Source organism: Oncorhynchus nerka, linkage group LG11 (genome assembly GCF_034236695.1).
Source record: "Oncorhynchus nerka isolate Pitt River linkage group LG11, Oner_Uvic_2.0, whole genome shotgun sequence".
In the NCBI taxonomy this organism is placed as follows: Eukaryota; Metazoa; Chordata; class Actinopteri; order Salmoniformes; family Salmonidae; genus Oncorhynchus; species Oncorhynchus nerka.
The window spans coordinates 47,296,010-47,439,492 of NC_088406.1; the positions used below are offsets into that span (position 1 = coordinate 47,296,010).

Consider the following 143,483-nt stretch of genomic DNA (forward strand, 5'->3'; position numbering starts at 1 on the left):
CACCACCACCACTCTGCGATGCCACCTCTGAAATCGCCTCACAAGGTTACAAATGAAAGAAACATATCTGTATGATCTACTGACAGGATGTTTACATACTATCTAATAATGTTGACGTAGTACCTTAACATTTAGACTTATGTACCTCGCAATTTCAACTTTGTATCTGAAAATGTTGACTTGTGTATCTCAACAATTTGAGATAATATCACAAAATTCTGACTTACATAAATGTCTCTCCATTTTTTTTGCGCCTGAGTATTTTTCTCCATTCATACAGGAGTAATAAAGCCCTAGTGCACTAATTTTCAATATATATATTTTTATATTAATTATTTGTGTATTGTGATGTATCAGGGCCCTTAATTACCGCGGCTATTCACACAGGCCTACTGTTAGACACTATAATACTAATAGTGTATGTGTAATGTAGTACTGGTAATTAGAGACGTTCGCGACGCCTTTTCGAGGAGGAAAGAAAAGGAAAACCATATACGTGCATGAGTTTTCAGAGGCGGTGGGAAATCGGTCTTTTCCTCGGACTCTGGGGGCACTTTTATCAAGTGCTGGGTGATATACGTTGGGGAGATCTAGAGCTGCATTGATGTGTCACATTTTCCCAGGATTGTCATTCAATTGCGAACGCTCGCATGATGTGAAACCGTTACTTTGTGACGATGATCGATCAGGTGAAATAGTGATTCAAGCCAAAGGGGATGGTTCCTGGCGTCAAGCAACAAGCGAGGCTTGTGCCAAGAAGGGGGAAGATCAAGAATTGAAAGCGGGGTTTAATTTCTCGTTTTTGGGGGGTCTTGTGTGCCGAAGACACCGAAATCAAACTGTTTTCCTGTGAGAGAAAGGCGTTATCCACCCCAAAGCGTCCGGACTGTGTGATAAATCAACAACATAGTAGAGTGACAAGGCACAGGTTGAGTCAAAGGAGTTTATCGGAGTGCGGTTGGAAGAGGAACACTGATCAAGACAACAGCACAGCAGCATATGTTTTCATGTCTCCTCTCAACACACCTGTAAAGGTAAGTTTATGCTCTCTATAATAATGTATTATTAGATGATAATGCCAAGTGATTTATTTCGTTTCACCTCACTGAATGACAACGTCGCATGATTAACACCCCTGGACAAACCTATGATAAAAACATGTTTATGTTTTTTGTTTCTCTGTTTTATATGAATGTTATTAATAGCTATGTGCATACTCTATCCTCTCAATCTACATACTTTAAGCTATGTAGGCGTATTGTTTCATATTGATAATGGCACGTGTTTGTCTGCCACAAAGTGAATGGGGATAGCCTTTGTATAGTAGATAAGACACAGATAATGCCGTATATGTATTACTGATCATATAAACGATTTACTGGTGTAATAATAACAAACTTTCTGAGCCTGTCAAACAAAACGAATGAATGTGACTGATCATTTTGCGGCCGCGTTGAGTCATTGATAGCATATTCTAATGAGTACGCAGAGACGTGATCAAAAACCCACAGTTGAATCAAAAATGATTTATTTGGCCACAGTAACATTTCTGTAGTTATTCACCATAATCTTCACCACAATTTAAAGTGTTTAATAGAATATTTATTTGCCGGTTTTGAAAGCCTGTCCCCGGCGCTCTTGCCAAAACCGCACTGTAGCCTACAGTACTGCATGCAAGGGAATGTCCAAGATCTCATTCAGAGATGCTGAAGCAATGTTTTCATTTCAGACTTTTTGGTCTGGTTTCCTGGACTATAGATTAAGCCTATAGTCCTGGACTGAAAAGCATGTTCCTTAAAGTAGCTCAGGAGGGCCCTTCTTGCTCAAACAACATGAAGTTCTCCAGCAAATCAGCTGGAAAGTAATCTATCCAGAGTGGACAAATAAAACATCTTAGTATCCCTTATGATCTTAATTAAAGCCATAAAGATTCTCTTAAATTACTAGAGGGGCTGTGTCATAATATAACGGGGCAAAAATGTCAGCCATCTTGTTCAGGGAGAAATCCAAAACCAGTCTCATTGCAAATGAATGGCAGTAGAGGCTTTTGTGATGCATTTCCTGCTTTTATTTATGCAGGAAAATAAAAGTAAGGCATGTGATGTATCAGAAATTGTGTGATAGAACTATAGCCAACCTAAAATATTGTCATATAATTATGAATACAGTTTATACACTTTTTATACCAATTTTCTGTATAAATAGCCTCTAAAATATATAGCATAGCATTGCTGGATGCTTGTTTCTGCTTGTCTCGAAGGGCATTCTAAAGCGGCCGTTATTTCCCTATAACAGATGGTATATTAGCACGGTATAATTCAATGGCTGTAGTTCATTCATACTGTACGTGTTCTATGTTAGAGCTGCTTTTGAAAGCAAAAGTCAAATTTAAAACGTTATTGGCATTGTTGAATTCGATTTTCATAATAGTGAGCTAGGACTGAGGATTTGGTTAGCTAAACAATCAAGTCTATTTGTTTGGTTACCAAGCCAACTACTGTAGCTATCTAGTAAACTTGCCTCCTACTTCAGTGGGTGTTGGACACATTTCTACCTGTCCTCCCCTTGTTCGGGCTTCGTTCGGTGGTCACCGGCTTTCTAGCCATCGCCGCTCCATTTTTCATGTATCCATTTGTTTTGTCTTGTTCCCTGCACACCTGGTTTTCATTCCCCAATCAATCTACATGTATGTATTCCTCTGTTCCGCATCATGTCTTTGTGTAAGATTGTATGTGTTACGTGTATTTTGTCTATTGGTGTTTTTGTTACGCCCCAGACATCTGTCTATGTTCCGTGTTTTTGGGCACGTTGTTTGTGCTTTTGATATTTTACCGGAATAAAGTGTGCGCCTGTTCACTTCACTCTGCTCTCCTGCACCTGTCTTCGCCTCCAGTACACATCAAGTGACACTACCGGCAAGTGAACAAATGTCTAGCTGCAAATGTGTTAAATTATAGCCATGGTATAAAAGGGATAATCAGTTTAGCGCTCTATGTGTTCTCTGGAAAATAATGCAACTCTTTGGAAGGTTAGTTCCACTCCGCTAGCATGTCGTTGAACACACCTTCCACGTCGTTCATTCTTTTCCATAGAGCGCATAGCCCCTCGTTGATTATCCCTTACGTAAACAGACCACAGATGTCTCAAATGTTGTTTTATTGGAAAGCTGTGAGTCCTATTATATGATACAATATCATTGCTTGTTACATTTGTGACTTGTCTAAGTCCTCAACTGAATTGAGCCAGAGTATGGCTGTGGAGATTGACTGCATTGTTTAAATAGAATGTAGGCATATTGGCAGTTGATTTGAAAAATGTATCATTCCTCTAAAACTGTCAGTCTAGCTAACACACATACAGTGCAGAAATTGTATTCATATTCATTGTTTTACACAATATCTTATAGCAGCACTGGAAAACCATGGTTGACCAACTCCCTGACCAACATGGCTGACCTTGGGACCATCATGAGAAGGTTCATGGCCATTCTAGTATTCTAATTCCTAATTGGGCACCCCTCCCCATTCCCTCTCTTGGCCCTTGACAGCATATTAGTCATGGGAGAGATCATGGCAGAAAAAGAGAGTGACGATTGTATTTGTGTAGTAATAGTTTAATCTGAAACAATCACAGTCATCCCTGGGTATATTTTCAGTTGAAGCCGGAAGTTTACATACACCTTAGCCAAATATATTTAAACTTTTCACAATTCCTGACATTTAATCCTAGATAAAATTCCCTGTTTTAGGTCAGTTAGGATCACCACTTTATTTTAAGCATGTGAAATGTCAGAATAATAGTAGAGAGAATGATTTATTTCAGCTTTTATTTCTTTCATCACATTACCAGTGGGTCAGGAGTTTACATAGACTCAATTAGTATTTGGTAGCATTGCCTTTAAATTGTTTAACTTGGGTCAGCTGTTTCGGGTAGCCTTCCACAACTCTCCCACAATAAATTGGATGAATGTTGGCCCATTCCTCCTGACAGAGCTGGTGTAACTGAGTCAGGTTTGTCGGCTTTTTCAGTTCTGACCACAAATTTTCTATAGGATTGAGGTCAGGGCTTTGTTGTAAAGTGGCTGTTCCACTGGATGTCTTAAGGTGAACGCACCAATTTGTAAGTCGCTCTGGATAAGAGCGTCTGCTAAATGACTTAAATGTAAATGTAAAATGTTATGGTCACTCCAATACCTTGACAGTTGTCCTTATGCCATTTGCCACAACTTTGGGGGTATGCTTGGGGTCATTGTCAATTTGGAAGAACCATTTTCAACCCAGCTTTAACTTCCTGACTGATGTCTTGAGATGATGCATCACTATATCCACATAATTTTCCTACCTCATGATGCCATCTATTTTGTGAAGTGCACCAGTCCCTCCTGCAGCAAAGCACCCCCACAACGTGATGCTGCCACCCCCGTGCTTCACGGTTGGGATGGTGTTCTTCGGCTTGCAAGCCTCCCCCTTTTTCCTCCAAACATAATGATGGTCATTATGGCCAAACAGTTCTATTTTTGTTTCATCAGACCAGAGGATATTTCTCCAAAATGTATTATCTTTGTCCCCATATGCAATTGAAAACCGTAGTCTGGCTTTTGTTATGGCGGTTTTGGAGCAGTGGCTTCTTCCTTGTTGAGCGGCCTTTCAGGTTATGTCGATATAGGACTTGTTTTACTGTTGATATAGATACTTTTGTACCTGTTTTCTACAGCATCTTCACAAGGTCCTTTGCTGTTGTTCTGGGATTGCTTTGCCCTTTTTGCACCAAAGTACGTTCATCTCTAGGAGATAGAACGTGTTTCCTTCCTGAGCGGTCCTGCGTGGTCCTACGGTGTTTATATACTTGCGTACTATTGTTTGTACAGATGAACGTGGTACCTTCAGCCATTTGGAAATTGCTCCCAAGGATGAACCAGACTTGTGGATGTCACGCCCTGACCATAGAGAGCCCTTGGTTCTCTATGGTGTAGTAGGTCAAGGCATGACTATGGGGTGTTCTAGGTTATATATTTCTATGTTGGTGCTCTTGGTATGGTTCCCAATTCGAGGCAGCTGACTTTTTGTTGTCTCTAATTGGAGATCATACTTAAGGGTTCTCTGTTCCCACCTGCTTTGTGGGATATTGTTTTTTGAGAGAGTGCATGTTGCACCTCAGTACTGCACGGTCATTGTTTGTTTTAAGTTTCACTTAACCTGTTGCGACGAGCAATCCCGTATCCGGGAGCGTAATTATAGCCTCAAGCTCATTACCATAACGCAACGTTAACTATTCAATTAAATGAAATAAATATATTGGCTCACAAGCTTAGCCTTTTGTTAACAACACTGTCATCTCATATTTAAAAAAAATGCTTTTCAACCATAGCTACACAAGCATTTGTGTAAGAGTATTGATAGCTAGCATAGCATTAAGCCTAGCATTCAGCAGGCAATATTTTCACAAAAACAAGAAAAGCATTCAAATAAAATAATTTACCTTTGAAGAACTTCGGATGTTTTCAATGAGGACACTCTCAGTTAGATAGCAAATGTTCAGTTTTTCCAAAAATATTATTTGTGTAGGAGAAATCGCTCCGTTTTGTTCATCACGTTTGGCTAAGAAAAAAAAACGTATCCGAGAGTGTAATTATAGCCTCAAGCTCATTACCATAACGCAACGTTAACTATTCATGAAAATCGCAAATGAAATTAAATAAATATATTGGCTCACAAGCTTAGCCTTTTGTTAACAACACTGTCATCTCAGATTTTCAAAAAATGCTTTTCAACCATAGCTACACAAGCATTTGTGTAAGAGTATTGATAGCTATAGCATAGCATTAAGCCTAGCATTCAGCAGGCAACATTTTCACAAAAACAAGAAAAGCATTCAAATAAAATAATTTACCTTTGAAGAACTTTGGATGTTTTCAATGAGGAGACTCTCAGTTAGATAGCAAATGTTCAGTTTTTCCCAAAATATTATTTGTGTAGGAGAAATCGCTCCGTTTTGTTCATCACGTTTGGCTAAGAAAAAAACCTCAAAATTCAGTCATTACAACGCAAATTTTTTTCCAAATTAACTCCATAATATCAACAGAAACATGGCAAACGTTGTTTAGAATCAATCCTCAAGGTGTTTTTCACATATCTATTCGATGATAAATCACTCGTTGCAGTTTGGTTTCTCCTCTGTTCAAAATGGAAAAATGCACGCACCTGGAGATTACGCAATAGTTTCGACGGAGGACACCGAGCGGACACCTGGTAAATGTAGTCTCTTATGGTCAATTTTCCAATGATATGCCTACAAATACGTCACAATCCTGCAAACACGTTGGGGAAACGATAGAAAGTGTAGGCTCATTCCTTGCTCATTCACAGCCATATAAGGAGACATTGGAACACAGCGCCTCCAAAATCTGGCTCACTTCTTGTATGAAATTTCATCTTGGTTTCGCCTGTAGCATTAGTTCTGTGGCACTCACAGACAATATCTTTGCAGTTTTGGAAACGTCAGAGTGTTTTCTTTCCAAAGCTGTCAATTATATGCATAGTCGAGCATATTTTCGTGACAAAATATCTTGTTTAAAACGGGAACGTTTTTCATCCAAAAATGAAATACTGCCCCCAGAGGTTCAAGAGGTTAATAAAGATGTGGAACTCCAATCATGCTGCGCCTTGGTGCGTCTCTCCACACGATCGTGACAGAATATCCCACCAAACAAGGACCAAGCAGCGTGCAACGATGGGGAAAGTAAGTTGGACCTGGGAGGAGATCATGGGAGGACACGAGACCCTTCCTTGGCAGGAGTCGCTGAGGTCGCAGGAAGGACAGCGACGACGCCGGGGACCACGGCCACAAAACCCCCAAGATTGTCTGGGCAGTGGAGAGTAACAGAGCCTGTTTGTGAGTCGGAGGAGGAATTTGATGAAAAATTCCAGAGAGAGGTGGTAGCGATGAGAATGCTGCAGCACAGGTGTGCTGAAGAGCGTGACACCAGTCTGGTGCCATCTGCACTGGTTTCACGCATCTGGCCTCCAGTGTGCCTCCCCAGTCCAGTGCGTCCTGTGCCTGCTCCCCGCACTCGCTCTGATGTGCGTGTCACCAGTCCGGTGCCACCTGTACCGGCTCCACGCATTAGGCCTCCAGTGCGCATTCACAGTCCAGAGCTGCCGGCGACGGTTCACAGTCCAGAGCTGCCGGCGACAGTTCCCAGTCCAGAGCTTCCGGAGACGGTTCCCAGTCCAGAGCTTCCGGCGACAGTTCCCAGTCCAGAGCTTCCGGCGACGGTCCCCAGTCCGGAATCTCCAGCAATGGTCCACAGTCCGGAACGTCCAGGCACGGCGTCCAGTCCCGCTCCAGGGCAGGAGCCTTCCTTTGCGACGGTGCCCAGTCCAGTCACGGCGTCCAGTCCTGCTTCATGGCGGGAGCCTTCTTCTGCGCCAGTGCCCAGTCCAGGCACAACGTCCAGTCCAGCTCCAGTCCTGCTCCATGGCCGGAGTCTTCTTCTGCGCCGGTGGCCAGTCCAGGCACGGCGTCCAGTCCAGCTCCAGGGCGGGAGCCTTCCTATGCGCCGGTGGCCAGTCCAGGCACGGCGTCCAGTCCAGCTCCATGGCAGGAGTCTTCCTCTGCGCCGGTGGCCAGTCCAGGCACAGTGTCCAGTCCTGCTCCATGGCCGGAGCCCTCCTTTGCGTCGGTGCCCAGTCCAGGCACGGTGTCCAGTCCCGCTCCAAGGCCGGAGCCTTTCTCTGCGCCGGTGCCCAGTCCAGGCACGGCGTCCAACCCAGCTCCATGGCCGGAGCCCTCCTTTGCACCGGTGTCCAGTCCAGGCCCGGCGTCCAGTCCCGCTCCAGGGCAGGAGCCTTCCTCTGTGCCGGTGGCCAGTCCAGGCCCGGTTTCTAGTCCTGCTCCATGGCGGGTTCCTTCCTATGCACCGGTGGCCAGTCCAGGCACGGTGTCCAGTCCTGCTCCATGGCCGGAGCCCTCCTTTGCGCCGGTGCCCAGTCCAGGCACGGCGTCCAGTCCCGCTCCAAGTCCGGAGCCTTACTCTGCGCCGGTGCACAGTCCAGGCACGGCGTCCAACCCAGCTCCATGGCCGGAGCCCTCCTTTGCGCCGATGCCCAGTCCAGGCACGGAGTTCAGCCCGCGTCATGGCCGGATCCAGGATCTGAACGGGGGCTACGACCGACCTGCACCGGAGCCGCCACCGACACTAATCACCCTCCTCAGGTTTTGCCGCACCTTTGGTGGGGGGGTACTGTCACAACCTGACCATAGAGAGCCCCTGGTTCTCTATGGTGTAATAGGTCAGGGCGTGACTACGGGGTGTTCTAGGTTATATATTTCTATGTTGGTGCTCTTGGTATAGTTCCCAATTAGAGGCAGCTGACTTTCGTTGTCTCTAATTGGAGATCATACTTAAGGGTTCTCTGTTCCCACCTGCTTTGTGGGATATTGTTTTTTGAGAGAGTGCATGTTGCACCTCAGTACTGCACGGTCATTGTTTGTTTCTAGGTTTGTTTTAAGTTTCACTTAATAAAGATGTGGAACTCCAATCACACTGCGCCTTGGTCCGTCTCTCCACACGATCGTGACAGTGGAGGTCAACAATTTTTGTTCTGAGGTCTTGGCTGATTTCTTTTGATTTTCCCATGATGTCAAGCAAAGAGGCACTGAGTTTGAAGGTAGGCCTTGAAATACATCCACAGGTACACCTCCAATTGACTCAAATGATGTCAATTAGCCCATCAGAAGCTTCTAAAGCCATGAATTAATTTTCTGGAATTTTCCAAGCTGTTTAAAGGCACAGTCAATTTAGTGTATGTAAACTTCTGACCCACTGGAATTGTGATTACAGTGAATTATAAGTGAAATAATCTGTCTGTAAACAATTGTTGGAAAAATGACTTGTGTCATGCACAAAGTAGATGTCCTTAACCGACTTGCCAAAACTATAGCTTGTTAACAAGAAACTTGTGGAGTGGTTGAAAAACAAGTTTTAATGACTCCAACCTAAGTGTATGTAAACTTCTGACTTCAACTGTATAGTCAAAAGGTGGATAAATTCATATCAGCCAGGTCTTCAGCAGGGATCAACTGGTTGGAGCTATTTTCAAAGAACATCCCTCCTTCAATGTCACTCACTGCCAATATAAACGGACAAGTCATCCCCTGCAAACATGTTGTGTGCATATGCACCTATTCAATAGCAAACACAGATTATTCACTGGCACTGAACTGAACTGGAATAGAGTTACTTGTCTTCTTTGACAAGCCTTCTGAAGATCTTCGTTGGACGCTTTCCAAACGCGTAATTCGTCATTATTCTCTCGTCCAACACAGTCCGGACGAGACGAGCATTCGAGTCAAGTGGCAAACACTTGACAGGCAAGGCCTTTGGTGTGGCAATCTTAATCATTCCTCTCTCACAGCAAAACATCTATGAAAACACGCAGTGAACTGTGTTTTTCCTGTCTCTTCCTTATTTTGAACATGGCCATGTAGCGCGATCGTACACATCATCTTGGGAGCTGGGCTGAAGCCGGAGTCTTAGGGGAGAAAGGGTATTGTTTGGCTATTTGGACCATATCAAAGGGAAGAATGGGAATAGGAGTTGGTCATGGAATTTGAACGGAGCAACAGGAAGCGTCCCAAACCCTCCCTCTCTGCCCTGAGTTTTTAGGCCCCTGCAGTCTGGAGCTTACATGCAGATAAGTCCTGTTTGCTTTGAAAGCTGGCATTCCGTTCCTTCCTCAGCCCAGTTCCAGCCCTTTTGAAATAGAAAACAGCCCCCTCTCTTTCAGCAACTTGTCCTGTCTTCGTTCCCCCTGACTCCCTAACTTCAGGAGTGTGAGCCCCTTCCCCCAAATGCTCAGAGGGAATAGGCGTAATCCCCGTATCCTCCTGGAGCACAGGTCTCCAGCTCCAGGAATTTGGAGGAGTTTGGACTGATGAGCTTCCCAGCTCTGTGCAACTGGGTCCCCCAGCAGAAGCAAAGAGACAGCCAGCAAACACCAGCCATGCACATCTGATTATACAGCACAGTCAGAAACCTGCACACAACAATGTACTCTTGGTTTGGCCTCTAGATATGTATAAATTCAGTGATGTATGGAAACAAAAGTATGCATATGTTTTATTGGTCTATGTGGGTTTGCCTGCATATGATGAAAGTATATGTCTTTGAATGGCAAGATATGGTGATCTGTATTTTGGTCTTATGTCCTTTGAAGCAGACACACACGGCTCTGATTTGACGGTCACTTTTTAGGACTCTCTACATCCTAAATTAACAATAATTGTAGAGCATTTGGCTGGGGCAGAGAAAGAGCTACCATATTCCTCTGAGAAGAGCAGCCTCTACGCTGCTCAGAATTTAGCGGTGACAGTGAGAGAACGGGATACCACAATATTACGGACCTCACAGCTCACTTAGTGGCCTGTGGAGGAACAAGACCCTGGAAGCGTTTCAAAAGGCAAGAGAGGGAAAGAGAGGGAAAGAGACAACAGAGGGAAAGAGAGAGGGTGGAGAGACATTTTTCTCCTCTCCTCTTTGTCCTCTAGTCTTTCTCCCCTCCTCTCCTTTTTCTCCTCTTTCTCCCCTCAGCTCCTTTTCATCTTCTCCTCTCTTCTTTCTCCTCTATCTCCCGTCCTCCGCCCTTTCTCCTCTTTCTCTTTCTCCTCTCCTCTCCTTTTTCTCCTCTCCTTTTTCTCCTCTCCTTTTTCTCCTCTCCTTTTTCTCCTTCTTTCTCCTCTCTTCTTTCTCAACTTCTCCTCTTTCTCCTTTCGTCTTTCCCCTCCTCTTTCTCCTTTCGTCTTTCCCCTCTCCTCTTTCTCCTCTCTTCTTTCTCCTCTCTTCTTTCTCCTTCTTTCTCCTCTCTTCTTACTCCTCTCTTCTTACTCCTCTCCTGTTTCTCCTCTTTCTCCTCCTCTCTTCTTTCTCCTCTTTCTCAACTTCTCCTCTCCTCTTTCGTCTTTCCCCTCTCCTCTTTCTCCTTTCGTCTTTTCCCTCTCCTCTTCTCCTCTCTTTTTCCTCTCTTCTTTCTCCTTTCGTCTTTCCCCTCTCCTCTTTCCCCTCTCGTCTTTCCCCTCTCCTCTTTCTCCTTTCCTCTTTCTCCTCTCTTCTTTCTCCTTTCCTCTTTCTCCTTTCCTCTTTCTCCTTTCCTCTTTCTCATTTCCTCTTTCTCATTTCCTCTTTCCCCTCTCGTCTTTCCCCTCTCGTCTTTCCCCTCTCGTCTTTCCCCTCTCGTCTTTTCCCTCTCCTCTTCTCCTCTCTTCTTTCTCCTCTTTTTCCTCTCTTCTTTCTCCTTTTGTCTTTCCCCTCTCCTCTTTCCCCTCTCCTCTTTCCCCTCTCGTCTTTCCCCTCTCGTCTTTTCCCTTTCCTCTTTCTCCTTTCCTCTTTCTCCTTTCCTCTTTCTCCTTTCCTCTTTCTCCTTTCCCCTCTCCTCTTTCTCCTTTCCTCTTTCTCCTCTCTTCTTTCTCCTCTCTTCTTTCTCCTCTCTTCTTTCTCTTCTATCTCCCTCCTCTCCTCTTTCTCCTCTCCTGTTTCTCCTTTCTTCTCCTCTTTCTACTCCTCTCTTCTTTCTCCTCTCCTCTTTCTCCTCTCTTCTTTCTCCTCTCTTCTTTCTCCTCTCTTCTTTCTCCTCTCTTCTTTCTCCTCTCTTCTTTCTCCTCTCCTCTTTCTCCTGTCCTCTCCTTTTTCATCTCTCTTCTCCTCTCCTCTTTCTCTTCTCATCTCCTTTTTCTCCTCTCCTCTCCTCTCCTCTTTCTCTTCTCATCTCCTTTTCTCCTCTCCTCTACTCTTTCTCCTCTACTCTTTCTCCTCTCCGTTTTCTCCTCTTCTTTCTCCTCTCTTCTTTCTCCTCTCTTCTTTCTCCTCTTTCTCAACTTCTCCTCTCCTCTTTCTCCTTTCGTCTTTCCCCTCTCCTCTTTCTCCTTTCGTCTTTCCCCTCTCCTCTTTCTCCTCTCTTCTTTCTCCTCTCCTCTTTCTCCTCTCTTCTTTCTCCTTTCCTCTTTCTCATCTCTTCTTTCTCCTTTCCTCTTTCTCCTCTCTTCTTTCTCCTGTTTCTCCTCCTCTCTTCTTTATCCTCTCTCAACTTCTCCTCTCCTCTTTCCCCTCTCCTCTTTCTCCTTTCTCCTTTCCTCTTTCTCCTCTCTTCTTTCTCCTTTCCTCTTTCTCCTCTCCTCTTTCTCCTCTCCTCTTTCCCCTCTCCTCTTTCTCCTCTCCTGTTTCTCCTTTCTACTCCTCTCTTCTTTCTCCTCTCTTCTTTCTCCTCTCTTTCTCCTCTCTTCTCCTCTCTTCTTTCTCCTTTCCTCTTTCTTCTCTTCTTTCTCCTCTCTTCTTTCTCCTTTCCTCTTTCTCCTTTCGTATTTCCCCTCTCCTCTTTCTCCTCTCCTGTTTCTCTTCTTTCTCCTCTTCTTTCTCCTCTCCTGTTTCTCCTCTTCTTTCTCCTCTCTCTCCTGTTTCTCCTTTCTTCTCCTCTTTCTACTCTTCTTTCTCCTCTCTTCTTTCTCCTTTCCTCTTTCTTCTCTTCTTTCTCCTCTCTTCTTTCTCCTTTCCTCTTTCTCCTTTTGTCTTTCCCCTCTCCTCTTTCCCCTCTCCTCTTTCCCCTCTCCTCTTTCTCCTCTCCTCTTTCTCCTTTCGTATTTCCCCTCTCCTCTTTCTCCTCTCCTGTTTCTCTTCTTTCTCCTCTCTTCTTTCTTCTCTCTCTCCTGTTTCTCCTTTCTTCTCTTTCTTCTCCTCTTTCTACTCCTCTCTTCTTTCTCCTCTCTTCTTTCTCCTCTCTTCTTTCTCCTCTCTTCTTTCTCTTTTCTCTCCTTTCTCCTCTCTTCTTTCTCCTCTCTTCTTTCTCCTCTCTTCTTTCTCTTTTCTCTCCCCGCCTCTCCTCTTATATTGGGGAGCCTTTTGGTTTTCCTTGAGGCAGCTGGGATTTTATCCCCATGTGCAGGTATGTATATTGTGTGATTGTATTTCCGTGTGCCAGTGTGTATATTGTGGTTGTGTGTGGCTGTGAATGTGTTCATTTGTGTGTTAGGTGACTCAGGACCACACTGTCTCTTGGGAAGGTTTTCCATGTGTCATCAATCCCACCTCTCCCTCTCATGGCACACAAACATAAATGTGTCTCCTCCCCCAGGTCCATGGCCCCCACTATTTCCTTGCGACCCCTTCATTGTAAATACCCCGTCTCCCCATCCTCACTCCTCCAACTTACATCCCCATCTCTTTCCCAATACCTCTTCAGCTCTTTCTCTTCCAACGTCTCTGCCTCCCTGTCTCCATGCACTGTGTATGACACCTTTCTGCCTTTCCTGGCACCTCTGCACCCATTAACCCCCCCCTACAATACAGTACAAAGACAGCAGACTGTGTTGTCACCCCCTACAGTACAGTACAACACCACACAGACAGACACTTAATTCTCTTCTATAGTACGTCTCAGCATCTATAATTGGTCCCGTGCATGCACAAAGAGAAATGGAATTTCCCTCCTGGCACGTGGAGCCTTTTGGATCCCAGTGCCTCCCCCATTGCCTTTCCTTATGGCCCCATTCTTGACTACAGCCGATGACACTTTTATAGAGCTCCAGGAAGTTTGGATGTTACAGCTTTACCAGGCCAATTTGATGGATTTCCCCCCATCCCCTTATGGAAGTTCTCCAGGGGATTGATGGCCAGAAAGGAGCAGAACACAGGATCATTCTAGTCTCTTGTCTCTGATTGCTGACATCACAAGGTCGATGTCAACTGCCCCATGCCATGCCGGTTAGTGTCCCTGTTACACCAACCTTTCCCTGGTGGCGTCTCCACATTGTTTCTCCGGTAGTTGCTCACGTGTAGCACGTTACTGAACAACACAGCTGTTATTTTGATGGAGCGGCTGCTTGACGTAGTTAACCAGAATTGCAACTTCTGCATAAACAGCATCCTTTCATAAAACGGGCCTACATAGGCCAACAGATGTTGACCCTAAGTCAACCCGGCTCAGAAAACTGTCCATCCCACCCAATTGGAAATCTTCTAAAATCATATTTTGTGTTCGTCGTTGGCCACAGCACCACGACTGTGTCCGTCTGCTTCAAATAACTTCCGACGACAAGTCCAGATCATAAATAAAGTGTCTGCTATGAAATGACACATATTACATCTGTATATTTAGATTAACATTTAAATCAATGAGTTTTTAACCTTTGCTCCTCTGAACCTACTGAGTCTACTGTAATTCACCATGACTCAACAAAATGCTATGTATTATCTGCCCCTGGTCAGCTGACTCGACAGAAGAATATTGTCTCTGACTAGACTTCTGAGGGTCCTACTAATTTAGTGCTTGGAACGACTGAGTGTTCAGCTCATTAATTGAGCGCCAAGATAACAAAAGAACAACTGTTGCGCGGCAGGACCATGAGCGAACGGAGACAACATACCGGGTGCCCTACTTACAGTACAGCAGCTTATACTCCACCTCTGGACCGGATCTCTTTAGACTAACACCCTTACCTCTCTTGACCAAACACAGTTTATTCTATGTGCCTGTGTGTATGTTTCTGGGCGACTGTAGGAGTTTGTCTATGTGTGTTAGTGTGTGCTCCACATGCGCGTGCCGTCCCCCTACCCAGCGTTTTCCATTAGGATCATGGGCTTGTCCAGCCCTCCCTCCCCACTCCCTCCCTGACACAAAAGAAGCCCTTTGTTGTCTGAGAGAATAAGGAGGTGGCAGGAGAGAAGAGTCTGGGCTGTGGCCCACTATGGGCTGCTGGGCCTCTCTGATCCAGGGGGAACGTGGAGTCAGCTGGTCCTCTGACAATGGCCGCTGCCCGCTCTGCCTCTGGATGGACAATGGAATGGCCTCTGTCGCTGACGCACGTCCCCATTGTTGTGGTCCCCAGCGGTCATCGTCCCTCTCGTTTTTGTAGCCCCCCCCATCCCCCTTGCCTCCAAAACGGACCCCATCTGTGACCCTGTCAACTGTTGAACATCCCAAGGTTGCCTCCCCTCTCCCTCCCCACACGCATACTGTGTGTTCAAGAGTACATTGTGTGCGTGTGTGTGTTCAGTAGGTTGACCGTTTCCCTCATCACATCCTTGACACAGATTCCAGGGAAGTTTGAGGTCATAAACACTGCGCTGTGAATTGCGCTGTGAATTTGGTTATCTGTCAAACCCTGACCTTAGAGATCCTTTTAATTCTCTAATTGGTTAGGTCAGGGTGTGACTAGGGTGGGCAATCTATGTTTTATATTTCTTTGTTGGCCGGGTATGGTTCCCAATCAGAGGCAGCTGTCTATCGTTGTCTCTGATTGGGGATCATATTTAAGCAGCCTTTTCCCACCTGTTGTTTGTGGGATCTTGTTTTTGTGTAGCTGGCCAGAACGTCACGTTTGCATATTTATTAAACATGTGGAACTCTAAGTACGCGGCGCCTTGGCCCATTCATTCAGACGAGCGTGACATTATCTAAAACCACAATCTCACAAGTTGTAACGGCTTTCTTTAGGTGAAGTAGAGGCGGACCAAAATGCAGCGTGGTGGTTATTCATGTTTTTTAATTTATAAAGACACTACACATGAGATAACTAACAAAAACAACAAACGTGAGAAAACCTAAAACAGTCCCATCTGGTGCAAACACAAAGACAGGAACAATCACCCACAAACACACAGTGAAACCCAGGCTACCTAAATATGGTTCCCAATCAGAGACAATGACTAACACCTGCCTCTGATTGAGAACCATATCAGGCCAGACATAGAAATAGACAAACAAGACATCCAACATAGAATGCCCACTCAGATCACACCCTGACCAACCAAAACACGGCGACCCTACTTAATGACCCCACTGGACAGAGGGGCAGCTGCTCGGGACAGAGGGGCAGCTGCTCGGGGCTGAGGGGCTCCGGCGCCTCTGGGCAGAGGGGCTCCGGCGCCTCTGGGCAGAGGGCCTCCGGCAGCTCTGGGCAGAGGGGCTCCGGCAGCTCTGGGCAGAGGGGCTCCGGCAGCTCTGGGCAGAGGGGCTCCGGCAGCTCTGGGCAGAGGGGCTCCGGCAGCTCTGGGCAGAGGGGCTCCGGCAGCTCTGGGCAGAGGGGCTCCGGCAGCTCTGGAGAGGAGGAAGGCTCTGGCAGCGCTGGACAGGCGGGAGCACCTGTAAGGATGAGCCGGAGAGACAGCCTGCGGGGGGCTGCCACCGGAGGGCTGGTGCGTGGAGGTGGTGACGGATAGACCGGACCGTGCAGGCGCACTGGAGCTCTTGAGCACCGAGCCTGCCCAACCTTACCCGGTTGAATGGTCCCGGTCGCCCTGCAAGTGCGGCGAGGTGGAATAGCCCGCACTGGGCTATGCAGGCGAACCGGGGACACCGTGTGCAAGGCTGGTGCCATGTAAGCCGGCCCAAGGAGACGCACTGGAGACCAGATGCGTAGAGCCGGCTTCATGGCACTTGGCTCGATGCCCACTCTAGCCCGGCCGATACGCGGAGCTGGAATGTACCGCACCGGGCTATGCACCCACACTGGGGACACCGTGCGCTTCACAGCATAACACGGTGCCTGCCCGGTCTCTCCAGCCCCCCGGTAAGCACAGGAAGTTGGCGCAGGTCTCCTTGCTGGCTTCGCCACACTTCCTGTGTGCCTCCCCCCAATACATTTTTGGGGCTGACTCTCGGGCTTCCATCCACGCCGCCATGCTGCCTCCTCATACGAGCGCCTCTCCGCCTTCGCCGCCTCCAGCTCTTCTTTGGGGCGGCGATATTCTCCAGGCTGTGCCCAGGGTCCTTTTCCTTCCAATTCCTCCTCCCATGTCCAGAAATCTCTCTCGCGCTGCTCCTGATGCTGCCTGTTACCACGCCGCTTGGTCCTGTTGTGGTGGGTGATTCTGTAACGGCTTTCTTTAGGTGAAGTAGAGGCGGACCAAAATGCAGCGTGGTGGTTATTCATGTTCTTTAATTTATAAAGACACTACACATGAGATAACTAACTGTTACGAATCCCTTTTGGCCCGACAGTCTAGGGGGGATGGTAATGAGACCCGTAACATAACTCATGCAAATTATAATTGTGACAAAGTAAAAGTGAGAACGAAATAACCACGACAACTGAAATCTACCGTCAAACTCAAGGTTTATTTGTACACACACGGTAATGGGGGAGCAGGAAAAGGGGCTGAGCTGGACCCAAGGAAAGAAACAGTAGTATTCAAAAACACCCCTAAGCTAGACTAGCCTACTTTAACAATAGCTAACTAACTAACCAAAAATACAGTGGGTGGTCTAACAGTTCTAACTAGTGTATTTAACAAAGTCTACCTACGGGTAGTGTATGCCCATGGGAGACTTGTCTTGGTTTCCCCTTTTCCCACCAGCAAACAAACAAACACCATAACCAAAACAATACTCACAGGTGATGAAAAAGTACTATGGAGGTGCTCAAACAAAAGAGAGGTTAATACACAAAGAGAGTGACACAGAGAGACCTACAGACATGGCATTTACAGAGAGATTGAGCTCTAGAGCAAACAACTGATGGGGTTTTTAAACCAAGGGAAAGGAACTGTGATTGGGTAGGAAACAGGAGGAGGTGTGTCTTCTGATTGATGATTGATTGTTGACTGATTGGGGAGTGATGATTTTCACCTGTGAGGGGAGAAGTAGAGAAAAGAAACACACACACAGGATACACACACAGGATACTTGTATCCGTAACACTAACAAAAACAACAAACGTGAGAAAACCTAAAACAGTCCCATCTGGTGCAAACACAAAGACAGGAACAATCACCCACAAACACACAGTGAAACCCAGGCTACCTAAATATGGTTCCCAATCAGAGACAATTACTAACACCTGCCTCTGATTGAGAACCATATCAGGCCAGACATAGAAATAGACAAACAAGACATCCAACATAGAATGCCCACTCAGATCACACCCTGACCACCCAAAACATAGAAACATACAAAGCAAACTATGGTCAGGGTGTGACACAAGTCCAATGTTACCTAGTTATTTCCCCCAGGATCACTTTGTGTGTTTTTGGGATTGTGACATCAGTTATCTCAAGTTATTCGAGCTATAAGCTGTCAGCTCAGATGGTAGAGGAACCTATGGCAGTGGGAAGAGATTTACAACAGATCAATTGTTCTATTATTGGTTCTAGTAAATTTAGCTAGCTAGCTTTCTGGATAACCAATAATAGTTTGGAATCCTATCTTGCGTCATGCCTATAATTTTGAGATGGGACATAACGACCAGCCAGATGGGACCAGTCGGCTGGAATTGTTAATAGGAATTATGCAATTGTTAATAGGAATCAACTATAACGGCTCGGCTGACATCTGCATGGTTCTGTGGATTGGATCTATGTGTCAGGTTTCAGGTGAGACCCAAGTGCGGACTGTGTTGAAGTAACAATGTTTATTGTAACGACAGGGGCAGGCAAACGACAGGTCAAAGCAGGCAGGGGTCGATAATGCAGAGAAGTGGCAAAGGTACAGGACGGCAGGCAGTCTCAGGGGCCGGCAGAGTAGTCAGGCAGGCGGGCTCAGAGTCAGGACAGGCAAGGGTCAAAACCAGGAGGATGAGAAAAAGAGAGACTGGGGGAAAAACAGGAGCTGAGAAAACGCTGGTTGACTTGAGCAAACAAGATGAACTGGCACAGACAGACAGAAAACACAGGTATAAATACCCAGGGGATAAGTGGGGAAGATGGGTGACACATGGAGGGGGGTGGGGATAAGAACAAGGACAGGTAAAACAGATCAGGGCATGACACTATGAGTTCAACAGCGTAACAGACACTTGATCAATCAATCAATCAAATGTATTTATAAAGCCCTTCTTACATCAGCTGATGTCACAAAGTGCTGTACAGAAACCAGCCTAAAACCCCAAACCGCAAGCAATGCAGGTGTAGCTGCACGGTGGCTAGGAAAAACTCCCTAAAAACACCTAGGAAGAAACCTAGAGAGGAACCAGGCTATGATGGGTGGCCAGTCCTCTTCTGGCTGTGCCGGGTGGAGATTATAACAGAACATGGCCAAGTTGTTCAAATGTTCATAGATGACCAGCAGGGTCAAATAATAATAATCACAGTGGTTGTGGAGGGGGCAACAGGTCAGCACCTCAGGAGTAAATGTCAGTTGGCTTTTCATAGCCAATCAGTAAGTTCAACAGCATAACAGACACTTGATCAATGTGTTCAACAGCGTAACAGACACTTGATCAATGTGTTCAACAGCATAACAGACACTTGATCAATGTGTTCAACAGCGTAACAGACACTTGATCAATGTGTTCAACAGCGTAACAGACACTTGATCAATGTGTTCAACAGCGTAACAGACACTTGATCAATGTGTTCAACAGCATAACAGACACTTGATCAATGTGTTCAACAGCATAACAGACACTTGATCAATGTGTTCAACAGCGTAACAGACACTTGATCAATGTGTTCAACAGCATAACAGACACTTGATCAATGTGTTCAACAGCATAACAGACACTTGATCAATGTGTTCAACAGCGTAACAGACACTTGATCAATGTGTTCAACAGCGTAACAGACACTTGATCAATGTGTTCAACAGCGTAACAGACACTTGATCAATGTGTTCAACAGCGTAACAGACACTTGATCAATGTGTTCAACAGCATAACAGACACTTGATCAATGTGTTCAACAGCATAACAGACACTTGATCAATGTGTTCAACAGCATAACAGACACTTGATCAATGTGTTCAACAGCGTAACAGACACTTGATCAATGTGTTCAACAGCGTAACAGACACTTGATCAATGTGTTCAACAGCGTAACAGACACTTGATCAATGTGTTCAACAGCGTAACAGACACTTGATCAATGTGTTCAACAGCGTAACAGACACTTGATCAATGTGTTCAACAGCGTAACAGACACTTGATCAATGTGTTCAACAGCATAACAGACACTTGATCAATGTGTTCAACAGCATAACAGACACTTGATCAATGTGTTCAACAGCATAACAGACACTTGATCAATGTGTTCAACAGCATAACAGACACTTGATCAATGTGTTCAACAGCATAACAGACACTTGATCAATGTGTTCAACAGCATAACAGACACTTGATCAATGTGTTCAACAGCATAACAGACACTTGATCAATGTGTTCAACAGCATAACAGACACTTGATCAATGTGTTCAACAGCATAACAGACACTTGCATTAGAATAACAATGTTCAGAGCATGATAGTTAAGCTGACTGCAGAAAATAAACTTTGGAGTGGATGACTGGAATTGGAACACAGTCATTTTTACTGGATTTTACGTGTATGATTAGACTCGTGGTGGTTTTGATTAGAGTCATATAAACCTTTTGTTTAACTAGGAATAGAGCTTCATCTACTATGGCCACATTATGGTTTTGTTTTTTAGTAACTGTTTTATGGAAGAGGAACACATCAGTTGATAAAACTGTACATCGCTATAGAAAAGTACAGGCTGAGCCTGAACTAAGTTAAAAATATACAACTCAAGGCTATGGTCAGTGAAAAATGCACATCTAGTGCAATTTTATTTCGCTCACACAAACAGGCATACACTGACACAATCACACACAGACACACAGAACAGGCACACAAAGTACACACAGATGCATGCCCATGCGCACATACACACACACACTCTGAAGCAGCTGTTCTCTCCCGTAGTTGTGTTCTGTCAGCGAGAAGGTTGGTTTCTATCCGTCGGCCGTGTCAGATAGCAGAGCTGAGCTGAAAGAGCTCTCGGATGCGACCGAAATGTGCCAAATTACAGGGTCATAATGATGTACCAGGAACATTGTAGAGTGCTCAGAGAACACTACAGTACACACTGTTGTACAAGGGGGCTTGGGGGTGGCTGCTACACTTCACGCTTCAGCAAAGTCCCTCTAACCTCACTGTAACCTCAGTTAACCAGATGTTGCCCCCCCCCACACACACACACAGACAAACACTATTAGAAACAACACTTAGAAGGTTTTGTGGGGGAAGCAAAGTTAAGTCTTACCACAATTCAGGAATTTCCCAGCAAACAAGCGGTGGAGCCAAGAAGATATATATGGGGTAGACCCACAGGGCCGAGTGGTGTTGTGAAGAATTCTGAAGGATTCATCGTAGCGCTTACAGGAAGAGACGTGGCTTTTAATTAGGTAATACAGCACTGGAAACAGGCCCTGGAAATGAAATGGGGGAGTTGGGGTGAGATAATTTTTTGAGGACATGGCTTGGAATAGCTCCAGGACAATTTCTTCATTTCTCATGGCTGCAAAAAGTCCAGAACAGATCATTGAACTTGGCTAATGAAGTAACGTTGGATTTCCATCGCAGACTTGAACCATTATGATAGATGGAGAGAGGCCTCTGTGGCCTGCGTCATGCCAGCACAAACACAAAGACACGGTTCTTTGTTCCCAATATTGAGGCTTTCGATTTGAACTCCTACACAACCCACAGAAAGGTCTTCAGTTGGAGGACAATGACAGATTAGAGGGATTGCTTCATTCCCAGTAGATGAAGCCCTTTCCTTGCTCTGTCATGCTGTGGAATTCTTGGCAAAACAAGCAAGTTAGAAGAGTTCAAACAGAAATGTCAAATTTCGGTGTCAAGAACATTTCCCTCCGATACTGGACTTGGACTACCCTAATCTCTGCCACTCGCCGTACTTCCTCAATGATGTTTTGGCGGTGGAGAAAGTGACGGCCGGGGCAGGTGCCGAGGAAGCGAGGGCCCTGTCTCCCGGACATAAACAAACACCTCACATCGACTGTAACACGAAGCTCTGAACCTTCCATTGTCCCAGTCTGTAATCCCCAGATATTTTAGGATGACTTCCATCATTCCTGTTCCCAACAACTCTAAAGCATCAAGCCACAGTGACTAATGCCCTGTGCTCACATCTGCAATCATGAAGTGCTTTGAAAGGCTGTTTATGGCCCACATCAACTCTAGCTCAGCGTTTAACACCATTGTTCCCTCCAAGCTCGTCACCAAGCTTAGGACCCTGAGAGTGAACACCTCTCTCCGCAACTGGATCCTGGACTTCCTGACGGGGTGACCCCAGGTAGTGAGGGTAGGCAACATCACCTCCGCGACGCTGAGCCTCTGCATGGGGGCCCCACAGGGATGTATGCTTCAGTGGTGGTCAGTGCCCTTTAAGATGAGGGAGGACAATTTATTTTTCATTGGATGACTCTCATCCAAAATGCAGGTATGTTTACCCCCTGATCACGTGTAAACACAGTTCACCCTCATAACAGCCACGTTGTGTTCCTTCTCTTCCCTTCGCTTGTGGTCTTCAATGCACAACACATCAGCTGTATGTGACCAGGCGAAAAAAACTTTCCAAGCCAAACCATATCATAACCGCTACACACAGCCTACATCGTTGTCACCATATTAGCTAAAGTAACATCATAGTCAGCACAGCTAATAGAACTAAAGCATTAGTAAACCTACTACAATCATGCAGTAACGTTAGTATACAGTCAGTAAGCAGTTACACCGGCAGGCCACGGTGGCAATAAATGAGTAATACCAAAAGCTCCAATGTTGTGTGTTGTGTTGGAAAGTCATAGCCAGCTAGCTAGCATAGCATCCCTCTGTTTGAGCAGGGTGTTTCATTAGGCTAAACTAGCTAGCTGCATTTGCTAGCTAAGTAAGTGAAACTGAAAGTGAAAAAACATCTCTCAACAACAATCTCTCTCTCTCTCTATTTCTCTCTTACTTCTCCTTTATTTTGGAATAAATACATTTCTTCAAAACTGGTCAGCTATTGTCTTTCTCTCTATTTGAGTGAACTACTCACCACATTTTATACAATGCAGTGCTAGCTAGCTGTAGGTTATGCTTTCAGTACTAGATTCGTTCTCTGATCCTTTAATTGGGTGGACAACATGTCAGTTCAGGCTGCAAGAGCTCTGATATGTTGAAGGACGTCCTCCGGAAGTTATCATAATTATTGTGTAAACCTACGGAAGGGGCTGAGAACCATGAACCTCCTAGGCTTTGCACTGAAGTCAATTTACCCAGAGAAGGACGGAAGCTAGCTGTCCTCCGGATCCTCACTACTCTGGACGGTTCTGACTTAGAATATGTGGACAACTACAAATACCTAGGTGTCTGGTTAGACTGTAAACTCTCTTTCCAGACTCACATTAAGCATCTCCAATCCAAAATTAAATCTAGAATCGGCTTCCTATTTCGCAACAAAGCATCCTTCACTCATGCTGCCAAACATTGCAGTCTATCACAGTGCCATCCATTTTGTCACCAAAGCCCCATATACTACCCACCACTGCAACCTGTACACTCTTGTTGGCTGGCCTTCGCTTCGCACTTGTCGCCAAACCCACTGGCTCCAGGTCATCTACAAGTCTTTGCTAGGTAAAGCCCCGCCTTAACTCAGCTCACTGGTCACCATAGCAGCTCCCACCCCATAGCACATACTCCAGCAGGTATATCTCTCTGGTCACCCCAAAAGCCAATTCCTCCTTTGGTCACCTTTCCTTCCAGTTCTCTGCTGCCAATGACTGGAACAAACTGCAAAAATCACTGAAGCTGGAGACTCATATCTCCCTCACTAGCATTAAGCACCAGCTGTCAGAGCAGCTCACAGATCACTGCACCTGTACATAGCCCATCTGTAAATAGCCCATCCAACTACCTCATCCCCTTACTGTATTTATTTATTTATCTCGCTCCTTTGCACCCCAGTATCGCTACTTGCACATTCATCTTCTGCACATCAATCACTCCAGTTTAATTGGTATATTGTAATTACTTCGCCACCATGGCCTATTTATTGCCTTGCCTTATCTTACCTCATTTGCACACACTGTGTATGGACCTTTTCTACTGTATTATTGATTGTATGTTTGTTTATTCCATGTGTAACTCTGTGTTGTTGTATGTGTCGAACTGCTTTGCTTTATCTTGGCATGGTCGCAGTTGTAAATGAGAACTTGTTCTCAACTAGCCTACCTGGTTAAATAAAGGTGAAATAAATCCAAAATAAATCAAAATAAAACACCAAAATAGTGTGTTTAAATCAGTTATTTGGTGACGTGGTTATATTTAGTATAGTTGTATCTACAATTATAACTTTTTAAATGTTATACAATTGACATTTTTATGAAATTCACTGAGGAGGATGGTCCTCCCCTTCCTCTTCTGAGGAGTCTCTACTAGTGTGCTTAGTCCCCTCCTGTACTCTATGTTCAAGTTTTCTGACAACATGACGGTGGTAGGTCTGATCACCAGTGATGATGAGACAGCCTACATGGAGGAGGTCAGTGACCTGGCAGTGTGGTGCCAGGACAACAAACTCTCCCTCAATGTCAGTAAGACCAAGGAGCTGATCGTGGACTACAGGAAAACGCGGGGGCGAGCATGCCCCCATCCACATTGACAGGGCTGTAGGGGAGCGGGTTGAGAGCTTCAAGTTCCTCAGGGTCTAAATCACAAAGGACTTAAAATGGTCCACACACACGTGCACAGCCCTAAGGAGGTTGAAAAAGTTTGGCATGGACGCTCAAATCCTCAAAAAGTTCTACAGCTGTACCATTGAGAGCATCTTGACTAGCTGCATCGCCTCTTGGTATGGCAACAGCACTGCCCTCGATTGCATGGCGCTACAGAAGATGGTGCGGACAGCCCAGCACAACACTGAGGACGGGCTCCCTACCATCCAGTACCTCTATATCAGGCGGTGTAAAAGGAAGGCCCGGAAAAATCGTCAAAGACTCCACCCACCCACCCAAGCCGTAGTCTGTTCTCTCTGCTTCCGCACAGAATTCATTACCGGTGCATCAAGTCTGACACTGAACAGCTTCTATCCCTAAGCCAATATACTGCTAAATAGAGAACAAAATGTTTACACAGACTATCTGAGTTGACCCTTGCATTTATTTATTTTTTTGCACTGTCTCTATGCACTCACGCACACTGACACTCCAACACACACATAACATGCACACGCATTTATATGGACTCTACACACACACACACACACACACTTCGAATACTCTACTCAGCAAACTGGATGCAGTCTATCACAGTGCCATCCGTTTTGTTACCAAAGCCCATTATACCACCCACCACTGCGACCTGTATGCTCTAGTCGGCTGGCCCTCGCTACATATTCGTCGCCAGACCCACTGGCTCCAAGTCATCTATAAGTCTATGCTAGGTAAAGCTCCCCCTTATCTCAGCTCACTGGTCACGATAACAACACCCACCCGTAGCACGCGCTCCGGCAGGTATATCTCACCGCCCATCCCCAAAGCCAACACCCCCTTTGGCCGCCTTTCCTTCCAGTTCTCTGCTGCCAGTGCCTGGAACGAAAAGCAAAAATCGCTGAAGCTGGAGACTTATATTTCCCTCATTAACTTTAAACATCAGCTATCTGAGCAGCTAATCGATCGCTGCAGCTGTACATAGTCCATCTGTAAATAGCCCACCCAATACCTACCTCATCCCCATATTGTTTTTATTTACTTTTCTGCTATTTTGCACACCAGTATCACTACTTGCACCTCATCATCTGCTCATCTATTACTCCAGTGTTAATCTGCTAAATTGTAATTACTTTGCTACTATGGCCTATTTATTGCCTTACCTCCTCACGCCATTTGCACACACTGTATATAGACTTTCTTTTTTTTCTATTGTGTTATTGACTGTACGCTTGTTTATTCCATGTGTACCTCTGTGTTGTTGTTTGTGTCGCACTGCTTTGCTTTATCTTGGCCAGTTCGCAGTTGTAAATGAGAACTTATTCTCAACCAGCTTACCTGGTTAAATAAAGGTGAAATAAAATAAAAAATAAAACACACACGCACACTCACACACACTCGCCACATACAATCTTAATTTATGCTGCTGCTACTGTTTATCATACATCCTGATGCCTAGTCACCTTACCCCTATACATATCTACCTCCATCACTCCAGTATCCCTGTCACTTTGTAAATATGGTATTGGAACTGACCCTGTATCATAGCTTCTTACTTTCTTGTGTTCTTCTTATTTCAAATGTTCATTTCTTGTGTGTTTTTGTTCAACCTCATGTGCTAATTTGATATTGACCACTGCATTGTTGAGTTTAGAGCTTCTAAGAAAGGCATTTCGCCGTACTTGTTGTACACGTGACATTAAAAGGTGAAACTTGAACGCCGCTCCTAAAGACTTCCTGTCTGCCAGCGCCACAGCCCTGGTCCCCTTCCTCCAAAGCGCATGCTCAACACACTGCTATAGAACCAGAGAAGAGCACATTCTTGTTTCACAGCCAAACATTACATATGTTCTGTTTCCTCCGGCTTTTTTTGTTGTGTGTGTGTGTGTGTGTGTGTGTGTGTGTGTGTGTGTGTGTGTGTGTGGAGAAAGAAAATAATTCTTCCATGCGGCTGTGTGTGCCCTCCTCCCCTCTTATTTCCCAAACAGCATCTCTCATGTTTCAGCCATTTAATTGCTTTGGCTCCAAGTCCCCCCTCCCTTTCTATGCTTTCGTCTCCGAGTGAAAGGAGCGGAAGGCACTTCAGTGCTGATTAAAGTCTGCTTTTGGCTTCACTCTGTCTAAACCGAAGGGAGTGGGCTTCACTGGACTGGAATCATAGCCTGAGAAAAGGCCCTTTTGAATTAGAAGCTCCTGCAACTCTGGTACTTTCTCAGGTATTTGTTCTGTGTCTTTGTTTAAGAGGCCTCAGAAGTGACACCCAACCAGTAGAGAGAATGTATCGCCGTAGAACATCCACTGTGTGTCGTGTAAAAGTGGTTTAAAACAGCCACCTGAAAGTGGTGAACGGTGAAAGAATACATTCCTACAGTCTGTTAAAAGATAGAACCCGAGTGAAGTCATGTCCTAATTCTCTGCTAGTGCACATTGCAGAGGCCTTTGTTGTATTCCCATCAAAGGGACTGTGTAATTTGGGTCCAATTCAGATTTCCACTGTAAATGGGGGTCCAGTTCAGATTGACTTAGGTACACACTCTCTTGTGGGCAATAGATGGAAAATAAGTTTCTTTGCAGAAATAACCATACTTTCATCGCAGTTCTGTCTGCCATACAGTATGCCCTACAGTATGCCCTACCGTATGTCCTATGTTGCACAATGACAACTGTATTTTGCAAATTTCTTTCATTGTTGTGATGTTTTGGTTGATTGTCCTTTACAGGTTTCCACTTCCTGTGACACCATCACACCATGCCTGAGGGGGCGGGCCGAGGCAGCCAGAGAAAGCCCAGCAACCAAGGTCAGAGGTCAACACGGACACTGTCACACCTGTGACGTTATTGTTGTGTGACGTCAGTATTCTATTCAATGTATGCAAAAAATGAATGTACCTACTGTAAATTCATATTTACAATGTCTTTATCTTGTTTGGTTATTGTTACCTCAGCAGTTTCACACTGTAGCTACAATATAGTTAAAGATGCACCCCGGGATCTTAAGCACAATATATTTGTAACGAGTTGCACAAATTGGATTCGTAAAACATGTCACACAAAATGGATGACGTCGTACACAATTGGATGACGTCGTACACAATTGGATGACGTCGTACACAATTGGATGACGTCGTACACAATTGGATGACGTCGTGCACTAAAAAACGGGGACCCGGTTTGGCTCTTGAGCACCCCTTTCAAAACTACTGTCTGAAACTATACAAACGTTTGAGAGTGCATCTTTAATGATAAAGGAAGAGCTCAGTAATGAGCTAGCATTATGAAGAGCCACTAAGGTGCATTTCTGGTGTAACATTGGAGTTCTTGTTAACGGGATAGAATTAGAGTGCATGTTCTGTTTCCTGTATGTTTCGTGGCCGCCTGCAAAGTATAATGTTGAACAATGTTTAGCGGTAAAAAGAGAAGAAATCTCTCTTATTCAGATTATACAGAAGAAAATAGGCTACAGAGCACGCCCAAGATAAGGGTGTCCAGTTAGCATAGGAATGACAACATGTCCAAATGGTCAAATTGACAAGAGGGAAGTGGTGAGACTATGGGAGGGCACTGCACGTGACTATATTTAGGCCTTAGTCTGCCCCTCTCCCACACCCCAAGTTTTCCCAACAAAGAGAGTGCTTATATTAACGGAGTCGATCGTGACTGAAAATGTTGTGCAAATGCACATACAATGTGAATTGTTTAAGGGTGTTCACTTCTCATTGGAAAGTCCTCTGTAAACATAGGGAAGTTGGAAGGCCTTAGAGTGGCCTAGCTTTGGCTCAGCGTTGTGAAGGTTCACAAGATCAGATTTATGAGATTTATTGTACTGCATTGCAGGGTCATTTATTCCAACATAGAAAATACTGTTTCACATTATGAAAAGTATGTTGCACTGCATTTATCGGTATTTTAATGGATTTGTTTTTTCACCCTTTATTTAACCAGGAAAGCCCTTTAGTCGTTCCGGGGTCTGCTATAGTTTCACTCACTTCACGGGGTCTCCTTATATTATGTATTCTTTCAGGTTACTAGTACAGTCTCCTAACTCATTTGTACCGTCTAAGGCATTATCTTTCACTGACTGCCTGTCCCTCAGGTGTATTTAGCTCAAGTGAGAATGTTTGTTTTGCAGAATGCCCAGTGAGTTTCATCTAGATTAACACCCAGAAACACAGCGTGCTTGTTCGTCGTACTCACGGAGCCCAGTGGAGGCCCACCAGGCAGCTCACTGTACTTTATGTCAAACACATCTCACAGAGACTCAGCCAGAGGAAAAGAGAGCTACTTTGTTGCCCTTTGAGCACTAGGTCAGTGTGACTTTGCCAGTTTGTGGTTAGTCGGACTCCCTACTAGTTTGTTGTTGCTGATGTTTTGGAATCTGCAAATGACCCTTCAAAGTCCAGTTAACGCGTCTCTCATTGAGCTCATTTGCACTTTCCCCCTGTCGCCCCTAGCAACAGCACCGATGTCAAGCGTGTTCTCAGCTAAAAACAGTGTGTTGTTGGTCCCGACCACATCCTCTGGTGGGTTGTCAGGTGCAGGCCTTGTTCTACACACAACAGTCGGTACTGTTTTTGTCAGTTAGCAGAAGATCATCTTCCCCCAAAACTGTGTCATCTGTTTACTTTCTCTTTCCCAATATCAGACCTCAGGATAAGACCCAGATGCTGACAGTTCGAAGTAACAAATGTTTATTGCAAAAACAGGGGGCAGGCAAACGACAGGTCAAGGGCAGGCAGAGGTCGGTAATCCAGAGCGGAGTCCGAAAGGTACAGAACGGCAGACAGGCTCAGGGTCAGGGCAGGCAAAAAACTAGAAAACAGGGACTTGAGAGAAAACAGGAGGACGGGAAAAACGCTGGTAGACTTGATGAGGCAAGACGAACTGGCAACAGACAAACAGAGAACACATGTATAAATACACAGGGGATAATGGGGCTGATGGGCTACATCTAAAGGGGGGTGGAGACAAGCACAAGTATAGGTGAAACAGATCAGGGTGTGACACTCAAAGCCCGTATTTGACACACACACACACATCTGACTTGAAACTCCCCCAAATAACCAGTATTCTAAAACACCAAATAAGGCGAATGCAACATGAAAGGCCAGCATGTCCTTGTGGTTTTCTCTGCATGGTTCAGAGCTTTTTTTCAGTTTCAGAAAGACCAGAAAATAGCAGCTGTGCCAAGCTCTCACCTCCTGTCTGCCCTTGCTTCATAAGTGGCTTGCACCCTGACGTGTACTAAAACAGGAAATCTAGAAAATACTCTCTCTCTCTCTCTCTCTCTCTCTGCATGTCTCTCGCTACATGTCTCTCGCTAACACTGACAGTTTCTGTCTCTGTAGTCTGTACAGTCAGACTCACAAAGTGCTCTAGACAGGCCATTGCCAGATGAACGAGGTGAGATGGTGGTGTGCTGTCGGGGGAAAAAAACAATCTATTGTAGTAACTGATAGTTGAGTTGGAGTGTGGTTGACGTAACTGAGTTTGGTTCAACACCGGGGCGGGCGGTGGATCCAGGCCAGAGGGTTCAGCGTGGGGTGTGGAGCTGGCTGGTCAGTGGTCTGAGAACTCTGCCTGAGTGGGACTGTCTGGGAGCCGAGCCCAAGTGTGTCAGTAGCAGCAGCAGTGTGGTGAATCAGTCGTTGGTTTGGATCCGGTAGATTAAACAGGCTGACCTCATGCGTTCTGGAGGGCAGGGGAGAGGCTGAGCTCACTGTTTAGCAGGTAGGTGAGTGTTGCTGTTTGCTGGAGTAGGTCTCTAATGGGTTATAACCATCAGTAGATGAAGGCATGCCCCTTTTGGCACTGCAGGAGACTGTTAGTACTGGTGATTGAGTTAGTGGGGCTGTCCTCAGCCCTCATTGGAGCATTACTGGATAAATGGAAATAGTAGGCCCTGCACTGACCAGTGTGGTTGTGCTTTATTTTACAGTAATATTTACCTGATTTGACTTTCTGGTTACACGGTCAATTGTTATTACACAATTCTGACCTAATAACTCATTCTTGTTTTTATGACATTAATGGTACTGTTCACCATTTTGTAGCAGGCAATACTGTGTTTAACTATTATATACTGTGCCAGAAAGTACCCATTGCTGCCACGTAATGTCTTAGCAAATACTAGGGAAATGGCAGCTGCAACAAATAAACCGCCGTTTATAAACTGTGTGGTTCCAGCACTGAACGCTGATTGGCTGACAGCCATGGTATATCAGACCGTATACCACGGGCATGACAAAACATGTATTTTTACTGCTCTAATTACATTGGTAAACAGTTTATAATAGCAATAAGGCACCTTGGGGGTTTGTGGTATATGGCCAATATACTGCAATTGTATATGCCTACCATGGCGCAGCTTTGGTGACACGTCAAGTGTTCCACTTGAGCCCACATGGGTCTCTTGAGTTGATTTCATTATACTCGTACGACTCAATTGCCAGTTTCCCCCCCCCCCAAAATATGTGATTACGGTGACATTACTGTATAAAAAATGATTAGTTGAATCAACAAAATCCTACTCATGCTAGTAGCCCAGATTGGCTACACTCTTAGAGAAAAGGGTTCTACCTGGAACCAACAAGGGTTATTCAAAGGGTTCTCCTATAGGGATAGCCACATAACTTTTTTAGGTTGTAAATAGCACCTTTTTTTCTAAAAGTGTTAGTTTTCCGAATGGGAGTGTTGGAAACCAACAGCTACCGCCCGGCTTCAGGGTGTGGATAAAGACAATGGGCCAGGTATCATCTTTGACTAAAGCAATAAATATAGCAATGCGTATGCCCATGGAAACTCTATCCATATACACATACTGCAAGGTTATAGTCTGTGTTAGCCTCGAATAAGGTCATTCCCAATTGGGCAGCCACTCAAATGGAAAACCCCTCAGATTGGTTGTGAAAAATGTCTGCAATTAGAAAGTATAATATGAGTTTGGAGCAATTATACTGATTAATCCATTTTTCAAAATATAATTATTGGTTAACGATGCATCTGCCCTTTTGCACTAAGTGTCTTAACATAAATATCCAATGTGTTTATGGGATAAGGGCTATTTGACCTCATTTTAACCCATTGTAAAAACAAAACAATTTTTAAAAAAGTAATTGAATCCTTGTTTATAATACAATTAATTTTAATAGGATAGCTTATCATAATTTACCTTTCTGTTTCCCAAAGTGCAAAGATTTTTTTATGCACAATGAGTCTCACCCGGCATCTTACTAAATAGATCACCACCAGTCAAGCATTCACATCTATGTTTAGCTGGAGGGTATATTCTGCTGTCTTTCTCTTTTTCTCTACTGAAGCCGTCCATATTTTCCATCCATATAAGACTGGAGTCATTCTACTGCTTTTCTTGGAACCAGGCCAACGTAGATAAACACTGCCCTTCAAGCAGCTCATGAGTTGGCTTAAATCAAATTCGGGACAATTCATTCGGCCAAAATGCTTTAGAATCTTGTGTGAATGCCCTCGAGCAAGGAAATCATAGTGAATGTCTACAACAGCTAGCTAATGGTTAAGTGAAGCGTTTGATAGATGGGGGTGCACACCACGGTCACAGACGCACAATCATGGTTCATTGCAATTCATAGAGATTCATGATTACTTGGTGGAATATGGGTAACATTTGAACAAGAGAGGAACAATCCATAGAGGTTCTAATGAAGATTACGTAGCTAAATAAGGAGTTGTTGTTGTCGTCGTTTAAGGGTTAGTGAGCTAGCGATGCAAGTACCAGTCGTCTGAATTGAACAATTATGCCACAGGCAGTTATGGATTGTCCCTCTCCGTTGGCCCGAGTGGGCAGCCATTGTAGCACCACCACTTCTACATTTTACTCTCAACACAGTGAAAGTCTTTTTTTTTGTAGCCCGGGCTTATCTCATGCTCATTTACCGTGACAACCAGTCTATTTTCTCTCCAATTGTTTGCTTTCAGACAGAACTGTTCTCTGTCTAGTGTTCTGTTCCCTGTGTTTAATTGGCCTTGCCTGACAATGCTGAGATGGTCCCAGTAAAGGGAGTCACTGGGACCTCAGTGAATCTACTCCACCGACCGGCGGATAAAGCTGGGGGGGGAAATTGGTCTCTCTGTTTCCTGTCTGCCCTGATTTGGCTTTGTGTGTTTTTGCATAAAAGTGCAGGAGGTTGCCAGAACAAGAAGATTGATGGCGCGATTGTAGCAACCAAACTGTGAAAAAAAAAAGAGTTGTTCTCGTAGTTACACCTTTTTTTGACACCCCTTGGTTCCTGCATGGCAGCTTTGTGGTCATGTTCAGAGGAACACAAAGGAAGCTGTTCAGTCAGCCTGTTCTGAAGTTCATGGCAGAAATCAACCTGCACATTAGTCTTGTAGTACTGTAAGTCTTTTGTCTTATTGTTCCCCAAGAGAAGAAGTGTTCTGGCACCTCTTTCTGCTGATGGTTGGTTGGAATAGTTTGTGTTGATTTATGTTGACATGACATTGACTGTCTCATCCTTTTCTCTCCTCCTTTTCCCCATCTTCTCCCTTCTTCCCTCACCCAGCTGCCAAGCGCCCCTCCTCCGTGTCCTCCTTGAGCAGCATTGTGGGTAGGATGGCTTCGTCGGAGAGCGCCTGCCGTGGGAGCTGCACCTCGGTCAACACGGTGTGCTCGGACAGCGACCGCACGGCCAGCCTCAGCTCCTCTGCCTCCTCTGCCTCCCTACAGGACGTACACTCTTCCTCCTCCTCCTCGCTGCCCTACGGGGCCGTGCCTGCCTACCCCTCCTCGCCGCAGCGCAATGGCTCCGACATCAGCCTGGACCTAACCCCTCTCTCCCTGCTCCCAGCGGGGGTAAGCCCTGCCACTGCCGCGTCCCCGCCCAAGCTGTCTCGCTTGGAGAGGGTGGCGCTGGAGATAGTGGAGACGGAGCAGGCGTATGTGAGAGACCTGAAGAGCATTGTAGAGGTAAGAAAGAAGTCTTCCTCTCCCCTTTCCTCCCCTCCTCTCATTTCCTCTCCTCCTGTCCTCAGTACTGTCTGTGTGTCTCCTCTCTGAGATCTGGCCTACTGCTGGTACTGGGCTGAGGGCAGCTACACCTGGCCAGTAAATCTAGCTACGGGAATTACTACCACCATTCCTGGTACTTGGCACCATATTGACATGGAAAGAATAGGGTTTAACATGATCATGATATGGTTTACATATTGGCATGTATACAGTTTACAGTATACATATTGAGTTGATTATTTCTGAATTGGAAATAGCACAATGCCTAATGACTATAATGAAACTGGAACTCATGGATACTGTAGTTGTGTCAGCAGTTTTTCAACTCTTTTCTACGGAAGAACTCCTCGACTCTCCCACCAGCTTCCTATTAGTAAAATGTGAACAATGCTTTCATCCCCTCCTCGTTCAGTGGCCATCTTAGAGCCCTGTCTGGCCTCCCCGTGTGTCTCTGTGGCTACATCAATCAGTGGCCCAGGTGGAACGCGAGGCAGGCAAGAGGAGGGCATGGCACAGGATGAAAGCAGCAGTAAATCCAAGTCATTTCTTCAAAAGGATGTTTCATACTCCTATCCGACAGGGTCAGCTGACTTGTGACAATGAGGAGTCTGTGACTGATCACTCACACACGCTAACGTATGCTCGCATACGCACACACATACTCACACTCACACACACTGATACCACACTCGTGCACGCACATTTACATGCACGCACACACACAGATGGATGATTCGTTTGATAAGGAACAGAGTGTGGTTGTTGAGTCAGGGGCCCTTTGGGTGGACGACAGTCAACACATTTATCATATTGCCATTGGAGGCTGGGGCAGTATTGAGTAGCTTGGATGAATAAGGTGCCCAGAGGTGCCCAGAGTAAACTGCCTGCTACTCAGTCCCAGTTGCTAATATATGCATCTTATTAGTGTATTTGGATAGAAAACACTCTGAAGTTTCTAAAACTGTTTGAATGATGTCTGTGAGTATAACAGAACTCATATGGCAGGCAAAATCCTGAGAAAAAATCCAACCAGGAAGTGGGAAATCTGAGGTTGGTCGTTTTTCAACTCATTCCCTATTGAAGATACAGTGGGATATTGGTGTTGCACATGTTGCACTTCCTAAGCCTTCCACTAGATGTCAACAGTCTTTAGAACCTTGTCTGATGGTTCTACTGTGAGGTGGGGCCGAATGAGAGGGGAATGAGTCAGAGGTCTGGCAGAATGCCTTGAGCTCGTGACGCTCATTCACGTGAGAGCGAGCTCTGTTCCATTGCTTTTCTACAGACAAAGGAATTCTCCCATTGGAACATTATTGAAGAGTTATGTTAAAAACAGCCTAAAGATTGATTCTATACCTCGTTTGACATGTTTCTACGGACTGTAACGGAACTTTTTGACATTTCGTCTGCTCCTAGTGAACACGCTTCGTGAGTTTGGATATGTTTACCAAACGCGCTAACAAAAGGAGCTATTTGGACATAAATGATGAACATTATCGAACAAAACAAACATTTATTGTGGAACTGGGATTCCTGGGAGTGCATTCTGATAAAGATCATCAAAGGTAAGTGAATATTTATAATGTTATTTCTGACTTCGGTTGACTGCACAATATGGCGGATATCTTTTTGGCTTGTTTGGGCTCTGAGCGCCGTACTCAGATTATTGCATGGTTTGCTTTTTCCGTAAAGCTTTTTTGAAATCTGACACAGTGGTTGCATTAAGGAGAAGTGTATCTAAAGTTCCATGTATAACACTTGTATTTTCATCAACATTTATAATGAGTATTTCTGTAAATTGATGTTACTTTCTGCAAAAAGACCAGATGTTTTTGGAACTACTGAACATAACGCGCCAATGTATACCGAGATTTTTGATATAAATATGAACTTTAACAGACAAAACATACATGTATTGTGGAACATGAAGTCCTATGAGTGTCATCTGATGAAGATCATCAAAGGTTAGTGATTCATTCTATCTCTATTTTTGATTTTTGTGACTCCTCTCTTTGGCTGGGATAATGGCTGTGCTTTTCTGTGACTTGGCTCTGACCTAAGATAATCGTTTGTGGTGCTTTCGCCATAAAGCCTATTTGAAATCGGACACTGTGGTGGGATTAACAAGAAGTGTATCTTTAAAATGGTGTGAAATACTTGTATGTTTGAGGAATTTTAATTGTGGGATTTCTGTTATTTTGAATTTGGCGCCCTGCACTTTCACTGGCTGTTGTCATATCGATCCCGTTAGCGGGATCTCAGCCCTAAGAATCAAGGTAGGCCAGGAATCAGGAGTCTCTCCACAGGATTGAGGAGGAAAAGAGAGGAAAGACAGCCTTAAAGGAATAGAGGAAGTGACATCACTTTGATGTCTCATTTTTGTTTTTGCCAGCGCTCCCTTGAAAAAGTAATTTGCATCTCTTTTCCTGGTTTAGTGTTATGATTAGGTTTAGGTTTACGTTTAGGGTTAGGTTTAGGTTTATGTTTAGATATTGTGTAGAGGTTAGGCTAAAGGTCCATTTATACTTGATCTGAAAATGTGGTCGAAGGCGCCGTATGTGTGATGCAATTGCGGAGCTTCCAGAGGCATGCAGAGACCAAATCAAGCTCCGTACCACATCGCCGTGCACCTCTCAAATTGTGTAACAATGCGGAGAGCTCTGCATTGACAGGATTGGCTGACAGTAGGTGAGGGTGGGAGGCCCTGTATAAACACAAACTCACTTCCTTGACAACTTCCTTCACAACAGCTCTGCTCCGTTAAGTACAAGAAGTATGAAAGCCCTGACGCCTGCGGAGGCTGCGTTGCAGTAAATGCTGTAAATCAAATCAAATCAAATCAAATGTCATTGGTCACATACACATGGTTAGCAGATGTTATTGCGAGTGTAGCAAAAATGCTTGTGCTTCTAGTTCCGACAGTGCAGCAAAATCTAAAAAGTAATCTAACAATTTCACAACAACTACCTAATACACACAAATCTAACTAAAGCAATGGAATAAGAATATATCCATATAAACATATGGATGAGCAATGACAGAGAGGCATAGACAAGATGCAATAGATGGTATAAAATACAGTATATACATATGAGATGAGTAATGCAAGATATGTAAACATTATTAAAGTGACTAGTGATCCATGTAATAAAGTGGCCAATGATTTCAAGTCTGTATGTAGGCAGCCACTTCACTGTGCTAGTGATGGCTGTTTAACAGTCTGCTGGCCTTGAGATAGAAGCTATTTTTCAATCTCTCGGTCCCAGCTTTGATGCACCTGTACTGACCTCGCCTTCTGGACGTACGGCCACTTCATACATTGGATTGACTGTGCAGAGCCTTTAAGGGTTATGGTGGTATAAGGGTTCAGGTTAGGGGCATGGCTAGGGTAAAGGCTCATGGATAGTTAGTTGAACAGTTTGTTGATAGCTACTTGATCATCTTTAAATAACCTTTTTGGTTGTATTTTCTTTTTGGTTTTATTGTGAAAGCCAACCTGATGGACCTAGGGCTAGTGTTGAGGTGCAAGACAGTGTGGTTCATGCAGGTCAGGTCGGTGCTGGAGTGATCTGATTAAGGGGTTCTGCCTCTGCCTTGATGTGGAGACAGAGAGGGAATGTTGCCAATGGCACTCATTAGCAAATGGAAGTCAGCAGGTGGTGCAATCAGCACTCTGGGAGAACGGGGCTGAGAGCAGAGGGTTAAATGTGCATCTCTGTGTGTGTGTGTGTGTGTGTGTGTGTGTGTGTGTGTGTGTGTGTGTGTGTGTGTGGTGTGAGAGGGGGGGGGTGGGAGAAAAGAGAGAGGAAGAGAACATTTCTTCAGGACATGTGATGATAGGTGTGTGGGGTATGGGTTAGAATGGCTGAAATGGAACCCTTGTTCCTTTTGCTTGACAGTTCTTTTGAAGTTCAGCCTTTACGAGCCAATAAAAAGAGCAGGCATTTGACTGAGCTAGCCTGTGCAGGGATGCCTTCCAGATCAAATGTCCATACATTTGTTTTTGCGGACAGGGATTTGGGCCAGACCACGGCTGTTTTATCGATCTGTGGGCCCCTGAGTTGATGGAATGGAGTTCGGTGTTGGCTGATCCAGAGTGCTGACTGTGTGAGTTGCACATGTGATGTCTATCGGCTCGAGCGTTCATTAGGCTCAGCCTTTACCAGTTATGTAAATCTGGTTTTGATCCAGGGATGATGTCAAAGTTGCTGGTAATAAGAACCAAGTATGATGATTGTGTGTGTGTGTGTGTGTGTGTGTGTGTGTGAACAGTTTATTAGCTTGCCTTCTGTATGTTGTGCATGTGTGAGCTCCCATATTGCTCCTATAGGTATTGAATGTGCAACATACAGTGTTTTGGAAGACACAGGAAGAGAAAATGGGGAGAGCCGGCGCGAGCCGGGGAGAGCGAAGCCCTTTCATTCTCGCTGTGGGGGTGGGGGTTTGGGGGAACGGAGCGTTTTTAGCCTCTCTTTGGCTGTAACCCCCAGTTTGGGGCACATGAAGAGGGGATGGAGGGGCCCTCGCAGGCAGCACAGAGGGACAAACTCCTTTCTCCAAATTCCAACCGAGATTGTCAGACAAAGAGACCAAAACCTGCCGGCTGCTCTGGCCTCTCTCTCTCGCTCTTTCTCTCTCTCTCTTTCCTTCTCTCTATCATTCTAGCTGTCTTTCTTCCTTTCATAGTGAAACATTTATCTCTTTCTCAATTTTCTCTCTTGCGTTTAACCCTCTTATGTCTCAATTTTCCCCTCTCGTCTCTTCCTCATTCTTACTGTCTTCTCTCTTCTTCTGTCAATTTCTCATGCATCTGTCTGTCTCTCTCTCTCCTCCTCTTGCTATGGGCCCTAATTGCCCTCCCAAAGGAGTGTGCGTGTGTGTGCGTGTGTGCGTGTGTGTGTGTGTGTGTGTGTGTGTGTGTGTGTGTGTGTGTGTGTGTGTGTGTGTGTGTGTGTGTGTGTGTGTGTGTGTGTGTGTGTGTGTGTGCGCGCGAGGGGGAATTCTTTTTCACCCCTGACTGCCTGTAAGTCGACAGTAATTACAGTGCCAGTGTACCCTTGCCTTTAAAAGGTGATGAGTGTGACGGGAGCCCCACTTATTTTCGCCTCATTTTGCCCTACCTCGGCCTGTTTGCTTTCCCCAGAACCCCGGTGGCTCTGGAAACAAACACAACTGGAGACAAAGCAACAACATAAAACTCCACATTTTACCCTCCAGGAATGTACCCTAGGCGACCTCCACTCTGCTCCACTCCGTCAAGTTTGGGGGCCATTGAAGCTCCCTTCCCGGTCTTAACGCCCTGCCATCCCCACCTCGTACCGCCTCCCACCCCCCTCTCTCATGCATACTTTGTCTGTTTGTTTATTCACACCCGTTTATTTTTGCAGTCAAGTTGGCTTCATGTTATTTTAACGCGCTTTTATTTTTCTGTTGTTGGCTTGTTCTCGCTGGCCAGAATGGTAACTGGGTCTCTGGGTGGGCCGCAGCCACCCTCACGGCTACTCAGATCTCTCTGTTAAACTCAGACCAACAGAATGAACTGCAACCCTGGATAGGATCCTTTGTGGTTTCTCCACTGGGTTGGCATCTGGAGAGAGAGTTGTCAGTAGGATGTGGCGTTATCAGATGGGCTTGTTGGCCACTTAAAAAGCCTGCTGGTTATAAGACTATTGGGCCCTGGAGGGCTCTGATAAAGCGCTGACAGCTAGCCTAGATAAGGCCTTTTAGCCTGACTACTGATCACTACATTGGTGGTGGGAGACTTGGAGAGTATTGTGCTCTGGGCCTGTGGATTGGCCAGCCACATTTTGAAGCCCCCTTCTTTCCTAAGGCCCTTAGCCCAGCTCGGAGTTGTCTCTCCCAGGATTCGCGGAGCAACGTGCCCTGAGGGTGGTGGTATTTGGGGATGTTAGTCTGTGTTTTTAGGTGGGACATATCATTTTTCTCATGAGACTAGAGCATGGCTTTATTTCCCAGGTCAGAGAGAGGAGCACGAAAGGAAAATACAAATATTGTAACTGTCAGGCTTTTGCCACTTTGTTAATTGCTAGGTTTGCTTTCTTGGGCTTCTCAGTGTGTTTACAATAAGGATCGGTGTAGGGCTCAAGTATACGTTTTTTTCTCACGAAGAAAGCCTTGATGATAATTCAATTACAAATGACCCTAAGACAGCTAACAGAGAATCATCTGGATGAAATGAAGGGACGACGCAGGGGAGGGACAAATAAGGGACTTTTGTCCATTTCAGCAACTAGGCATTTTGTGTTATGAAGTCAGAAACAAATGAACATGAAGTATGAATGACGAGATTATGATGAAGATTGTATTTAGTTTATTTTGTCAATAAACATACTGACGTGCATTTACAGTACAGAATCACATTCACAGTATCTCTCTCTCTCTCTCTCTCTCTCAGGACTACCTGGGTTGCATCATTGACTGTGGGGGCCTGCCACTCAAGCCGGAAGAAGTCAGCACTCTGTTCTGCAACATTGAGGACATCTATGAGTTCAACAGGTGGGTTAGTGTGTGTTTTCTCTGTCTCTGTCTGCTTACGTGTTCGACCTACCTCATCCTCACTGGTCACCACAGCTGTTAGACTGCATCAGCCCTGAACTGGGGTCGATGAGATGTGTCCTCATGCTTTTGTGTAGATCCTAGCACAAAGGGTAGGCTACATCTTTCATCTCAGTGCAATGTCTTAATGGGGATCAATGTTACCACCTGTCAAGAAAATTGAATATTTTCCATTTCACTCGGCTCAATTTCACTCAGCTCTGATCCGTGTTAAATCCTACAACTATGGTGGTGAAATCTCTCCTGCAGCTGCTTTTAAACCTTACCCTCCTTTCTCCTCTGTTTCTCCACTTGTCTCTGTCCTCTCACTCATCTGCTCCATGCTCTCGCTCTCTCTTTCTGTGTCGAGGCAGCTTGTGTACAGGCTGCAGCCTGGGTGGCAGGGATGTACGTTTAATGTGCTGCAGACACAATGGCTGGCCCACCAGACAGACAATGTGCAGACACAGGGGCAGAGAGAGTATAAGAGAGGCAGAGAGAGTATGAGAGAGGCAGAGAGAGTATGAGAGAGGCAGAGCGAGTATGAGAGAGGCAGAGAGAGTATGAGAGAGGCAGAGCGAGTATGAGAGAGGCAGAGCGAGTATGAGAGAGGCAGAGCGAGTATGAGAGAGGCAGAGCGAGTAGTATGAGAGAGGCAGAGCGAGTATGAGAGAGGCAGAGAGGGTATGAGGGAGGCAGAGAGAGGCAGAGAGAGGCAGGCAGAGAGAGGCAGGCAGAGAGAAGAGGCAGAGAGAAGAGGCAGAGAGAAGAGGCAGAGAGAAGAGGCAGAGAGAAGAGGCAGAGAGAGAGAGAGAGAGACTTGGAATAAGGGATACTATCCAGCGAGCCCAGTTATGGTCACAGCAGCGCTCAAGGTTAAGGTATGCGTCTTCTGTCTTGGTTCACCAGATTTTGCATACCACAAAGGAGGCTTGAGATTGATTATATGTGTGAGATTATGTTCCGTACACAGTGGCACGGCAGCGTATCTGAGCTGCACTCCGGCTAGATGTTTTCAGATTGCTGTTTACCCTGAAAGTAGAGATCCATTTATATGTTTCCTGGAAACTGTTTACAGGAGAGCAAAGAGACAACCATTTGGCTCACTATAGTTGCTCAAGCAATTTGACTTTGTCGAACTGTAGCCTGATTTTTATACATTTCCCCCATTTCAGGAGTGATGCATTGTTTATGCCAGCAGCATACCACCCTGCATACCACTGCTGGCTTGCTTCTGAAGCTAAGCAGGGTTGGTCCTGGTCAGTTCCTGGATGGGAGACCAGATGCTGCTGGAAGTGGTGTTGGAGTGCCAGTAGGAGTCACTCTTTCCTCTGGTCTAAAAAAATATCCCAATGCCCCAGGGTAGTGATTGGGGACACTGCCCTGTGTAGGGTGCTGTCTTTCGGGACATTAAATGGGTGTCCTGACTCTCTGAGGTCATTAATGATCCCATGGCACTTATTGTAAGAGTAGGGGTGTTAACCCTGGTGTCCTGGCTAAATTCACAATCTGGGCCTCAAACCATCAGTCACCTAATAATCCCCAGTTAACTATTCCTCAGGTCGTTGCTCAGTCAACTTACCTGGTAAAATAACAGATAAATAAATAAAATTGGTACAGTATTTGTGATTATTTGTCTGGAATAGTGAATGTGTCAATGAAAAACAGGAATTATTACTATGTCAGTAGTTGAGTTGAGTGATGGGAACGTTGAGGAGGGAGAAATGGCAGGGATGAGTTTGGCCCGGCAGCTTCCTGGGAAGAGTACCGCTCATATTTTTCATATTTCCTCAACACTCCTCGCCCTGCCCCCCTGCTGACACTCTTGTTTTCACACTTCAGTCTCAGGGCCCGTGCCAAGTCGGCTCTTTTCATTACATACCCCCCCCCCCCCCCATGAGTAAGTACTCACACCCTTCTCCAACTCCAATATGCTTCCTGCCCCCGGTTCTCATGGGAAATGGCCTCACTGTTGCAGAAAGAAACAGAGCGAGAGAGAGTTAGGGATTTCTCCCGTCTGCTCCAGGTTCTGTGCAGTGTAACTCATTGCAGTACAGTAAAGTATGCGCATCAGTGCCAGGGGTTTATCCCCATCGCTCGTTGCCGTGGGGCTAGCTAGGCCATAAATTACATTTGTTTGTAATGAACAGAATGAGAGCAGTCAGTTCCCTAACAGGCACCCAGGGAGAAAAAAAAAATTGTTTGCTAACTCTCTTTCTTTTTTTCATCAATCAAAGTAGCACACTGTTCATCTGTGGAAAAAAAAGGATTGACCTCATTTTTATCCTCTCCTTTCCCCAATAAGTAGAGAAAAAAATCTACCTTTTTCTCTCTCGTCCTTTTTCTTGTTCTGCCTTTTCTAAATCTCATCTCCTCATCGCTGCGGTATGCAGCCCCTGTATCCACACTGGTGTTGTTATGTCTACTTTCTTGGCCTGTTCTCCAGGCAGCATACGGATGTCGTTTGCCGTGGCTCGCCGCGGTGGACAAAGCCTGGTGTAGAGTTCTGGACCCTGTTGTGAGCAGACCGAACCGCAGCAAGAGACAGGGCACAGCCTGGTGAACAGTACAGCCATGACTGACTGACTGACTGACTGACTGACTGACTGACTGACTGACTGACTGACAGACAGACAGACAGACAGACAGACAGACAGACAGACAGACAGACAGACAGACAGACAGACAGACAGACAGACAGACAGACAGACAGACAGACAGACAGACAGACAGACAGACAGACAGAGTTAGTCAAAGACCAGTAGTGTTGTCCATCTTTATTAGATTCACGCTGAGTAGAAACTGTGGCTGAACAGGCCACTATGATAGTCAGATAAGTGCTAAATTGTCTAGTCTGTCACTGAAAAAGGATCCTGCATCACTGGCCTAGTACCTTATAGATTTATCTCTATGGATACATGACAAAGACGTGGAATCGTGACCTCTACCTTTTTCTAACCCAACTCATAATGAGTGACCGAGAGACAGACACGGAGACAGAGAGATCAGTCAGGCCTGAGCTTATCAAGATGACTTAACTGTCTCTTCCTTAGAATCCCTGCCCATCCTCTCTTTCGTCTCTCTGTTCCAAATCCCTCATTTGGAAAGTTTGCCAGAGACGATTGAATCCTCAGTAGGCTAACACAGAAACAAAGAAACCGAGACAGAGACAGAGAGAGAGATAGAGACTTTACTACTGCACATGAAGATGCTTAATTGCATTGTTTGAGTGCCATGGTTTATCTCTTGCATCTGTCTAAGGCCTGGTGCAAAGCCAGCCACGACTCACTCGCAAAGTTCATTTCAACTAGAAACGTAGACGTTTCAAAAGGAACACACATTTTTTGTTGTTGTTGCGTGCAGCTCCTGTACAGTAGAATGACAATGAGAGGTAGAGGATCTGATAGAAGAGCCTAATAAGAAACACGGGTTCTGTATAGTATCCCGGGTTTCAAGGCTGCGTATTTTGATAGTTCCTGACGTTACAGTATAAACAGATCAATTACCTCCAGTGGCTGTGGATAATGGTTTTATAACCCGTTTGGTGTACCACCGCTATTTCTTATACTGCTGGTGGAATGTGGACGCGTGGCACCATAGAAATGTAGAAGTATCATTATTGCAATGGTCTGAGGGGCTTTTCCCCGTTCTAGAAATTCTATTTCTATGTGTGGCTATGTATGTCTGATTCATTCAACTTCTCATGGAGTAGACGCGTTGCTTGTGGAACGTACAGTAGGGTGGGTTGGGCTCTGGGGCACATCGCTCATGGTGGTGGCCCGTGTGTGGTGACATTTAGTCAAGCCTGGTTAGTTCCTCCACTATGTGTGATTTAGGCCACACTGTGACCTCTGCATGCTTGGCTCGGGTCACGGCTCCTATGAAGTCCCGCACGATAGGCATAACCCCTTACCCTCTCACTCCTGTCCAGTCAGAGTCAGTCTGAGTGCTAAGCCCCCTCACCCGCTCACAGTCATCCCTGTGACCCGGAGGTCTGCCTGGGAGGGAATCTTCCCTCTTACCCTGGTTGGCTAGGATCCAGGAAGGGCCAGTCCCCCAAACCGTGCTCTCAGTTTTTATCTGCCGTGGCTCATGTGGGAGTGGCTGGTGTTGCTGAGGATGCGGTGTCACATGAAAGAAGTTCTCACTTTGAGAGAGGCGTTGAAGTCGGCATGTGAAGAAACTCAGGGAATGGATTGGGAACATAAAGCCAGCGAGGTTCAAGTGCATATAAACACTCTGATTTAGGGATGTAGATAGGTCTCTGTTGTTTTTGTCTGGCACTTACTGTGTCGTTACTCAAGAGGAAACAGATCTGCAAGGGCTTTAATCTAATGCAGAGATCGCACTCCATGAGAGAGGAATGCTTATTAAAGGAGAAAGGAGGGAAGTGAGGCGTACAGGAGGAAAAGAGAAGGGGGGGAAACTGGCTGTATGGAAGGTAAATAAACTAGGGCTCCCCACAAGCACAGTGAAAAGAGAGGTTCAGAAGTGCGTCAACGGAAAGAACGAAACAAAGGGAGGGAGCGTGTGAGGTCATTGATGCAGTGCGCCTCGCAGGTGACCCCCCCCCCCCCTCCCCGTTGGACTGTAACGCTTTGCGAAATATATGACTGTAGAAGGATCATCTGGAGGAGGCTCCTCTTTCCTCTCACAGTTCACCCTCTAGAAGAGGAGCAAATGCACATACGTTAATAACCAGATTGTCATGTGTCAGTAGGTTGTCAGTAGATTGTCAGTAGGCTTCATTTAAAACTAGGTTTCCCCCTGACCTCAAATATGGAGCGTCTCTGTTAAACGTCTATGGATGGAGTGTTTTAGTAAGGAAAAGCTAGGAAAGTAATTAGTAGGGTTGGTTACAAGGCCCTGACAGCCAAATACATTCCAGGGCTTTTGTCTTAAAGTACCAGGCTCTGCTAGTAAGTGCCAAGCCTTAATTAAATCCAATGTTTGCAAACATGCTGCAGCACTGCAGATGTAGTCTTGTTGAAAACCCTCTTGCAGATGGAGGGGAACGTCTCCATGGTGGCATGTTCTTTGTTCCCTCTTTCCCTTTGTCTTTGTCTGTCAACAACAGGATTCAGACATCAGTCAGGGCCAGTGGCACGCAGAGACACCCTGCTCTGTGGCCATTTGGTAAAAACCACCCATAATTCCCCCTTGCTTCCCGCAAAACCCTAATGACGCCCTCTTACCGCGGAGGGAAGCCGCGAAACAAGCCTCGTCTCCGAGGGAGGAGAGAGCGACGGGAAGGAATGGAGGGCTGCGGTTTCGCTCCAAACTTTTCACCCCGTCCATATGAAGGCGAACTCCGGGTGTTTACAGAGCGCCTCTCTGTTTTCCTTCAGAAGAGGGGGGATACCGGGAGACAGACCAGTCCGGCAGCCCCGGGCCTCTCAGAGATCCGGGGAAGTTGGGCTTCGCTAATGAATTGAGTGCAGATGGGCTGCTCATCACGTCGTGTCACCTCAGATATGGGCTGATGGGGCTGCGGTGAATGACACCTTCAGTTTCAGCTCACTGTCCAGGAATGTGAGGCTAGTTGTCTCTGTTGAGATGTCCCAGTAACCACCAGAGACTGCCATTACAGCCATTAGTCACATCAACCTCCATCTTCTCCTAATCGGAGCCGGAATTCAAAACGCATCGCTGTCCCTCAACTCTCCCCTCCTCACTGCTGTTCCTTACCTTTTCCACCATCTCCAGCCAAGACAATTCTGCACCGATAGTTTTGATTCGTTCAGATACTGAACGGAGACACCCGCCGCTCTCTCCCCCCACTGACATCCATGAAGTAGGAGGTTAATCGAAAGTTACAGGCTCCTGGAGAGAGCTTGCGTATGTGTTTCATAAGAGTTCTGTCCATGGTGATGACGGGGCTAGGGTGTTAAAAGTAGTCGGATCCAGGTCTGTGTTTGTAAGGTGTGGGGGTTGGGGAGGCGAGGGGGGGGCTGTAGTGGGACAGCTGGAAGGGGGTTCTGGTTGGGGTTGGCTGATGTGTGGCTAGATGTGTCCCATCTGCATGCATTTAGGAGATAGTTTGGAAGGATCGGAAGGGGAGACATGAATGAATACTTTGTGGGAATGGAGTTGGGATTTGGGATCCGTCCCTGCCAGGATCGTCTTCGACACCAGCTCCAAGGGCCTCGGTGGAGACGGAATAACAGTCTCCAAACAAAGTTCTCATGAACTGTCCTAGACCTTGACAAACTCACATGCACTCATAAGCACTGCACAGTGTCTACCAAGAAATGTCTGCGAGGTCCATTTTATATAGCAGTGTATGTGCTCATCACAGTATTTGACAGTGATGTGTTTTTATCATGACTGAGAGCTGTTGTACTGATTTGTAGAGCATGAGTCCCAGGGATGTAGACAAGTTACAGTGATATTTCCATGACCTCTGTGTGTTGCAGTGACACGTTTACATTGCTGTACTGGTGTTCTCATGGCCCATAACTGACCTCTGTCTGTCTGTCTGGCTCTCCCACAGTGAGCTTCTGGAGGACCTGGAGAGGAGTCCTCATGCGGCTGCCATCGCCGAGTGCTTCGTTGAGAGGGTGAGTCACCACATTGCCGTGATAAAGCACAAACAACCAGTACATTCACATTACACATTTTTCTTTGTGGGTGTTCCGATGTTCTAAACCAGTGTTTCCTGATTGGTTGGTCACAGCCAGCCCCTCTTGGGTCATGGCTTAAGACTGGCTTGCTGTGTAGGCTAATAAAGGCTATGACAATATGGTGCTTGTACACAGCAGCTATTTTGTTCTCTGGATGCAGAGCGCTGTTAAAATGTCAAGCAAGCAGATTGTGTGAAACAAACTTTTGTTTCGGCCAAGTAGAGAACCACAGCTGTTTGAAGTGGGCCGCTGACATTGGGTAGTGTGTCAGAGGAAATGTTTGTACTTGGGCTATGTGAGTGTGCGCAGGCCCGTGACCAGAGAGGCATGGTGATAGGTTCTGGTTCTGAAGCGGTGGTGGCGCTGACCCTTTAACCCATGTCCTCACTACAGTTGAGTGGGTCTGCACACCCGCATGGTGCCATACTCTAGTCGCCCGAGTAATGACACAGAACCACCGCGGATAAAACAGGAACAGTGAAGGGTCCAATCGACCAGGGAAACAGGCTCTCCTTTGTGTCGGCTGGGAAAATGGCCAGCGTCTATGTCCCTGACTCCCAGGGTACGCCTCCATATGTGGGGCTGCAGACGGACACGCCTGGCCCTGCCAAAGCTGGAAAAAGACCCAAGAACCAGAATCCCATTTACGGTCCAGGATCCAAGGGTGCCTATTCTTAGTCCCGTCTCCAGCCTGTTCTTTCCTCTTTGGTGCCCAGACCCTCTTATCCAGCAGGTCGTTATGGTTCTCTGCTATTGAATGGGCTACTGTTGTGGCCAATTATAGATGGCTGGGGGGAAAAAAGAGTACATTCCATTAAGCCATTACCGGCAAGGTTATTCTGGGTTATAAGATGCTGCTCTGAGCTAGACTAACCTCTCTAAACAGGGTGAGGACAACGGCCCCTCACTACTGCAGACTACGTGGAGGTGGCGATATAAGAAATAATCAAGGGCCAGTGTGGAACGTGGGAAACACAGTTGAAACGTGACAGTTTCTGCTTGGAATGAGGCCGTACGTGCTCTTAGGTTAGGTGTAGTCAGACACTGGGTCTGTATGGAGTCAGCTGTAGCCTGTAACAATTCACCATCTGCTAAGCTACGAATCTCCAACCCTAGACCTGCTGGCTATATGTACGACTGAGTGGTAAAGACAAGTATACATACATACACAAGTGTTTGGAACATAATATTCAGTTGACCTCACATAACCATTATCTATACCTGTAGGAGCCATTTTGGACTGTTTATGAGTTGTGTGTATGTTGTCTGTCAAGGTTGTTTTTTTAAACTTGTTTTGTACACTAGAGGGGTCATGGGTCACTGGTCGCATGTGTATATAGGTAGCACAGGTGACCAGGAAGGGTTAAGCACAGGTGACCAGGAAGGGTTAGCACAGGTGACCAGGAAGGGTTAGAACAGGTGACCAGGAAGGGTTAGAACAGGTGACCAGGAAGGGTTAGAACAGGTGACCAGGAAGGGTTAGTACAGGTGACCAGGAAGGGTTAGAACAGGTGACCAGGAAGGGTTAAGCACAGGTGACCAGGAAGGGTTAGCACAGGTGACCAGGAAGGGTTAGAACAGGTGACCAGGAAGGGTTAGAACAGGTGACCAGGAAGGGTTAGAACAGGTGACCAGGAAGGGTTAGTACAGGTGACCAGGAAGGGTTAGAACAGGTGACCAGGAAGGGTTAGAACAGGTGACCAGGAAGGGTTAGCATAGGTGACCAGGAAGGGTTAGAACAGGTGACCAGGAAGGGTTAGAACAGGTGACCAGGAAGGGTTAGAACAGGTGACCAGGAAGGGTTAGTACAGGTGACCAGGAAGGGTTAGAACAGGTGACCAGGAAGGGTTAGAACAGGTGACCAGGAAGGGTTAGCACAGGTGACCAGGAAGGGTTAGAACAGGTGACCAGGAAGGGTTAGAACAGGTGACCAGGAAGGGTTAGAACAGGTGACCAGGAAGGGTTAGAACAGGTGACCAGGAAGGGTTAGTACAGGTGACCAGGAAGGGTTAGAACAGGTGACCAGGAAGGGTTAGAACAGGTGACCAGGAAGGGTTAGAACAGGTGAGAGGAGAGGGCATACAGTTCTTATCGTATCACATATACACCTTATAGAGTGCCTCTCTGCACCTTTTGTACAGGAATGTGTGTGTTTTCGGAGCTATTTATATTCATAGACGCCATACATGTGAACGTCACCCCAAAAGAGTAACGTTTTGTAAAGCTGTGGATGTTGACAGCTCTCTCCTGTGCCAGTGGCAGTCATAGGGAATCGCTACTACAAAGCCTACTTAAATGTAAAATGCAATTAGCTTTCTTTAACTTTCTGAGATGAGCTGTTTTAGATGAGATGTTTCTTGGATGAGAATACATGTTTACACAAGTCGGGGAATGGGGTTTTATTTCTGAGTGAGACCTGGAGAATGATCCGCATGCGAGGAGAGCTGTCACACAACCATAGGGGGGTTTGTGGCAGAGTGAACATGGAGACCAAAGCTCCGTGTCTCTGGTCTTTCTCACACATCTCTCTTCTCTGCCATCTGTTTATTTTCTCTCCCTCTTGTTTAGAGCGAAGCCTTCGACATATATACCCTCTACTGTATGAACTACCCCAAGTAAGTCACACACGCACGCACGCACACACACACGCACGCACGCACGCACGCACGCACGCACGCGCACGCACGCACGCACGCACACACACACACACACACACACACACACACACACACACACACACACCCCCCCCTGTACTGGTGTGCACTGTCATTTGACCTAGATCCTTGAATGATAGCTATTGTGAAGGGACCTGGGAATGTGAGAATGTAATGAGTTAAACACAGTGAACAAGTGAAGTTCAAAATACACATTTAAAATTGTTACAGTGGTATAAATACACAAATGAAACTGTTACAGTGGTATAAATACACAAATGTATATGATGGTGGGGGGGGAAGAGTACAGTTGTAATCACCATCCTTTAGAGAGACATGAGTGAAAGGGAAATGATTTCGGATGGTCATTAAGTGCGTTTACATGCACACAGAAAATGTGATATTAAACTATGGCAGAAGGCTGAGTGTAACATTACTCATGTAAACCTCATGTAAACCCCTTGCTGTGTTTATCTTAAAACACCCGTTTTTCTGAGCAATCTTTCAAATGATTAGGACATAAAAACAGCTTAATCGGCGTTCCAGCTGTGTATTTGATCTGCACATGTGCCAGCACCGGGAAGCGCAAGCCTCCCTCTTAAGTGAAGTATGCATCTTCTCAATAGTTTTCACATTCACGTGTACAAACTCAGAATCAAAAAGTCTTTGCAAAAATAACATGGTCACTGTGGTAGAACGTTCGTTGTGACTGCCGATTTTCTGCATTTATCAAAATCACCATCAGGCAACCTGATTTCAGGTGTGTCCATGTAAACAGGATTATTAGGGAAATCATTCTACTTGCAAGCATGCAAACGTTTTAAACAAACTCTTAGAATAACCTGACTATCTACAATAATCACATTATTGTGCGCATGTAACCGTACTCAGCGTCTTGAATAGATCTATTTGAACTCCTCAGTGGTCGGGAACGACAAGTGAAACCATCAAAATAGGTTCATCCAATGAAAGACTATAGTGACTGTTTTAATGACCGCGGTTAGATTCGGTCACTGGTCAAACAGGCGAACTCACAGTGTATTGTGCGTGTAAAACACAAACCCATCACAAGCATTTTAGAGGCGGCACCTTTCACGGCCCATCAATTTGAATCCCACGGGCCACTACAAATTGACTGACAGATGTTTGAATAGGACTGGATCGCTGCCCGTCACCATGACGATGCGGTGTTCCACATGCTCCGTGTAAACAGCCTTTCGTGTGTCTGTCACAGAGAATAGAAACAGAATTATATGTGTTATGCGACATGGATGGTGCCCTGACCATGTACGTGAGCTGCAGTATGTGCATTCATCCAGTGATGGTCTTAAAAAGACCAGTTCATAGCTCATACCGAGATGTGCTGTTAGCAGATATCAGAGCTTTTGTCTGAGAAAGACATCCCAGTCGGACAGCAAGGGGACTACGGCAGAATGTTTTACTATATGTAAATAGTTGCGTTCAGACAAAAAAAAGAGGCCCCTCTGAAGGGGGGACCGGAGGCATATGCTGAACACATTACTGTACGCTTCACCATGAAGTGCTGTCTGGCATAGCAATGAGCCAACTGATGAGTCTTACTGTGAACCCCCTCTTCCACCAACAACCTCCACCCCCTCTCCTCTTGGATCTCTTTCCCCAGCTCGGTGGCTGTTCTGAGGGACTGCATGAAGAACAAGAGCCTGGTGGGCTTCTTCCAGGAGAGGCAGACCATCCTGTGCCACTCCCTGCCCCTGGAGACCTACCTTCTGAAGCCAGTGCAGAGGATCCTCAAGTACCACCTCCTGTTGCAGGTCAGTATAGGTCATGGCCTGGGTCAGAGAGACAATACGATGATACTGATCTAACACTATCAATGTCAAACTTATTCAGAGAATACGACTATATGTATAAACCCTTTAGAGGAATGGTACAGGGCCCGTTGTAGACTGAGTTTCCCTTCAATCCAAAGCACCCTGTTTCTTACTCTGCGCTCCTTGCCTTTATTAGTGTGTGATACTCAGCAGACCAGCGGTGCAGCTAGCGAGTAAATAAAGCATCGAGATGCTGTGAAATGAAACAAGGAACCTATCATTAAACGAAAGCCCCCAAGTCACGCAGACTCTCAACTCATGGCATTTATAACTAGCTGTGTTTGGACACTGATCAACTACCTAGGCTTCTCTCTCCAAGCCCACCTCTGTGGTGGTTATTCTCAAGTATGGGTAGCTGCAGCCCAATATGGCAAGTGGGTGTGTCGAAAGGAGTGGGTTTATGGAAAGTGAATCAGCTCATTTCAAAGTCGATAAACCAGTGCAAATGAGGGAGTTCCATAAACCTGAGCCAAGCACTACTGTCCCTGAGCTGGTCTATGGCCCCATTGCCTTGTGATGAGAACAATAATCTGTGCCACTCTGTCATGTTGTCAACAAGGCAGCATGGTGCATCATCCAGAAACACCCATAAAATATATATTTGAATTTAGGCTTATTGGAATCGATCCCATCATTGGCTTAACGCACCGGTGTTGTATGACGACCTGAGGTGCTTCCCACTGGGAAGCTGTATCCAATGTCGCCGGCGGTAGCGAACATGGCAACCGGAGCACCCATGTTGTATCGAGGTGATTGCCGACCAGAGTTGCGTCCCTCTGGCGGGTGTCTTCTCACAGTGTCACAGGCGGTAGATAACGTAGCAATTTTCCCTCCCATGATTTTATAAGTTGGAAAGCAGCCTACACAAGAAATAACTAATATTGAAAACCACCTCGATGTCACTTTGGTACATACAGTCCGCAACAACACTGGGACACAGTGTCCTTCGCTCTCTCCTTGCCAAGCACTACTGTCCCGCAACGTTGTGGGAAGTAGATACCTAGTAGCCAATATTAGGGTGACGGTCATGGTAAGAACACATGTACATCGCATACAAGCAACAATACACCCATCATCAGTACTTTTAATAAAAAAACTAAACACTGAAATACAACTCAGACTCGTCCTCTGACTTCAGAACAGAAGTTCAAACTCTCGCTGTACGTTAGTTGCCTGGTTTCGACACACCCACTCGTTCGTTCTCTGGTCGCCGTATTGGGCTGCAGCTACCCCTTTCTCGTTATACCAACCCTAATAGAAGCCTAACCTCACTATCACCCCCGTGTGGCAGGAGCTGGCCAAACACTTTGATAAAAGTGACCCTGGCTACGAGGTGGTGGAGGATGCCATCATCACCATGACAGCTGTGGCCTGGTACATCAACGACATGAAGAGGAAGCAGGAGCACGCCGTCAGGCTGCAGGTATGGACCACCACTCTGCCCAGTCACTCACTACAGCAGTTCTGAGGAAACTACTGTATGTGTTATCCATGACTCTGAACTGGCTGTAGAGGTCAGAGGTTAAAAGTCAAAAGAGGTTAGAGGTCACGGAGGTCTTTGGACATGTCAGTCTCCACTACATCTGTTTTTGAAGGTTAGAGGTCAACCTTTGGTCAACACAAACACTGCTTTTCTTTTGGCTCTGGCAGGAGATTGAGAGCTTGTTGACCAACTGGACAGGTCCAGACCTGAATGGCTTTGGGGAGCTGGTGTTGGAGGGCTCCTTCAGGGTTCAACGGGTCAAGAAGGAGAGGGCATTCTTCCTCTTCGACAAGATGCTGCTTATCGCTAAAAAGAGGCTGGAGCTTTTCATCTACAGCACCCATATATTTGTGAGTGACGTGCGGACAGCGGAATGAATCGATCAGATTATTTTGTTTCTGTAAATGCTATGGGCATGTATCTTTAGAGATGACGCCTACACCAATCAAAAAAGTGAAATGTTTTCCTTTGTCACTTGATTCTTTATCGTGGACTGATACCCTTATTTACACTCCACTGCCTTTCCTCTCATATTTCACTCTCTCCTTTCCCTCATCTCTCCACCCTTCTCTCCATTCAGTGCTGTAATCTACTTCTGGTAGAAACCATGAAGGATCCCCTGTGTTTTAAGGTGTCCGATCAGACCATCCCCAAACAGCAGCACATTGTCCAGGTATGAGTAAACCAAAGGACAGGACATTGTATTGTGTCAGACCCGTGTACCTAAACTACCCTCCTACCCATGTTACAGACCAAAAACCAGGAGGAGAAACGCCTTTGGCTGCACTACCTCAAGAGACTGATAGTGGAGAACCATCTTGCCTCTCTACCCCAGAAGGTGAGACATTACGGTCAATGCTGCCGATATAAACGGCAATACTTTTCAGCCAAATATAACACTGAAGGCTGTGGCTATACTGAAACTGAGAATATTGCATTCCCTCTGTTAGGTTGTGCTGCCGCCTCATGGCTATTTAAAGTTCATGCAAACACTGTCGCAAGTCATTGAATCATTGAAATACCATACATGTATTTTTCAGGCAAGGCAGGTACTCGGTGACAACTTCTGTCAATGTGAGTTTCATTTCAAACCATCATACTTTCACACACCTACACTTTTCACTTTCAATTTACACTGTAAATTGAATTGAATTTGACACCAATCGTGCACAGTTTACGGTCATGCACAACTCAGTAACTTGCCATTTCTATTTCACAGCTCCTCAGTTTGATCAGGATCATTTTAAAAAGTCATCTCCAAGATGCAATGAATACCATCGAGGAAGACGCCAATCAGGTCAGGACAAGCCATTCTTACCTGTATTGCACCTAGTACCTAATTTGTGTGTGAACCACTTTTATTTTCTGTTGGATATCTTTACTGGTTTTAAGCACGTTCAAACCCCAAAGTCGGATGAGTGTAATGGCTTCTTTTTTGTCATAAATCTAGCAAATAACAAAGGCCTTTTGCCATATGCCTGTCTGGTCTGTGTTTGCGAAGTTAACTGAATGCTGTGTGTGTGTGTGTGTGTGTGTGTGTGTGTGTGTGTGTGTGTGTGTGTGTGTGTGTGTGTGTGTGTGTGTGTGTGTGTGTGTGTGTGTGTCCAGAGCCCCCAGAGTTCATCTACACCCCAGAGAAGGCCAAGAAGAGCCTTCCCCTGCTTCTGGAGGGGAACCTGTCCTACCGCCGCGGCAGGAGGCAGTCTGGTGAGACTTCTTAGAGTAGGAGTGCTGATTTAGCCTCAGTTTAGCCTTTTAGATCATAATGAATAAGATTATATGGACAGATCCTAGATCAGCATTCCTACTCAGGAGGCAGTCTGGTGAGACTTCATGTCTATAGAACAGGGTCCACATTCATAAAGAGTCTCAAAGCAGAAGTGCTGTTGAAGTATCAGTTTAGCCTTTTAGATCATATTTTTATTTTATTTTTTATATTGAACCTTTATTTAAGTCAGTTATGAACAAATTATACCGGGGAACAGTGGGTTAACTGCCTCCTACTAGGGCAGAACGACATATTTTTACTTTGTCAGCTCAGGGATTCAATCTAGCATCCTTTCAGTTACTGGCCCAAAGCTCTAACCACTAGGCTACCTGCCACCCCAGTACTGAATAATTAACAGGATGACATGGACAAGTAGCACCTGATCCTGAGACGCTTTATGAACAAGGGCCCAGAGAGGAATCACCTATCACCTATTGCTTGGACTAAACGTACAGTTAGCTAAGAAATGTAAATGCATAAATGTAATTATTGGAAATGACTAATTCTTGGATGCTTATGGGTGTTTCTTTCCAGCTCCAACTAAAGACTTCGAAACAGCATTTCATGGTGAGAGTGGTGAGAATGCTTCTTAAAGGATTTTTGTTATCTTGTTTCCTGGTAGTGCCTCGGTCAGTCGGGGCTGAAAGATTTGGTATGTTTTTAATGGAAAGTAAACACGCATTTGTTTGTTTCCCACAAACCATTCCTATCTTCTCATTGAATCCAGTCTCTTCAAAGGTAAGCTTGATTCAGACTTGTTCCACACTTAACTACCCACACAACTGTTGTACACATAAATTAATCATCAAATGATATCTCATTGGAAAGAATTACTTGGCAAGAATTACTATGAGCAATGCCTCGTTGGCTTTAGAAATGCGACTGAGTAACACCCTCCCTTCCTGACATTATGCGTCTCCGTGTTTATACGCATGTCCATCTCCATAGGCTGGCAGCGAGGGGGAGCTGTGTCCTGGGGCAGATAGCCTGGGATACTCAGGCAGCACCAAAACCCTGGCCTCCTCTGTGATGGAGGTGGAAGCTGAGGCAGAGCGTCCGGACCCCTGCCTGGGCCTGGAAGATGAGGATCTATCCCCCGTGAGCCTCCCGCCCACCCTCTCCATCACCGAGGAGATCATGCAGTTCATTAACCAGAGCCGCGTGCGAGAGGGAATGGCCGAACTCAAGCATGACATAGTATGGGTGGGCTATATTGTCTTTCACAATTCACACATTGTTAAACAGTTGCCATGGATTTGAAGCAACCTGTGCCACTTGTCTAGTCACTAGACATTAGTGTGTAGTTTTATGAGCTATCAATTCCTTCCTGAGTTAGTGCTGCATTACTCTACCGTGCACACATATGCCGTGTACGTATTGACTCTTTTGTTTTTGTTTCTGTCTTTCCACAGGATTCACCCCTGGATGAGTCTCTGGAGGACCAAACAACTGAGCCACCTCCATGTCCAGTTGCTCAGCAAGGAAATGACCAGCCGCAGCCTTCCCCTACAGAGGAGACTTACAAGTCGCAAGACTCGCATCCCAATAGTCCAGAGGAGATAACAGTACAACTGGAGGGGAGCAGAACCAAAATGGAAGACCAAACTCTTCCACCCCGTCTATCCAGTGAGTCCTCAGAGGAGGGAGGTTGTGAAGGTGGAGAGTCAACACCTTTGCCATCTGATGTCAAAGAAGAGATGCCTCAGGAGGAGAGCACATCAGCCAAAGAAACCGAGACAGTTGAGGAAAGAACTGCATCAGAGGTGGAGGACGAGCAAACGGTCAAAACCGTGACACCTCTCTCTCCTGTAAGCCTCCCTGACAAAAGGGAGGGGGAGAAAGAACTCTGCTTTGACCTCCCCAATGAGGACAAACCCTCAGAAGCTCCAATCTCTCATCTCTCCGTCCCAGAGGACACTGTACAGAGCCCTCTGGCGCCCAAGAAAGAGACCCAGCTCACCAAGTCCGACAGGCAGATCATCGAGAAGATCCGCAGCTACTACGAGGCAGCTGAGGCCGAGGCAGGAGATGCAGGAGAAGGTGACAGCATCCCCACCCCAAGGAGAAACAGCTTCTCCCTCATCATCCCCACCGGCCTGGTCAAAGACTCTGTGTCCCGCTTTGCTGTCTTTGGCCACCAGGACAGCTTGTGTGACTCGGAGAGCGGGCGCTCCGATGGGGGGGCAGAACCAGAGCCTGAGTTAGAGCTGCCTGACCAGGGAGAGGGAGCCCTCAGTCCAGACTGTTCCTCCACTTATGCTGCTGGTTCCCTTGAAGATCACAGCCAGGAACCAGGTCAGGGTGAGCCTGCTGTGGAGGAATGTAGCAGGTTTGAGCCAGGGAGCGAGCTCCTCCCCTACAAAGAGTTGATGGAGTGGAAAGAGAAGGAGAAAGTAGGAGCCGCTGTTAGTACAGAGTTAACAGACATAAACAAAGAGCCCTCAGGCAGTGATGAAGCAGCCAAAGTGATCACAGAAGACCAGCAAGTAATCAACGGCCACGGACCAAGTCCAAGTGATCTGGACTCAGAACCTAAAGAGGCCCAGAAAGACTCCACTGTCCCTCCACTTACAGGCCTCCACGACAGTAAGACCGCCCCAGTGTCCCAGGCTGGGTTGGGAAGAATCAGAGACAGGAGCTCCCTCACTGGGAACCTAGAGGGCCTACCCAGCCAGATCAAGGTGGGCCGCTGGTCCCGCCACTGTAAGATGGTGTCCTCCAGCCAGACCCTGTACGAGGGGGCAGCGGTCGCAGACGTGGCAGGGATAGGCCTGTTCGAGGCCAGCCCCGGTGATCCATGTCTGGTGGAGAACTCGGAGAGGATCCTCAGTAAGGTTCAAATGCTGGCTCGCATGTACAGCGCCAAGGCCAGCATCATGAAGGTGCCTCTTCACCACAAGAGGGTGTGTGTGGGTCGTGCACCGTGGACCGGCACAACCAGGCACAGTGTCCCTCCTCAGGCCCAGCCGCCACAGCAGCATCATGGGGAGAAGATTACAGTAAAGAGAGCTCAGAGCCATTCCACTGGTCAGTACCTTTAACATCCTTTCGGAACGGCTATGATTTGATTCAATAGTGTAGTAGTGATGAAATGTGAAGACTTGTTGGTGTCTTATTGTTTCATTTTCACTGAATTTGTGTTAGTGAACACTATTAATAATAGAATAACACTTATAAACTGTGATTTACCATGTTTGATAGTGAAAGTAAAGCCTTTATAAAGTTAGTTAGGAAACACTACGAATAAAACATGACATGTAAAGCCTCCATATTGTGTATCAGTGAATGACAGTGTTTGGGATGTTTTTTGTGGGATTTACAGGTTGCCAGGAGATTACTTCAGTCTCCTCAGAACCCCAGCTCTTTGGCCACGTCCTTGTCAGTGAACAGCTGTCCCCCACCTACCGCCAGCAGGAGAATAGCTACGTCCTGGCCGGACCCAGGGACAGTGTTTCCAACCTGGGATCCACGTCCATTACCTCTCCACCCTCCTCCCCTCTGACCACCCCACCAAAAAACCCTCAGGTTGGGCCTGAGGAGGTAGTGACGACTGCTGTGGAGGGGACGCTTATGGAGAACCAGTCTGAGGAAGTCATCTCAGAAGCTGAGATGCAGAGGCCTCACTCCAAGAAGGGCTTCCCAGTCCAGGAAGGCCCCATCCAAGGGGTAAGTATTGAGGTTCCAGCTGATGGTCATCCAGGGACCCCAGAGATGTCTGTGAATCTCAGCAGGACTCAGGCAGAGCAGAAAGGACATCATCTGTACTCCATCAGGGAAGATCCTTCTCTGGGGACAGCAACCTCTTTAGCAGGCCCATGTGGGAACAAGGACAGGTCTCCAGGGGTTGGCGCTGCAGAGGAACTGATGAAGACCATCCAACAGCAGGCTCCAACTGAACCAGAGACAAGCCAGTTGGTGAAGCCAGACGAAGACAATTTAAACACCAAGATAATGTCGCCTTATGTGGCCAGTGGGGCTGAGAGAGGGAGTTCACCCCAGGTGGCCCCTGGTCATCAAAGTAAAGCTGAATCCACCAAAGAGAAACCACGAGATGCCACTCTAGATGATCGGGATGTTTCGCCTGCATCGTCAAAGATTTCCCCTCACAGCTCCGACACGTCTCCCACACAACAGAGGTCCATCTCTGGACTAACTGAGGGGTCAACCCCCTTAGTGCGGCATCCCACTCAGTCACCTATGACTGAACCCATGCAAGCAACACATACATCTGGTCAGAGAGTCAAGGAGAGTCAAGTCCCAGAGGATTCCAAAGAAAAAGAGGGGGGCATGGTTCCCCATCCGTGGTCATCGCTCCAAAGCCCGGTGCCTATACCTCTACCAGGGGTGCAGTCCTCTGACTGTCTGCCTAAGTTCACCAGCCAAAGACCACCCAACCTGCACCTGCCCACTAGCATGGGTAGAAGGAGCCTTCCTATCAATTGGAACGGATCAAACAACGCCACACTCCCCAGCCAAAGGTACAGTATTTAATAGCCTAATAGTACAGTAGTAACACAATTTCACCGGTCTATTGCTTAATTCTTCCACGAAGAGTTCTTGTAGATAATAAGCAGAATCTACCACACACCCAAAACCGATTTGTGAAGGTGCTGGAGGAAAAAAGCAAAACTGGAGATACATTAAATACATTTACATCTGACTGGAAGAGTGCAGAGACTTTTTCCTGTTTCTTGACTAAGAGTTCTTAAAGAAATTCCATGAATAAGATAAGACAGTACATTGTTATTCGCAGAGTAGATGGAAAGGAAACATTTCAGTGAAATGCTATATGCATTATATTTTTATATTTTCTACATTGTAGAATAATGAAGACATCAAAACTATGAAACGACACATATGGAATCATGTAGTTACCAAAAAGGTATTTAACAAATCCAAATATATTTAAAATGTTAGATTCTTTAAAGTAGCCAATCTTTGCCTTGATGACAGCTTTGCACACTCTTGGCATTCTCTCAACCAACAGTCTTAAAGGAGTTCCCACATATGCTGAGCACTTGTCGGCTGCTTTTCCTTTACTCTGCGGTCCAACTCATCCCAAACCATCTCAATTGGGTTGAGGTCAGGTGATTGTGGAGGCCAGGTCATCCGATGCAGCACTCCATCACTCTCCTTCTTGGTCCAATAGCCCTTACACAGCCTAGAGGTGTGTTGGGTCATTGTCCTGATAGTCCCACTAAGCACAAACCAGGTGGGATGGCGTATCGCTGCAGAATGCTGTGGTAGCCATGTTGGTTAAGTGTGCCTTGAATTCTAAATAAATCACTGACAGTGTCACAAGCAAAGCACCCCCACACCATCACACCTCCTCCATGCTTCACGGTGGGAACCACACATGCGGAGATCATCCGTTCACCTACTCTGCGTCTCACAAAGACACAGCGGAACCAAAAATCTCAAATTTTGACTCATCAGACCAAAGGACAGATTTTCACCTGTCTAATGTCCATTGCTCGTGTTTCTTGGCCCAAGCAAGTCTCTTCTTATTTGTGTCCTTTAGTAGTGGTTTCCTTTAGTAATGGTTTCTTTGCAGCAATTTGACAATGAAGGCCTGATTCACACAGTATCCTCTGAACAGTTGATATTTAGATGTGTCTGTTACTTGAACTCTGTGAAGCATTTATTTGGGCAGCAATTTCTGAGGCTGGTAATGAACTTATCCTCTGCAGCAGAGGTAACTCTGGGTCTTCCTTTCCTGTGATGGTCCTCATGACAACCAGTTTCATCATGGCGCTTGATGGTTTTTGCAACTGCACTTTAAAAAAAATTCAGTTCTAAATGGTTCAAACGCATTAATAAGAAGGAAAGAAATTCCACAAATGAACTTTTAACAAGGCACACCTGTTAATTAAAATGCATTACAGGTGACTGCTTCATGAAGCTGGTTCAGAGAATGCCAAGAGTGGGCAAAGCTGTCATCAAGGCAAAGGGTGGAGAATCTCAAATATAAAATATATTTAGATTTATTTAACACTTTTTTTGGGTTACTACATGATTCCATATGTGTTATTACATCGTTTTGATGTCTTCTATAATTCTACAATGTAGAAAATAGTACAAATAAAGAAAAACCCTGGAATGAGTAGGTGTGTCCAAACCTTTGACTGATACTGTAAGTATTCACACCCCTGAGTCAATACATGTTATAATCATCTTTGGCAGCTATTACAGCTGTGAGTCTTTCTGGGTCAGTCTCTAAGAGCTTTGCACACCTGGATTGTACAATATTTGCTAATTATTATAATTTTTTTTCTTCAGACTCTGTCGAGTTGGTTGTTGATCATGGCTAGACAGCCATTTTCAAGTATTGCCATTGATTTTTAAGCCATTTTTTTTCAAAATTGTAAACAGGATGCATGTTTTGGAATATTTTTTATTCTGTACACACTTCCTTCTTTTCACTCTGTCATTTAGGTTAGTAATTGTGGAGTAACTACAATGTTGTTGATCCATCCTCAGTTTTCTTCTATCACAGCCAATAAACTCTGTAACTGTTTTAAAATACCCATTGGCCTCATGGTGAAATCCCAGAGCGGTTTCATTCCTCTCCGGCAACTGAGTTAGGAACTACACCTGTATCTTTGTAGTGACTGAGGTGTATTGATACACCATTCAAAGTGTAATTAACTTCACCATGCTCAAAGGCATATTCAATGTCTGCTTTAAAAAAAAATCCATCTACCAATGGGTGCCATACTTTGTGAGGCATTGGAGAACCTCCCTGGTCTTTCTGGTTGAATCTGTATTTGAAATTCACTGAGAGACTGAGAGACCTTACAGATAATTTAATGTGTGGGGTACAGATATGAGGTAGTCATGTTAAACACTATTATTGTACACAGAGTCCATGCAACTTATTATGTGACATGTTTACTTCTGAACTTATTCAGGCTTGCCATAACAAAGAGGATGAATACTTATTAACTCAAGACATTTCAGCTTTTAAAAAAATGTATTCATTTGTAAACATTTCTAAAAGCATCATTCTACTTTGACATTATGGGGTATTGTGTGTAGGCCAGTGTCACAAAATCTAAATTGAATCCATTTTAAATTCATGCTGTAACACTACATAATATGAAAAAATTCAAGGGGTGTGAATACTTTCTGAAGGCACTGTCGATGCAAAGGATGTGAAAAGGCCCCTGAATGTCCACAGCTTTAGAGGTTATATCAAGTGGTAAACTTATCCACAGTTCCTGTTTTGCTTTATAATAATAAATATAGAAATTGTTAAGTTTTATTTTGTGTACATCACTGCTAAGAGCTGAATTGTATAAATAAAAGTACACACGGACTGTCAAAGTAGTTTATATTCACAGGACTGAGCCATCGCTGCCTGCAGTCCTCTCTTCTCAATCCTGCTTCTCCTCAAGCCAGTGTTGTGGCATTAATCAGTCCCTCCAGGATTTCGCAGGGATTTTATGTGATATTTTGCATGGCAATATGCAGTGATTTAGTCAAATTTGATGATTTAGTCGAATTCAATTTCATTGATGAGGATTTTTGTTTTGACGTGTGGCTTGATTGAACCATATTATGCAGTGATTGGTTGAAATTCAGAGCCCTCTTTTTGTACTGTGCTGATGTGTCAGTTTTATGTGATAATATTGCAATGATTTGGCTGTTTTATGTGGAGATAGTGCAGTGATTGGTCAAATTTGCAAGCCCTCGCATATTATGTGTGAAATTGTTGATTTTGATCAAAAATGCTCAGAATCCTGGAGGGACTGATTAATCGTCCATTCATTTCCTCTTCTCTTTCCTTTGGTTATAGACTACCACCTGCTCCACTGAAGTCCAGAGAGCCAGGCCAGGATCCTTCAGCCCCATCCATCCATGCCTCTGGGTTGTCCCCCATCAGACAGCCTTCCTCCCAGTCTTCACTGGAGAGATCAGCCACCCTGCCTCCAGGTATCGGCCATCCCATGGATGCCATGCCCCCCTCCGCCTTCAGCCCCAGTCTCCACCATCGCTCTCCCTCTCCAATCAGGGGACTCCCCTGCTCCTCTCCCAGCCCTTCTGCCTTGACCAAGTCCCTGGCCGCCTTCTGCATCAGCCAGTCCATCAGCCAGAGTCTGGCCAAGAACAACGCTCGCCTCCGGGACCAGGCCACCCCTTCCCCAGGTAGTCCAGCCCCTCTGGCTCCCGCTCCCACTGCATCCCCACTCAGGATGAGGTCTCCCTCCCCCAAACTCACCTCTGGCCCTAGTGGCCCCCTCTGAGTCCCCTTCCCCACTCTGGTCTACTTCACTTCGCTCCAGCCCATGCGCATCCCCATCCCCAGCCCTGTCCCCCCACCATACCGCAGCCAGCACTCAGTCCCCCAGCCCCCCAGTCAGCCTGCATCACACCGCCTCTTCCTCTGCCTCCCCCCGGCCCAGGCCTGTTGCCCTAGCCCAGCCACGTCATATTGGTTTGAATGGAAATAGCAACAACAACAACAACACCACTAACGGAGGATTGGCCGTGAATCACCGGAAACCACCGTTAGCGAGTACCAATAGTATACCCCATCCCCATGATTCTCACTGGAGTGGTTCTGCTCACACTTCCAACAGAGTGGCAAGGCCCTTCTCTGCCTCGGAGCCCAGCTCACGAGTGCAGTCCCCCTCTCCTCCCCATCTCCATTCAGCAGGATCTGCTCCCCACCCCCTGTCCAGAATCATACAGGCCCTCTGATGAACAAGCCCCCCAACCCTAGAAGCACCCGGGCAGGAGGGGCTAGCCCCTTCAACCACCTGGGCCTCTCCCTGGAGCTCCCCAGGACCTCCTCAGCCTGCTCCTCAGGCATCACCTCCCCTCGTATTACCTCCCCTCCGCCCATCGGGGTTCCTGCCAATGTGTGGGGAGTCGCCGCTCCTCAGCCGCGGCATGCCAAATTGGCATTCCCTTCCTCCTCCATAGTCTCACCCACATGGAGAAGTGGCTTATCCCCCTCCCCCTCCATTCAGAGAAGCTACAGCACCACCTCCCCTCCCCCATCTGGTTTCTCCTCATGCTCTCCAACCCCTTCTCAGAACCTGCGGAGGACCAAGGGTAGCAGCCTGCCCTTCCTCAGCCTGGCTGACCGACCACCCAGCCCAGTCAGGAATGGGAGAAGGTCATGGGTAGAGAGCGGAAGGCGCAGAGCGGTGGGTGCGGAGCAGGAATCTGGGCTGATGAGTCCCCGAGGGGGATCCTACTCTAACAGTGACTCCTACAGCGGCTCCAACAGCGGCTCCCCATCCTGCCTCAGCCCCTGCACCTTGTCCCCTGTCAGACTGGTCCCTGGGAAGAGCAACCACGGTGGGCAACACTTCACCAGCATTGCCTGGCCAGACGTACGAGAACTCCTGACCAAGTATGACAGTGGAGACAGCCCTGACCGGAGCGCTCCGACTTCCCCTGTCTGGCCTCAGGATGAGTGGGGTGACCCAGACCTTGGGGAGGACAGTAGCCGGAGCCGCCTGATCTGTGCCTATGTGCCTCGGGCCTCCCCAGCCCCAGACATGGGCGCACCCATCCAGTGCCCTCACAGGAGTGAGCCAAAGCCAGAGGACGCCTCCTCAATGCAGGCAGCCAGAAGGACTCTAAAGACTAGCTATGCTACCACTGTGAACCTGCAGATTGCTGGCAGTGGGCGAATCACTTCCTTCAGCAACACCCAGGTGAGCTTGAGCCAGACCTTAGCCCCTGTGGTAGACAGCCAGGGCAGACGGAGAGTCAGCATCAATGCCTGCAACCTCACCCTCCCTGTTCCCCAGAACTGCAAGAGGCTGTGAGGGGCTGCAACTGGGCGACCTCCTCCATGATGCCTTATGCCTCAGTGAAAGTCTAAATAGGCACTTTACCCTGAAACAGTGGTGTTCATAGGGATCCTATGAGATATAACTCCAGGTCATAAGGTAATGAATTACATTAGACTTAATTGGACAGTAGACTGAATCACCTGTTCTTCCAGATGACAATCTGACAATGTCAGGGATTCTGCAACCAACTCCACGAACCATCGTCCGGCCACCTACATCACTGTCCAACAGGACACTGACTGAACCCACAGACAAATGAGTTTTTCCCGGTGTTGTTTTTATTAGTCTTTTTGTTCTTGTTTGTTCTTTCAAAATAAATTTGTTTTATTCTGTTAAACAAAAAACAATGTATTGTGTACCAAACTCCTGTGTTTGTGCTTGTGGCTGTCATGGTCAAAACTGTCAATTATTTTCTTTTATTTATGAAGTAGTCTTATTTTGTCTGCATTTCTGGCACTTAATTGTATGTCTTTATTTTGCACAATGTCCTCAGCTGTGTGTGCAGTTAAGACATATCTGTGAAGGTAGGTTTTATTTCACACTAAATCATGACGCTATGTGTTCTAACCTATATAGTTTTATCAGTGATTCAAAAAGATATGCTTTATTTGATTACATAAGAGCTGAAAATAAGGGAAAATAAGGGCAACAAATTTCAGGGAAAACAAAGTGCAAGGAAATTCATGTTGTGAGTCATTCACATGCATTTTTATTGCTGTACAACACAGTGTCTTCAGGCTACTATGTCACATTTTGATAGTATAGACCTAGCTACTTTTTTAAGTACCGTATTTAAATATCAGTTTGGAAATTGTGTGAGCTCCTGTGGTCAAAAGACTCAAAAAAACAACTACTGTGTCTATTACTTATGTGTATTTCAGTTATTTGTACTCCAATAATAATAAACATATTAAAGACCCTTTGATGTTGTCTGTCTCCTGTATAAATCTTCCAAGTAAACCTATTATTATTGATTAGTCAATATCCTGGAGAACATAGTTATTAACACTGAATGCCAATTTTTCCATGTCTACTTTTCCGAAGAAAAATAGTTCCCTGGACGTGGTCGTCGTGCCTGTGTCGAGGTCCATCGAAAGTGGTTGAATGATTATGAATAATAGTAATGAAAGTTCGGCTCTTTTTACTGACTCGGATCTTTTCGACTCGTTCAGTCAAAATAACAAATCTTTCGACTCATTTCGTTATTTGAGTCATTAATCCTGCTGTAGAATTAATCGCGTACAGTAGGTCAAACGAACGACTAAAATGAACGATTCAATGAGAAAAATGATTCGTGACTCTCGAGTCAGTATAAAAAGTAGCGTTCAAAAAGAACAAATCGTTCGCGAACTGCACATCACTAATAAAGAACTGGGGTTGTGTTCGGGTTGGACTCTCTAGGCTACACTCTTGGGTGTAACTGAGCATTTGAAATTTCAGGATTTTGTTGCAGTACAAATATTATAGATTTTAGCTACACAATTTGAACTTCAACTGTGGATTTTAAAGTATCCTAGGTCAAGTCATCTGCTTATTGACGGAATTACTTTTGTTTTCACTTTGTACCTACATACGGTGCATACTTCAGTAGTCTTTCAAGCTGATTTACCATGTCCGGGTAAGTTACCACTATATGTGTGAACCAGTAGCCTACTGAAATAGAGAATAATGTTGTATTTCTTTTGAGTACCTATCCCAAGTGCCACTGAAAAAACGGAACAATCTTCTTTATCCCAAGTGCCGCTGAAAAAACGGAACAATCTTCTTTGCATAAATCGCGCGTTGACGTCATTTTACAGTAGGCTAGGCTGTATGAAATTCATATTTTTGATGTATTTAACTAGGCAATAATTTCCCGTAAAATAGATTTCATGAATCCTATGGTGTTTATTTTAGCCCTGGTTTTGCACACGCGTTCAGGTGAATGTTCAAAGTGCAATAACGACCATGTCTGACATTGCTTACATACTTATCATATTAGCTTCTAAACTGCGGGAAGATCTCAGAAAATCGATTTTCTTCACTACTACAATTTAGGGCCGATTATCCTGTCTTCACAACTTCTAGAGATATTTCAGCAAAACGATTTTGTGGTAAATGTATCACATTTTTTGAAATGTTGAAAAAAATATACAAGCAGGAAAGTCTTAAGATAAATAAAACAAGTTTTCGATATTTTTTTAATAAAGTAGTAATATGTTGAATGACTGTGTTAGGGGCGACGCGCCCCTCCCTCCCTAGTACACTACTGTTACATCATGCCAATTTCATTATAACATAATTTTGCTCCCAAGTCAGGTTTGGTGTTCATAAATTCACTCTGAAGTGCCAGAGTGTGCTCGTAAATTCAGAGCCTTGTCAGTGTCAGTTCGCTTCGCTCTCGGGGGGTTCAGAGCGCACGCTGACACTGGACACACGCCGAGTAGTAGGGTTGACCTGGACGTTCCGACCCTGAGCTTGCCAACAATTTAATTAGGCTACGTTTTTTGGCGACGTTTTTACTGACAAATGTCATATTCAACGGGTGTTGCGCGTTCGTAAATTCCAGTTATTCTGCGTTATTCCAGTTCTAATTCCAGTTATTCTGCGTTATTCCAGTTCTAATTGCAGTTATTCTGCGCTCTGGCACCAGGGGCGAAAATCTGATATCAATTTTGGAGGGGACAATTACATGACATTTTCTCAAGAGCAATTCCTGAGGGGGACACCAAAAGTCGTGCTGTAACACAGCCTACTTTGTAATATGTTAAATGTATATTGAGGAACCATAATTACTACTACTGGATAATTGATAGGTACAGTAGTTAACTGAAGGGTTGTCCCAACTTGTTCAAATGTTTAAATCATTATAATACTCATACTAATAATAGTTATAGCAGTGTTCCTTATCAGTCCAGTATGTTTGCAAGTATTTGTATTTACAACCAGCAATACCAAAAAAGGCCAGTAGGTGGTAATGATACTGTAAACTGTATGGGTGCAGTTTTCATAAATACAATGAACGTGGTGCGATCTCATCTCAAAGAATCTCCATTGAGAACCATCACAAAGTTGGTCTCTCCGCGTTGAACGGACCTTTTTATTTAACTTTTCTCATTCATTTATATAGTCATTAAATATGTGCCACTGGTTCGAGTCTATTACAACATCTTTACAAGAACAAAAACGCTCCGAATAAGTACAGTTCTAAAAGCGAGAGAACTACTTCAATGAAAACCCCAAACAAATCAACCAAAATATCCTTCAGAAATATTTAGTTATTGTTCAGTCAGTTTCTCAACTCTTCAAACAACAGCTATGGACAAGTATGTCACACAAAGTATGCCATTTTAAATAAATAATTAGTAAGTGTACTGTCATGTACTAAAAACTACTAAACAAAATAACAAATATCATACTATACACCAGGGGTTCTCAAACAGGGTAGGTGGACCCCTAGTGGTCCCTGGGTGGTGAGGGTAGGCAACAATATCTCCACCCCGCTGATCCTCAACACTGGGGCCCCACAAGGGTGCGTTCTGAGCCCTCTCCTGTACTCCCTGTTCACCCACGACTGCGTGGCCACGCACGCCTCCAACTCAATCATCAAGTTTGCGGACGACACAACAGTGGTAGGCTTGATTACCTCGGAGTGTGGTGTCAGGAAAATAACCTCACACTCAACGTCAACAAAACTAAGGAGATGATTGTGGACTTCAGGAAACAGCAGAGGGAACACCTCCCTATCCACATCGATGGAACAGTAGTGGAGAGGGTAGCAAGTTTTAAGTACCTCGGCACACACATCACAGACAAACTGAATTGGTCCACCCACACAGACAGCATCGTGAAGAAGGCGCAGCAGCGCCTCTTCAACCTCAGGAGGCTGAAGAAATTCGGCTTGTCACCAAAAGCACTCACAAACTTCTACAGATGCACAATCGAGAGCATCCTGGCGGGCTGTATCACCGCCTGGTACGGCAACTGCTCCGCCCACAACCGTAAGGCTCTCCAGAGGGTAGTGAGGTCTGCACAACGCATCACCGGGGGCAAACTACCTGCCCTCCAGGACACCTACACCACCCGATGTTACAGGAAGGCCATAAAGATCATCAAGGACAACAACCACCCGAGCCACTGCCTGTTCACCCCGCTATCATCCAGAAGGCGAGGTTAGTACAGGTGCATCAAAGCTGGGACCGAGAGACTGAAAAACAGCTTCTATCTCAAGGTCATCAGACTGTTAAACAGCCACCACTAACATTGAGTGGCTGCTGCCAACACACTGACTCAACTCCAGCCACTTTAATAATAGGAATTGATGGGAAATGATGTAAAATATATCACTAGCCACTTTAAATAATGCTACCTAATATAATGTTTACATACCCTACATTATTCATCTCATATGTATACGTATATACTGTACTCTATATCATCTACTGCATCTTTATGTAATACATGTATCACTAGCCACTTTAACTATGCCACTTTGTTTACATACTCATCTCATATGTATATACTGTACTCGATACCATCTACTGTATCTTGCCTATGCCGCTCTGTACCATCACTCATTCATATATCTTTATGTACATATTCTTTATCCCCCTACACTTGTGTGTATAAGACAGTCGTTTTGGAATTGTTAGTTAGATTACTTGTTGGTTATTACTGCATTGTCAGAACTGTCAGAAGCACAAGCATTTCGCTACACTCGCATTAACATCTAAACAAATAACATTTGATTTGATTTGATTTGGTGTAATGGCAATGGTTCCATGAAATAAAAAAGTGTAATGAACTATTCAGCAGCACAAGGATTCCAGTAACTTTCCATATAATATAGAGGGGGTGAAGGTCCCTGACGACCACTCAAAACCTTGCCTCAAAATATGCAGGGGTTCCAGTACTCAAAAAAGGTTGAAAACCACTGTTATACACACTACTGAACAAAACAACCGAACATATGTTTGAGGGTTTCAATGGATCCAACACATTGCTGGCAGATATTTCCCCCAAGACTGTCCAGCCTGTCTTTATGTACATTACAGACAAAAATCTGACCCCCGCACCTCCACTGGAAGCCTCCTGAGGACCTCTGCTTCCTCTCCACTGCTGCTACAGGGGTATTTGTGGTATTTGTTGCGAAAGAGAGGCAACTGCACTGAAAGAGAATCCATGTTCAGCTCTGGGTACTGATCTAGAGACTCATCTAACTCTCCCGTGAGAAGCACTCTTTCCAACTTTTGCAGAATGTTTAGACTGTCCTGGTCAAAACGGTCGCCAAACTGAACCTCCACACCATCCAACACTTAAACAAATTCTGCCCTATAGTGATCCACTGCTTTGCCAGCAAATCGTCTTGAGTGTGTCTCAATGGATTCAATCAATGTTGTTGCTTTCTCATACAGTGCAAGGTAGCTTTCGTCATTTCTGCTGTTTACCCCACGCGCTGGATAACTGGACACGGATTGGATTTAGCTGGTGTGCTGTTAGTTACACAGTGGCGGTGGGTTTGGCAGTTTTGATGGGCTGTGAATTTTACAATGGCTTTTCTCCCGTTCCTAAACCCTGCACTAATGAAGGCAGCATCCGCTCTTTGGCCAAAAGATGGCTGGCTTGAAAACCCTTGGCTACAGTGAAAACACAACACTCCTTTCATTGATGGATTATAATGTAGGGGGGAAATCACAAAACCATCTCTCTTGAAACCTCAACACTCTGTTGGCAAGAGTTTGCGGTTCTATAAATTGTGGGTGTGGCTGATATGGTTTTGTACCATCACTGAGGTATCTGGACAATGCTGTGCCACTGTCATTCTGTGCCACTGTCCCCTATACTGGTGCAGCTGGCAACAAGGTTGACACCTGGTCCTGCCGTGGCTGTGCCACTGTTGGACTGGATTAACCTCACGTTTGTTACGTGCATTGGGTGCCTTTCAGACGGTAGTCACAAACCCCCTGTTACCTTGCCAGCTAAGGAACACTACATTGCATTGCTAGCTTCTCTCATTGACTCAAATTCAAATAGCTGCAAACGCTGATTGATGTTACTGTAGCTAGCTAGCAATCAGTTAACCGCTAGCTAACATAAAGAGTGACCTGTAATTTAATGCAGCGAAAATTAAGACTGGTGACGGTTATAAATGTGTATTGTATTGAGTGGTAGAAGTGCCCCTGTGACAACAATTTTGGACCCCCTAAATGTGGAGTATGAAATCATTTTTACATAACTAATGCCTGCAATGCAGTGAAGAAAACGATATGACAACAATAACGTCTAATGTAACTGGCCCCTCTAACAGTACAACTGGCCCCAGCTTATTAGATGGGGCCAGTTTTATTATTAGATGGTTATGTGTTTATTTATTAATTTAGTTATTTGATTTAGAATTGTAGGACCCTGTCACGTTGTATAAATTATAGGAGACGCAGGAATATGAAATATTTACTTCATCCAAGATGGAATATGACGGGGACAAAGCCAAAAACAAACACGTAAAATATAACACAAGGCTGTAACCCAAACAAAGAGCGAGGTGTAAACAACGAATATATATACACAGGGCGAGATTCGTAATAACAAGAGCACAATAACGTGTAGTACCAAAGCCGAAACAGAGCACAGGTGCTCACAAGACCAACGGACATGGAACAATAACCGACAAGGACAAGGGGGGGACAGAGGGCACCTATATGCACATACTAATCAGGGGAAATGGGAACAAGGTATAAGTAATGAGACAAGACAGTCCGGGCTTGGTGGTAACGATCCAGTTCAGTGACTCCTAGAAGGCCGGTGACGTAAAAATCAGCCGTTTCCAGCTACAATAGTAATTTACAACATTAACAATGTCTCCACGAATAAGAGGCCATCCGTAATTTTGATTAAGATATTAATGAGCGAGCTAGGACGGACGTAGTCAATATAACTATTTGTTCAGCACCTTTGAAACATAGAATTGAGAACATGGGTCGTTCTTACAGTATTCTCCCTGTACACTAAGTCAGAACTATAGGATAAATAAAGGGGGCATATACGCAGGTGCCTTTTGGCAAACTCCAAGTGAGCTGTCATGTGCCTTTTACCGAGGAGTGACTTCTGACTGGCCACTCTACCAAAAAGGCCTGATTGGTGGAGGGCTGCAGAGATTGTTGTCCTTCTAGAAGTTTCTCCAAATCTACAGAGAGGAACTCTGAAGCTCTGTCAGATTGACCATCAGGTTCTTAGTCACCTCCCTGACCAAGGCCCTTCTCTCCCGATTGCTCAGTTTGGCCAACTCTAGGAAGACTTTTGGTCGTTCCAATCTTCTTCCATTCAAGAATGATGGAGGCCACTGTGTTGTTAGGGAAGTTAAATGCTGCAGACATTTGTTGGTAACCTTCCCCAGATCTGTGCCTCGACCCAATCCTGTCTCGGAGCTCTACTGGCAATTCCTTCAACCTCATGGATTGGTTTTTGCTCTGACATGCACTATCAACTGTGGGACCTTATACAGACAGGTGTGTGCCTTTCCAAATAATGTCCAATGAATTGAATTTACCACAGGTGGACTCCTTTCAAGTTGAAGAAACATCTTAAGGATGATCAATGGAAAGAGGATGCACCTGAGCTCAGTTTCGAGGAAGGTGGTTTGGCGGTATTTCGTGTGCAAATTCTGTCATCAAACTATGGCATTCTCTGGATTTATGGTGCTTTCAAGACAACTGGGAACTCGGGGAAAAAAATGGTTGAATCGTGACGTCAGTGATCTTCAGGTTGGGGCTTTAGAAATTCCGAGTTGGGTGACCGTTCAAAACATATTTTCCCAGTCAGAGCTTGTTGTTTCAGAGTCTGAGATTTCCCAGATCCATGTTTCCAGTTGTTTTGAACGTGGCAGAAGTCATGTTGGATTGATAGCATGGCCAAGGTTTAATATTTATAATTTCAAGCTTGGAAAAGAGACCCTTATACCCAGACTTGGACCACACACCCACTCCACTGAATAGCAGACAAGTGGTTGCTTTGTATCGCTTACAGTTAGCCACTGATTCCTTCAAAACCACTCATTGTTGAATTTACAATTTACAATTTGTTGTGTAATGTTTATGTCCAATGGCAGATGAGCATTGGTACATTTTATCTACAATTTCTCTTCATATGACAAGAATTGAAAATTATTTGACAGTAGATTGTCGACTTGATTCATGATGATGATTGCTAGCTTGCTAGTTAAGATTTTGAGAGTATGATGTTGACATGATGAGTCCAGTCAAAGCTACGGTGTCACGGGATACTAGGAGTGGTGGGTGGAATCAGGCGCAGAGAGCAGGGTTCAGTAGATCGTCAATTTAGTCTCCAGCGCAAAAAAACGGTCACGCCAACATACAATTGACCAGCCCAAACACAGGACCAAATAGTCCGGAGAATACACATACGAAAACCCCATACGACAGAGTAACAAAAAACAATCCCGCATAAAACAAGGGCGGGACAACCTACTATATATAAGGACGCTAATTAAACTAAAATACACACAGGTGAAACTAATAAGACAAAACCAACAGACAAATGAAAAAGGGATCGGTAGTGGCTAGTAGGACGGTGACGACGACCGCCGAGCACCGCCCGAACAGGCAGGGGAGCCAACTTCGGCGGAAGTCGTGACAGAACCCCCCCCCCTGACGCCTGGCTCCCGCAGCGCGCCGCCACCGGCCTCAAGGACGACCCGGAGGACGAGGCGCCGGGCGATCCGGGTGGAGGCGGTGGAAATCTCTCAGGAGAGAAGGGTCCAAAATGTCCCCCACCGGAACCCAGCATCTCTCCTCTGGACCGTACCCCTCCCAGTCCACAAGGTACTGTAGGCCCCCCACCCGGTGTCTCGAATCCAGAATGCCCCGAACCGTGTACGCCGGGGACCCCTCGATGTCCAGAGGGGGCGGAGGGACCTCAGGCACCTCACCTTCTTGCAGGGGACCAGCCACCACCGGCCTGAGGAGAGACACATGAAACAAGGGGTTAATACGGTAATACCTAGGAAGTTGTAACCTGTAACACACCTCGTTTATTCTCCTCAGGACTTTGAACGGCCCCACACACTGCGGCCCCAGCTTCCAACAGGGCAGGCAGAGGGACAGGTTTCGGGTCGAGAGCCAGACCCTGTCCCCCGGTGCAAACATGGGGGCCTCACTGCGGTGCTGGTCAGCGCTCCTCTTCTGCCGTTCTCCCGCTAACCTTAGCGAATCCTGAATGGCTTTCCAGGTGTCCTTGGAGCGCTGTACCCATTCCTCCACCGCAGGAGCCTCGGTCTGGCTCTGATGCCATGGGGCCAGGACCGGCTGGTAACCTAACACACACTCAAAAGGGGACAAGTTAGTTGAGGAGTGGCGTAGGGAGTTCTGAGCGAGTTCAGCCCAAGGAACATACCATGCCCACTCACCAGGCCGGTCCCGGCAATAGGACCGCAGAAACCTGCCCACATCCTGGTTTACGCGCTCCACCTGCCCATTACTCTCGGGGTGAAAACCTGAGGTTAAGCTGACCGAGACCCCCAGTCTCTCCATAAACGCCCTCCACACTCTGGACGTGAATTGTGGACCCCGATCAGAAACGATGTCCTCAGGCACCCCATAGTGCCGGAAGACATGGGTAAACAAGGCCTCCGCAGTCTGCAGGACCGTAGGGAGACCGGGCAACGGGATGAGACAACAGGACTTAGAAAACCGATCCACAACGACCAGGATCGTAGTACTTCCCTGGGACGGGGGAAGGTCGGTAAGAAAGTCCACCGATAAATGTGTCCACGGCCGTTGTGGAACGGGGAGGGGTTGTAACTTCCCTCTAGGCAGGTGCCGAGGAGCCTTGCTCTGAGCACACAACTGAGCAGGAGGAGACATAAAATCTCACGTCTTTAGCCAGCGTGGGCCACCAGTATCTCCCTCTAAGACTCCGCACTGTCCTCTCGATGCCAGGATGACCCGAGGAGGGGAGAGTATGAGCCCACCGGATCAGCTTATCCCGGACCCCCCTCGGCACGTACTGAGTCCCCACTGGACAGTTAGGGGGGGCCGGCTCTAACCGTGAGGCCCTCTCTATCTCCGCGTCCACCTCCCATACCACCGGTGCCACGAGACATGACAGTGGAATGATGGGAGTTGGCTCAACGGACCGCTCCTCTGTATCATAGAGGCGGGACAGCGCGACGGCTTTGGTGTTTTGGGAGCCTGGCCGGTATGAGATGGTAAACCGAAACCTGGTGAAAAACATGGCCCATCTAGCCTGACGTGGATTTAGTCTCCTCGCTACCCGGATATACTCGAGATTACGATGGTCAGTCCAGATGAGAAAAGGGTGTTTCGCCCCCTCAAGCCAATGTCTCCAAACCTTCAGAGCCTTGACTACAGCTAACAACTCCCGGTCCCCCACGTCATAGTTTCGCTCCGCTGGACCGAGCTTGCTCGAAAAGAAAGCACACGGGCGGAGCTTGGGTGGCACGCCCGAGCGCTGGGACAGCACGGCCGACCCCCGCCTCGGACGCATCCACCTCCACTATGAACGCTAAAGAGGGGTTCGGATGCGCCAACACGGGCGCATTGGTGAACAGCTCTTTCAAACGACTGAAAGCTCTGCCCGCCTCTGCTGACCAACGCAAGCGCACCGGTCCTCCCTTCAGCAGTGAGGTGATGGGAGCAGCCACCTGACCAAAACCCCGGATAAACCTCCGGTAGTAATTGGCAAACCCTAAAAACCGCTGCACTTCTTTCACCGTGGTCGGAGTCGGTCAATTAATACGATACCCCAGGAAGGAAACGGACTGTTTGAAAAACTCACATTTCTCCGCCTTGCAATACAGGTCATGCTCCAGCAGTCGCCCAAGTACCTTACGCACCAGAGACACATGCGCCACGCGTGTGGCAGAATAGATCAAGATGTCATCGATGTACACTACCACTCCCTGCCCGAGCAGGTCTCGGAGAATCTCATCTACGAAGGATTGGAAGACGGCTGGAGCATTCTTCAACCCGTATGGCATGACGCGGTACTCATAATGACCAGATGTAGTTCTAAATGCGGTTTTCCACTCATCTCCTCCCCGGATACGTACCAGATTATACACGCTCCTCAGGTCCAGTTTTGTGAAGAAGCGCGTCCCGTGAAATGATTCCACTGCCGTAGCGATGAGAGGTAGTGGGTAACTAAACCCTACTGTGAACGCACCAATTTGTAAGTCGCTCTGGATAAGAGCGTCTGCTAAATGACTTAAATGTAATGTAATGTACTGTGATGTAATTTAGACCTCTATAATCAATGCACGGACGCAGACCTCCATCCTTCTTCACAAAAAAGAAGCTCGAGGAGACGGGTGATGCGGAGGGCCGAATGTACCCCTGTCCCAGCGATTCAGCAACATATGTTTCCATCGCTACTGTCTCCTCCTGGGACAATGAATACACGTGACTCCTGGGAAGTGCAGCGTTCTCCAGAAGGTTTATCGCGCAGTCCTCTCGACGATGGGGTGGTAATTGGGTCTCCCTCTTTTTACTGAAGGCGATAGCCAAATCGGCATATTTAGAGGGAATGCGCACGGTGGAAACCTGGTCTGGATTCTCCACCGTAGTCGCACCAACGGCAACTCCTATACACCTGCCTGAACACTCCTCTGACCACCCCTTAAGAGCTCCCTGTCGCCAGGAAATCACCGGGTTGTGTTGAGCTAGCCAGGGAATTCCCAACACCACTGGAAACGCAGGTGAATCTATAAGGAACAGACTAATCTGGTCCTTATGATCCCCCTGCGTTACCATGTCCAGCGGTACCGTAGCCTCCCTAACCATTCCTGACCCTAATGGTCGGCTATCTACGGAGTGCACAGGGAAAGGTAGATCTAACGACACCAGGGGAATCCCTAGCCTTAACGCGATCCCTAGCCTTAACGCGAGCCCACGATCCATGAAATTCCCAGCTGCGCCTGAATCGACTAGCGCCTTATGCTGTAGAGAGGGGAAAAACCCAGGGAAAGAAGTCAACACATACATATGACCGACAGGAAGCTCTGGGTGAGTCTGGTGCTTACTCACCTAAGGTGATCGAGTAGTGCTCCGCCTGCCCTCCCGACTCCCAGACGAGTTCCTCCAGCACCGGTCGGCCGTGTGCCCTCGCCGACCACAACTGGTGCAGGAGGACACTCCTCCTCCGGCCCCCCTCGAAGCCGCCCCTCATAACTCCATAGGGATAGGGGCAGGAGGGCTGGGAAGTGGAAACGACAGGACCTGATCCGAACGCCCGCGGGCAGCCAGCAGGTTGTCGAGACGGATAGCCAAGTCAATGAGTTCATCCAGTGTTAGGGTGGTGTCCCGACATGCTAGCTCCCTGCAGACGTCCTCCCTGAGACTGCATCAGAAATGATCTATCAAGGCCCTGTCGTTCCACCCTGCTCCTGCGGCCAAGGTCCTGAACTCCAGGGCAAAGTCCTGAGCGCTCCTCGTCTCCTGACGCAGGTGGAACAACCGTTCACCCGCCGCCCGACCCTCTGGTGGATGGTCAAACACAGCTCAGAATCGGCGGGTGAACTCTGGGTAATTATCCCTCGCCAAGTCCGAACCATTCCACACTGCGTTGGCCCACTCGAGGGCTTGCCCAGTCAAACAGGAGACGAGGGCGCTCACACTTTCCTCTCCGGAGTGGCAGGAAGCACGGTAGTCCCTCTCCTCCATCGATGGGAGAGGAGACGCGGCTGCTCCTGCTGATTCCATTGTCGGTGCGGGATTCTGTCACGGGATACTAGGAGTGGTGGGTGGAATCAGGCGCAGAGAGCAGGGTTCAGTAGATCGTCAGTTTATTCTCCGGCGCAAAAAAACGGTCACGCCAACATACAGGGCGCATACAATTGACCAGCCCAAACACAGGACACAATAGTCCGGAGAATACACATACGAAAACCACCATAAGACAGAGTAAAAAAAAAAAAAACAATCCCGCACAAAACAAGGGCGGGACAACCTACTATATATAAGGACGCTAATTAAACTAAAATACACACAGGTGAAACTAATAAGACAAAACCAACAGACAAACGAAAAAGGGATCGGTAGTGGCTAGTAGGACGGTGACGACGACCGCCGAGCACCGCCCGAACAGGCAGGGGAGCCAACTTCGGAGGATGTCGTGACATACGGTAGATATAACATGATTTGACGTAATTTTATCTGTGGCCAATGACCTTGAGCCTTCTTGGATGGACACTTCTAATGTAACTCTATGGCAGCACCAAAAGGGGCTTGAATTTTCGAACTCTCCCCGTAGATTTTGCAGTGACGTATTGTCCCCATCAGTGACAGAACACTGCAATCACGGCACAACTAGAGAACATTACCAACCCCTACGCCCCATATTTTCTGCTGGCTACCTCACCACCACAGAAAACACAGAGCTAGGCTGAAACACCTGCAACGTCCAAACAGGCAACAATTATTTTATCTTTTTTTGCCAAGAGTGGGCAAAGCTGTCATCAAGGCAAAGGGTGGCTACTTTGAAGAATCTCAAATATAAAAAATATTTTGATTTGTTTAACCCTTTTTTGTTTACTACATGATTCCACGTGTTTTATTTCATAGTTTTGATGTCTTCGCTATTATTTTAAAATGTAGTAAATAGTAAAAATAAAGAAAGACCCTGGAATGAGTAGGTATGTCCAAACTTTTGACTGGTACTGTACATAGTTTTGCTAAACAGGTGGGGCTCAAAACAGCACTGAATGACAGGTCGCCACTGTGTAGACCTTACCGTGAAATGCTTATTTACAAGCCCCTAACCAACAATGCAGTTTTAAGAAAAATAAGAGTTAAGAAAATATTTACTAAATAAACTAAAGTTAAAAAATATATAATAATAACAATAACAAGGCTGTATACAGGGGGTACCGGAACCGAGTCAATGTGCAGGGGGACAGATTAGTCAAGGTAATTGAGTTAATATGTACACTACCGTTCAAAAGTTTGGGGTCAGTTAGAAATGTCCTTGTTTTTAAAGTAAAGCACATTTTTTGTCCATTAAAATAGCATCAAATTGATCAGAAATACAGTGTAGACATTGACTATTGTATCTGGAAATACAGTTGTACTTGACTATTGTATCTAGAAAGGGCAGATTTTTGTGGAATATCTACATAGGTGTTCCAATGGCACGTTGTGTTAGCTAATCCAAGTTGATCATTTTAAAAGGCTAATTAAAAACCTTTTTGCACATCTGAAAACTGTTGTTCTGATTAAAAAAAGCAATAGACTAGTTGAGTATCTGGAGCATCAGCATTTGTGGGTTCGATTACAGGCCCAAAATGGCCAGAAACAAAGCACTTTCTTCTGAAACTCGTCAGTCTATTCTTGTTCTGAGAAATGAAGGCTATTCCATGCAAGAAATTACCAAGCAACTGAAGATCTCGTACAACGCTGTGTACTACTCCCTTCACAGAATAGCGTGACTCCGGGATACTGGCCTCAAACCAACAATGCAGATTTCCTCTGTCCAGTGTCTGTTCTTTTTATTGGCCAATCTGAGTTATGTCTTTTTCTTTGCAACTCTGCCTAGAAGGCCAGCATCCCGTTTAGAATACCCTGCTTTTATTTCGTCACACTCACAACTGCAAGCAGTTTTCTGTAATTAGCTCGCCATTAACTTGTAAAGTAATGATCTTGTTGTTTGTTTTCCTGGAATAATGAAAACACATTTTCTAAAGTTAAGACGTTGACAGCTATGATATGATCATTATTTGAATTGGCTAGCTACCAAGCCAGAAAATAATCAAAACGTTCTTTAGAAAGTTGCCTGGTTTGCTAGATTGACATATATTTAATTAATTTTTAAAGGATGGGTTTCTTGCTGTTAAAATACAGTAGTTATACTATTTTGGACCATCAAGCTGCTGATGTCATGCAACCTGTCATTTTTGATGTTAAGTTTCGTTTTTGACGATAAGTTTGATGTCAGACGACAATAGAATGTTCGTGATGTCACTGCAACAACTGTCCACAGACATGTCGATAGACAAACTTTAAACAAGCCTTAAGGTGTATGGCAGGCCAGTAACTTTTGCAACTAAATCATTTTACGGTGCATGGTCGCACACAGACTATTATGGTCACACAAGGTGCCACGGGTGGATTCAAAATGAGTAGCCTAACAATTATTTTACATGGCCCCAGTTGCATTTGCAAACAAATTAATTGTATGTATGAAATCAATACTATGTAACATGGGGTGACAGTTCTTAATTGACAGTGAGCAGTTAGCAAAGTAACCATAGACGAGAATTGACAATGGCTTACTATTAGGCATACATCCATACAAAACAAAGGTAATTTCTCTAGAACGTTCCAATTTCCATGTCAGCCTTCTTCTCCTTTTAAATTGTATTTATTTTTAGAAAGTAGGATACATAGATTAACTAGATGTGAATTGCACAGAATACTTTTTTTTAATAAGTATCTTTTATAATCAGCGCTGAATGATGTATGACATGGCTTACGTAAATGACAGTAATGTTCTCTCCATAAACATTGTTCACTTACTCTCTCTCTCTCTCTCTCAACAGTGAGGGGCCTAGACAAGAAAAAGGAGGCACATAGCTGGAGTCTTGCCTCATCTCTACTGCTTCTTCCCAGGACACACAGGAGATGTAGTGTCACTAAGAAGGCTGCAGTTGACATGGACAATATGCTGAATCCAAAAACAATGGAGGATTTTAAAATAGTTATCTTAATTTTGAGCTACTTCTCTACTGATCTGAAGCTCCTGTGAAAGAGTGGGCCCATGCCATGCTGAGGAGACAGAGATCTGACACTCTTCTAACCCTTTTGCTGTGGTTTCTCTTCTTCATCGCCATGACAATGAAACAGGCATATGGAAAATCCATGTGCAGTAAAGAACTTCCCGGAATTGTGCGAAAATGCATTGAGGAAGTTCACAAGATGGTATCAAGATGTTTTCATTTTTTTCTCCACTTGTTTTTCATATTACCTCAAACACTGAGTTTACTAAACATTAGGAACACCTTCCAAATATTGAGTTGCACCCCCTTTTCCCCTCAGAACAGACTCAATTCGTCGGGGTAGGGACTCTACAAGGTGTTGAAAGCATTTCACAGGGATTCCAGCCCATGTTGATTCCAATGCTTCCCACAGTTGTGTCCAGTTGGCTGGATGTCCTTTTGGTGGTGGCCCATTGTTGATACACACGGGAAACTGTTGAGTGTGAAATACCCAGCAGCATTGCAAGTTTTGACACACTCAAACCGGTGCGCCTGGCACAGACTACCACGATTGAAGTGTATTTAACAAGTGACATCAATAACGAATCATAGACTGACCAGGTGAAAGCTGTGAAAGAGCAGGTGTTCCTAATGTTGTGTACACTCAGTCTATGATGGAATACAATTCAACACACTGTAGAATCAACATCAGCACACAATTACATTACCTTTTGACTGTTTGTTTTTATGTTTACATTATCTGTGTTGTAGCCTGTTATTTTCTCTCTTACCAGGAATCATTTGATTGCAGACTGTACACCCCAACTTTGGCTGATTATCAGGTATGTGGTTTATTTGTATTATTTCTGCATTAATAACACAGTCGCTAGTAAAAGTCTCTACACCCGTTGCACAGCCTTCACATTACGCTGCCCTAAAATAAAATAAAAAAATGTATTTTTCCTACCGATCTAAAAAAAACATTTTATAGGAAATGTTCCAAATTAATACAAAATAGGAAATTAAAATGTCTTCATTGATCAAATCAAATCAAATGTATTAGAAAGCCCTGCCTCCAGCTGTTTGCTTAGAAATTCTAGGGACAATTAGGAGGCCTGCGTCTTGTGACCGTAGCGTACGTGTAGGTATGTACGGCAGGACCAAATCAGAGAGATACTGTAGGTAGGGGCAAGCCCATGTAATGCTTTGTAGGTTAGCAGTAAACCTTGAAATCAGCCCTTGCCTTGACAGGAAGCCAGTGTAGAGAGGAAGCCACTGGAGTAATATGATCCAATTTTTTGGTTCTAGTCAGGATTCGAGCAGCCGTATTTAGCACTAACTGAAGTTTATTTAGTGCTTTATCCGGGTAGCCGGAAAGTAGAGCATTGCAGTAGTCTAACCTAGAAGTAAAAAAAAGCATGGATTAATTTTTCTGCATCATTTTTGGACAGAAAGTTTCAGATTTTTGCAATGTTACGTAGATGGAAAAAAGCTGTCCTTGAAACAGTATTGATATGTTCGTCAAAAGAGAGATCAGGGTCCAGAGTAACGCCGAGGTCCTTCCCAATTTTATTTGAGACGACTGTACAGCCATTAAGATTAATTGTCAGATTCAACAGAAGATCTCTTTGTTTCTTGGGACCTAGAACAAGCATCTCTGTTTTGTCCGAGTTTAAAAGTAGAACGTTTGCAGCCATCCACTTCCTTTTGTCTGAAACACAGGCTTCTAGCGAGGTCAATTTTGGGGCTTCACCATGTTTCATTGAAATGTACAGCTGTGTGTCATCCGCATAGCAGTGAAAGTTAACATTATGTTTTCGAATGACATCCCCAAGAGGTAAAATATATAGTGAAAACAATAGTGGTCCTAAAACGGAACCTTGAGGAACACCGAAATTTACAGTTGATTTGTCAGAGGACAAGCCATTCACAGAGACAAACTGATATCTTTCCGAAAGATAAGATCTAAACCAGGCCAGAACTTGTCCGTGTAGACCAATTTGGGTTTCCAATCTCTCCAAAAGAATGTGGTGATCGATGGTATCAAAAGCAGCACTAAGGTCTAGGAGCACGAGGACAGATGCAGAGCCTCGGTCTGATGCCATTAAAAGGTCATTTACCACCTTCACAAGTGCAGTCTCAGTGCTATGATGGGGTCTAAAACCATACTGAAGCATTTCGTAAACATTGTTGTCTTCAGGAAGGCAGTGAGTTGCTGCGCAACAGCCTTTTCTAAAATTTTTGAGAGGAATGGAAGATTCGATGTAGGCTGATAGGTTTTTATATTTTCTGGGTCACGGTTTGGCTTTTTCAAGAGAGGCTTTATTACTGCCACTTTTAGTGAGTTTGGTACACATCCGGTGGATAGAGAGCCGTTTATTATGTTCAACATAGGAGGGCCAAGCACAGGAAGCAGCTATTTCAGTAGTTTAGTTGGAATAGGGTCCAGTATGCAGCTTGAAGGTTTAGAGGCCATGATTATTTTCATCATTGTGTCAAGAGATATAGTACTAAAACACTTGAGTGTCTCTCTTGATCCTAGGTCCTGGCAGAGTTGTGCAGACTCAGGACAACTGAATACCTAGATTTAAAGAGGAGTCCGTAATTTGCTTTCTAATAATCATGATCTTTTCCTCAAAGAAGTTCATGAATTTATGACTGCTGAAGTGAAAGCCATCCTCACTTGGGGAATGCTGCTTTTTAGTTAGCTTTGCGACAGTATCAAAAATACATTTCAGATTGTACTTATTTTCCTCAATTAAGTTGGAAAAATAGGACGATCGAGCAGCAGTAAGGGCTCTTCGATACTGCACGGTACTGTCTTTCCAAGCTAGTCGGAAGACTAACTCTATCCCAGAGTTAATAATTAGTGGAAGCACTTTTGGCAGCCATTGCAGCTGTGAATAATTGTGAATAAGATTCTACCAACCTTGCACAACTCTTAGGGCAACATATCCATGGTTTTTGTCAGAATTACTCAAGCTAATAATTTTGTTTGGGAATTGTTGAGCAGTATTCAAACCTTTTCACAGATTTTCATGAAGATTTAAGTCAGGAATGAGAATAAACCAGTCAGAAACACTCAACACCTATTGGAAAGCCATTCTGTTTTGTTTTTGGCATAAACGTGTGTAGTTGTGTAATGCTCCCCAGTCCCTGCTGGGGACAATCATACCCAGAACATGATGCTGCTGTTGGGGTTCGTTTCCTTGTTCCTTGTCAATCATTGGCTCATTGGTGAAATTAGCATAATGACAATATATTTAATTAAATCATTCAAAAACCTTTATTAATGCAATTGCAGACAGAAGTTGACAACAGGAACATAACGCATGTTTCCGAGTAAGTTCTGCATCAAAGAAAAGGTCCCAAGTTATTTTATTAAACCCGAAGTCCAGCCCTAGTGATGTCACTGCCTACATCATTATCTTTTACTCATGAGACCAAAACCATGCCTACTCAACATTAACTCTTGTTTATATAGTGATCTAAAAGCTTAGCAGTAAATATCCAAGTTGATTTATAGTGGAATGTCTGACTAATCTCTTATCTTTTTATTTTACCTTTATTTAACTAGGCAAGTCAGTTAAGAACAAATTCTTATTTTCAATGAGGGCCTAGGAACAGTGGGTTAACTGCCTGTTCAGGGGCAGAACGACAGATTTGTACCTTGTCAGCTCGGGGTTTAAACTTGCAACCTTCCAATTACTAGTCCAACGCTAGAGTTCTGTCTTCACAGTCTTCACAGTCACACATTTCTCAGACAGTTTCTTCATAAGAGGCAGAGAGCCTAGAAAAGAACTGTGAAACAATATTAAACCTCATAATGTATATATATTATTAATCTGTAGTCTCAGACCCTATAAATGTAAGGAGGGCGGGGCCTTCTATTAATACAACATACGCATAATCAATTATTATAATACATCAAACAATTGGTACAGCCCCTATCATGACCCCTAGGTGAACCCCCATTCACTGCCACCACAATACACAATACAAAATACAAAATACAGAGGTTAAGCAATATTAATTTCACTTAACATTCCTGGCCTGCATGACCAAGTGAAAAGACAGAAGGCTGTGTTAAAGAATGTTAATGCCGAAGATACACCAGAAGGGCTTTCCGGTGGGGATTGAGCAATTTTGACAAAGTATTCACACCTTCACACCCTTGACTTTTTCCACATCCTGTCTTGATTCAATAACTATTCAACCATAAGCCTAAATAAGTTCAGGAGTAATCATTTTCTTAACAAGTCACAAGTTGCATGGATGATTTTTGAATGACTACCTCATCTCTGTACCCCACATATACAATTATCTGTAAGGTCCATCAGTCAAGCAGTGAAATTCCAACACAGGTTCAACCACAAAGACCAGGGAGGTTTTCCAATGCCTCGCAATGAAGGGCACCTATTGGTAGATGGGTAAAAAAAAAGCGGAGCATGAAGTTATTAATTACACTTAGGATGTTGTCCTTCCTAACTCAGTTGCCGGAGAGGAAGGAAAACGCTAAGGAATTTCACCATGAGGCCAATTCTGACTTTAAAACAGTCACAGAGTTTAATGGCTGTGAAAACTGAGGATGGATCAATAACACTGTAGTTACTCCACAATACTGTTATGTACGCCTCTTGGAGGATGGAACGCAACACCCTGCTACATCTCAACTCCCCGTGGAGTGAAAAAAAGTATGTGATCGTAGGTGCGGGGAAGTACGACAGAGGCAGAGAAAAATACAGTTTACAGGGATTTTATTATTCCTTAACACGGTAAGAGGGGAAAAGGGTCTGGACGGAACCAAAGCAAAGAAAGTAAAAATTACCCGCCTTCCCACTACTTACCTAATCTTTAGCACCACCTGGCACGCTAACCAAAATACAGGGGTTGGTCCGCCCAGGTCTTGCAAGGGACGTGTAGACTGTGCAAGGGATGTGAAGACTGTGCAAGGGATTTGAAGACTGTCCAAGGGACGTGTAGACTCACTAGGCATTGTATTTGACCAAATTTTGGAGACATACAGTACCAGTCAAAGTTTGGACACACCTACTCATTCCAGGGTTTTTCTTTATTTTTAATATTTTCTATATTGTAGAATAATAGTGAAGACATCAAAACTACTTCATGAGGTAGTGACTTGGAATTACTTTACCAACATTCTTGAAGGAGTTCCCACATATGCTGAGCACTTTTTGGCTGCTTTTCCTTCACTCCGCAGTCCAACTCATCCCAAACCATCTCAATTGGGTTGAGGTCGGGTGATTGTGGAGGTCAGCACTCCATCACTCTCCTTCTTGGTCAAATAGCCCTTACACAGCCTGGAGGTGTCTTTTGGGACACTGTCCTTTTGAAAAACAAATGATAGTCCCACTAAGCGCAAATGGGATGGCATATTGCTGCAGAATGCTGCGGTAGCCATGCTGGTTAAGTGTGCCTTGAATTCTAAATAAATCAACTAGAGTGTCACCAGCAAAGCACCATCACACCTCATCCTCCATGCTTCATGGTGGGAACCACACATGTGTGCCTTGTTAAAGGTTAATTGGGGGGAATATCTTTCCTTCTTAATGTGTTTTAGCTAATCAGTTGTGTTGTGACAAGGTAGGGTTGGTATACAGAAGATAGCCCTATTTGGTAAAATACAAAGTCCATATTATGGAAAGAACAGCTAAAATAAGCAAAGAGACCGATAGTCCATCAGTTGAGGACAAGTTCTCATTTACAACTGTGACCTGGCCAAGATAAAGCAAAGCAGTGTGACACAAACAACAACACAGAGTTACACATGGAATAAACAAACATACAGTCAATAACACAATAGGAAAGTATATATACATTGTGTGCAAATGAGGTAAGATTAGGGAGGTAAGGCAATAAATAGGCCGTAGTGGCGAAGTAATTACAATTTAGCAATTGAACACTGGAGTGATAGATGTGCAGAAGATGAATGTGCAAGTAGAGATACTGGAAGGCAAAGGAGCAAATAAATAAATAACAATATGGGGACGAGGTAGTTGGATGGGCTATTTACAAATGGGCTATGTACAGGTGCAGTGATTTGTGAGCTGCTCTGACAGCTGGTGCTTAAAGTTAGTGAGGGAGATATGAGTCTCCAGCTTCAGTGATTTTTGCAATTCGTTCCAGTCATTGGCAGCAAAGAACTGGAAGGAAAGGCGGCCAAAGTAGGAATTGGCTTTGGGGTTGACCAGTGAAATATACCTGCTGGATCGCGGATCGCGTGCTACGGGTGGGTGCTGCTATGGTGACCAGTGAGCTGAGATAAGGCAGGCCTTTACCTAGCATAGACTTATAGATGACCTGGAGCCAGTGGGTTTGGCGACGAGTGCGAAGCGAGGGCCAGCCAACGAGAGTGTACAGGTCGCAGTGGTGGGTAGTATATGAGGCTTTGGTGACAAAACGGATGGCACTGTGATAAGCTGCATCCAATTTGCTGAGTAGTGTTGTAGGCTATTTTGTAAATGACATCGCCGAAGTCAAGGATATTCAGTTTTACGAGGGTATGTTTGGCAGCATGAGTGAAGGATGCTTTGTTGTGAAATAGGAAGCCGATTCTAGATTTAATTTTGAATTGGAGATGCTTAATGTGAGTCTGGAAGGAGAGTTCAGAGTCTATCCAGACACGTAGGTATTTGTAGTTGTCCACATATTCTAAGTCAGAACAGAGAGAGGCATAAAGCAATCCCAGGTGTTGATCAGAAGAGCTAAGACAACAACAGGTAAATGGCGGTGAATGGGCAGAGAGGGTCAGTTAGATACACACAGGACCTGAATTCGATGCTGGGGCCAATAGATAACCACAATGAGGTACCATGTTAGTGAACATCCAGCAGGCATCAGCTGTGTAGCCGAGTGATCATAGGGTCCAAAGAGCAGCAATAGGTGAGTCTGGGAGCAGTTTGGTAGTTGGTGCTACGCTAGGTGAGTGGGAGACACGGCGTTCAGAAAGCTAGCGGGCTAGGGCTAGCAGATGGGTCTTTGGCGACATCGCAACAGAAAAGCCTGTTGAAACCACAACGGACGATTACGTCGGCAGACCAGTCGTGATGGATTGGCGGGGCTCTGTGTCGACAATAAAGGGTCCAGGCCAATTGGCAAAAGAGGCGTTGTAGCCCAGGAATTAGCTGGTATTCTTTATCAGCTAGCCAGGAGATGGGCCTAGCTCGAGGCTAGCTCAAGGCTAACTGGTGCTTGCTTTGGGACAGAGGCGTTAGCCAACAATAGCGACTCGGTTGCATCTAGCTAGCTGCGATGATCCGGTGTAATGGTCCAGACCTTGCGGCAGAAATCCGGTGATGTGGTAGAGAAAAGCAGTCCGAAATGCTCTAAATTGATATCGCTGGCAGGTATTGGCTAGCAAGTATTGACCGAGCTGAAGCTGCTGGTGTCCGAGCTAAAGGTGAAGACAGCTAGCCGTGGCTAACAGTGACTAATAGCTAGTTAGCTGGCTAGCTTCTGATGGAAGTTCCAGATATAAAGTATAAAGATAGCAGATCCGTACCACATTGGGTGAGGCGGGTTGCAGGAAAGTATATTTAGTTCATAGATGGAAAGTGAGATTAAAATATATATGAAAAAAACCCGAAGAAACAGACTATTTACTATTTACACGGGACAAGACAAACACACGTCCGACTGCTACACCATTACATTACTTTAAGACATGAAGGTCAGTCAATCTGGAAACACTTTTTTTGCTTACTACATTATTCCATACATGTTATTTCATGGCTTTGATGTCATCACTATGTCACGGCCTGACCATAGAGAGCTGTTTATTCTCTATGTTGATTGGGGCGTGACAATGACTAGGGTGCGTTATCTAGGTGTTTAATCATCTATGTTGGCCTGGTACTTTACCCAATCAGAGGCAGCGGTTTATCATTGTCTCTGATTGGGGATCATATTTAGGCAGCCCTTTGTGCTTTGTGGGATCTTGTGTTTGTGTAGCTACCTGTGAGCAGTCCAGAACGTTTCGTTTGTGCTTGCTTGTTTGCTTGCTTGTTTGCTTGTTTGTTTTGTTTGGTGAGTTTCGATGTATTAAAATATGTGGAACTCTACGCACGCTGCGCCTTGGTCCATTCATTACAGTGACCGTGACACACTATTATTCCACAATGTAGAAAATAGAAAAAATAAAGAAAAACCCTTGAATGAGTAGGTGTGTCAAACTTTTGGCTGGTACTGTATAATAAATGACACTCATTGCGCTGAAGGTTAGACAGTTAGACACAATATTGAACTATAATTGTTGGATTGTATCATCCTGAGTTAACTGAGTTGTTTTGAGGCGTCCATGCTCCGGCCTGATTATTTATTTTTTAAATGTATATAATGGGATTATAACTCAAATCATTTTACATGACATGAATGTAACTCTCCTCTCTCATCACCAAAGAAAGAGACATCTGGATCTGTTATATCTGTTCTGGAGGTTCTCATTGCTACAAAACCCTCTTGAACCCCCATCGTGTTGTGTGACTTTCTTACAGATGTTTTACATCCATTGTTTGAGTTTAATTATATCCCCTACTCTCTTCAGCAGAAGTGCCCCACGTCCACACTCATATGCTTTGAAAAAGAAGTGAATGTCCTGGTGTTAGAATCTGGGAATAAGTCCTCACCCATATACAAGCCAAAACTATCCATCCGGCTGAAGTCCTTGATCAAACAGGTAAGCCAATCAGTGTGAGGGAGACACAGGCCAGCTGCATTTGAGGTGCATTGGGATGTTTTTGACTCTACCTTGTCCTTTGGCTGTCTTAGTACACTTTAATTCCAGCTATAGAGCTGTTTGTTGTCTTGGTGAAAATGATGAGAGTCTGAATAGCTGATTTGGACTCCTGCATTACTGTTTGCTTATACTATTGTTATTCTCAGACAGTTCTAACACATTTGTTTAACATTTTCCATCTGTGTTTATAAGAGAAACATAAGGTTCATGTCTCCATTGACTGATAGCATGTTGTGCTCATTACTCAGACATTGTTATTTTAAGATACAAACCATCTCAGTGGAATAGTTTAGAAATCCCAGCACTACTAAGGCTGCTTTTACACAGGCAGCCCAATTCTGATATTTTGGACATTATTGATGAGAACAATTAGCACTGTGATTCAAACCGGAAACCGTCCGGTTGCTGGCCCCCTTCTCTAATATACTGTGTATAGTGATCAACTGAAATTCCAAACTTTTACATTTACATTACATTTAAGTCATTTAGCAGACACTCTTATCCAGAGCGACTTACAAATTGGTGCATTCACCTTATGACCTCCAGTGGAACAGTAGTGCATCTAAATCTTTTCAGGGGGAGGGGGGGTGAGAGGGATTACTTTATCCTATCCTAGGTATTCCTTAAAGAGGTGGGGTTTCAGGTGTCTCCGGAAGGTGGTGATTGACTCCGCTGTCCTGGCGTCGTGAGGGAGTTTGTTCCACCATTGGGGGCCAGAGCAGCGAACAGTTTTGACTGGGCTGAGCGGGAACTGTACTTCCTCAGTGGTAGGGAGGCGAGCAGGCCAGAGGTGGATGAACGCAGTGCCCTTGTTTGGGTGTAGGGCCTGATCAGAGCCTGGAGGTACTGAGGTGCCGTTCCCCTCACAGCTCCGTAGGCAAGCACCATGGTCTTGTAGCGGATGCGAGCTTCAACTGGAAGCCAGTGGAGGGAGCGGAGGAGCGGGGTGACGTGAGAGAACTTGGGAAGGTTGAACACCAGACGGGCTGCGGCGTTCTGGATGAGTTGTAGGGGTTTAATGGCACAGGCAGGGAGCCCAGCCAACAGCGAGTTGCAGTAATCCAGACGGGAGATGACAAGTGCCTGGTTTAGGACCTGCGCCGCTTCCTGTGTGAGGCAGGGTCGTACTCTGCGGATGTTGTAGAGCATGAACCTACAGGAACGGGCCACCGCCTTGATGTTAGTTGAGAACGACAGGGTGTTGTCCAGGATCACGCCAAGGTTCTTAGCGCTCTGGGAGGAGGACACAATGGAGTTGTCAACCGTGATGGCGAGATCATGGAACGGGCAGTCCTTCCCGGGAGGAAGAGCAGCTCCGTCTTGCCGAGGTTCAGCTTGAGGTGGTGATCCGTCATCCACACGGATATGTCTGCCAGACATGCAGAGATGCGATTCGCCACCTGGTCATCAGAAGGGGAAAGGAGAAGATTAATTGTGTGTCGTCTGCATAGCAATGATAGGAGAGACCATGTGAGGTTATGACAGAGCCAAGTGACTTGGTGTATAGCGAGAATAGGAGAGGGCCTAGAACAGAGCCCTGGGGGACACCAGTGGTGAGAGCACGTGGTGTGGAGACGGATTCTCGCCACGCCACCTGGTAGGAGCGACCTGTCAGGTAGGACGCAATCCAAGCGTGGGCCGCGCCGGAGATGCCCAACTCGGAGAGGGTGGAGAGGAGGATCTGATGGTTCACAGTATCGAAGGCAGCCGATAGGTCTAGAAGGATGAGAGCAGAGGAGAGAGAGTTAGCTTTAGCAGTGCAGAGCGCTCCGTGATACAGAGAAGAGCAGTCTCAGTTGAATGACTAGTCTTGAAACCTGACTGATTTGGATCAAGAAGGTCATTCTGAGAGAGATAGCGGGAGAGCTGGCCAAGGACGGCACGTTCAAGAGTTTTGGAGAGAAAAGAAAGAAGGGATACTGGTCTGTAGTTGTTGACATCGGAGGGATCGAGTGTAGGTTTTTTCAGAAGGGGTGCAACTCTCGCTCTCTTGAAGACGGAAGGGACGTAGCCAGCGGTCAGGGATGAGTTGATGAGCGAGGTGAGGTAAGGGAGAAGGTCTCCGGAAATGGTCTGGAGAAGAGAGGAGGGGATAGGGTCAAGCGGGCAGGTTGTTGGGCGGCCGGCCGTCACAAGACGCGAGATTTCATCTGGAGAGAGAGGGGAGAAAGAGGTCAGAGCACAGGGTAGGGCAGTGTGAGCAGAACTAGCGGTGTCGTTTGACTTAGCAAACGAGGATCGGATGTCGTCGACCTTCTTTTCAAAATGGTTGACGAAGTCATCTGCAGAGAGGGAGGAGGGGGAGGGGGAGGAGGATTCAGGAGGGAGGAGAAGGTTGCAAAGAGCTTCCTAGGGTTAGAGGCAGATGCTTGGAATTTAGAGTGGTAGAAAGTGGCTTTAGCAGCAGAGAGAGAAGAGGAAAATGTAGAGAGGAGGGAGTGAAAGGATGTCAGGTCCGCAGGGAGGCGAGTTTTCCTCCATTTCCGCTCGGCTGCCCAGAGCCCTGTTCTGTGAGCTCGCAATGAGTCGTCGAGCCACGGAGCGGGAGGGGAGGACCGAGCCGGCCTGGAGGATAGGGGACATAGAGAGTCAAAGGATGCAGAAAGGGAGGAGAGGAGGGTTGAGGAGGCAGAATCAGGAGATAGGTTGGAGAAGGTTTGAGCAGAGGGAAGAGATGATAGGATGGAAGAGGAGAGAGTAGCGGGGGAGAGAGAGCGAAGGTTGGGACGGCGCGATACCATCCGAGTAGGGGCAGTGTGGGAAGTGTTGGATGAGAGCGAGAGGGAAAAGGATACAAGGTAGTGGTCGGAGACTTGGAGGGGAGTTGCAACGAGGTTAGTGGAAGAACAGCATCTAGTAAAGATGAGGTCGAGCGTATTTCCTGCCTTGTGAGTAGGGGGAAGGTGAGAGGGTGAGGTCAAAAGAGGAGAGGAGTGGAAAGAAGGAGGCAGAGAGGAATGAGTCAAAGGTAGGCGTGGGGAGGTTAAAGTCGCCCAGAACTGTGAGAGGTGAGCCGTCCTCAGGAAAGGAGCTTATCAAGGCATCAAGCTCATTGATGAACTCTCCGAGGGAACCTGGAGGGCGATAAATGATAAGGATGTTAAGCTTGAAAGGGCTGGTAACTGTGACAGCATGGAATTCAAAGGAGGCGATAGACAGATGGGTAAGGGGAGAAAGAGAGAATGACCACTTGGGAGAGATGAGGATCCCGGGTGCCACCACCCCGCTGACCAGAAGCTCTCGGGTGTGCGAGAACACGTGGGCAGACGAAGAGAGAGCAGTAGGAGTAGCAGTGTTGTCTGTGGTGATCCATGTTTCCGTCAGTGCCAAGAAGTCGAGGGACTGGAGGGAGACATAGGCGGAGATGAACTCTGCCTTGTTGGCCGCAGATCGGCAGTTCCAGAGGCTACCGGAGACCTGGAACTCCACGTGGGTCGTGCGCGCTGGGACCACCAGATTAGGTGGCCGCGGCCACGCGGTGTGGAGCGTTTGTATGGTCTGTGCAGAGAGGAGAGAACAGGGATAGACAGACACATAGTTGACAGGCTACACAAGAGGCTACGCTAATGCAAAGGAGATTGGAATGACAAGTGGACTACACGTCACGAGTGTTCAGAAAGTTAAGCTTACGTAGCAAGAATCTTATTGACTAAAATGATTAAAATGATACAGTACTGCTGAAGTAGGCTAGCTGGCAGAGGCTGCGTTGTTGACTATGTAGGCTAGCTGGCATTGGCTGCGTTGTTGACACTACACTAATCAAGTCGTTCCGCTGAGTGTAATAGTTTCTACTGTGCTGCTATTCGGGGCTAGCTGGCTAGCTAGCAGTGTTGATTACGTTACGTTGCTAAAAGAACGACAATAGCTGGCTAGCTAACCTAGAAATCGCTCTAGACTACACAATTATCTTTGATACAAAGACGGCTATGTAGCTAGCTATGTAGCTAGCTACGATCAAACAAATCAAGCCGTTGTACTGTAATGAAATGAAATGAAAAAATGTGATACTACCTGTGGAGCGAAGCGAAATGCGACCGGATTGTTGAGTGCAGAAGTTCTGTTCGGTAGACGTTGGCTAGCTGTTGGCTAGCTAGCAGAGTCTCCTATGTTAAGGACGACATAAAACTACACACTCTAAACTACACAATTATCTTGGGTACGAAGACAGCAAAGACAACTATGTAGCTAGCTAACACTACACTAATCAAGTCGTTCAGTTGAGTGTAATAGTTGTGCTGCTAATCGGTAGACGGTGGACTAGCTAACGGTGGACGTTAGCTAGCTGGCTAGCTGCAGGGCAGTGTAGACTGCGTTAGGATGACGAAATACGATAATTACGCAATTATCTATGATACAAAGACGGCTATGTAGCTAGCTAAGAAGAAATTGCTAAGATTAGACAAATCAAACCGTTGTACTATAATGAAATGTAATGAAATGTAACTTTGAACAAGTATATCACCTGCCCCGTTTGAGCTACAGTCAATGTCAATTTGTACATACATGGACATTTGTTTCCCATTTTTGTTTCCCATAAGGACCTATAAACTCTGCCCATTAGATTTTCCGCAGATTAGACTTTTTTATCCCCCACTATAAATATTTTTTAAATAAAATGCTGCTACTCTTCCTTCCTATATGATTTGATGACACTAAATAACCGCCTGGTCTTTTGTCACGAAACTTTGCACAATGATAGAAAGTCACTCCAAGGTCACTCCGATTGACCACATGGTGGCTTGAATGTGAGTATAGTGTGCTTGGCCCCTGGAATTGCCACTTGCAGCTATATCTTTTTATAACTGATATTCCGATTTAGACAAAAATGTAATGCATAACTGTAATGATCGTCGTAGGTGGAAGGAGGAGAGGACCAAGGTGCAGCGTGGTACATGTTCATGATCTTTTTATTACACTGAACAGTGAAATCAAAATAACAAAAAAACGGAACAAACGAAACAGTCCTGTCTGAGACAGAGACAGAAAACAACTACCCACAACTCAAGGGCGAAACCAGGCTGCCTAAGTATGGTTCTCAATCAGAGACAACGATTGACAGCTGCCTCTGATTGGGAACCATACCAGGCCAAACACATAGAACATAGAAACATAGAACAAAACATAGAATACCCACATCACACCCTGGCCAAACTAAAAATAGAAACATACAAAGCAATCTACGGTCAGGGCGTGACAATAACACCACTTTGCAACAGCTCTGATTACATATCTGCCTGTTCAGTAAATGTATTTCAAATCGCATTCATTTTCATTTTTGAAATTGAAATTGGAAACCTTGGTTAATTGTTAAAAACACAGTCTTAAAATGTCATGGGTTGCGTTAGGCAAATTAACATAAATGTGCCTGCATTATAAATTCTCAACATAGTTTTTTTTTGCAAGTACTTGATAATAATTTAAGGTGAGTAACAGTGAAATAATAAAAAATCCCCTCGCAGCATCTTACATGCCTACTGTAGAGACCGTTTGTGTGTGTAGATGATAGACAACAGTGGATTGATGTGAATATTTAACTCTCAATTCATTGACATTGACCATTATGTTACTATCAGTATAGTCTAGCGAGACTACTATCAGTATAACTGTCCCTCGTCTGCCCATACAAATAAATCCTGTTTTTATAGCGCATTCGGAAAGTATTCAGACCCCTTGACTTTTTCCACATTTTGTTACGTTACATACAGCCTTATTCTAAAATGGATTCAATGTTATTTTTTTTCTCATCAATCTACACACTAAGGTCACATTCGACAAAGCCAAAAACAGATTTTTAAATTTTTTGCAAATTTATTCTGAATAAAAAACAGAATATCTTATTTACATAAGTATTCAGACCCTTTGCTATGAGACTCAAAATTGAGCTCAGGTGCATTCTGTTTCCATTGACCATCCTTGAGATGTTTCTACAACTTGACTGGAGTTCACCTGTGGTAAATTCAATTGATGATTTGTAACGGTGCACCTGTCTGTATAATGTCCCACAGTTGACAATGCATGTCAGAGCAAAAATCAAGCCATGAGGTCGAAGGAATTGTCTGTAGAGCCCCGAAACAGGATTGTGTCGGGTTTCATATATTTTTTTTCACACCTTTATTTAACCAGGTAGGCTAGTTGAGAACAAGTTCTCATTTACAACTGCGGCCTGGCCAAGATAAAGCATAGCAGTGTGAACAGATAACAACACAGAGTTACACATGGAGTAAACAATTAACAAGTAAATAACACAGTAGAAAAAAAAGAAAGAGTCTATAGACATTGTGTGCAAAAGGCATGAGGAGGTAGGCGAATAATTACAATTTAGCAGATTAACACTGGAGTGATAAATGATCAGATGGTCATGTGCAGGTAGAGATGCTGGTGTGCAAAAGAGCAGAAAAGTAAATAAATAAAAACAGTATGGGGATGAGGTAGGTGAATTGGGTGGCCTATTTACCGATGGACTATGTATAGCTGCAGCGATCGGTTATCCCTTTACACTTGTGTGTATGGTAGTAGTTTTGGAATTGTTAGTTAGATTACTCGTTGGTTATTACTGCATTGTCGAAACTAGAAGCACAAGCATTTCACTACACTCGCATTAACATCTGCTAACCATGTGTATGTGACAAATAAAATTTGATTTTACTTGATTTGCTCAGATGGCAGATGTTTAAAGTTGGTGAGGGAGATAAGTCTCCAACTTCAGCGATTTTCTCAATTCGTTCCAGTCACAGGCAGCAGAGAACTAGAAGGAAAGGCAGCCAAATGAGGTGTCTGGGGAATCCGGGGAAGGGTACCAAAATATTTCTGCAGTTCCCAAAGAAAACAGTGGCCTCCATCATTCTTAAATGGAAGACGTTTGGAACCACCAAGTCTCTTCCGAGAGCTGGCCGCTCGGCCAAACTGAGCAATCAGGAGATAATTACTATAGTACTTGCATTATTATAATATTAAAAGAATGACTTCTCTGTCTCTTGCTTTTTCTCACTCGCTGTATCATAGAGCCTCTCTTTTTTGACTATCTTATGCATATGTTGTGAGTGTTTTCCTCTCTATATTGCAGAAAGAAGGTGCCAACTGTCCAGACTGTGAGGCCCACAGAGAAAGGGCAGCAAAGGATTTCTTAACAACATTGCAAACAATTCTGGAGTGGATGAACGATCAGGGGTGTCGGAAGCCATCCAGCCATTGAGATGGACACATCCATAGACAGGGACATCCAAGGACTCGCATAAGTGCAGAAGGCTACCTGAACAATTGCTATATGTAGAAAATACTATACATGTATTTTAATGTACCAGACCACCGCTATCTTTCCCAGAGAGAGTAGCTGAGGATTTGCCGGGACATCATCTCCTTCACTTAGAATAAAAGTCTGTCTGATCTATGTTGTACATTGATGCACAAGGCACACACCAGTGTTTGAATACAGTGTGTCATATGTTGTGTAGATTACTTGAGATTAAGCTCTTTATTTTAACATTTTTTTATTTGATTTTGAATTTTAGGACCCCTTTAGGTATCAAAATAAATATACAAATGATTTGATAAAATATTGAATTTGGCCTTTACTACTATAGCCCATAGAAACGCATTGACTAACGCATTTATAAATGGCAAAACAATACAGTAAAAAAATAAGGTTTTGAAGTGTCTGTCCTATATCTAGGAGATATAAGAAAGCTCAGGAAATATTTTTGTATTTTTTTTTTACACATATTTAACCCCTTATTTTTGTTGGCACAAAACTACCTCCATACTTCCATTAATTTGTATGGTAGTACAGCAAAACTGAGGGCACCATCGCGTTCGTGAGAATCTCCCAAATCCATAGAGTGGTCATAGTTTGTAGGCCAAACTGTTCAGACGCTGTAGACGTTTTCTTGAAATGACAGAATTTTGTAGCTCGGCCATCTTTCAACACTGATGTGGAAGGCTGACATAGGCGGATACATCGAGATACAGCACATGCAAAAAACGGATATCTCTTAAACTGACGGATTTGGATGGGAATATTTTAATATGTTGCTTAGATTGACTCACGGTTGTGTCAAGGACTGTATTTTTGTGTTATTATGTTTGAAATGCATATTGATTTGCGCTAACCTGTGCATCTTGCTAATTTCTTAACCCATACACATTTGACCATTCTTGGATTGAAAAAAGGCCTCTGTTTACTTTTTACCCTCTCGTTTCATGGTCAATTGACATCCTCATCAAGTTGTCTATCCAGGTCTCTTTGGAATGAGAAATGATTTACCTGGGCAGTGTGTCTACTAGACATGTGTCTTGACTTGCTGTCATGTCTGTTCCGTAAACCAGTTGTAGTTTTGATACACTTTTCAACATTAACAACAGTAACATTAACAACATATAAACTGTAGTCAAATGTAGTCAAATGTTAACCCATCAGAGTCTAAGCCCTGTCTAAGCCGGAGGAGGGGGAGTTCCACTAGGCTATATGGATTTGTTTTAAGAAGATCATACCAAGGATCATATAGCTATTTGATTAGGAATTTTAAGACCCCTTGAATTTTGAAAAATATATATTAAAAAATGATTTGATGAAAGATTATTTTGGGCCTTACTGCTATTAGCCCATACAAACACATTGAATAACAGATTCACTACATGGGACAACAGATAGTCCCCAAAAACATCACAAGTAAGTTTGTTCTGAAGTGTCTCTCCCATATCTGAGAGATATAGGAGAGACAAGGGGTCTGAATACTTTCCGAATGAACTTTTTATACTTTATTGAGCCCTTCAATGGTTATTTGCAGTTCGGGAACAGGGTTCTTTCTTCTTTTAGTGATAATTAAAATATTTTGGGGTGTGGTTTGCTCAGAGCTCTTTTTGTCCAACCTTGAGTGAGTGTCATTTCAGTCAATCTAATCTGGTGTGTCATGCCACAATGTAATATGACTATGGCCAGTGAAGGTGTCTGGTGAAAGACTCACGTATGGGCTTATATGAATTAATAACTGTCTTCTACATCAGTTCTAAAAACAAATCTCATCAGTGCGGCCCAGTCGTTCCAGAGCTTGCACACCTGATTCACACAATGACAACACCTATAGAACCTTAACAACATAATATAAGTAAAATAAAATAAAAACCTGTATGGTTTTTCATAATCTTCTACAAATTACTTTTAAGATTGAGGAAGGTTCTTTATAGAACAATTTTCCATAAATGTTATATAAAGAACCATTAAAAAAGGGTTCTATATAGCACCAAAAAGGCTTGTAACTATAGTGGAACCCTTTTTTGGTGCAATATAGAACCTTTAATTAATGTTTGTTTTTTATAGAACTGATAGGCGAGAATTGTCTGTTAATTGAATGATTAGAATATTCCGCCCTGAAACATATAATTGTATGGAATTGATTAGAATGTATAAAATCATAATCAATAAATGTGTAGTCCTAGTCAGAATTAGGGTAAAACAATATGCCTTTATGGTATTTTAAACACAGACTGTCTGAGCTTGGTGCCGACCTGACTAGAGATTTGGGAGAGAACGGGGACGTCTCAAGGACAAAGTCACTATCTCTGTCGGCTGGGTAGTGAGACAGACAGTGTGTGCGTAGCAGGACATGTGTGTGCGTATGTTTGTGTGTATGTGTGGGCGTGAGAAGTCAGTATAAAATGAATTGTTTTGTATTCTTGATTTTAGAACGTTCCCGTGAATAAACATTTAACTATTTTAGCTGGACCTCCGTCTGTTTCATTCGACCAGGATCTTACAAATTCTGGTGTGCAGACAGAGTAATATAATTAAAAATGGTTACGTACCTGGAGAACATAATTCTCTTATCAAGAACATTAGGAAATGGTTCTTTATAGCACCATACAGGTTCCATTTTTAGCCTTATGAGCATGGTTATTTATTGAATATTCAAATAAAAGGTTCTATATAGCACCAAATACAGTTCAGCTATGTTTACAAGACAATATTTACAAGACATATTTTTCACTATTTAGAACCTTTTTCTGTGTGTGTGGCCAGTAAGGATGGGAATTGCCAGGGACCTCACGATACGATTTTATCTATACTTAGGTGCCAATTCAATATGTATTGCGATTGTAACAATATTGCTATAATAACCATCATATTGAAGTAAACTTGGAGTCACAGATGGTCCACTATGACTTAAGAAAGCATGCAGTTTATTAGGCTACAGATAAAATAGGCCCTATGTTATGAACTTCATAGGGGTGGTGAAAGTGCATGGTGTTCCTTTCCAATAATTAATCGAGGGTCTTTTTCTGGTGAGATGATCAATGCTTGACTGCCAGTTGACAAATAAAAATAGTTTCCCATCCACAGTTTTTATTATTGAGTAAAGTGTTGTGGTTAATTTCTTTACTATTAAATGAGGAGAGACAAACTTATCAAACAAGTCAGAGTTGTACTTAAACTAAATCTTTAATAGTGAGAGCTTTGCAATAGCTTGTCGACGAATCACCGTTGAGAGCGCCAATGCAAATGTAAAGGTATTTTATAGCCAAGATACACCCCTTTCAACCAACATGACGAACAGATACAGTCAAGAGAACAAGTATTTGATACACTGCTGATTTTGCAGTTTTTCCTACTTACAAAGCATGTAGAGGGCTGTAATTTTTATCATAGGTACACTTCAACTGTGAGAAAATCCAGAAAATCACATTGTATGATTTTTAAGTAATTAATTTGCATTTTATTGCATGACATAAGTATTTGACACATCAGAAAAGTATAACTTAATATTTGGTACAGAAACCTTTGTTTGCAATTACAGAGATCATACGTTTCCTGTAGTTCTTGACCAGGTTTGCACACACTGCAGCAGGGATTTTGGCCCACTCCTCCATACAGACCTTCTCCAGATCCTTCAAGTTTCGGGGCTGTCGCTGGGCAATACGGACTTTTAGCTCCCTCCAAAACTTTTCTATTGGGTTTAGGTCTGGAGACTGGCTAGGCCACTGCAGGACCTTGAGATGCTTCTTACGGAGCCACTCCTTAGTTGCCCTGGTTGTGTGTTTTGGGTCTTGTCATGCTGGAAGACCCAGCCACGACCCATCTCCAATGCTCTTACTGAGGGAAGGAGGTTGTTGGCTTAGATCTCACGAAACATGGCCCCGTTCATCCTCCCCTCAATACGGTGCAGTCGTCCTGTCCCCTTTGCAGAAAAGCATCCCCAAAGAATTATGTTTCCACCTCCATGCTTCACGGTTGGGATGTTATTCTTGGGGTTGTACTCATCCTTCTTCTTCCTCCAAACACGGCGAGTGGAGTTTAGACCAAAAAGCTATATTTTTGTCTCATCAGACCACATGACCTTCTCCCATTCCTCCTCTGGATCATCCAGATGGTCATTGGCAAACTTCAGACGGGCCTGGACATGCGCTGGCTTGAGCAGGGGGACCTTGCGTGCGCTGCAGGATTTCAATCCATGACGGCGTGGTGTGTTACTCATGGTTTTCTTTGAGACTGTGGTCCCAGCTCTCTTCAGGTCATTGACCAGGTCCTGCCATGTAGTTCTGGGCTGATCCCTCACCTTCCTCATGATCATTGATGCCCCATGAGGTGAGATCTTGCATGGAGCCCCAGACCGAGGATGATTGACCGTCATCTTGAACTTCTTCCATTTTCTAATAATTGTGTCAACAGTTGTTGCCTTCTCACCAAGCTGCTTGCCTATTGTCCTGTATCCCAACCCAGCCTTGTGCAGGTCTACAATTTTATCACTGATGTCCTTACACAGCTCTCTGGTCTGTGAGAGCTAACAGGTCTGTGAGAGCCGGAATTCTTACTGGTTGGTAGGTGATCAAATACTTATGTCATGCAATAAAATGCAAATTAATGACTTAAAAATCATACAATGCCAGCTTTATGCATCTTCGCCATTATTATTACAAAGTAGGTGTTCTGCTGTGGACATGACCACTGAAATAAAAACTCAACCACTGAAATAAAACTCGTTGACGAGACTGCACCAATTTAACCATTGTTTGAACCATGATTTCGAACCCTCGCGGGAATTTGATTCGTACCCCTTCCAAATCTCGTGATTCTGTGTATCGGAGGAAGACGTGGAAGTGCAAAAAACACATCTACGTAAAACCATATTTTGTTTTGTTTTAGTTAAATCCACCCCAAGACGCCCGTTTTAGAAAGGTAATACATAACTATGCTTGGAATGTATTTATCAAAATATACTTGAAAATGTGGGTTGTTTGCTAGCTTAACGTTAGCTTGCTAGCGTGATCCGGAGGTTACTAGGCCTTGCCTTCTATCAACATTGTACATTCTCTGTATGGTTTCGGTGGTTTACATTATTTTCATAAACTAACTAACTACAACATGTATTGTTGGAGAATAACTTAGCTAAGCGTGTTATCCTGAAACATCCTTACTCCAGCTTTTTGGCTAACTAGTTAGTACAGTGCTAGTTAGCAGCTAGCAATTATTTTTTAAGTCTCGCCCAAAGAAGGACTGTTTGAACAGTTGACGTTTGTTAGCAAATTAAAATAAATGCGTTTTTCAACTCCGTCTCTTAAGAGGAGGCTGCTGCTCCAAGAATGTCGGACAGTGAGGACAGCGACTTCTCTGACAACCAGAGTGAACAAAGCAGCGAAGCCGAGGAGGTGGACAAAAATGAGGCAGAGGTAAGCTAGCGAACAAGGTTCTGGCTAAAACGGTATACTAGCAAACAACATTAAGCCGCCTTATCTAACTAACGTTCGTTAGGTCGGTCACAATCGTAGCATTATAATTCGTGTAAGATAGGGTTTTCAGCACTGTTATTACACACATAATAAATAAAGACCAAAGTAATGTAACAAGCAGCTAGCTATCTGTAACAGCACAGCGCTAACCTCGCGCTATCCAAAGTAACTAGCCTAGCTATGCATGGATGGACCTTGCACAGTTGAATGGGTGGGTGGAACAGATGCACCTGTGCATGCATGGCCCTCAATTTTCTACTGTATCCGAATTGATGCTAACAAATATCCTAGGTTGGCTCCAAATTGACATTGCAAGTTTCACTGCATTTGACAAAACTTGTGAGTGGTTTGAATTTTCCCCCCTAAATAGGAAGATGGGCAGGCAAGTTTATCTGGCAGTGATAAGGCAGCAGAAGAGGAAGGGGAAGACTTGGCAGATGAGGAGTATGACGAAGAGGAGGAAGAGGACGATGATGACCGTCCCAGAAAGAAACCCAGGCATGGAGGTTTCATCTTGGATGAAGCCGGTAAGCCAAATCTTCATTCTAATAATAGTTGTCCACATGTTCTTGCTCACCAGAAGGTTTTCATTGAATCTATCTGAAATTCTCCCTTTCCCTCTGGTTTGTTTAGATGTGGACGATGAGTATGAAGATGAAGACCCGTGGGAGGAAGGTGCTGAGGATATTTTGGAGAAAGGTGAGGTCACACATGCTGCCTTGTTTGAGGATATCTAACACCTAAGAGGGAGTTATGAATGAACAACGTTGGGGGTAGTTGTCTGTTGAGGAGGACTCAGTTCCTGAACTTTGTTGCGTTTAAATTATTAGAAAATAACTTTCCTATGGGTGGTGTGCAGATGCTTAGGCATGATGGATTAGTCTGTAGTATTGTTTGGATTCCAGAAGGGACGAGAAGCATTACAAGTACAATCAAAACATCTAAGCCCAAATTATTATATGTGAGAGTATTGACTGTTCTTCCTGCGCTAATAATTCCTTTTCTTGTGCATGCCTCCTTCAGTTAACGGTAAATCAATTCCAGATTTTCTGCTGTCTGTTTTCCTTGTATCTAATTAAATTGATTAGTTATATCTCATTCAACAAGTCACATTATGTTATAACTCCACCCACATTTCCGCACTACTGCACATCTAACGGAGCACAGATGGCAAATACATTATTGGGAACTCCTATAGTAACTGGACTACCTGTATGAAGTAATACATTAGTGTATTGTATTTGACAGCTGTGACCTATTTACTAGTCAGGAAAATATTGTAGAAATGTTGTTGGATGGTATGTTAACCTGACACCAGCAGAGTTATGACTTGTCAATAATCTGATCATGGTGTTCTAGGCACTTACATGATCAAAGAGGGAACCAAATGTGACCATTTGCCTGAAATGCTACCTGTTAGAAGAAAGCTAATATATGTGTGAATTAGCTAACTGATATTGTTTAAGCTTTTTGTGGCACATCAATCAGCCATATCACAAAGACTCACAATCATCCACAATACAATTATCCATAGTCTCATGTGCCATTTGGTCTAGTCTTATATCATCATTAATGTTTATTTTTTCCTTTAATTTGTTCCTACCTGTGCACTTGCCACTCTGTGTGCACATGACAATCTCATTTGGTTCTTAATGTGTGTTCCTCCCTCTACCAAAACCTGGCTGGCCTGGAGCAGAGGAAGCTGAGGGTAAGTGTTATCTATCTTCTTCCAATAGGAAAAAGACCCACCTAGCACTTGCGGCTAGACATACAGTGCATTCGGGAAGTATTCAGACCCCTTGACTTTTTCCTTATTTTGTTAGTTACAGACTTATTCGAAAATGTGATCCTCCATAATGACCAAGCAAAAACAGGTTTTTAGAAATGTTTGCAAATGTGTATATACAGTTGAAGTCGGAAGTTTACATACACCATAGCTAAATACATTTAAACTCAGTTTTTCACAATTTAATCCTAGTAAAAATTCCCTCTCTTAGGTCAGTTAGGATCACCACTTCATTTTAAGAATGCAAAATGTCAGAATAATAGTAGAGAATTATTTATTCAGCGTTTATTTCTTTCATCACATTCCCAGTTGGTCAGAAATTTACATGCACTCAATTAGTATTTGGTAGCATTGCCTTTAAATTGTTTAACTTGGGTCAAATGTTTCTGTTAGCCTTCCACAAGCTTCCCACAATAAGTTGGGTGAATTTTGGCCCATTCCTCCTGACAGAGTTGGTGTAACTGAGTCAGGTTTGTAGGCCTCTTTGCTCGCAAACACTTTTTCACTTCTGCCCACACATTTTCTGTTGGATTGAGGTCAGGGCTTTGTGATGGCCACTCCAATATCTTGACTTTGTTGTCCTTACCCCATTTTGCCACACCTCTGGAAGTAAGCTTGGGGTCATTGTCCATTTGGAAGACCCATTTGCGACCAAGATTTAACTTCTTGACTGATGTCTTGAGATGTTGCTTCAGTATATCCACATCATTTTCCTCCCTCGTGATGCCATCTATTTTGTGAAGGGTACCAGTCCCTCCTGCAGCAAAGCACCACACAACATGATGCTGCCACACCCGGTGCTTCATGGCTGGGATGGTGTTCTTTGGCTTGCAAGCCTCCCCCTTTTTCCTCCAAACATAATGAAGGTCATTATGGCCAAACAGTTGTTTGTTTTTGTTTCATCAGACCAGAGGACATTTCTCCAAAAAGTACGATCTTTGTCCCCATGTGCAATTGCAAACCGTAGTCTGGCTTTTTTATGGCGGTTTTGGAGCAGTGCCTTCTTCCTTGCTGAGCAGCCTTTCAGGTTATGTCGATATAGGACTTGTTTTACTATGGATGTAGATCCTTTTGTACCTGTTCCCTACAGCATCTTCACAAGGTCCTTTTTGCTGTTGTTCTGAGATTGATTTGCACTTTTCGCACCAAAGTACGTTCATCTCTAGGAGACACGTCCTTCCTGAGAGGTATGACGGCAGTGTGGTCCCATGGTGTTTATACTTGCGTACTATTATTTGTACAGATGAACATGGTACCTTCAGGCGTTTGGAACTTGCTCCCAAGGATGAACCAGACTTGTGGAGGCCAACAACTTTGTTTTCTGAGGTCTTGGCTAATTTCTTTTGATTTTCCCATGATGTCAAGCAAAGAGGCACTGAGTTTGAAGGTAGACCTTGAAATACATCCACAGGTACACCTCCAATTGGCTCAAATGATGTCAATTAGCCTGACAGAAGCTTTTCCAAGCTGTTTAAAGGCATGACTTAGTGTGTGTAAATGTATTTTCCACTGGAATTGTGATACAGTGAATTATAAGTGACATAATCTGTCTGTAAACAATTGTTGGAAAAATGACTTGTGTCATGCACAAAGTAGATGTCCTAACTAGAGGTCGACCGATTATGATTTTTTTTTAACACACCGATTATTGGAGGACCAAAAAAGCCGATACCAATTAATCGGCCGATTTTATAAATAAAATAAAAACTAAAATTATATTTAATAAATAAAATATATTTAAAAAATGTTTTATATATTTGTAATATTGACAATTACAACAATAATGAATTAACACTTATTTTAACTTAATATAATACATCAATAATAAAATCAATTTAGCCTCAAGTAGATAATGAAACATGTTCAATTTGGTTTAAATAATGCAAAAACAAAGTGTTGGAGAAGAACGTAAAAGTGCAGTATGTGTCATGTCAAAAAACTAACGTTTCAGTTCCTTGCTCAGAACATGAGAACATATGAAAGCTGGTGGTTCCTTTTAACATGAGTCTTCGATATTCCCAGGTAAGAAGTTTTGAGGTTGTAGTTATTATAGGCCTATTTCCCTCTATACCATTTGTATTTCATTAACCTTTGACTATTGGATGTTCTTATAGGCACTTTAGTATTGCCAGTGTAACAGTATAGCTTCAGTCCCTCTCCTCGCTCCTCCCTGGGCTCGAACCAGCAACACAACGACAACAGCCACCACATCGAAGCAGTGTTACCCATGCAGAGCAAGGGAAACAACCACCCCAAGGCTCAGAGCGAGTGAAGTTTGAAACGCTATTAGTGCACGCTAACTAGCCAGCCATTTCACTTCGGTCACACCAGCCTCATCTCGGGATTTGATAGGTTTGAAGTCATAAACAGCGCAATGCTTGATGCACATGGAAGAGCTGCTGGCAAAACACACGAAAGTGCTGTTTGAATGAATGTTTACGCGCCTGCTTCTGCCTACCACCGCTCAGTCAGTTACTTAGATGCTTGTATGCTCAGTCAGATTATATGCAACACAGGACACGCTAGGTAATATCATCAACCATGTGTAGTTAACTAGTGATTATGATTGATAGTTTTTTTTACAAGATAAGTTTAATGCTAGCTAGCAACTTACCTTGGCTTACTGTATTTGCGTAACAGGCAGTCTCCTTGTGGAGTGCAACGAGAGAGAGGCAGGTCGTTATTGCGTTGGACTAGTTAACTGTAAGGTTGCAAGATTGGTTCCCCGAGCTGACAAGGTGAAAATCTGTCTTTCTGCCCCTGAACGAGCCAGTTAACCCACCGTTCCTATGCCGTCATTGAAAATAAGAATGTGTTCTTAACTGACTTGCCGAGTTAAATAACCACAGGTGGACTCCAACCAAGTTCAAATATAGTATTTGTCACATACACATGGTTAGCAGATGTTAATGCGAGTGTAGCGAAATGCTTGTGCTTCTAGTTCCGACAATGCAGTAATAACCAACGAGTAATCTAGCTAACAGTTCAAAAACTACTACCTTATACACAAGTGTAAAGGGATAAAGAATATGTACATAAAGATATATGAATGAGTGATGGTAGAGAGCGGCATAGGCAAGATGCAGTAGATGGTATCGAGTACAGTATATACATATGAGATGAGTATGTAAACAAAGTGGCATAGTTTAAAGTGGCTAGTGATACATGTATTACATAAAGATGCAGTAGATGATATAGAGTACAGTATATACGTATACATATGAGATAAATAATGTAGGGTATGTAAACATTATATTAGGTAGCATTGTTTAAAGTGGCTAGTGATATATTTTACATCAATTCCCATTATTAAAGTGGCTGGAGTTGAGTCAGTGTGTTGGCAGCAGCCACTCAATGTTAGTGGTGGCTGTTTAACAGTCTGATGGCCTTGAGATAGAAGCTGTTTTTCAGTCTCTCGGTCCCAGCTTTGATGCACCTGTACTGACCTCGCCTTCTGGACGATAGTGGGGTGAACAGGCAGTGGCTCGGGTGGTTGTTGTCCTTGATGATCTTTATGGCCTTCCTGTGACATCGGGTGGTGTAGGTGTCCTGGAGGGCAGGTAGTTTGCCCCCGGTGATGCGTTGTACAGACCTCACTACCCTCTGGAGAGCCTTACGGTTGTGGGCGGAGCAGTTGCCGTACCAGGCGGTGATACAGCCCGACAGGATGCTCTCGATTGTGCATCTGTAGAAGTTTGAGTGCTTTTGGTGAAAAGCCGAATTTCTTCAGCCTCCTGAGGTTGAAGAGGCGCTGCTGTGCCTTCTTCACGATGCTGTCTGTGTGGGTGGACCAATTCAATTTGTCTGTGATGTGTACGCCGAGGAACTTAACTTACTACCCTCTCCACTACTGTTCCATCGATGTGGATAGGGGGGTGTTCCCTCTGCTGTTTCCTGAAGTCCACAATCATCTCCTTAGTTTTGTTGACGTTGAGTGTGAGGTTATTTTCCTGACACCACACTCCGAGGGCCCTCACCTCCTCCCTTTAGGCCATCTCGTCGTTGTTGGTAATCAAGCCTACCACTGTTGTGTCGTCCGCAAACTTGATGATTGAGTTGGAGGCGTGCGTGGCCACGCAGTCGTGGGTTAACAGGGAGTACAGGAGAGGGCTCAGAACGCACCCTTGTGGGGCCCCCGTGTTGAGGATCAGCGGGGAGGAGATGTTGTTGCCTACCCTCACCACCTGGGGGCGGCCCGTCAGGAAGTCCAGTACCCAGTTGCACAGGGCGTGGTCGAGACCCAGGGTCTGGAGCTTGATGACGAGTTTGGAGGGTACTATGGTGTTAAATGCTGAGCTGTAGTCGATGAACAGCATTCTCACATAGGTATTCCTCTTGTCCAGATGGGTTAGGGCAGTGTGCAGTGTGGTTGAGATTGCATCGTCTGTGGACCTATTTGGGCGGTAAGCAAATTGGAGTGGGTCTAGGGTGTCAGGTAGGGTGGAGGTGATATGTTCCTTGACTAGTCTCTCAAAGCACTTCATGATGACGGAAGTGAGTGCTATGGGGCGGTAGTCGTTTAGCTCAGTTACCTTAGCTTTCTTGGGAACAGGAACAATGGTGGCCCTCTTGAAGTATGTGGGAACAGCAGACTGGGATAGGGATTGATTGAATATGTCCGTAAACACACCAGCCAGCTGGTCTGCGCATGCTCTGAGGGCGCGGCTGGGGATGCCGTCTGGGCGCGGCTGGGGATGCCGTCTGGGCCTGCAGCCTTGCAAGGGTTAACACGTTTAAATGTTTTACTCACCTCGGCTGCAGTGAAGGAGAGTCCGCATGTTTTGGTTGCGGGCCGTGTCAGTGGCACTGTATTGTCCTCAAAGCGGGCAAAAAAGTTATTTAGTCTGCCTGGGAGCAAGGCATCCTGGTCCGTGACTGGGCTGGTTTTCTTTTTGTAATCCGTGATTGACTGTAGACCCTGCCACATACCTCTTGTGTCTGAGCCGTTGAATTGCGATTCTACTTTGTCTCTATACTGACGCTTAGCTTGTTTGATTGCCTTGCGGAGGGAATAGCTATACTGTTTGTATTCGGTCATGTTTCCTGTCACCTTGCCCTGATTAAAAGCAGTGGTTCGCGCTTTCAGTTTCACACGAATGCTGCCATCAATCCACGGTTTCTGGTTTGGGAATGTTTTAATCGTTGCTATGGGAACGTCATATTCAACGCACGTTCTAATGAACTCGCTCACCGAATCAGCGTATTCATCAATGTTGTTTGACGCATTACGAAACATATCCCAGTCCACGTGATGGAAGCAGTCTTGGAGCGTGGAATCAGATTGGTCGGACCAGCGTTGAACAGACCTCAGCGTGGGAGCTTCTTGTTTTAGCTTTTGTCTGTAGGCAGGGAGCAACAAAATGGAGTCGTGGTCAGCTTTTCTGAAAGGAGGGCGGGGCAGGGCAGGGCCTTATATGCATCGTGGAAGTTAGAATAGCAATGATCCAAGGTTTTACCAGCCCTGGTTGCGCAATCGATATGCTGATACAATTTAGGGAGTCTTGTTTTCAGATTAGCCTTGTTAAAATCCCCAGCTACAATGAATGCAGCCTCAGGATATGTGGATTCCAGTTTGCAAAGAGTCAAATAAAGTTTGTTCAGAGCCATCGATGTGTCTGCTTGAGGGGGAATATATACGGCTGTGATTATAATCAAAGAGAATTCCCTTGGTAGATAATGCGGTCGACATTTGATTGTGAGGAATTCTAAATCGGGTGAACAGAAGGACTTGAGTTCCTGTATGTTGTTGTGACCACGTCTCATTAACCATAAAGCATACGCCCCCGCCCCTCTTCTTACCAGAAAGATGTTTGTTTCTGTCGGCGCGATGCGTGGAGAAACCAGCTGGCTGCACCGACTCCTATAGCGTCTCTCCAGTGAGCCATGTTTCCGTGAAGCAAAGAACGTTACAGTCCCTGATGTCCCTCTGGAATGCTACCCTTGCTCGGATTTCATCAACCTTGTTGTCAAGAGACTGGACATTGGCGAGTAGAATGCTAGGGAGTGGCGCACGATGTGCCTGTCTCCGGAGCCTGACCAGAAGACCGCTTCGTTTGCTTCTTTTACGACGTCGTTGTTTTGGGTCGCAGGCTGGGATCCATTCCGTTGTCCTGGGTGGAAGGCAGAACACAGGATCCGCTCCGGGAAAGTCATATTCTTGGTCGTACTGATGGTGAGTTGACACTGCTCTTATATTCAGTAGTTCTTCTCGACTGTATGTAATGAAACGTAAGATGACCTGGGGTACCAATGTAAGAAATAACACGTAAAAAAAACAAAAAACTGCAGAGTTTCCTAGGAACGCGAAGCGAGGCGGCCATCTCTGTCGGCGCCGGAAGTCACATCTCAAGGATGATCAATGGGAACAGGATGCATCTGAGCTCAATTTCAAGTCTCATAGCAAAGGGTCTGAATACTTATTTATAAAAGGTATTTCTGTTTTTTATTTTTAATGCATTTGCAAACATTTCTAAACTTTTATCGCTTTGTTGTTGTGGGGTGTTTGTAGATTGAGGGAGACATTTAATCAATTTTAGAATTAAGGCTGTAGTGTAACAAAATGTGGAAAAGGGGAAGGGGTCTGAATACTCTCCGAATGCACTGTAGGTGTAGGTTCTTAAAATACCACTTGTTTGAACTGAAGGAAACTTTTACGTTCAGTCTTATACGTTAAATTGTTTTTTTGTTTGATTTATGAGTCTGCTTTACTCTTCAGTGTCCAACATTGACCATGTGGTCCTGGATGAGGATAACTCTGGCTCCCGCAGGCTGCAGAACCTCTGGAGGTAATTTGTTCTAATGGGCTACGAGTGGCTAGGCTTCTTTCCATTGATATTTCAGTTGTTACTATGCAGAGATGTGTTCTTGAAGTCTGACATTTGAATGTTTGGATGTTTCAGAGATTCCAGAGAGGAGGCCTTGGGGGAATATTACATGAGGAAATATGCCAAGCAATCTGGAAATGAGTGAGTATTTTCACAGTAGTAATCTGTCGAAATAGTTGGCCCAAATTTGTTTCAGAATTGATTTGACCTGTTGACCTGATCCCCTTGACTGAGATATTGTTTTTGATTTCCCTTTAGTTTTCCCGGGGGTTCTGAGGAACTGTCTGATGACATCACCCAGCAGCAGCTGCTCCCTGGTGTCAAGTATGTATCACTTCACCAAAATGGGAAATAGATTTTTAGTTGACTACAACAATCCAAAATATAATTTTTCTCAATGTTCTTGGTATTATATTTTCTTTTTCAAAGGGATCCTAATCTTTGGACAGTCAAGTGTAAGGTATGGAGCTTATATTTTTGTGTAGGTAGAAATCTAGAAGTTCAGTACACAATTATACTTTTTTCCCCCTATGTCATGCAACATTATTTTGCCATTACAGATTGGGGAAGAGAGAGCAACTGCCATTGCGTTGATGAGGAAATTCATTGCCTATCAATTCACAGAAACGGTATGTCCCCGCCCTCTTTCTCTGCATGGATATGTTCCATGTTTTAAGATGCTAATGTTTGCATTTAGTGTTTTATATGATTGATCGATTGATAGCCTGTACATCTCTTGTAGATCAAAAATAAAATTGGAGCTTTGACAACCTGTGAAACTGTTTTAATTTCCTATACACCATTTCTACTCAGCCCCTCCAAATCAAGTCGGTAGTGGCTCCCGAACATGTCAAAGGTTACATCTATGTAGAGTCGTACAAGCAGACTCACGTCAAAGCTGCAATTGACGGAATAGGCAACCTGAGGATGGGCTTCTGGAACCAGCAGATGGTTCCCATCAAGGAGATGACAGACGTCCTCAAGGTGGTCAAAGAGGTGACCAACCTCAAGCCCAAGTCCTGGGTCCGACTCAAGAGAGGCCTATACAAAGATGACATCGCCCAGGTACGCATGAAACACATCGTGGAAGACAAAGGTGTGAAATGTATTTTGAAGACATAGGTAAATATCCTTATCATATTCTTGAAACATACATGTATTCTCCTCCTTCAGGTGGACTATGTGGAGCCCAGTCAAAACACGATATCACTGAAGATGATTCCCAGGATAGATTTGGACAGAATCAAGGCCCGGATGAGCATGGTAAGCAACAGCAGCACTCTTGTCACCACCTGTCTACTCACCACTCTCCACTTTGATATCCCCTGACACTCTTCTTGTTGTCTGTCTCCCAGAAAGACTGGTTTGCAAAGCGGAAGAAGTTCAAGAGACCAACCCAGAGACTCTTCGATGCAGAAAAGATCAGGTACAAAGAAACATGTCTTAAAGACCATCATTATTGGGGATTTGATTACGCTATCATAAATGGGTAAGATTGTTTCCTCAGTTACTTCCTGACTGTGTTTTCTTCCAGGTCACTTGGTGGGGATGTCAGCCATGATGGAGACTTCATGATATTTGAAGCTAACCGCTACAGCCGCAAAGGGTTCCTCTTCAAAAGCTTTGCCATGTCTGCTGTGGTAAGACGACCACGTTGCCTCAAAACCACTATTTTATTGGCCATTTGTTGACAACCCCCAAAAAAACGGGGCAGAAAAGTGGTCTTCGTTATCTGTACCCGTGGCCCAGTCTCTTTTATCGTCTTTTACAGATCACTGAAGGAGTGAAACCCACTCTGTCGGAGCTGGAGAAGTTTGAGGACCAGCCAGAAGGCATTGATCTGGAGGTGGTGACTGAAACCGCAGGTAACAGCCATTACTAAAGCATATTCAGGACATGAGATTTGGTATTTACTTTCTGGTTTTCATTTACATGTGTATCTGTTTTTGTAAGAGACATGTCTTGTTGTGTGACCACAGGTAAAGAGCGTGAGCACAACCTCCAGGCCGGGGACAATGTGGAGGTATGTGAAGGGGAGCTGATCAACTTGCAGGGCAAAATCCTGAGTGTGGATGGCAACAAGATCACCATCATGCCCAAGCATGAGGACCTCAAGGTAATGGCAAGCGCCAAACAGGCGACTACATTGGGAGGACATTTCACATTCGTCCTACTAGATTTGGGCCTAAATTCAATTGTTTGGAAACACATTGGTTAGAATTATCAAAACAGTACATAATGTTCTGTAGGGTTTCAACAGAATTTAGTGCAGATATTCTCATGCCCTAAAGTAAGATATTCAGTCTACATGTTGTTGAAAGCAACACAAAGGCAAGGACCCTGGGTCAAGCCATTACAAGCCAAATTCTTGTTTTGCATAGGAATGATGTGTTGTTGTTTATTATTCTAGCCACATGAATTGGAATTTAACGAGAACTACCACTATAAACCAGGGGTTTATAAATTTAAGGACCGATATTTGTCAAAATCGGCATCAATATGGGGCCAGAAAAAAAGGCACTTTCCAAAGTCCATTATAATTTCTGCATACTTTCTATCCATTTTTAGACGTTCAAGTGTAGCCTGGATTTTGTTTTTCAAAATAATCATTTATAAGGATGCACCAATGTGGTGCATTTCCATTTTATGGCCTTTTTAACTATTCTAGCACATACTGCAACCAAGTTTCTATTTTTGTTTTTACAGATAATAAGAAAATATGTGAAATTACTTTAATATAGGAAAGGTGTAAATTGTTTTATTTGCATCAAAGTGACTGAAATGCATTGTAAAGTTCAGGAAAACATCGGGAAGCTCATCAGGTAATAATTGTATGTATATAAAAAGATAATCTGCCTTGCATTCAATTGCGGTTTTGTCACAGTCCTTTCAAAAGTGTCCTGCGCGGCTTGTGAGTGTCGTAGAGGAAAACAGAAGACAGTGTTCCTGAGTTCTTCCAACCGTTCAAACACTAGAGCCAAAATCTGCTAATAGCAGACAAGTTCTATAAACTAAGCGGCGCAATCAGCTGACTACAGACAAGCCCTTTAAAAAATATATATATAACAAATCCACCGCAGGCTGCATTTAATTGGCTTGCGGGCCAGATCCTGTTTCAGCCAAGTCAAATAGCCTGCAGAGGAAACTGGATTTCCTACTATTTGTGACAAATTGAGTATGTAGTATGCTTATTGGTCATAGTATGGATATAGTTTGTATGCCAAAAGTTCCTGGATGTCCAACTACAATCACCAAAATATGAAGTATACAAGCAGTGGACACTTTCTGTGCTTTTAGGGCCAATATTGCAAATCTTCAGAAAATGGGTGTGGCTTCACACTTTTTTCAGATTTGAAGAAAAAGGCGGAAAATATGCAGCCGAAGTCCGACTAGAGGATATACAAATTCATTGCATATCAATATAATGAAGTAATTACTTTTCAAATAAGTTACGTTACACTTTATGTTGGCTGACAATTGGTTAGCTTCGCTAGCCTTACGAACAGCATAGCATAGCATATCATTACAGCAGCTATATGTACCAGTATGTTAGCTAGCTACCTAATGTTAGTTAGTTAGTTAGTTGGCTACTAATACATAAAACTTGCCAGTATATTAACTATATGCTATCTAACTACCCAACATATATTGTCTTGATTATTCATGTATTTCTTAGTATACCTTAGTGGTATAGTGGTTGTGCGTTCTCAATGGACATTGTTAATGAAGTCGTAAGATGTCTAGCTAGTAATGTGTTATACTTACAAGCTAGCAAGAAGTTGCATAGCAACAGCATCAACTTCCGGTAGACAAGTACACTCAACTGAAAGGATACTGTTTGTTTACGGTATACTAAAATGAAAGTGTATAGTATGTAGTATACAGTATGTTACTATGGGTATTCGAACACATCTAATGAATGACCCGGGGTCAAGCGGTTACAAACCAGGGCCCAGATTCACAAAACCTTAAGAAGATTCTTCTTACCTGCCATGTTTTCCTTAACTATATGAAGAAAGTTAAAAGTTGCTATTCCTCAATTAAGTTTTATTTTTTCCCTATGTTTCTTCCTAATAAAGAAAAGAAAATAGGATTCTTATGTTTTAGGATTTGTTATTGGAAATGTACTTAACTTTAGGACAGCTAAACCCTTGTCTTCTAACAACTGGATATTTTTGTAGCCATTAACGTTTTGTTACGCCAATGCCACAGACAGTTGGCTACCGGACATTTTAAATACAACAAGAAAACAAATTAAATGCATGTTATGTAGCTAGCTAGTGTTAAATAGCTAGAGTTAGCTTGTCAATTTGCAAAGAAGAACTTGGCTAACTTAGCTAGCTAACTTACCGGTCACGCAGTCCTTCTACCACTGTCTCGCCAATCATGGACAACAACACCTCCTCCAGCTGGTCCACATGAATGGTCGATTACCCCCCCCCCAGTCTTCTTCTACTCCTTGCTTCTGTCAGCTCCCTTCTTAGCTGCCAACTTTTTTACAGCGTCACTGTCCCTTGCCATACCCCCGATGGCAGAGACAGAATCGGCTTCTCTCGGCCATCCTCTTTTTGGTCTCTGCAGTGACCCGCAGTTATCGAGTCTCCCCAACAGCAATCTTTCCCTGCTGCTATTTTCTCGACCCATGTCGTCAAGCTCTTGTTTTGCTGAAGATTTCTTGCACTTTCCTTGGTTTTCCATTTTTATTTGTGATATGGCTAGTCTTATGGCTATAATCTGGGGGGGAAAAGTGTTTTTGTTTATAGTTTGCGAGCCCAAATTTTTTTTATTTTTTATATATATATTCTCGAGACATAAAGCAGATTAATAAATGGAAATATCTACACTTCATTATAGTGGGCCAAAGCCTATGTTCCCTGTCACATAGGCTTATTTATTGGTTCCAAGCACGTCACTAATGTCAATGCCACAAAGAAGATATTTCCGAAGTTCTTAGGAAAGATATTTACGAAGCTCCTAAGAACTATGAATTCCTAAGCACATTTTGAGGAATTGCACTTATGAACTTCTTATTTTTTTCCTTTTAACTTCTTAGGTATTTTTCTTAAATAATGTTTTGTGAGTCCGGTCCCAGATTATTTTTTGCATAGGAAGGGTTCAAGTTTTCAAAACAATCGTAAATCGGTATTTTTGGATACCGATTTGGCCTTCTTTTCTTTTTTTACACCTTTATTTAACTAGGCAAGTCAGTTAAGAACACATTCTTATTTTCAATGACGGCCTAGGAACGGTGGGTTAACTGCCTTGTTCAGTGGCAGAAAGACAGATTTTTACCTTGTCAGCTCGGGGATTCAATCTTGCAACCTTACAGCTAACTAGTCCAACGCTCTAACCACCTGCCTTTCATTGCACTCCACGAGGAGCCTGCCTGTTACGCGAATGCAGTAAGAAGCCAATGTAAGTTGCTAGCTAGCATTAAACTTAAATTATAAAAAACAATCAATCATAATCACAAGTTAACTACACATGGTTGATGATATTATTAGTTTATTTAGCATGTCCTGCGTTGCATATAATCGATGCGGTGTGCATTCGCGGAAAAAGGACTGTCGTTGCTCCTACGTGTACCTAACCATAAACATCAATGCCTTTCTTAAAATCAATACACAGAAGCATATATTTTTAAACCTGCATATTTAGTTAAAATAAATTCAGGTTAGCAGGCAATATTAACCAGGTGAAATTGTGTCACTTCTCTTGCGTTCATTGCACGCAGAGTCAGGGTATATGCGATAATAATAAACGTTTTGTTTTCGAAATGATAGTTTCCGGATTCGACCATATTAATTTCTGTGTGTTATGTCATAATTAAGTCTATTATTTGATAGAGCAGTCTGACTGAGCGATGGTAGGCAGCAGCAGGCTCGTAAGCATTCATTCAAACAGCACTTTTGTGCGTTTTGCCAGCAGCTCTTCACTGTGCTTCAAGCATTGCACTGTTTATGACTTCAAGCCTATCAACTCCCGAGATTAGGCTGGTGTAACCGATGTGAAATGGCTAACTAGGTAGCGGGGTGTGCGCTAATAGCGTTTCAAACATCACTCGCTCTGAGACTTGGAGTAGTTGTTCCCCTTGCTCTGCATGGGTAACTCTGCTTCGAGGGTGGCTGTTGTCGATGTGTTCCTGGTTCAAGCCCAGGTAGGGGCGAGGAGAGGGACGGAAGCTATACTGTTACACTGGCAACACTAAAGTGCCTATAAGAACATCCAATAGTCAAAGGTATATGGAATACAAATGGTATAGAGAGAAATAGCCCTATAAATACTATATTAACTACAACCTAAAACCTCTTACCTTATCGGTATCGGCTTTATTTGGTCCTCCAATAATCTGTATCAGCGTTGAAAAATCATATTCGGGCGACCTCTAGTCTGGTGCTATTTATTAGTCAAGCCACATAAACTGGAAGTTAGAGAGAAATACCAGCAACATAACATCAGAGCATGATGAAGACATTAGGCTTCCCAGAAATGTGGGACGGATAGAATTACAGGATCAACACATTCACGAGGCAACCAGACATTCCCACTGTGTTCTGTTCATTCTGAACGGCACTGATGCAAAATAATAGTTTGTCATTGATGCCTGGTCTGTGTGCAGGATCCTCTGGAGTTCCCGGCCCACGAGTTGAGGAAGTACTTCCGTATGGGTGACCACGTCAAGGTGATAGCAGGCCGCTACGAGGGCGACACCGGCCTCATCGTACGTGTGGAGGAGAACTTTGTCATCCTCTTCTCTGACCTCACCATGCACGAGGTAAGCAACGTCACATTATTGGACTCTGATATCAACTTGTTTGTTATAATGATGTTTTTGCATAATTCTCATGTAACTTCAGTGAACCATTATCAATGTTACGGGGGTGTGTGTGCTCTACAGTTGAAGGTCCTGCCCAGGGACTTGCAGTTGTGCTCTGAGACGGCATCAGGGGTAGATGCCGGGGGCCAGCACGAGTGGGGGGAGCTGGTCCAACTGGACCCCCAGACCGTGGGAGTTATTGTCAGGCTGGAGAGGGAGACATTCCAGGTTGTTATCCTTAATCTTCCAGAAATAATCAGGTTCAGATCTAGGCAAATTCTTTTATAAGCGATTGGGTATGTGGGCTTAGAGTCATGCCTGCTGGAAAGATGTTTTGTCCCATTTCATCTGTTCTTGGAATGGGTACTTGTGTGATATTGCGCAATTTTAAAATTGGTTCCTTGTGTAACGTATATTAAATTGTGACAGATGAGTCTAAATCCCTGAGAATCCCTATAGGGCTCACACATGTATTCCTCCTCTTCTCCCCAGGTCCTCAACATGCATGGCAAGGTGCTGACAGTGCGTCACCAGGCAGTGAATCGACGGAAAGACAACCGCTTTGCCGTGGCACTGGACTCTGAGCAGAACAATATCCACGTCAAAGACATCGTCAAGGTCATCGACGGGCCACACTCGGTAAGATTCACGACCACAGTTCTGCTTTCTGTAGGTCTAAACTCATAGAAAATGTATTTCTCAACTCCAGCTATAGTAGGGCCCTATAAAATTGATGCGGAAGAACGCGGACGGAATCACGGAATCCAGACATTAACACGTAATTCAACAATATTTCAAAATGTATATGTTGGTAGGAAATCAAATAAACGTATTGAACTTATTAGAACACTTTATTAATTTGCCTAAGATGATCATGAAACATTAACAAAATGCATCAATGATTCTTACTTTCTGAAGAGTGAACACAGAATTGCCTCGATCTGTGAGTGTGTTTGTCTACAGCACCACTTTGTGTAGCCGTTAGCGATGATGCTAATGAGAACCGGGTTCTGGTAGATGGAAAAGATTTCCAGAAAACCTTAATTAAATGTTAACTACAAAGTAGTCTGTCTACCTGGCAGAATAATCCTAATTATTTGCATCATTCTAGTGGCGAGTTGTTTAGCAAAGTCTGCAATCACACGTGTGCTATAGAAGCACTGCTAACCAAACGTCTGCAATCACACGTGTGCTATAGAAACACTGCTAACCAAACGCCTGCAATCACACGTGTGCTATAGAAACACTGCTAACCAAACGTCTGCAATCACACGTGTGCTATAGAAACACTGCTAACCAAACGTCTGCAATCACACGTGTGCTATAGAAACACTGCTAACCAAACGTCTGCAATCACACGTGTGCTATAGAAACACTGCTAACCAAACGTCTGCAATCACACGTGTGCTATAGAAACACTGCTAACCAAACGTCTGCAATCACACGTGTGCTATAGAAACACTGCTAACCAAAAGTCTGCAATCACACGTGTGCTATAGAAACACTGCTAACCAAAAGTCTGCAATCACACGTGGGCTATAGAAACACTGCTAACCAAAAGTCTGCAATCACACGTGGGCTATAGAAACACTGCTAACCAAACGTCTGCAATCACACGTGTGCTATAGAAACACTGCTAACCAAACGTCTGCAATCACACGTGTGCTATAGAAACACTGCTAACCAAAAGTCTGCAATCACACGTGGGCTATAGAAACACTGCTAACCAAAAGTCTGCAATCACACGTGGCTATAGAAACACTGCTAACCAAACGTCTGCAATCACACGTGTGCTATAGAAACACTGCTAACCAAAAGTCTGCAATCACACGTGTGCTATAGAAACACTGCTAACCAAACGTCTGCAATCACACGTGTGCTATAGAAACACTGCTAACCAAACGTCTGCAATCACACGTGTGCTATAGAAACACTGCTAACCAAACGTCTTCAATCACACGTGTGCTATAGAAACACTGCTAACCAAACGTCTGCAATCACACGTGCGCTATAGAAACACTGCTAACCAAACGTCTGCAATCACACGTGTGCTATAGAAACACTGCTAACCAAACGTCTGCAATCACACGTGTGCTATAGAAACACTGCTAACCAAAAGTCTGCAATCACACGTGCGCTATAGAAACACTGCTAACCAAAAGTATTTTGCAGTTGCACACTTGAGGTAAAGAGCATCTGTACCCAAAAATGAAAATTCCTTAGATTTTCCCCAGGTGTTAAATGTGGTTTCCTGACTTTGTTTTGGACTTAGTGCGAGGATCTGAAAACTGGAAAATGTCATTTGGGAGGAACCTAAACGGAATTAAGCAAAAAAAAATCATATTTTCTAGGGCTCTACTATTGGCCTCATCTAGGTTTGGCTACTGTACTTTAAAAGCCCGTTTCTTCCCTCATTTACAAATTTGGAGGAGTTGGCTTGAAGAGCCTTTTCATGCTCAAAATGGGACTGTATGTTGAGTTTTAGGCCATATCGCCCCATCTCGAGCTGTTTTTCTATTTGCAAGAGGTACGATTAGCATGAATAGATTGTTAGCATATAAGTGGTGTGTGGTTTGTTTGCCAGGGGCGTGAGGGGGAGATCCGCCACATTTTCCGAGGCTTTGCCTTCTTGCACTGCAAGAAGCTGGTGGAGAACGGGGGCATGTTTGTCTGCAAGACACGCCACGTGGTGCTGGCCGGGGGCTCCAAGGTCAGTCTCCCACTCGCTTTCACTGCATCACCACTTTTACATCACGTTCAAGTCTTCCATCTACTCTTAACCTTCTCCAGTGGGACCCATCAGAGGTGTTGTTGACATCTGATTCTTCCATTCTTTGGCTATAGCCCCGAGATGTCACCAACTTCACTGTGGGAGGCTTCGCGCCTATGAGTCCACGCATCAGCAGCCCTATGCATCCAGGTGGTGGTGGTGAGTAGAGTACAGCTCAGCTCACAGAGATCATGTGTTGATAGACCCAGTCATCATAAACTGTTTATTGCACAGCTGTTGTTCATTTGTAGATATTAGGGAACGGACTCTTAGTGCAGGATACAACACTAAACTACTATCAGGCCAGAAGTCTTAAACAACCCCTGTCCTCTACTTCAGGCCAGCAGCAGAGGGGCGGTGGAGGTGGAGGACAGATGGGGCGTGGCCGGGGCAGAAGGGACAACGACCTGATTGGACAGACCGTCCGCATCTCCCAGGGACCATACAAGGGTAATGCTGCGTTCATAACATCTCGTAAATTAGTATATATCAGCTTACAACTGGGAAAAATCTGCTTGAACTCCTCTTCTGGTAATTACTAGTGGGAAACACATTTATCATCTCTGAGCTCCGACTTCTCCCACATGCTGAAATCTGACATCGCATACTATTGAAATGATCTCAGTAACAGCATTTTCGGTAGCAAATGATCAGAAAAATATTATTTTATTTAAAAAAAAAAAAAACATTTTAATAATAACCTTCTTATTCACATTGGGGTATCTTTTGGCTTAACCGGTGCCATTATTTCCCAGGGTATATTGGAGTGGTGAAGGACGCCACAGAGTCGACAGCCAGAGTGGAACTGCACTCGACATGCCAGACCATCTCTGTGGACCGACAGCGTCTCACCACAATGTTTGTTCACATCACATCACTGTTTTTTTACAGTGATATATTGTGAATTCAGTTTTATATTAATGCAGTATTTCACCTTTTGAGTGTTATTGAGTGTTGATGTGTTTTTGTTACATTCAGGGGAGCGAAGCGGCATGGAGGAATGACTTCCACTCACGGACGCACCCCCATGTACGGTTCCCAGACCCCCATGTACGGGACAGGCTCCCGTACCCCTATGTACGGCTCTCAGACCCCCTTACACGATGGTGAGACGCAAACCCCCACCAAGGGAATACCTCTATGGACCTCCGTCAGAATATATACCCCCATGACCTGCAGTAGAGCTTGTTCTCATTGTGGTGATTCTTGTTCCCCACAGGGAGCCGTACTCCTCACTACGGCTCGCAGACGCCGCTACATGATGGGAGCAGGACGCCGGGGCAGAGCGGAGCGTGGGACCCCAACAACCCCAACACACCGTCCAGGTAGGCTACACGTCCTGGAGGCCCAGCTTGTGTTGTATAGGGCTCTCTCTGTCATGTCAAAGCAAAGTGTCTTGTGTCATATGCCAACCATATGGGTAGTGTACACAAGTACAATGAAAATAGAGTTCTTGCCAGCTCTCCTCTCAACAATGTTTCAGCTTCAGAAAAATATTCAATGAAAGATTAGTAGAAAAAATAAATCCATGGTTGATAAGGGTTTGTTGGTCTTGGCCTTTTGTGTCAAAGTTGAATACAGCTTTTGTCTGTACTTACTACAGATCCTGAGAAGATGTTTCCCTAATAGGATGATTTTTTGGAAGCAGTCTTTAACCTGTTCCTCTGGTTTCAGGGCGGATGACGACTATGAGTTTGGTTATGATGACGAGCCCTCCCCGTCCCCTCAGGGCTACGGGGGCACGCCTAACCCCCAGACCCCCGGCTACCCAGAGGTGCCGTCACCCCAGGTCAACCCCCAGTACAACCCCCAGACACCAGGCACCCCAGCCATGTGAGACACACACACACACAATATTTTTGGTTGTTTCCTGTCGTCTTCAATGTCTCTAGGCCCCTTTTACAGTGGCGATCAACTGCTCAATGTGGATTTGATTTTCTCTGTCCTAGCCAAGTCCACTGTGTGTGTGTTCCTCAGGTACAACACAGAACAGTACTCGCCGTACGCTGCCCCCTCCCCACAGGGCTCGTACCAGCCCAGCCCCAGTCCTCAGAGTTACCATCAGGTGGCACCCAGCCCAGTGGGCTACCAGAACACACACTCACCAGCCAGCTACCACCCCACCCCCTCACCCATGGCATATCAGGTAAGACCCACCACGCTTGACATTAGCTTTTTAGCCACTTAGTAGTATTTTTAAAGTTTTTTTTTTTACTTAACACCATTTCTACGTCACTGTATGATGCAAGGAACCATTTTACAAAATAAAATGAATGTATCAGACAAATGTATTCAAGCCTGTCTCAAAATACAACACTGCCCCTTCAAGGCTCCCCTGGAGGATGGTGGGCCACGCCTGGTAGCCTATGAAAATATTGGAACATAACATTTACAACCAAATACATTTTATGTCTTTATAAAATAATTCCCTCTAGTGCTTGAAATTAAGGGCGTCGTCCCTGGAACGAGAAAACATGACCAATCCAAAATTCATATAACCACTTTTTTTTAAAGCAATAAGGCTGCTGCAACCGATCAAACCGTTTAGCTTAAAATGTTGATAGAAATGTTGATGGCTGTAGGCTACACATGAATATTCCAAAGTGCAATTGGTGGGAAAACACCGTTCTCAAACGCACACCGCACTCGCAAGCGTTTTCACGTGACAGAGAATATCCATTAGAAATTAAGAGGGGGGGGATCTAAAGGTGCAGCAACTAGCATGGGTTACTAATATGACCAGGATTGTGCCTTTGGCTGCTTGACAATAACATAAGTTAAATTGGAAAACAATGGAACATAGGACTAAGCTTCTTTGAAACATGTTAAGACATGCTTCATCAAATGACATTAAACTTCCAGGTTTTAAACAATTAATTTTATTGTTAAATAGTTTTAAAAATGTTGACCGCATTGCTCAGATTCAAGTTGGGTGATGTGCGGTGTGCAAAAAGCACTGTCCTTCACTCTCCGGTCTTGTGATGACTTGATCCGAACAAATCATGCCCGTCAACAGAATCAAGCCTTTAGGCGTTCATTTTTATTATCCTTCGTTATGTTTGTCAAACATGACTGGTGTTTAGCCTATATTTATCTAATTAGAAGTGTCATTAAAGTTTGGCAAAAATGTTTGCCACCTCCCTCATGTCAGCATCGGTTTGGACATGAAGTTGTAGCCAATCTGCATATCACCTACACTTTGGATATGTAAGCCTTTTTCTTTATTTATGTACAGTACTTGTCAAAAGTTTGGACACACCTACTCATTCAAGGGCTTTTCTTTATTTTTTACTATTTTCTACATTGTAGAATAATAGTGAAGACATCAAAACTATGAAATAACACACATGGAATCATGTAGTAACCAAAAAAGTGTTAAACATATCGAAATGAGGCCTCCCGGGTGGTGCAGTGGTTAAGGGCTGTGCCACCAGAGACTCTGGGTTCGCGCCCAGGCTCTGTCGTAACCGTCCGCGACCGGGAGGTCCGTGGGGCGACGCACAATTGTCCTAGCGTCGTCCGGGTTAGGGAGGGTTTCGCCAGTAGGGATATCCTTGTCTCATTGCGCACCAGCCACTCCTGTGGCGGGCCGGGCGCAGTGCACGCTAACCAAGGTTGCCAGGTGCACGGTGTTTCCTCAGACACATTGGTGCGGCTGGATTCCGGGTTGGATGCGTGCTGTGTTAAGAATCAGTGTGGGTTGGTTGGGTTGTGTATCGGAGGACGCATGACTTTCGACCTTCGTCTCTCCCGAGCCCGTACGGGAGTTGTAGCGATGGGACAAGATAGTAGCTACTAACAATTGGATACCACGAAAAGAAAAAGGGGTAAAATTTAAAATACAATAAAAATATATAATTTTTTTTAAACATCAAAGTAGCCGCCCTTTGCCTTAATGACAGCTTTGCGCACACTTTGCATTTCTGGACTTAGTCTTTTACCAAATAAGGTAAAATACTACCACTCCTACCTTGTCACAATACAACTAATTGGCTCAAACGCATTAAGAAGGAAGGAAATTCCACAAATTAACTTTTAAGAAGGCACACCTGTTAATTGAAATGCATTCCAGTTGACTACCTCATGAAGGTGGTTGAGAGAATGCCAAGAGTGTGCAAAGCTGTCAAGGCAGCACTGCCTTGACAGCTTTTTTTGGTTACTATATGATTCCATATGTGTTATTTCATAGTTTTGATGTCTTCACTGTTATTTTACAATGTAGAAAACAGTAAAAAATTAAGTAAAACCCTGGAATAAGTAGATGTGTTCAAACATCTGACTGGTACTGTATATGAAAAATAGATTTGAATATTATTCCATTGTTGGCTTCTCTGATCAAATTCTGATTGGAGTAATTGTTTGAAATAGTTTTTGTCAATTTGGACAACTTAAATCTACACAGAGTTTACAAAATATCCGTGACGGACTGACCAGGTGAAATCATTGATCCCTTAATTGATGTCACTTGTTAAATCCACTCCAAACAGTGTAGATGAAGGGGAGGAGATGGGGTAAAGAATGATTTGAAGCCTTGAAACAATTGAGATATGGATTGTGTATGTATGCCATTCAGAGGGTGAATGGGCAAGACAAAAAAAAAACGAATGTGCCTTTTGAATGGGGTATGGTAGTAGGTGCCAGGCACAGCGGTTTTAGCCTTCCTCAAGCTTCCCACAATAAGTTGGGTGAATTTTGGCCCATTCCTCCTGATAGCTGGTGTAACCGAGTCAAGTTTGTAGGCCTCCTTGCTTACACATGCTTTTTCAGTCCTGCCCACAAATTTTCTATAGGATTGAGGTCAGGGCTTTGTGATGGCCACTCCAATAAATTGACTTTGTTGTCCTTAAGCCATTTTGCCACAACTTTGGAAGTATGCTTGGGGTCATTGTCCATTTGGAAGACCCATTTGCGACCTAGCTTGCGACTAAGCTTTAACTTCCTGACTAATGTCTTGAGATGTTGCTTGAATATATCCACATAATTTTCCTTCCTCATGATGCCATCTATTTTGTGAAGTGCACCAGTCCCTCCTGCAGCAAAGCACCCCCACAATATGATGGTGCCACCCCTGTGCTTCACGGTTGGGATGGTGTTCTTCAGCTTGCAAGCCTCCCCCTTTTTCCTCCAAACATAGGGATGGTCAGACCAGAAGACATTTCTCAAAAAAGTACGATCTTTGTCCCCTTGTGCAGTTGCAAACCGTACACTGGCTTTTTTATGGCGGTTTTATGGCTTCTTCCTTGCTGAGCGGCCTTTCAGGTTATGTTGATATATATGACTCGTTTTACTGTGGATGTAGATACTTTTGTACTTGGTTCCTCCAGCATCTTCACAAGGTCCTTTGCTGTTGTTCTGGGATTGATTTGCACTTTTCGCACCAAAGTACATTCATCTCTAGGAGACGGAACGTGTCTCCTTCCTGAGCAGTATGACGGCTGGGTGGTCCCATGGTGTTTATACTTGCGTACTATTGTTTGTACAGATGAATGTGGTACCTTCAGGCATTTGGAAATTGCTCCCAATGATGAACCAGATTTGTGGAGGTCTACAATTGTTTTCCTGAGGTCTTGGTTGATTTCTTTTGATTTTCCCATGATGTCAAGCACTGAATTTGAAGGTAGGCCTTGAAATACTTCCATAGGTACACCTCCAATTGACTCAAATGATGTCAATTAGCCTATCAGAAGCTTCTATAGCCATGACATATTCTGGAGTTTTTCAAGCTGTTTAAAGGCACAGTCAACTTTGTGTATATAAACTTCTGACCCACTTGAATTGTGATACAATTTTTGGAAAGAGTTGCTTGTCATGCACCAAGTAGATGTCCTTACCGAATTGCCAAAACTATAGTTTAACAAGAAATTTGTGGAGTGGTTGAAAAACGAGTTTTAATGACTCTAACCTAAGTGTATGTAAACTTACGACTTCAACTATATGTGTGTGTATGTGTATATATATATATCAGCTATAGTTTTTAAGTGTTTTCCTTTTAAGGTGTCTAAGTAAGATTTGAAAATAAAACTGATCAGAGAGCAGCCTTTTATTTGATCCCATCAGTATGGACACATGCTCCAACAACTATGCAAACGTTCTCTCTGCGTGGTGTTTTGAAAAAATGAGCGGCTGCTGTAGGAACGATGCGTCGGGTAAAACACTCTTAAGCCTAAGTTCCATCGCAAGAATCCCGGCTTTGATCTTTGTCTCCTACTGTCCACCCAGGCCAGTCCGAGCCCCAGCCCGGTAGGCTACAGCCCCATGACCCCCGGCGCCCCCTCCCCGGGCGGCTACAATCCCCACACCCCCGGCTCCAACATCGACCAGACCTCTTGCGACTGGGTCACCACCGACATCCTGGTGCGCGTTAAAGACACCTTCCTGGACAGCCAGGTGGTTAACCAGACAGGCATCATTCGCAGTGTCACGGTGAGTAGCAAAGATCACACCACCTCTCCACGTTGTTATTATTATATTATATATTGTTATTATAGTATAAACACATAGGAGACCGGTTAAATTAGACCCCACCCCCCCCAGGTTAGACATATAGGGGATCTCATGTCTCATTCGAGGGGGCTGAGCCCCCTTTACCCGTCTTAACCATGTGTTACGTTGACGAGTTTGTTCTATCAAACACAACATGAATGCTCTGAATCATGTACTCCATCGTTGACTTGATGCATCTTCTCCTTCCTCAGGGTGGCATGTGCTCCGTCTTCCTCCAGGACACAGAGAAGGTGGTGAGCATCTCCAGTGAACACCTGGAGCCTGTCACCCCAACTAAGAACAACAAGGTAAGGCTTCTTCTCAAAACAACACCCCTTTTGAGCTCACAGGGGTCTGGGGAAACTGGGCAGTGCATAGATGCATGGTTCTTTGGGTTCATAAGGCCCTGGCTGCTCATGGTGTGTTGTCTGTGGTGCTTCTCTCCAGGTGAAGGTGATTCTAGGGGAGGACCGCGAGGCCACGGGGATCCTACTGAGTATCGACGGGGACGACGGCATCGTAAGGATGGAGCTGGATGACCAGCTGAAGATTCTCAACCTCCGCTTCCTTGGCAAGCTGGAGCTCTGAGCCATCACACTCCAACCTCACGCCCTCACTGCAAAGCAGCGTCACTCAAAACAAGCAGAATATGTGCCCCCATGTTCACTATCAAAGATTAAAGTGAGAAATGTTTTTTCATTTAGTCAAATGTGTGGTCTTAGTGAAATCCCATCGGTTTTTAGTGCTCTGTGATTGTAATTTTTTGTCTTGCTTTACATTTTTTGTTTAGAAACTACCTTTTGGGTGAGAGTATACTATGTCAATAAATGTGAACTGTTTCAATGTGTGGTGTCTTTAAAAACATTGTGTTTTGTATATAGGTAACAATAAGGTGCTTTATAATACGCTTAAAGGGTTTTGTAATTTTCTTTTTATCTCCAAAAGCATGTTTTGCAGAAGAAAAATACTGAAAGAACATAGTGGCTGTATACTAAATGAGTGCCTTAATGTAATCTACCTCAAAGATGTAAGCCCTGCAATTCAACAACTTGCTTATCGTTAGGTTAAGCCAGCAGGCATGGCATGGCAACCCAGTCTGTGGTGAGGGCAGACGTAACACTAGTCACAGGGCTGGTGTGGACGGTCGTGGTTTATAGGGAAGTAGAAGACTGGGGAGTCATGAGGACAGGGGTGCCAGAGCTGTGTAGGTTGAGGTTCAGTTCCCTGGTCCTCTTCGTGAAGACATCCAAGGGTGAGGTTTTGAGACAGAGGGATCTTCACCTGGACCAACACTTCTCGTCCCTGAGGGAAGTGATGGGTTATTCCATTTACACTGCCACAAATAAACAATGTTTCTCTACAACCAATCTATTTGAAGCATCAACGCTATTGCCGAATTACACCAAAGGCAAACAGACAACACTCAAGTGGTGATAATGTATGGTTTGGTACAGTACTACGGTGATGCTTTAGCTTGTTCACAGATTTGTTTGTGCTCTTGCCTATTTCATTGCTGACCTTGTCAAGCCAAACAGTTTGGAATGATGGCACAGACAGACTGGCCCTCAGGCTAGGGATGCTTACCTTTTCATTTATACACTGAATCTGGACACCGGGGTCATCTCCAATGACTGGGGCCAGTGCATGTTTGACTTCATCGCTCTGAACAGATGGCAGAACAATGCAGTAGTAGACTTATTCAGCTGGAGTTTCATCCTACTTCCTCATGAAAACGTTTTATGTTGAAAGGTAATTGCTTTTTTTTTTGTCATAAATAGGAATCGTTTGCCATGTTCTCAGGGTTTCTCTTTTCTAATGTTTCAGATCTCAACCAAACAAGTTCACTTAAGTGGTTATGTATAAGGCACCTACTGAAACCCATGCTGCAAAAATACAAGATTATTGAATTACAATGTTTATAGTCTTCATATCCTTATTTGGATGCAGTGTCTGTCTGTACATCCAAATAAGGGTACAGGAAAATCATAGTTTAATTTCTGTAAACCTTAATGCCAATAGCTGTATTTTAATCCTTCCCCAAGGTGATGGGTATTACCTACCTGATAAGACTGGTTACAGGAGGGCTTGATGCCTGCATCCTCTAAGGCTCTGAACAATGGGTGGAGAACAGGTAGCTCAGCCAGAATAAAAATGCAAGCTGTCAACACAGGTTTGACGATGTGTAATGGTGAAACAGGCAGGTTAGATGTGTGAATGTGATCAGTGGGGCTGACCGGTCAATATCGAAGCGCTCGCGTAGTTTCAGACATATTTGGAAGTAACGCAAAGGAGAGTTCATGCCCTCCACACAAGCAGCACAGGAACCATGTTTGATCCATTCATCTTTCCTGTTGGAGAAACACATGCACACTCGGTGACACGCTCTATTATGTCCCTGTAACACATTACCAACATTCTGTTAACCGGAATACAGTAGTAACTAATATTCTGTGCCGACCTCTGACTATTTCCATTCAATCTAACGGAGAAAATAATGCTAAATTGTATAACAGACGGTGGACAGGTAATATTAAAAGCTGAAGAATCACATTTGTAAGAAGACCTCAACTGGGTTGGGGTCAATTCGAATTAAAGCCAGTCGATTCAGGAAGTAAACCGACATTCCAATTCAATCGTTTAAAAAAGGGCATATATTTTTAACGACTTCTCCATGACCCGAAAGGAGAAGCTATTTAGGTGATACATTGACCCACGTATTGCCTCTTACCAGAAGAGAAAACTGGAGTGGGTCTTGAGTAGGGATGGCCAAAGTTGAGAGAGTTCAGGGTCCAGCTCCTGAAAGAAAGAGGGATCTCTGCTGAACACATGGATTCTTCATTGTCCTTCGATGGTGACTGTAACCGGAGACGAGTTTTACCTTGAGGTCAGAGTGGAATATTGGCCAGCAGCGGCAACATGTATGAGCTTTCAAAGGCCTAGGTTAAAAAATTAAATGCTGATATGAATTGGCATTCTCATTCAGTTTATTAAGATCAGTCAAAATGTTTTATTTTGATGGGGAATAACAAATCAGTTGATATATATAATTAATTTTAATGTACCAGTCACACATTTACCCTTTAAGATTAAATAAATAAATAATAATACCACAGTCCATGGATGGTCCAGTTCTGGATGTTTGGAGGTATTCTGCATTGAGATGAATTCTTTAGACCCTGTGCAGAGTTAGATTGAGTTAGAATAACAGGAATGGGTGATGTGCTATGGAGAAGTGGTTAAACTCACCAAACAAAAGCTCCCAGGCCACTGCAGAGTCAACTTCAAACACTGCCATGTACAGAACCTGGGAGAGATGGAATGATTATGTATCCTAATGCCCAAGACTATTTAATATTTCAACATAACAATACGTCACACTCAAGTATACTTGTCCAAAAAGATAATAGTCAAAAATCGACTTGCAATATAAAAGCAGTTTTAAAATTGAAAAGTCTACATTACACCATTGGATTTGAGTATTTACAATGCAAGATCCTTATCTTACTTTTCCGGAGGGCCTGCTGTCCAGTGGTCAGACTCCAGGGTGAGGGTAAGGACAGTGAGCAAGGCCACCATGAGCAGCCCTGACATATTTACTCTAGTCTAGGAGTGAGTGACATAAAACATATGTTGGCTACAATTGTTTGTGGACAAAAGTCTGAAATATGTTGCTCTCGTAAACATTAAAGAAACCGCAAATGTGTCGATTCATAGGAACGCGCTAACAACTTGTGTTCGACGCCAGTTGAGCGTCGAAGAGGCATCGTGCAATTCACATGGGCATTCCTTACTGTCGAGTCTACACTTTGCTACTTCTTATCTTCGTTATCACCTCTAACTACAAACAAGGACAGCTAGAGACATACATGTATGCCTATAAACATCACATTTACAAAAACCCTATAGTACAACTATAACAACTATGAGACTTTAATACATCTGTTATGAGACTTACCAGAGACAGTGATCATGTGCGACTGATCTATACTGACAGTTCTCTGCAAATGTGGGGGAAAAAGAAGCTAAACCAGGTGTTTGTCTGTTTTCATGATCACAGCTGGGGAGAGGTGAGACAACATACTCAGTTCCCCTTTCTGAGGACCTCAACCCAGAAATTAAACCAATACTGTCTGGCTTTGAGACTTTTAAATAATATTATTCACAAAACTGGAAGATGTACAGTGTGCCCTGAAAGCAAGTGAATCAATTAGAATGATGCAAATACAGGAATGATATCACCTACTCTACCACTCAAAAGTTTGGGGTCACTTGTTGTCCTTGTTTTTGAAAGAAAAGCACATTTTTGTCCATTAAAATAACATCAAATTTATCATAAATACAGTGTAGACATTTTTAACGTTGTAAATGACTATTGTAGCTGGAAACGGCTGATTATTTTATGGAATATCTACAAAGGCATACAGAGTTGCAAAGAAAAAAAGCCATATCTCAGACTGGCCAATAAAAATAAAAGATTAAGATGGGCAAAAGAACAGACACTGGATAGAGGAACCCTGCCTAGAAGGCCAGCATCCCGGAGTCACCTCTTCACTGTTGACGTTGAGATTGTTTTTTTGCAGGTACTATTTAATGAAGAGAACTTGAGAAATTATAAGGTGTCTGTTTCTCAAACTAGACACTATAACGTACTCGTCCTCTTGTTCAGTTGTGCACAGGGGCCTCCTACTCCTCTTTCTATTCTGGTTAGAGCCAGTTTGCGCTGTTCTGTGAAGGGAGTAGTACACAGCGTTGTACGAGATCTTCAGTTCATTGGCAATTTCTCACATGGAATAGCCTTCATGTCTCAGAACAAGAATAGAATGTTTCATGAGTTTCAGAAGAAAGTTCTTTGTTTTTAGCCATTTTGAGCCTGTAATCGAACCCACAAATGCTGATGCTGCAGATACTCAACTAGCATAAAGAAGGACAGTTTTATTGCTTCTTTAATCAGGACATAATTGCAAAAGGGTTTTCTAATGATCAATTCGCCTTTTAAAATGATCAACTTGGATTAGCTAACACAACGTGCCATTGGAACACAGAAGTGGTGGTTGCTGATAATTGGCTTCTATATGCCTATGTAGATATTACATAAAAAATCTGCAGTTTCCAGGTACAACAGTCATTTACAACATTAACAATGTCTACACTGTATTTCTGATCAATTTGATGTTATTTTAATAGACAAAAATGTTGCTTTTCTTTCAAAAACAAGGACATTTGCGAGTGACCCCAAACCGTTGAATGGTAGTGTAAGTATAAACTGTCAATGAGAAGCGTACATCTTCCATATAAAGAATTTCACTTAAATTCAAAATAAACATATTTATATTTAGCGTGTGAGGACAGAAATCAGTATGAACAACGGCAACCAAAGAAGTAATTTTAGACCTTGGGAGTGAAGGCTTGAGCACTTCCATAGTTTGGCTCCTATTCAGAATTGCTGCAATACAGTATGTGACTGCACCCAGCAAGAGTACAAACTCCACCATGAATCACCTACTGGTAAAAAACTATTTTTCCTAAATGTTCTGTCATCTGAATCATATAAAGATTCATAATATTATTAGTAGAACCTTGGATCTTAATTGGAAAGGGAAGTACAGTTGGACTAACCTTTGTACCAACTGTTTTAATGTGGAGAGTAGAATGCAAAATGAGTTGTACAATCTGTCTTCCTGATTACCTGTTGCTAAGTATTAGATGGAGTAAATAATTCCATTATGCGTGGGGGATAAATTAGACGGGCCTTGGCCTCAATTAACCTGTTGCAGGCCTTGTCTCAGCTCCGGTGGTCGACTGATAGTGAGGCCAGCATATAAGGTGCTTTAGACAGTAAAACAAAATGGCTGGTCCCAGGAGAGTCTGATGTCATTCTACAGAAATGTAAATAATTTAGATGATCTCTCTGTAAGGTCGTATTGGACTCATATTTTCATTCAGATTACATTTTTATTTAAAAACAACTTGGTCTTATTGTTCTTTTAAAATATCTAGTTTACAAGCTCCTACTGAGAGGTCATATCATTTTTATTATATCCCTTTCACTTCTAGGTGAGGTGGAAAAATGCGATGGTATATTAGTCTTGTCTATTTCTATTGATTCACATTTCCTCTATCGGCCCTTTATGATTTCTCTAAGCAAACTGTGCCGTGTCCACATATAGCTTACACATACGTACAGGGTAGCCTAGTGGTTAGAGCGTTGGGCTCTTCAAGGGACAGAACCCAAGTCAACAGAAGTATACAAAATGGCCTTCAATGAAATGAGAAGGTTTTGCCTGTGATAGTAAAAAGTAGCAAGAGAATGTTTACGTGATACAAAGACCAATAGATTAAAAACTTGAAAAGAGATGACTTTCTTTCAGAACACAAGTCCCCAGTGATGAAATAGTCCTGTTATAATGAATAAACACAATGGGTCAGACCAAGTGGTATGGGTATGGTTTGACCTCTATTTTCAACAGATTGTCTAATTGACAATAATGTTTATATACCGCTATGCACTTGATAGGGTCATTTTATAGAACATTGATAAGTGGTCTGATTTCATATTTCATTAGGAGTGACAGATTATCTGTCAAAGGAAGTTGAATCCCTGCCTTTTTCACAGAGAAGGCTTTTGTGGTTGTTTTTTTTGTATTTTAGAGGAAGTTGATTTAATCCAGCATATTTGAGGTGACAACACAGCTGTCTTTGAAACTAGCATCACCTTGGATGGAAAGCATGTCGAAGATGCCAAAATGGTATATTCACTCAAAAAGTCTAAAACATACGGAAGAAGGTGATACTACACCAACAAGTATGTGTAATTCCCGCCTGCATGCTGTTCAAATGAAATACAAATGTGTAGTTCTAAGTTTTTGTGTATGCAAACCACTTGAACTTTATTTGGTACTCAAACCGTCAAAAACAGTTTGAGGTGGATATCTCCTCTCCTAATCAAGACTGTACACAATAGCAGATGTTGTCATGATGAAGACGGAGAGGGAAGTAAGAGTAACCCAACGTTTCCCATAGCTATTTCCTCCTATAGGAAACAACAGGCTAGTATCACATCTCTTTAAAAGTGAAAGTAGAAAAGCAGGTGTGGAACCCCGAAGGTAAACACCACGCTAATATTCCCATCTAATCCGGATCATCCATTCTCTAAATAACTTCATATACTATTGTTATGTTATTATCAAAAGATTGAATCTACTAGAAACACTATGAAAACAGCATCTAGCCTCAGCCGCTCAGAAAGCATCCGACCCATTTGTTTTTGGACATTTGGAAATTAGGGATGCAGAGGAATGTTTTGTCATAAACCTTGCATTTTCAATCTAGTTTTCACATCATATGCAGACACAGGGTAACATGGTCAACATGTGACTGTGGGATCCTTTCAGAAGCTGCCCCGGCTGGCTGCCAGAGCCTTCAGCACAACAACCAAACAGATGAAGAACAAGGTGCCAGATCGTCAGAACCTATTCCAGGGGAGCATGACATCATTAGAACACCTGGGTGAGAAACTATCCCAAACGAGGAAAACAAGAGGTATCTAATCAGTGAATTTAGATATTTATTTGCAATCAAATGGGCCAACAATGTCAACCAGATGTGATTTGAGCAACATTGACCTGTTTTTGAACTACTGCATGTGTCGTGTTACGAAATTGAGGAATTGCCCGAGGTAGAAAAAAGAGCATTACCGGTTTTAAAGGGGCTTGAGGGAATAGTTGTTCCGTCATGGTTTGTAACGCAATTTCATTTGGTTTTATCATCACATATCCCAAAGTTGGCTTTACAATAAAGGCACCAGTGATTCATGATCATGAATAGGTATTTGACCCCTAACTTTGGTTACAGGCGGACAACGGCTTGCCAGTCCACATCAAGGGAGGGACCACTGATGTCCTTCTCTACCAGCTAACAATGACCATCACCCTCCGCAGGTACCTGTTACATTCTTCCATCAACGCACTCTGTACATTTGGAGTACTGTGCTGATGGTTTTCTATGCTGCATCGTATATGTTGTAATCAGTGTGTCTTTGTGTTCTTTTTAGGCACTGGATATTCCTTATTCTGGATTCTAAGTGCCTGTCAGCCCAAGGGCAAATGAGGAAGCCCTGCGAATGCATGTGTTTGTTTAAATCAATTCCACTTTATGACCTTCTAATGTCATGGGACACTTTATGTACAGAATACAGAAATCTCTCTATTATGCCTCTGTTTCAAGGCAAGCCCTATTTTCCTCTATCAACCCATGTGTCATTTCACTTGAACCTCAATGAAATGATCTATTCCTGCCACCCTGTGTTCAATCAGAGAAATTAGAAGGAACATTTCACACGGAACAAACTTTGAAAAGAACCCCGTGTTGCATGGCTTTGGATGGCAACAGGAGGTGTCACTATTTGAATCGGTAACATCAAAAAGTGTACTGATGCTAGAAATATGAAAATCAGTTGCAAAAAAAATACTCCAGCCAAATACCAATAGGGTTATTTAATTACGATTCCATGTATGTGACAAAAAAAATGCTGAGATTTGAGAAATACATTTTGGCACACAATTCAAAAGTCATCCAGTCAGTCACAAACAGACCCTTTCGTTACTCTGGGTCTTGTTTTGTTTTGTTGGACTGTCTCTAAATCGAATCTATTGAAACAATTAGAGCCAAGCTTAAGTTTTTCATGGCCTTTTCTCCTCATAAGCAACTCAGTAAATGAATGCTACAATTGACAAAAATATTAATTTGTAGAAATATTCTATCACTTTCGTACTCGTATGTTTAGTTCTCAAATTCAGTGTAATTGCTACATCTAGAGACTTATTACAGTAAAGTCTTAGAACACCTAATCATTCCAGGGTTTTTCTTTATTTTTTACTATTTTCTACATTGTAGAATGATAGTGAAGACATCAAAACTATGAAATAACACATATGAAATCAAGTAGTAACCATAAAAGTGTTAAACAAATCAAAGCAGCCATCCTTTGCATTGACAGATTTGCACATGCTTGACATTCTCTCAACCAGCTTCATGAGGTAGTCACCTGGAATGCAATTTCAATTAAAAGTACATTTTTGGAATTTCTTTCCTTCTAAATGCGTTTGAGCCAATTAGTTGTGTTGTGACAAGGTAGGGGGGTATACAGAAGATAACCCTATTTTGTAAAAGACCAAGTCCACATTATGGCAAGAACAGCTCAAATAATCAAAGAGAAATGACAGTCCATCATTACTTTATGACATGAAGGTCAGTCAATACGGAACATTTCAAGAACTTTGAATGTTTCTTCAAGTGCAGTTGCAAAAACCATCAAGCACTATGATGAAACTGGCTCTCATGAGGACCGCCACAGGAATGGAAGACCCAGAGTTACCTCTGCTGTAGAGGATAAGTTCATTAAAGAGTTACCAGCCTCATAAATTGCAGCCCAAATAAATGCTTCACAGACTTCAAGTAACAGACATATCTCAACATCAACTGTTCAGAGGAGACTGTGTGAATCAGGCCTTCATGGTCAAATTGCTGTAAAGAAACCAATACTAAAGGACACCAATAATAAGAAGAGACTTGCTTGAGCTAAGAAACACGAGCAATGGACAGACTGGTGGAAATTTGTCCTTTGGTCCAAATTGGAGAATTTTGGTTCAAACTGCCGTGTCTTTGTGAGATGCGGTGTGGGTGAATGGATGATCTCTGCATGTGTATTTCCCACCGTAAAGCATGTAGGAGGAGGTGTTATGGCGTAGGGGTGCTTTGCTGGTGACACTGTCAGTGATTTATTTAGAATTCAAGGCACACTTAACCAGTATGGCTGCCACAGCATTCTGCAGCGATATGCCATCCCATCTGGTTTGTGCTTAGTGGGACTATCATTTGTTTTCCACCAGGACAATGACCCAACACACCTCAAGGCTGTGTAAGGGCTATTTTACCAAGAAGGAGAGTGATGGAGTGCTGCATCAGATGATCTGGCCTCCACAATCCCCCGACCTCAACCTAATTGAGATTGTTTGGGATGAGTCGGACCGCAGGTGGAAGGAAAAGCAGCCAACAAGTGCTCAGCATATATGGGAACTACTTCAAGAATGTTGGAAAAGCATTCGAGGTGAAGCTGGTTGACAGAATGCCAAGAGTGTGCAAAGCTGTCATCAAGGCAAAGGGTGGCTATTTGAAGAATTTCAAATATAAAATATATTTTGATTTGTTTAACACTTTTTTTTTGTTTAATTCCATATGTGTTATTTCATAGTTGTGATGTCTCCACTATTATTCTACAATGTAGAAAATAGTAATAATAAAGAAAAACCCTTGAATGAGTAGATGTTCTAAAACGTTTGACCGGTAGTGTACTTCAAAAAATAGTGTACTTCAAAAAATGAATTTCAAGTATCTGTTTCCCTTCATAAAAGCTTATTGTCAAAACGAACATATTTTTTTTGCTTCTACAATTGTAAGGCGACTTTGAGTCCTTGATTACCACTAAATAAGTCCCATGCATAATTATTATTATTAAATGGCATTTTATTGTATTATATAAAAGCAGTTACTATGTAGTTATACAGTAGGCCTCTAGTACAGTTAGACTTTGGAGCATGATGCCCATATTCCAGTTTGCTGTAAACAACATATTCGGTTACAGCATATTATTCAGTCATTTAAGGTATTTAGTGTTAGTCATCCAGTTAAAGGAATCAGTCATATTTCCCTGCAGAAGCCTTGTTTTTACCATGGAGGGATGAGTAAACACAATGTGGGCAACATCTCCATGAACAGGCAGTTGTCCCAGTGCAACCACTCTAGCTAGCGCAGGAAGCGAATGCTCATCTTGTGGTCGATGTTCACCTTCTCCAGGGACTGTAAGGAGAAGGAACAGCCAAAGTTAGACTGAATTGAATGGTGGAATTGCTATATTGCTATAAGCAAATGCAGCCACTGAATATGAGAGAGAATGGGCAAAATACTGTCAACGTACAATGTACAGTATGCTGTTTGAGCAATGGCCGAGATCATTTTCTATGGGCATGAACTTTGCATGTCTTAGTATTCTGGGTGCCCTGTGCTGCAATGCACCATGTTGATAAGTCAGTCTTAGAGCTCTAGCCGGTGGTACCTTGCGGAACTCCTCAAAGGAGATGGCATCGTCCTTGTCCAGGTCAGCCTCCTGGATGGTGCGGTCGGCGATGCTCTCTAGCTGCTCCTCCGTCACCTGCATCTCCAGCATGGACCGCAGCACCTGTCAATCACCCTCAGCTGTCAATCACATCCCAAACCCATGGAGGATGGCTTTATTCTATTGTATAGGGCCCTCAAAATTTAAATCCCGACTATGAAACCAGTTCAACTGCTTTTTTTCATTCGTCCCCTCTAATCAGGGCCTGATTTAGACCTGGGACAAAAGGTGGGTTCAATACATTTTCAGGTAGAACAGAAAACCAGCAGGCTCCGGACCTCGTAGAGTAAGATTTGAATACCTCTGGTATAGGGTGTAGGCATTTCAGCCATAAATTGTAGGGACATACAAGACCTGGTTTACAACAGAGAAACAATTTACATCACTAACTATTAGTGGTATATTGTGTTGCTCACCATACAGAGTATTATTGTCAGTAAAGCTAACAGTTATTACGGACCTGTAGAAGCTCAGCTCTGGAGATTTTTCCATCTTTATCTTGGTCATATAGTTGGAAGGCAACTGAAAGGAAGGAGAAAACCAGGGGGGATCTGATTGAGTTGAATTTGAATGCTAAAATCTATTATGTGAGTCAACCACAACAACAACAAAAATGCCAGAGGACTCACACTTGAGTTTACTGGTCCTACTGTTGACAGGTTCAGGCATACTGGGATCTTTGGGACGTTTTTTGTCCGCAGGTCGGAAGTGGGCCAGGATCCTCACAAAGGAGTGGAAGTCCACTGTTTCCTGTCTAAGAGTGAGATTATGTTAAGACCAAAATCTGCTTGCATTCCAAATGTACAGGATACATGGATATAAAACATTTAAAAAATATGTTTATTGTTGCACAGAATTGACTGAAGTTAAATCAATATTTAGTCTTGTTGATTGTGCACTTTTTTTTTTTTAAAGGAGACCTACAAAAAGCCTGGACTTTTATATTACAGTGAAAATTGACATTAACCTCCACTTTACCATTTAATTGGTGAGGTAATCAAGTCAGCAATTTTACTCAAACCTGTAAGAAATGTTGTTCTATACCCTGGAGAGAAGAAAGCCCCAATGATCCGATCCCCGATGGGGTTCATCGCCAACCTATTAATGGCTCCAAAATCCTGTGGGCTTCACAGTAACGGGGATAAAACAAAGACAGGACATTCAGACAAGGACATTCAGACATGATTATCATTATTATGACATGCACGGTTTTAGTCAACACTGGTCAACTCCATAAAGCTGACATGGTCCCACCACGTACCGGAGATGGCCTGTCTTTTCCTTGTCCAATGCTTCGAAACGGTCATAAAGTCGAACAATGTGTGCAGGGGTGACTATGTTAAAGAGAAAACAGGAGAACCATCGATTCATGCTATTAGTATTAGTATTGGGCAGGACAGCGGCACACCAAATCATTGAATCAATATATGCAACAAGGCCAGTTCATTGCTCTGGATTGCATTCAAGCAAACACTCCATTAATTATTCAAGCATTTGTGTTTGTGTAGCATTTTTGTAGCCTAAACGCCAAGTTATTAATTTACCTACAACTTCTCAAAGCCACATGCATATGTCAATATAAGTCTATGTTCAAAGCTTAGATATTCAATACTGTATTTTGTTGGGTAAAACACATGCGTATTTTGGTCAGACAAAGTTGTGCGCGCAATTTGCCCACCTGTCAAACATAACTCTTATGTTTGCGAAAGCTATTAATAATTTGGACACATTTCAAAATATCTGCGCTCTAAAACATTTTGGGAAAAAATGCAATAGGAGGAATTGAAAAACTGGGCTCCATATAGCTGTCACAAAAACATTCATAATGAAATCCCGTTATACGCCCACTCTCGAAGATGTGTCCTCGAATTTGGCATAAACAATGACGTTATTGTACAATCATGATAATCTAAATACAGATTTTCTAGTAGCTTAAACTACAGTCCTACCCGTCCGAGAACTTACAACCCGTTTCTTGCATTAATTCTTCGACGTTTGGAATTTTTGACAGGGTGGAATTTGTCGAGCCCATTTCTACAGAAAAGAAAACAATAACATCTGCTTCACTCGACACACAAATATCACGTCCCAGAACTTCAGATTTTCCTGTTAACTTCCCAAATGCCTGTAATTTAGAATTTATACACGACTGTAGCTATGAAATAAACGTTTGTATCCTCGACTAGAGCAAGGGTATATTGAACGTCAATTCAGTCAGTTCACCGCTAATGATAGGCATCATATCTATCCAATCGCTGTTAAACCAAGGGGACCAAATGACCAATGGGGTCGTGATTTATATGTTTTCAAGAACACTAATTCAACCAGATCTGTTCTTACAACAGATCTCCAAGATTGATATCGAATTGTATCAACAGCCTGGATTTACTATCCAGAATGGATAGCATTATATATAGCAAAGTGGATCTTTGATTAATATATTTGCATTATGACTTTATTATCACTAATAGCCTACTGCCAACACTAATCCATTACATAATGGAATCTTTAGCCTAATGATTACAATAGGCTACTAGCCTGTATGCTCCTGAGTAGCTTGACAATCACTATACTGTCCAACACAATGTTACACGCAAATCAAACATGCTTTGTAGACGTTGTTACAGTGGTCATTTGACACTAGATGGCACCATCCCTTTTCAGATATCAAGGAACCATGGGCTGCTACAGCATAACAGGACAGTGTGCATTGTGAGTAGTCTTGTTTTAGTATGGGACAGCTCCGAGAGGTTATCAGCTATCAGTTGGAAAGCTGGTTTGTGTGTCGTGAGTCAATGAACTGGTCTGCATATTCTGCATGCTGCTTTTCCCAAACCATTCTTAGATAACAGTTCATCTGACTCAAGGATCCACGTCCATTGGAAACGGCTCCTTCTGAATGAACCTGGTGCCCTAAAATCCAGATCTTCAATGACGTTTATAAAATGTTTGAGGCAACACGTTTCCACATCAACACAATTATGTGTATTTCTCTTCATCAACAAAAACATACAATTTGTGCATCCTGGATGACACACATTTTTGCTGATAATTTGTCAGCAACGGTTTAAATGTGTTTATATTACCGGCAACAGTGATGCTTGCCTTGCTCATGTATTTATATAGTTCTAGACTGTTTGAATCCCTCTCTTAGCTGAACTTCACATTTGAACCGTTAAAAGACTTTGTGGGCGAGAAAGATTGCTCCCAACAACAATAACATTTTAGTTGGCCTACTCGCACCAAATTTCAACACTAATAACAAAGTAAACAATTCAACGTCCCTTTTCTGTCCACAAATGTCTATCGTAAAACAAACATCTCTCCCTTGTAGCTGATTTATTTAGTTCTCAAATGTATTGGGTTGGATAAGCAATGGGGAGTGTCTCACAATCTCTTACATGAAATAGACATCAAATCCATCCACTCTGCTACTGCGGTCACACCCAGAAAATAGCTAGATATATGAATTCAGGCCACCTTCATTCAACCAAATAGTAGGGTAATAACACAAGGAAATATGCGAGATGTAACCAGGACGACTGACTAGATGCCAAAGGGCTCCATGTCAAAGCAGCCAGCCAGAAAAGACCTCTCAGCCCTCATGATCAAACTCCTAAGTGCCCAAGAGAGACATTAGCAAGCTGCTCCTCATGTCTTGTTCTATTATTACTTGTTAACATACACCGTATGTGGCGAGTCACACACTCAGGGGCCACAGCACTAACACATACTGGATGGAGCTGGATATTCCTTCCATATTGGAATGTACAGTGTGAGGAAGTAAGAGTATCAGAGTGGTCCAATCAGTGCTCTCCACTCAACGAGTGAGAGAGCGGGGGCTTTTCTTCTCCTGTCTTGTTCAATTCCTCATTGGTGGCAGAGGTGAACATGCAGGGTGGTTCACTAGATGTTAGCACGCCCACCTCCTCCAGACTAGACACACACACGCACACGCACGCACGCACACACACAGCACAAAGAAGACTCAAATGTAGCACATTGTCGGCTGTCCAGTGTGCTGCTGTATACCGTGCCTCGGGTTGAATCCTGGCCTTATACAAATGCTTATTATTATTGTTACACAAGTAAGCAGCCTCTACATTTGGCAGGCTGTTCATTTTGGAGAGCTGGTATTTTTCCCAGATAACATCTAATTTGTCACCACTTAAAGTTTTGTTTATCTTAATGGACACCAGTAACTCAGAGCCCCCATACATTTTTTCTCCCTATGAGAAGTTGACCCATGTACAATAATACATCGGGAGTATTTCAAATGGCCAAAGGCGTGAGTTTCATTCAGCACAAATTTGCAGGATCGAGAAAAGTTCTGTAGACCTGGTAGTGGTACAGTAAACTGAGCAGTCTGGACTCTTGACATGCATGCGTTGTTCTGTGCCAATAGTCTTTCAGCACCAAAGATAAAGTATTGATGGATTCCTTCACAATGTTTATTCTATGATAGGAGATTATTCCATGTTTATCTTTCATTTCTGTTCTATATTTCTTGTTTCCTATAATCCACACCTTTTCCATCTCACTTTCTGATACCAGCCAGAAAAGTGAAACTATCTAGGCTCCTAGGTTCCGTTTCATGACATGTGCCTTTCTAGTAGTCACTCATGGGGAACTTTGTTTGGACATATTTTGCATTTAACCTTCAAAAGCATTAAGACGAATGGCTCTTTAATGCCTCTGACAACAGAAGGCAATGAATAACCAACAATACAGGCTTTGATTGGAACCTGTCTCTCCAAAGCAACTACTAACTGCAGAGAACAGATTAACAGAACAATAGTTTTTAAATATAAAAACGGGCTCTTTCGTTTTGAGTAATTTGGACAAACTTTCTCTCGGGGCGGTTTTGTCCTTGGTGCCACAAGCAATGAAAGTGAAAGCATGTCAGAGGCTGGGTTGGGCAGTGTGCCAATTGGGAAAGAATGAAGTGTTCCTGGCTATTTGAACTTTGACCCTGCCCAGACATGGCTGATAAAAGACTTGTACACACCGTCCTCAGTCTGAGTGAATGGGAAGGTCAGCTCTGGTTCGTGTTCCGTTCATCTCAAACTAAAGGCATCACAGGCAGAGAACCTCTAAGTCTGTCGGAACTGGAAAACTACAACATTTTCAATTGTCTTATATGTCATGTCAGGTTAGGCATAGACATTATGTTACATAACTTTAAAAAACAGGAAGAGCAGTTTAGTGTTATGCCAGGTTGTCAGCCAGTTGTCTTCATTATACCCCCTGTATTTCCTGAGAAATTAATAACAATAAGAGAAATACCTCACAGTTGATGATTTAAAATATATATATATATATATGTCTAAATGGTAGGCTACCCTTCGATTAATAACAATGACCAATATTAATATGGGTAAATAATAATGCATTATGCAAGAGGATGGCGCTCCACCAGGGTGCACCACATCCCTTCCCTCAGTTGGTGGTCCTCGCTGGCGCCCTCATACATTTAGGCGCCATTCTTGGTCAACTCCCGCCATGCGACCTGAGCCGCAAACTGGGTCAATAAACCGTGGCGAGGGAGTCTGTTGGCCTGTCTGTCTCCCCCCTCGTCTGTGGGGCTGGGACTGGAACTGGGTGGGGGAGTTACGTGGAGCTGAAGAAGGGGTGTCCTGCAGGGCTGGGTCAGGCTGATAATGAAGGGAGAACATTACGGGCCAGTGGAGTGCAAGAGAGACCAGACTCAATGCGACAGGCACAGGAAATAACAGTGAGCGGGGGCCCCTCTGCTACAACTACCTATCTCCAAAACCTCACTTCAGACACATCAGTGCCCTGTCTAAACAAGATCCCCTTTTACTTTGTTTACTTGAGGTCCCACTCCAAGGCCACCAGGATACAGACCACTCTCCAAACCACAACCATTACACACCATAACTATCCACTAGCTTGTCTTGGTATAGCATATCTAAACTACAATTTACAACAACGAAAATCCAGATGAAACACTGTATCCCAAAACCTCATCCAACATCCCGAGGCCCATCAGACCATGATGCACCACCCTGTCCCCACAATGCACTGAGCAGTTCTGGCTAATGAAGATGCCATCCAGATGAAAGGGCAGCCATGGGGGGCACAAGTTGAGGCCAGGAGGTTCCTGGGGCTTGTAAGCCCTCCCCTACCTCCCTCAGCTAATGATGAAGTTTCCATCTAACACAAGGGAGCTAGCTACATGAAATGGTAAAGGGGCGCTGGGGCCACCAGGTGGGCAGGGGGGTGGCTCTACGGTGTTG

At 44.2% G+C, this 143,483-nt stretch overlaps 5 protein-coding genes and 1 long non-coding RNA gene across 11 annotated transcripts; 4 read left to right on the forward strand and 2 right to left on the reverse strand.

The window, feature by feature from the left end:
• Window positions 1-515: 515 nt before the first annotated feature.
• On the forward strand, window positions 516-55,032 carry LOC115137013 (pleckstrin homology domain-containing family G member 3-like). Of its 3 annotated transcripts, XM_065024608.1 has the most exons (15): window positions 516-1,034; window positions 27,188-27,265; window positions 33,005-33,408; window positions 39,866-39,966; window positions 46,499-46,565; window positions 49,197-49,243; window positions 50,925-51,075; window positions 52,427-52,558; window positions 52,786-52,968; window positions 53,199-53,291; window positions 53,370-53,456; window positions 53,659-53,692; window positions 53,838-53,915; window positions 54,227-54,325; window positions 54,921-55,032. In XM_065024608.1, the coding sequence occupies exons 2-15, from the start codon at window positions 27,217-27,219 to the stop codon at window positions 54,977-54,979; spliced, it is 1,584 nt and encodes a 527-aa protein (XP_064880680.1). In that variant the 5' UTR covers window positions 516-1,034; window positions 27,188-27,216; the 3' UTR covers window positions 54,980-55,032. The 3 variants fall into 3 exon arrangements, with proteins under 3 accessions (XP_064880680.1, XP_064880682.1, XP_064880681.1); XM_065024610.1 differs by lacking the exons at window positions 516-1,034; window positions 27,188-27,265 and adding an exon at window positions 29,764-29,867; XM_065024609.1 differs by lacking the exons at window positions 516-1,034; window positions 27,188-27,265 and adding an exon at window positions 29,783-30,194.
• Window positions 55,033-55,058: 26 nt separating this feature from the next.
• Window positions 55,059-62,632, forward strand: LOC135573990 (uncharacterized). The gene is made up of 4 exons (XM_065024606.1): window positions 55,059-55,589; window positions 55,799-57,413; window positions 57,709-58,864; window positions 62,185-62,632. The coding sequence occupies exons 1-4, from the start codon at window positions 55,416-55,418 to the stop codon at window positions 62,630-62,632; spliced, it is 3,393 nt and encodes a 1,130-aa protein (XP_064880678.1). The 5' UTR covers window positions 55,059-55,415.
• Window positions 62,633-100,689: 38,057 nt separating this feature from the next.
• LOC115137014 (transcription elongation factor SPT5) lies at window positions 100,690-126,900 on the forward strand. Its single transcript, XM_029672994.2, has 30 exons — window positions 100,690-100,822; window positions 101,207-101,313; window positions 101,744-101,900; window positions 102,007-102,072; window positions 103,070-103,081; window positions 109,875-109,944; window positions 110,059-110,124; window positions 110,242-110,307; window positions 110,413-110,443; window positions 110,544-110,612; window positions 110,797-111,048; window positions 111,157-111,246; window positions 111,339-111,409; window positions 111,518-111,623; window positions 111,755-111,848; window positions 111,963-112,099; window positions 116,603-116,758; window positions 116,882-117,028; window positions 117,293-117,439; window positions 119,385-119,510; window positions 119,645-119,729; window positions 119,910-120,020; window positions 120,326-120,428; window positions 120,549-120,676; window positions 120,790-120,895; window positions 121,245-121,403; window positions 121,548-121,716; window positions 125,790-125,993; window positions 126,266-126,361; window positions 126,501-126,900. The coding sequence occupies exons 2-30, from the start codon at window positions 101,227-101,229 to the stop codon at window positions 126,639-126,641; spliced, it is 3,252 nt and encodes a 1,083-aa protein (XP_029528854.1). The 5' UTR covers window positions 100,690-100,822; window positions 101,207-101,226; the 3' UTR covers window positions 126,642-126,900.
• A 66-nt stretch (window positions 126,901-126,966) lies between these two features.
• LOC115137015 (ribonuclease T2-like) lies at window positions 126,967-130,116 on the reverse strand. Its single transcript, XM_029672997.2, has 10 exons — window positions 130,009-130,116; window positions 129,559-129,656; window positions 129,300-129,357; window positions 129,162-129,229; window positions 128,932-128,989; window positions 128,782-128,849; window positions 128,288-128,401; window positions 128,114-128,162; window positions 127,638-127,715; window positions 126,967-127,355 (listed from the first exon to the last, which is right to left on the reverse strand). The coding sequence occupies exons 2-10, from the start codon at window positions 129,642-129,644 to the stop codon at window positions 127,173-127,175; spliced, it is 762 nt and encodes a 253-aa protein (XP_029528857.1). The 5' UTR covers window positions 129,645-129,656; window positions 130,009-130,116; the 3' UTR covers window positions 126,967-127,172.
• Window positions 130,117-133,208: 3,092 nt separating this feature from the next.
• On the forward strand, window positions 133,209-135,345 carry LOC115137645 (uncharacterized). 2 transcript variants are annotated; one of them, XR_003864821.2, is made up of 3 exons: window positions 133,209-133,592; window positions 133,905-133,990; window positions 134,104-135,345. It is a non-coding gene; the product is annotated as an uncharacterized LOC115137645 (long non-coding RNA). The 2 variants fall into 2 exon arrangements; XR_010465088.1 differs by having other exon boundaries at window positions 133,209-133,559.
• On the reverse strand, window positions 134,531-139,470 carry LOC115137646 (calcineurin B homologous protein 2-like). 3 transcript variants are annotated; one of them, XM_029673971.2, is made up of 7 exons: window positions 139,189-139,470; window positions 138,485-138,557; window positions 138,268-138,348; window positions 137,853-137,977; window positions 137,684-137,745; window positions 137,164-137,286; window positions 134,531-136,907 (listed from the first exon to the last, which is right to left on the reverse strand). In XM_029673971.2, exons 1-7 carry the CDS (start codon window positions 139,253-139,255, stop codon window positions 136,854-136,856), a joined length of 585 nt encoding a protein of 194 aa, XP_029529831.1. In that variant the 5' UTR covers window positions 139,256-139,470; the 3' UTR covers window positions 134,531-136,853. The 3 variants fall into 3 exon arrangements, with proteins under 3 accessions (XP_029529831.1, XP_029529830.1, XP_064880683.1); XM_029673970.2 differs by lacking the exon at window positions 139,189-139,470 and having other exon boundaries at window positions 138,485-138,895; XM_065024611.1 differs by lacking the exons at window positions 134,531-136,907; window positions 139,189-139,470 and having other exon boundaries at window positions 137,170-137,286; window positions 137,684-137,774; window positions 138,485-138,895.
• Window positions 139,471-143,483: the final 4,013 nt, after the last annotated feature.

Excerpts from the sequence above, each read along its gene's own strand:
- LOC115137013 (XM_065024608.1), top strand. The coding sequence starts at position 27,217 with ATGCCTGAGGGGGCGGGCCGAGGCAGCCAGAGAAAGCCCAGCAACCAA. Across the intron at positions 52,969-53,198 it reads TCTACAGCACCCATATATTT|TGCTGTAATCTACTTCTGGT; the intron begins GTGAGTGACGTG and ends CTCTCCATTCAG. Across the intron at positions 54,326-54,920 it reads CCGCGGCAGGAGGCAGTCTG|CTCCAACTAAAGACTTCGAA; the intron begins GTGAGACTTCTT and ends GTTTCTTTCCAG.
- LOC135573990 (XM_065024606.1), top strand. The coding sequence starts at position 55,416 with ATGGAGGTGGAAGCTGAGGCAGAGCGTCCGGACCCCTGCCTGGGCCTG. Across the intron at positions 57,414-57,708 it reads AGCTCAGAGCCATTCCACTG|GTTGCCAGGAGATTACTTCA; the intron begins GTCAGTACCTTT and ends TGGGATTTACAG. Across the intron at positions 58,865-62,184 it reads GCCACACTCCCCAGCCAAAG|ACTACCACCTGCTCCACTGA; the intron begins GTACAGTATTTA and ends CTTTGGTTATAG.
- LOC115137014 (XM_029672994.2), top strand. The coding sequence starts at position 101,227 with ATGTCGGACAGTGAGGACAGCGACTTCTCTGACAACCAGAGTGAACAA. Across the intron at positions 111,247-111,338 it reads TCAAGGCCCGGATGAGCATG|AAAGACTGGTTTGCAAAGCG; the intron begins GTAAGCAACAGC and ends TCTGTCTCCCAG. Across the intron at positions 120,896-121,244 it reads AACCCCAACACACCGTCCAG|GGCGGATGACGACTATGAGT; the intron begins GTAGGCTACACG and ends CTCTGGTTTCAG.
- LOC115137015 (XM_029672997.2), bottom strand. The coding sequence starts at position 129,644 with ATGTCAGGGCTGCTCATGGTGGCCTTGCTCACTGTCCTTACCCTCACC. Across the intron at positions 128,163-128,287 it reads GAGCGCTTCGATATTGACCG|AGCCTTAGAGGATGCAGGCA; the intron begins GTCAGCCCCACT and ends CCCATTGTTCAG. Across the intron at positions 127,356-127,637 it reads TTCAGTGTATAAATGAAAAG|GGACGAGAAGTGTTGGTCCA; the intron begins GTAAGCATCCCT and ends CACTTCCCTCAG.
- LOC115137646 (XM_029673970.2), bottom strand. The coding sequence starts at position 138,639 with ATGATTTGGTGTGCCGCTGTCCTGCCCAATACTAATACTAATAGCATG. Across the intron at positions 138,349-138,484 it reads GAAAAGACAGGCCATCTCCG|CCCACAGGATTTTGGAGCCA; the intron begins GTACGTGGTGGG and ends GTTACTGTGAAG. Across the intron at positions 136,908-137,163 it reads CCTTTGAGGAGTTCCGCAAG|TCCCTGGAGAAGGTGAACAT; the intron begins GTACCACCGGCT and ends TTCTCCTTACAG.